This window comes from Medicago sativa, chromosome 8 (genome assembly GCF_051527215.1).
Source record: "Medicago sativa cultivar Bolivia chromosome 8, Bolivia_mono, whole genome shotgun sequence".
NCBI lineage: Eukaryota > Viridiplantae > Streptophyta > Magnoliopsida > Fabales > Fabaceae > Medicago > Medicago sativa.
The window spans coordinates 58,232,155-58,376,333 of NC_140756.1; the positions used below are offsets into that span (position 1 = coordinate 58,232,155).

Here is a 144,179-nt window from a genome sequence, read left to right on the forward strand (position 1 = left end):
AATTAATGACAAGGCTTCTCATATGTGAAGGTACTCGATCAAGTTATGAGTATCATACCAATTGTAAATCACCAAGAAAAATTTTAAAAACACAAGTTATATAGTAACAAGAAACAACAAACTTACCAACAATAGTTTAGCTAGGTTGATTCAAGACATGTGAGCCATAAACCAAAGAAATTATAAAATCTATAACTTCAGCAATATTATCACTAATTAAAGCGATAACCACATACCTTTCTTATTTTTCTGAGACATGTACTAAAAGTCTACCTTTCTTTTACTTTTTTTTCCTGCACCATGTAGCATGTACCTCAACTCGTTGCTGATTACATGTCTACGAAAACATTTTACTTAAAATCTTCGTGTCTACAAAACCAAAATAATAGATCTCATCTGTTATGGGGGAAATAATCTTGGTTAAGGTATAATCAATAAAATGATAAATCCTTAAGATTGTTGTAAAATATTGACATAACATTATTTCAAGATAATAATAAAATTATAATTGTAGGCATCAATCGAATGTTAATGATAATGAAAAAGCGAGAGATCAAATAAACTTATATTTGCTTAATGTTGTAGTATGACTTGCCCACTGACACAGCTCTATCACAACAACCTCCTTCAACAATTCATATGCAACCTAGACACTAGTAAACCGATATATATATATAACCTGAGGCGTGACGAAGTCACATTCCTTAAGGATTTATTTGCCTCATAAGCGCAAATCCTCCGTATTCAATAGGCTCTTCTTGATCTAAAAACCAATGATACAGAACTGACAGGAGAAAATTATTCAGGAAGATGAAACCCGAAGTTGTATATTAGACAAAAAAAACTGTTAACGTATATCTTAAGGCATAAGAGTAGGAGTCCTTTTTTTCCACTCTCACATACGTGTGTGAAAAATCTTCCTTTTTATAGACAAAATAAAACATGTTGCTTGTTAAACTAATTCAACAAAAATAATGGAAAGCAACTTTGTATGTAACCCGTGAAAAGCATAATAATAGGGCAAACTTATTCCACTAAAAATGAACATTGCTGATATAAAGTGATAGATGGTCGGATTAGGCAAGTGTACCAAATCATTTACCAAGTAATAAAGTGTAAGTAGAGTATCTTATCCACATGGATTGGTGTTTTGTCCAAACAATTCGCGTAACTTATTTGGTTTATCAAAATATAGATAAAGGAGTTGAGGGATAAAGAGATTGCAATTTTTATCTATTTGCAATAGAGCAAGTTACTTGTTTTGGTTGCAGAAAAGTAAGCAGCGGTTAGGATTCTTCGAATCTCTCTATTTATTTGATGGAATTAAGTAACATGAATGTCACATTTATTTATCTTAAGTTGACTATCTAAGTGATAAGGCCGTTGGGATGTTCTAAACTAATCAGTTTGTCAAGTTGCACTAGCTGATCACACGGTGATCTTTACGTGTGGGGACTTACTCTCTCAGTTGATTTAGGTTTATCCTTCCAGTGTTGAGTTGCACCTACTGGTCACACGGCGATCCTTACGTGTGGGGTGGTCTTACTCCCTCAAAGGTAATTGAAACATAGACTTAACTTGGCATTCCTAAATTTCCAAAGGCAATGAAGGACAGTGTTCCTAAAGGGTTTTCTCATCTATGAATCTTAGGGATCTCATAGCACACTCTCCCTCTCGGTAGTTCTACAAATGGGTAGCCCTAACAGCGTCTACCTTACCCAAGATCGAGGAGAATGGTTATGCTAGGTTCAGTTTAAATCATGCAGTACTTGTTTCCTTAATTAAAAATTAACTAGTTACATCATAGGTTCATTAGATTTTACTCAATATTAGTAATGTCACATCGTAAGTACTTACTACTAGGGTCTACTCACTTTCTATATATTTCATCTAGTTTCTTAACTAATTAAGATATAAGCATCAATATTAGGTCATGTCACAACCTAAGTGCCTAAACTAAGGTTGTACTACAATAGAAATAAACCTAACATAATAAAACTTAATAGTGATCAGAAAATAAATAAATAAATAAATAAATAAATAAATAAACGACATTAAATTAAATAATTATCCAACAAAATAAATATAGGTTCATCATACAACCATTGAAGGTGAGAAAAACACAAGGGGGGAGGGGGGGGGGGGGGTGTGGAATTGTGTTAGCTTTTTCTTGTTTTTAACTAAGTTCAAAGTTCAGCTTCTGATAGAATTCAGAACCTGGAGCAATGTTTAGAGTTAAGTGGAGCGAATATATAAGATATATATATATATATATATATATATAGAGAGAGAGAGAGAGAGAGAGAGAGAGAGAGAGAGAGAAGAGAAAGATACAAAGAATATTATTCTGGTTCCTTCCACAAACCTGAAGTAGTCCAATCCCCTTGCCACTCAAAAGATATTCTTCACTACAATCACACAAGATTACAATTGCTCAAGCACACAAGCAAGACTTCTAACAAACAAAGATTATAAAGAAAATTGTTTGATTGAACACTTAATATACAATAAGAGGTGTTCACAAAATACAACACAATTCAGACTTAAGAATTTCTAAGATAAGAAAGTTGATAAGAAATTCTAAGTGTTTGATGCGTAATGATTTTGACAGAGTAATGACACTTGTAAAATGAGAGTCTTGTAGTTTCTTCAAGTCTTTAATCATTTATATAGAGGTTGAAAAGAGACGTTGAAGAGTGTCAGTGCATCAATAGAGTCATGTGAGAAGCTTGATCAAGCATCATTGATTTATTGAATCTATTCATTGATAAGGAATTAACCGTTCTTTTCCAAAGGAGACACATTTGTAGCTTCATACAATGCACATGGGAATGTTGGAGGTAGTGCAGGTAGTGGTCGTACACTTTGTCCTTCATTGAAAGTGACATCCATTGACCTTCTGACACTCTAGAACCATTATACTTGATCTTCAGAACTATCAAAGCTTGACATCCAATACTTCTGCTCCTTTGTTCTTCAGCTATCCAAAATCTGACTTCCAGAGTCTGAGGTCCAGCTTCTAGTTGATCTTCAGAGTCTGACTGCACCAGCTTCTGGGTAGTCATTAGAGTCCGACTTCTTCAAATTCTGACTTGCAACTTGGCTTCTCTTGGAAATTATTTGCTCTTCATTTGTTCTTTAAGAACCAATATTTTTTTATTAAGACATAATAAATTTTAGTCCATGGTCCTGCACACTTGAACAAATATTAGCATATCCAATTGATCTTTTAATACCTTGTTATCATCTAAACTTAAGAGACATTGTTTAAACTTATTTTGTTCCAACAATCTCCCCCTTTTTGACGTTGACAAACACAAGTATTAATAGACAATTGTTGTTAATCTATATATCAAGTTGACATTAAGGTCTGAGGTTTGTAAGCTCTCCCTAAGTCTTATAGTCCTGAAGGTGAGTTTTGTAAGCTCCCCCTAAGTTTTATACAGGTTAATTAAATATATTTTAAGCACAATAATATGTAATAGCGCATCACTCAGAAGCACATCACATTAAATCCAGAGGCTAGGGTATGAGAAGAAGGTTCCTAAGTCAATTTTTTAATTAACCTAGTTGGTGACAGGTCATATGACATTATTCTTAGCATGTTTTTTTCAGTCAGTTTCATTAGGTTTTAGCAGCAAAAAGGAGGAGTATTAGAACGATTGTCTATGATTTCGGTACTTCTGTAATGTTTTCTATATTTGAGTTGGTAATTCTAGTTTTCCCGAAACATAACAATTTTAAGGGGTTTTTGAAGTAATTCACGAAGAAATCATGCAAATTGGCAAATCAAGAACATCTGAAGATTTGTGAAGACTTTGGGAAAAACAAGAATGAAGACTCAAGAGGCCTCAGGAGACTTTACAGTGGGAGCAATTCTGATCCCAAATTATGAGGCAAGTTATTTGAAGACAAACACCTAAAACAACTGAAAATCGGAGAAACTGGGCCCAAGAAGTTGTGCCATGCGCCTAATGCACATGCCATGCGCTTAGAGCATGGCAAAAACAAGCCATGCGCCTTAAGCATGTACATGCACCTAGAGCATGGCTTTTGCCACACACCCATGCGCCCCAAGCATCCAAAATTCGCAGGGCGCAAGCGTCTTTTCCTGCTTTTTTGTGGGTAAAGCCCACATTTTTAGCCCAAACTCAGTTAGAAACTCTCACTATAAATACAAGCCGTCCTCATTCAGAACTGTGGTAGTTCAAGATCAGGAAGACAATTATAGAGCTTCAGAGGAGTTTCTATCTTCTCCTTGATTTCTAGGGTATGTTTTCATCTTTAGTATTTTGTTTTTAGTCACCATGTGTAACTAATTCTTTTTAGGTTAGAGTTCTAAGATGAACCTATATTTATTTAATTTAATGTCGTTTATATTTTATTTATTTTTTCTTCGCTATTAAGTTTTAGGCTTATTCCATCCCCCGGTCCCTTAACTTAATTGATTGTCTTAAAATGGTCCCATAACAATAAAATGTCTCAATTTGGTCCCTTGTGCATTCTGCCATCAATCATTTTGGTCCACGCAGTTAGTTTTTTAATGTTGAATATTCATGATATGATTTCAGCCATTTGATTGTAGGTTCATCGTATGTAACAGTAAACCACCGGCACTAATTTTTTTTTTCTTCATCCTCTTCCTTCATATTATTCTTCATCTTCATATCATTTTTCATCATCTTCATCAAAAAATTAAAAATCCAAAAAATCCAAAATTAAAAACTCAATATTCATATCTTCTTCTCTCAAAGACCCAAAAAAATCATCAAAATTGGCCCATCAACTATAACTTTTCCAGATCTGAGTTTGCATCACTTTCTCTCCATTAATATCAATTTTAATCCAGAAACTTGCAACTAACAAATCAAACACATAAGTTATACATTCTGCAAAGTCAAACCAAGAAAACCTTTCCCTTAATACTACCTAAACCCAGTAACCTTTTTTTTCTTTGGAAAAAAAATTGATTTAACTCATCTTAGTTCACAAGAGAAAATAATCACTCCCTCCGCCATTAAAGCTTCTCTGAACATTCATATACATCCTCATCGAACCTGAAGAGGATTTGTAGCCGAGGATTGAAGATGTTGAAGTCCGGCGGATTGAAGCCAATGGTTACCGGTGGTGCCGCCGTCAAGAAAATTCTCGGATTATTGCCGTTGGTGATGAACACCTGTAGCACCACCGCCATATCTAAGTTACTGCCTTCCTCCACCATTCATCTTTTACTTTGTTTTATCTTGGTTTTCGGGTGTCAAACATTGATTACGTTTGAACCTTCTTAACCGGTGATATCTCATTTTTTCTTGGGAAGGGGAAAAATAAGCAAAACCCTTGAGAATCGAGGTCCGGGAGTTGTTTTCGCTACGGGAAGGTGTTAGGCACCCATAACGACTATAATATCCTATAGGAACCGTCTTTACTTTCTACGCGCGCGCTTTATTTTTAAATGCTATTTTGAAAAGTGATATTAAGCCTAAGAGTTTTCTAAGTGAAGAATTGGAGGGAGAAGAAAGTGTTTGAATTTTTATTTTATTTGAATTGAAGGAATTTTGATTCCTTGCCTACGTACCCGGTTAAGGGATCAAATCCACCGTAGTTCTCTTCCAAAAAATGTTTTTGTTTTTGTTGGTTGATTTTAAGTTTGAAAATGGGATTTTGAAGAATAAGAGAGAGAGGCCTCAAGGGCATAAGATTGTGAAATTGTGAGGTTGAATTAGTTATTTTGCAAAAGAAAGTCAAAGTATGATTAAAATTCATTAAGATTTTATTTAAGAAAAGAAAGGGAAAATCAATGGGAATTTGGATCCCAAAGTTTATTAGGAAATTATTTGAGTGATGTTGTTCATGTTTTTTGAAAAAAGGATTTTTCATCTAAGTTTTAAAGTTCCTAATCATACATCTAAACATACATTCCCTAAACATACATCTAAGGCATGCATACCCTAAACATACATCTAAAGTATCTATGTGATGTGTGTGCATGTGTCGGTGCTTGTGTCGGTGTACATCATTAGAGTCCATTGTCCTTTACATCATTGGCCTAGATACATGCTATGGTCTTGTAAGAATTTAAAAGCATAAGAAAAATATTACAAAATCCCTAAGTTTTTACATAATAAATCTTGGCATGAGGATTTAAATGGCAAGGAGTAAAATGGGGATGAGACGCTTATGAGACGTATGAAACATGAAACAAAAGAGGTTAGTAGCATATGATAATATCAAGAAAAATAAAGCAAGTAAGATATCATAACAAAAGCATAGAAATTAATCACAAAACAAAGCCAAAGTGATGCAAAACATAACTAAAATTCAACCACAAAAATGCAAGAATCATATGGCTTATAATCCTCACAATTCAACACATTTTTCAAAGGCATAAACTCAGATTTTAGAATGAGAATAAAGACAACATGATGAACTTGACATTTTTAGAGTGATTTTAGACATATTTGCATTATTTATTTACAAACATAACTTGCAAACCAAGCAATTAAGCAAAATTCACACACATGCAGCAAAAGCTCATACAAACAGTAGTCAAAGCTTCACAAAATCCTATGATATAGATCACAAACATTTATCAAGGAATTGGAACTAGAATCAAGCAATTTTCACAAGTTTTTAATACAAAACATCACAAAATAGCAAGAAAATCATCACATTATTTTTTATCAATTTTTAATATGCAAAATCATCACAAAAATACCACAAAATTAACAAGAAATATACATGAAAATTTTTAGAATTTTTTAAAGGATTTTTAGACTCAAGAACATGCAAAACTTCACAAATTTTAACAAAAATAGTAAAGAATTAGCAAGAAACACCACACATACTTTCCCTCAGGTTTTTACACATAACAACATCACAAAAATGTTAAGAAAATGGTTGAGAACATATAGAAATTTTTTAGGAATTTTTAGGCGTGAAAACAACGTACAGAGGGGGTGTAAACAGTCAAGAAATAGTTAAACAGCACAAAAAGGGGGGGTGCGAGTAGTAACAAAACGCAGCAACAGGGAAAAAGCAGTTATGGGCCTGCAGATTTCGTATGGGCTTTAGAGCTTAAATAAAAATGATTTTTCTGCTGTTAAAACCTCATTTGCACTTGTGTTTCTCTCACTAAAACCAATCACAACAAATGCTCTCTTCTCTCTCTTAAATGTTCATCTTCAACCTCATGAATGTCACCGGAAAGTTCAACAAACTCGCCGGAATCTTCAAAGGTTCGCCGGAAAATTCATAACTCCGGCGACACTTCCGGATTCCGGCGAGCTCCGATTCGAATTTTTTTCACACTTTTAAAACCGGATCGTTATCCTCTTTTCGAATATGAACCTGGAAACATCCAAAACACAATCAATCCACCTACATCTAATAGCTACAGCCGCGCAAATGGAGGAAAAAAGAATGGAATAAAAAAGCTTGGATCAAGAACAATATCGTGATGCTTGACGAAGCTTTGAATGGCTCCGGATTCTTCCTATGTATTCGGATTAGGTGCTGTTTTTCTTCTCCCTTTGCTTCGATTGTATTCCTTTCCTTCGTCCGATTCCGGTTCGTCGTTGTTGAATTCGGTCACAATGGAATTAATTGAAGATTGTTGTTCATGGATGTGATTTTTGTGGAATTGAAGGTTTGTATTGATGAATATTTTGGATGAATCCTTGAATTTGGTAATGGATTTGTGGAGGTTTGAGGTTAATTGTGGTGGTTGTAGTTTGTTAGAGATGAAGGTTGTGGTGGTTATGGAGGTTTTGTGGTGAATTTTAATGGTGGATGAAGAAGATTGTGGTGGTTGGAGGGAGGTTAGAGATGAAGATTGTGGTGGAAGAAGTTAGTTAGAGATGAAGATTGTAGTGGAAAGAGTTTGTTATGGTGGTTTGGGGTGGTGGAAAAAGTTTGTTATGGTGGTTTGTTAGAGGTTGAAGATGAAGTTGGTTAGAGGAGAGAGAAAGTGGGAGTGAAAAAAAAGAAAAATTGATTTTGTGATTTTTGTGGATTTTTTTTGTGAAATGATTTGTTGAATGAGACTTTGACCTTGACTTGGACTTTTATAAGTGATGTGGTAAGCCTTGGACCAATGAGACAATGCCACATGGCACTTGGACTTGTAACAAACTCTTGTGGACTAATAGCATTTGGACACGTGGCACTTGGACAAAATATTTGCAAGGTGAACAAACAAGGACCAAAATGAAAATTAAAACTAAAATTGAGTTGAAAAAGTAAATTGAAAATAAACGTAAAGCGAGACGATTAAAAACAACAAAGCAGATAAGAGATTCTATGTGAAATGACCAAAATGCCCCTGGGGGCTAAAACGACTAAAAATGACTCAGATGCAATTTTAAAATGGATTTTTAACAGGGAATTAAAGCAAGAGCTTATACAAGCAAGTTAAAAGACTCAGAGACAATTTTTAGAATTTAAACAGGGCTTTAACACATGAAAAGACTAAAATGCCCCTAGGGGCTAAACTGACTCAAAATGACTTCAAATGCAATTTTTAAAATGGATTTTGACATAGAATTGAAATAAAGACTTATTCTAACCCATTGAAAAGACTCAAACAAATTTTTAAAAGACTGAAAGAAATTTTAACATAGGAAATGACTAAAATACCCTTTTGCATGAATTTTGCAAGTAATATTGAAATAAAATGCAGAGAAAAATGCAATTGATTAGAGACAGATCCAATGACTTGAAATGCAAGATTAGAAGAATTGAGTTAGTATTTTTAGGTCCAAAATTAGGGTATAACAGCTGCCCCTATTTAAGTTTCTTTGTCCGGAGAGTCAAGAGACGAGGTCTTTGACTTGACGGGACGAAGATACTTAAATATTAACATTTGCACTGTTTTTGGACATAAAAATACGCTTTTAGATTTTCAAAACATGAATGCCATGCAACATTTTGATTATGAATGCAAGACAAGCAACTGGAGTTTAACAGAGCATGTCATATCACTGGGGATTTAGGTAGACATTGACAGGGCAGACAAACCAGGGGACAAAAGAGAGGTACAAGCTGTTCTTTGGATCGAACCTGCCACTTGACCGAGAGATACAAACAAGAGATGGGTACAAGCTGTTCTTTGGATCGAACCTGCCACTTGACCGAGAGATACAAACAAGAGATGGGTACAAGCTGTTCTTTGGATCGAACCTGCCACTTGACCAAGAAAATACAAACAAGAGATGGATACAAGCTGTTCTTTGGATCGAACCTGCCACTTGATCGGAGATACAGACAAAGGGTAGATACAAGCTGTTCTTTGGATCGAACCTGCCGCTTGATCAATACCACAACACGTAAGTAGGTGCAAACTGTTCTTTGGATCGAACTTGCCGTTTGACCGATAACAAAACATAAGCAAAGGGTACAAACTGTTCTTTGGATCAAACTTGCCGTTTGACAGGAAACATAGACATATAAGCAGGTACAAGCTGTTCTTTGGATCGAACTTGCACTTGACCGATAACAAGATATAAATTGGAAGTTGGATTTAGAAAGATTCAAATTGAGAGTAAGTTGACATTGATTGGAATTGAATTGAAAGTTGACATTGAAAGGGGAATTGAAAATTGAGATTGCGCAGAGACATAGAAATTGAGAGTTGAAATTGAATTGAATTGGAAATTGAAATTGAATTGAAATTGAGATTGGATTGAAATTGGAAATTTCATTTGAAATTGAAATTGAGATTGAGTTGAAACTGAAATTGAGATTGGATTGGATTGAAATTGAAGTTTGAGAGTTGAGATTGCATCGAATTTGAGATTTGAAATTGAATTGAATTGAAATTAGAGATTGAAATTGAGTTTGACAGTTGAAGTTTGGATTGAATTGAAATTGAGATTGAATTGAAATTGGAATTTGAGTTGAATTTGACAGTGAAGATTGGAAATGCAACATGTATGTATGGTATTACAAGATTATTGAATGTATGGGCACGTAGAATACATGATTATGCATGTATGAATGCTTGAAATGCATGATTGGTTTGCAGTTTGATAGAGAAGTTTCACAGAGATAGACAAAATATTGGAAGATTGGGCACGTAGTGGCTCGTGCTGCAACATATTCACATAGAAATCCTCTTTGGAGAGACCGTCGTTGAGAGACGTATCAAAACCATGGCTGAGGGCAATAAAACTTGTAAAGGAGGGACCCTTAGAAAATTCTTGGATACAGGTCGCCGTTGCTAGGCGTGTCAGTGCTGGGTAAACATTGGATGTTTGCATCTGTGGTCAATGCTTTTCAATATTTCATTCTTTCATTCTTTCATCTTTCAATCCCATTTTTTCCTGAACCGCCCTTTTGGGTTTTCGATTCACCGGGGAATACAGTTCTTTTCATTGCCCCATTTTTGCCTGAATTGCCTTCATAGGTTGTCAATCAGCGGGGTGATTATTTTTGCCTAAGCCGCCCTTTCGGGTTTTCAACTTAGCGAGCTCTTCATTTGTATTTTTCAATTTTTTCATTTTCATTCTGTTTTTTCATTCTTGCCATTGACCACAGATCATCCCGGGGAGTAACCTGCTTGTAACATGTATTGAAATAGACATTGACGTTCATTTATTCATGCATGTTTCATTGAAATGTACCCTATTGCTCAGGTTTGCTTTCAAAATAGACAGAAAAAGATTTTTCAATTTTCAAAAATGTTTGTTTCAGATATTGACATTATCAAAATGGAAAGAAAATATTTTGTATATAATATTGAAGGTAGAAAGAAAAATAGAGTTTCAAACAAATAGCACAGGTTCAAATTGATGTAGAAGAGTGAAATTTAGCCAAAGGCATAACTCCACGGATTTACAAAGCTTGGAAAATGGTAATTTTATTGATTGGTGATACATTGAACACGATGACCGCTACATTTCATAGAAATTTTGAATTCACAAGTACAGAAGCCTCTGATGAAGACGATCGTTGACAGTTGCAGATGCCCCAAGGGGTGATGGTGATTTGCCAGATATAGTTACTTGTCTTTTATTGTCAACCTCAATTTTGCATGAACCGCCCTTTCGGGTTTTCGGCTCATCGAGGCGCTCATTCTTGCCTGAGTTGCGTACAATCTCAGCGAGCTTTTTCATATTCATTTTTTTGTCCCTAACTTTTGCCTGGATCGCCCTTTTGGGTTTTCGATCCACCGGGAAGCGCATTTTTGCCTAGGCCGCCCTTTCGGGTTTTCGACCTACCACGCTGTTCTTTTCTTTTTAGACAAAGTATTTCTTGACTATATCAGCATTAACAGGATTTGGAAGCTCAACACCATCCATGTGTGTAAGAATCAAGGCACCACCAGAGAAAGCCTTCTTGACAACATAAGGACCCTCATAGTTAGGTGTCCACTTGCCCCTTGGGTCGGGTTGCTGACTTATTCTTCTTTTCAATACAAGTTCGCCTTCCTTGAATTCTCGAGGTCGGACTTTCTTGTCAAAAGCATTCTTCATTCGCACTTGATACAACTGTCCATGAGCCATAGCATCCATACGTTTCTCTTCAATCAAATTCAATTGGTCATACCGACTTTGACACCATTCAGCCTCAGTTAATTTTGTTTCCATGATCACTCGAAGAGATGGAATCTCCACTTCCAGAGGGAGAACTGCTTCCATACCATATACAAGAGAGAAAGGAGTTGCCCCGGTTGAACTGCGCACTGTAGTACGGTAACCATGCAAGGCGAAAGGTAGCATTTCATGCCAGTCTTTGTAAGTAGTGACCATCTTCTGAACAATCTTCTTGATGTTCTTGTTAGCGGCCTCAACTGCACCATTCATCTGAGGTCTATAAGGAGAAGAGTTGTGATGTTCAATCTTGAATTCTTCGCATAAAGCTCGCATCATGCTATTGTTCAGATTGGAACCATTGTCAGTGATGATCTTATTGGGAACACCATATCGACAGATGATGTTATTCTTGATAAACTTGACAACCACTTGCTTGGTCACATTTGCATAGGAAGCAGCCTCGACCCACTTGGTGAAGTAGTCAATCGCCACTAGAATGAAACGATGTCCGTTGGAAGCTTTTGGTTCAATTCTTCCGATCATGTCAATGCCCCACATAGAGAAAGGCCATGGGGAAGATATAACATTGAGGACGTGCGGAGGCACATGAATCTTGTCAGCATAAATTTGACACTTGTGGCATCTCTTAGCATGTTTGTGGCAATCACGCTCCATAGTTATCCAGTAATAGCCGGCTCTTAACAGTTTCCTTGACATAGTATGACCCGAAGCATGGGTCCCAAAAGTACCGTCATGTACATCATGCATCAATTTCTCAGCTTCTTGCTTGTCAACACATCTCAATAGGACCATGTCATAATTCCTCTTGTATAGGATTTCTCTGTCCAGAAGGAATTTGCTAGCCCATCTTCTCAAAGTCTTTTTATCCCTGTTGGAGGCACCGGGTGGATATTCACGATTCTGCAAGAATTGTTTGATGTTGTGATACCAAGGTTTTCCATTATTCACGTCTTTATCAGCTGGATCTGGCATATTTTCAATAGTGAACACATGAGCGGGTCTATCAAGACGCTGTACTTTGATCACAGGCACATCATTCCAGTGATTGACACGAAACATGGAAGACAAAGTAGCAAGAGCATCAGCCATCTGGTTTTCATCCCGAGGGATGTGGTGCAGCTCAACCTTGGTAAAGTATGTCAACAGACGTCTTGCATAGTCGCGGTACGGGATCAGCTTCTCATGATGAGTCTCCCATTCACCCTTTATCTAATTAATAACAAGTGCAGAATCTCCATAGATATCAAGGTGTTTAATTCTCAGATCAAGGGCTTCTTCAATGCCCAAGATACATGCTTCATATTCAGCTATATTGTTTGTGCATTCAAAAGTTATTCGAGCGGTGAAAGGAATGTGGTGCCCCTGCGGAGTTACAATGATGGCTCCAATTCCTTTACCGTAAGCATTAACAGCACCATCAAACACCAATCCCCACCTGATATTGGGATCCAGCCCTTCATTGATCAGTGGTTCTTCACAGTCCTTCGCTTTCAAATACATAATCTCTTCATCAGGGAAATCAAACTTAATTGGCTGGTAATCATCAAGAGGTTGACAAGCAAGATGCTCAGCAAGGACGCTTCCTTTGATTGCTTTCTGAGCTTTGTACACAATATCATATTTAGACAACAACATTTGCCAACGTGCAATCTTTCCAGTAACAGCAGGCTTCTCAAAGATGTACTTGATTGGATCCATTCGGGATATCAACCAAGTTGTATGATTCACCATATAATGACGCATGCGTTTGGCAGCCCAAGCTAAAGCACAACAAGTCTTTTCAAGCATTGTATATCGAGTCTCACAGTCGGTGAACTTCTTGCTCAGATAGTAGATAGCATGCTCTTTCTTACCAGTCTCATCTTGTTGACCGAGAACACAACCTACTGAATCATCTAACACTGACAGATACATAATCAAAGGTCTTCCTTCCACTGGCGGGACAAGGATAGGTGGTTCCAACAGGTATTCTTTAATGCTATCAAAAGCTTCCTGGCATTCATCATTCCATACAACAGGCTGATTCTTTCTGAGCAATTTGAAAATTGGACCACAGGTGGTAGTCATGTGAGATATAAATCTTGAAATATAATTCAGACGTCCGAGGAAACCTCTAACTTGCTTCTCAGTTTGAGGGGCTGGCATCTCTCTGATGGCTCGGACTTTGTCAGGGTCAACTTCAATGCCTCTTTGACTGACAATGAAGCCTAGCAACTTTCCAGATCGTACACCAAACGTGCACTTGTTAGGATTCAACCGCAGCTTGTACTTTCTCAATCTTTCAAACATCTTTTTCAAATACACAACATGCTGCTCTTCATCACTTGATTTCACAATCATGTCATCAACATATACCTCAATCTCTTTGTGAATCATATCATGAAACAGAGTGGTCATACCCCTTTGATAGGTAGCACCAGCATTTATCAAGCCAAATGGCATCACTTTATAACAAAACGTTCCCCATGGAGTAATGAAGGACGTCTTTTCTCTATCTTCAGGTGACATTCGTATCTGGTTATAGCCAGAGAAACCATCCATAAAGGAGAACACCTTGGATTGAGCAGTACTGTCAACAAGCACATCAATATGAGGCAATGGGAAGTTATCTTTTGGACTGGCTTTATTCAGGTCTCTGTAATCAACACACATTCGAACTTTCCCATCTTTCTTTGGCACTGGTACAATGTTGGCAATCCACTCAGGATATTCAGCTGTCATGAGGAAACCCGCATCAATTTGCTTTTGCACCTCAGCCTTGATCTTAAGAGCCATGTCTGGACGAGACCTTCTCAATTTCTGTTTGACAGGAGGACATTCAGGTCTTGTCAGTATCCGATGTTCCACAATCTTGGGATCTAGACCCGGCATATCTTCATAGGACCATGCAAAGACATCTGGATAATCATGGAGAAGCTGAGTGATTTTCTTTTTCACTTCTGGCTCGAGTGCAGCACCAATCTTGATCTCTCGCTTGTTCTCTTCAGTACCCAGGTTGATAAGCTCAATCTCTTCCTGGTGAGGCTGAATGGCTCTTCTTTCTTGTTCAAGCAGTCGAGTGATCTCGTACGGTATCTCTTCATCATCCTCCTCATCTTCAGCTTCATATACAGCGAATTCAAAATTTGGAGGAACCATAGGGTCACTGTGTTTAACGGGTTTATTATGGTTTAATCTGCATAATATGATTGGGATGATTTTTAGAAAAAGTTTTTTTTTTCATGCAGATTTTTGAAATTAAATAAGAAAATACAGATGTTTTGGTTTTTTCTGGCATTACCATTATTTCCAAGGAAAAGGAACTAAAAAGTAAAAAACAAAGAGTCGTGAGAAAGGCGACAACTTTTATTGATAACGGCAATGCCGAAACAAACACGCCCTTACAATGATATCACTTTCGCCTTGGGCAGAGCGAAAGGATTATTATTTTGAAAACAAAGAAAACATGAGCAACAAGACACATTACATGGAAGCATGCATGACTAAAGGAACATCCATGGCCTCCCAATTTCTCACAGTGCCTCCTGGTACAACAAATGTAGGCACGTAACTACTCTCAGCAGCATCTTCAGCAATAGCATTGATAAACCCAGCACTGTAGAAAGTTCCTGTTGAAACACCAGAGGTCGGGGAGAAGCCAAGGCTCTCTTTACGCTTGTTTTCCAAAATTTGAATTACTCTGCCCCAGCCGGCAGCCCGCCCTTCTTGAACAGCCTTCTGGGCGTCTTTCAGTGAAGCCATAGCAGTACCAGCTCTTCGAGACTCCGCACCTTCAACAGTCAAGCCTTGAAATGACGTCCCTTCAGCGGACCCTGCTTCAACACAAGAGAAAGATGATACTTGGCTAACCAGATATGCTTCCTCACCATGCACAGTGACAATCTTACCGTTCCTCATGAACTTGAGCTTTTGATGCAAAGTAGAAGTTACTGCTCCTGCATCGTGAATCCACGGTCTTCCGAGGAGGCAACTATAAGAAGCATTGATGTCCATGACTTGGAAAGTAATCTGAAATGTCTCAGGACCAATGGTAATTGGCAAGTCTACCTCTCCAAGAACATCTTTGCGAGATCCGTCAAAAGCCTTAACCAAATAGCTGCTTCCCCTCAGAGAAATTCCATGATGGCTCAATTGTCTCAGTGTAGACTCAGGCATTACATTCAAGGATGATCCAGTGTCCACCAGCACATTGGATATCATGTCAGACTTGCAGTGTACTGAGATATGCAGGGCCAAGTTGTGGCGTTTCCCTGCTTCGGGGAGTTCATCGTCACCAAACCCCAAGTTATTGCAAGCAGTGATGTTACCCACTATTCCATCAAACTGATCCACAGAGACTTCATGATCAACATAGGCCTGTTCCAGTACACTCAACAACACTTTCCTGTGAGCTTCTGAGCTCATGAGCAGAGACAAGATGGATATCTTTGACGGAGTTTGCAGCAGCTGGTCAACTATCTTATAGTCACTCTTTTTAATAAGCCTCAGAATTTCGTCTAGATTAGACTCTTCGATAGATTGGCCTGATGGGCCGGGGTTCTTGTCAACAGGAGGAGCAACTGGTGGAGTTATGGTAGCCACAGGTGTAGCCATCTTCTTCTGAAACAAGGGTGGACAGACTTTTCCGCTTCTCAGAGCTGTAATTTCTCCTGCAACATTATCAACAGTTGCTGGGGATACCAGAGGCACTTCCACTCCGTTCTCAATCATGGTTGCATTGTACTTGTAAGGTATTGCTTTGGTAGAGGCATAAGATACTGGACCAGGTAACCTGATCACCAAAGGTTCAACATTCCTTGTCTTAGATACACTTTCAGCGGGAGAATCATGAAACACTGGCACAATCACACATACATCACTGGCAATCAAGTGCTTGTCATCCATCACGCTTTGTATATCATCTTGCACCACACAACAGCCCATAGGATTTTGAAGACATTCTGAACAAGAAGCATGATCGTGATTGAACAAAGAAGCCTGACAAAGTTTTACATGTAGCGGCACCAAGGGAGTAGCAACATTGTGGACATCCAACATGGGATCCTTTCTAGGAATAGGAACCCTTTCAAAAGCTTCAATCATGTTAACAGCAGCATGGTTTGGAAGTGGATTGTCGAGAACATGAGGGACACTATTCTCAAAGGTCAGCCTTCCTCTGTCTATCAGATCCTTCACAACATATTTCAAAGCATAACAACCTTCAACATCATGGCCTTGAGCACCCTAATGGAATTCACATGTAAGATCCTGTCGGAACCTAGGAGGCAAAGGATTAGGCGGAGGTCTGCCTGGTCTGGTGGCACAATGTCCCTTAGCAAGTAGAGTTGGGAGCAGATCAGCATACCGCATTGGTATTGGTGGAAAATAAGTCCTGGGCCGAGGACCCTGTTGTTGCTGCTGCTGTTGAGCAGGAGGCTGTTGTTGTACTTGTTGAGCAACGACATTAACGGGTGTTGGTGGTTGACCCGGTGGCAGAGGATATTGCTGGTAGAATGGTGCGAAGAAGGGGTGTTGAGAGTACTGCATGTATTGATAGGGTAAAGGTAACTGAGCAGCATTAATAGGAGCGATAGTAGCTGAAGATTGGTTACCGGACACCATCCCTACTTCGGATTCTTTCTTCTTATGGTGGCCATTACCATACTTCTTAGGTGCGCTAGTTGAGGATTCACCCTTCTCAAGAACAATAATACCCTCTCTGACAGCCTCCTCTAGACGAGTTCCCATAGTAACCATATCGGAGAAATTATTAGGAGCAGAGACTATCATTCTTTCAACATATTCCTTTTTCAAAGTCTTCAGGAACGTCTGTGTTAATTCTTCCTCATCAAGCCGAGGAGAAACACGGGCAGCTGCCCCTCTCCACCTCTGAGCGTATTCACGGAAAGTTTCATCTGATTTCTGAGACAAAGACTTAAGAGAGTCCCTATTTGGCTTCAAGCGGGTATTGAACTCATAATGGCTTTCAAAAGCAGCAGCAAGTTCCTCAAAAGTATGGATATTGTCTTTGCTCAAACCAGTGTACCAATCTGCCGCATCTTCTGCTAGGCTGCCTTGAAAGCAATGTATCATTAGTGCATCATTATCTGCATAATTGGCCATCTTCCGGACGTACCGAATGATATGGCTATGTGGACAGGAAGATCCATTGTATTTGTCAAAGTCTGGCACCTTAAACTTCTTAGGAATCTCAAATCGGGATACCAAGCATAGATCATGAGCTTTAGTAGAGACATTGTTTCCACGGCTAGCCTTGACCTCACGGAGTTCTCCAGCCAATTCTTTTAACTGTCGTTTCATAGCTTCCATTACAGGGTCTGGTCCACGCGGAGTATCGACATCAATCACCTGTTGCACAGTGTGGACAATAGGATCGGTAACAACGGTAGTCACTTGAGGCATAGCAGTAGATACGGGAATCTGTCCTTGACCAGCAAAACCAGAGACACCAGCAGCAGTATTAGGAGAATAGTAAGCTGAGAGCCCATAAGGACGTCCATTGGGCATAACAAACCGAGCATCAGACATCACAGTAGACAGTGGGATAGATGGAATTACTTCCGTGGAAGCTGGGACAGATGTGGCTGGTTGTTCTTGTGCAGCCATCATAGTGGACATTACGTCATGAGCCTTAGCCAAGTCTTCTTTCATAGCAGCTAATTCGGCACGGAGCTGAGCATTTTCCTCTTCAAAGTTAGCCATAATTCTTCTCTTGTAAAATCTTGTTTGATGAATTCTATCTGGTTGGTAAACCTTGCGAGCACGAGCCACTTTTCAGACTGCGGCGAAAAAAACCAGGAGGCAATGAGCACGAGAGAAGTTTTTTGTGACCAATGAATGCATATGATGCATGAAATGTGTAAATGCATATGCAAAAAGATTCTTTCTATGTGTTATCGAAGGGTTTTAGACAAACTAGAAACTTGTAAACATTACTAAACAACAATTAACATAAACGGGAAACAAACAACCAACATATAGTTTTACAAGACGGTTCCCTTTGAAATGCTAAGCCAAGGGATAGACTTTGAAATGTAAAACAACATAAACAACTGGAAATAACAACAGGAAAAAGAAATCCTCAAGCATAGGAAGTGGAAGCATCATCCTCAGACTCAGACTCATAGCTGCAGTATCGTGCATAGAAGTCACGGGCACCCCTAGCCCTCTTAGAGTCTCTCATAAGCAACCTATCTTTCTCTTCAATCTCTCTCCTAGCCTTAGCTAGCTCTTTCTTCAATGTCACCACCTCATGAGTCTTCTGCTCATCCTTTCCATCCAAAGTCATAATCAAGTTCTCAGCCTCATAGTATCTAGTCCTCCACTGATGCTTCTCCCAACTCTCCATAGCTAGATGCTCCTGATACATCTCCTAAGTAGTTGGGAGTAGAGGCAAAGGCATGGTAGGAATAGACGCAGACACATATCTCATAGAGGGGTAAGGCATACCAATCTCCACAGCTTGGTTTATCACCCACTGTGTATAAGCCTCATGAGCAACACCGGACCTTACACCCATATGCTTCACCTCTTTCTTCCGAAGCTTGGACCAAGCTTCCATGAAATCTTCTCTTATTCCTGTGGGAGCATTGGAATAGTGGAAGAAGTAGGGAGATGTAGCAAGATTGATGGGTTTTTCTTTCATCGGGAAACCAAATTGTCGCAAGGCGAGCTCCGGGTTGTAGTTGATTCCACCCCAGGTACCAAGAAGAGGTACATTAAGAAACGTCCCATCACCAAAGATAATTTCCTTAACTCTAGAAGCTGGAGTGAGCCAAACCACTTCATTAGGAGTGAGAGCCATAATCCTCTGTGAAATAGACCAATTCTCCGGATTGTCGTGGAAAGATTTTGGAAGGTGTGAAATAAACCACCTATAGAGGAGAGGCACACAACAAAGAATGTATCCACGACCCTTGCCGGATCGATCGTGAATAGCATGATATGTGTCAGCTAGCAAAGTAGGAACCGGATTCTTGGAGTGGAAGATCATAATAGCATTCATGTCCACGAAGTCATCAAGATTTGGAAAGAGAATAAGCCCATAGATGAGGAGTGCAAGAATAGCTTCAAGAGTGTCTTGACAAGTGGTCTTGAGGTTGGCTTTCTCAAGTAGATACTTCGAAGTGAACCCTCGGATACGAGCCTTAGTGACAAGATTCTTGGAGACATCGGTGGTCTTGAGATATTAGCAATAACCAATGGGGTAGGAGGATTCTCAAGTCCCGCGAAGGGTACCCCCTTAGCAATAGGTAAACCCGTCAAGGAAGAATAAGCCTCTAGATTAGGCACCAACTGAAAGTCGGGAAAAGTAAAGCACCGATACTCCCGATCATAGAATTGCATTAGAGTGTGCACAAGCTTCTCATCCACATTAGTCTGGAGAATAGTAAGTAAAGCCCCGTAACGATGTCGGAAACCAGTCGAATCCTCGACCTTGAGTGCCAAATCTCTCAAACTAGCCAAATCCACTTCCTTGAACTTGTAGAACTTAGTCTTCCCCATTCCTACAATGTTTACAAATTCAATTTGTCTAAGCCTTTCGATAACAATGCATGGTAAAAAGTTTATGCATGTATGCATGTATGCATGTGTGCAAGATTATGTTCAAGTACGGAGGAAACATGGTGGGTTGAAATTCAAAGTCAAGGAGTCATGGGTGGACACGGTGTCCGGTGAATCTAGGGATTTGGATAATAGTAACCGGGTTCTAAAAAGGTTCCCAAGTTGCAACCTCTCCGACGTATATCATGGTGCCACAAGACCAACACTCGCTCCATGATTATCCGTAAGAAGGTCTAACTTGAGTGTAGTATCGCGTGACGACTAAAACCCGAGACAACACTCGGTTTAGCCTCCGCACTACATCCTAGAAAATGGCCATGGATGGGTTTGGTTATCTACGGTTCATAGCGTCATAGAACAATTAGAAGTAAAGTGCCTAAACGCGACAACACGCGCCGACAACATCACCCCCAAAATGCCTCAGCTATGTGGGATTGATCGCATAATCCAAAACACGAGGCAACCCCCGGAATGAATTGTCGATTATATCCCTCCTAAATCCTAAGTTCACTCAGCCCGGGTGTAGGACTTTTGATATTCTCACCCCACACGTTTGCAAGAAATTAAACATTTATTCACATAGGAGAACAAGTAAAAAGAAACAAGTAAAAGCAAAGCGCAAGCGTGGAAATAAAGACTAGGCGTAACTCTCGAATCTCCCCAGTGAAGTCGCCAGCTGTTTTATCTTGGTTTTCGGGTGTCAAACATTGATTACGTTTGAACCTTCTTAACCGGTGATATCTCATTTTTTTTTGGGAAGGGGAAAAATAAGAAAAACCCTTGAGAATCGAGGTCCGGGAGTTGTTTTCGCTACGGGAAGGTGTTAGGCACCCATAACGACTATAATATCCTATAGGAACCGTCTTTACTTTCTACGCGCGCGCTTTATTTTTAAATGCTATTTTGAAAAGTGATATTAAGCCTAAGAGTTTTCTAAGTGAAGAATTGGAGGGAGAAGAAAGTGTTTGAATTTTTATTTTATTTGAATTGAAGGAATTTTGATTCCTTGCCTACGTACCCGGTTAAGGGATCAAATCCACCGTAGTTCTCTTCCAAAAAATGTTTTTGTTTTTGTTGGTTGATTTTAAGTTTGAAAATGGGATTTTGAAGAATAAGAGAGAGAGGCCTCAAGGGCATAAGATTGTGAAATTGTGAGGTTGAATTAGTTATTTTGCAAAAGAAAGTCAAAGTATGATTAAAATTCATTAAGATTTTATTTAAGAAAAGAAAGGGAAAATCAATGGGAATTTGGATCCCAAAGTTTATTAGGAAATTATTTGAGTGATGTTGTTCATGTTTTTTGAAAAAAGGATTTTTCATCTAAGTTTTAAAGTTCCTAATCATACATCTAAACATACATTCCCTAAACATACATCTAAGGCATGCATACCCTAAACATACATCTAAAGTATCTATGTGATGTGTGTGCATGTGTCGGTGCTTGTGTCGGTGTACATCATTAGAGTCCATTGTCCTTTACATCATTGGCCTAGATACATGCTATGGTCTTGTAAGAATTTAAAAGCATAAGAAAAATATTACAAAATCCCTAAGTTTTTACATACTAAATCTTGGCATGAGGATTTAAATGGCAAGGAGTAAAATGGAGATGAGACGCTTATGAGACGTATGAAACATGAAACAAAAGAGGTTAGTAGCATATGATAATATCAAGAAAAATAAAGCAAGTAAGATATCATAACAAAAGCATAGAAATTAATCACAAAACAAAGCCAAAGTGATGCAAAACATAACTAAAATTCAACCACAAAAATGCAAGAATCATATGGCTTATAATCCTCACAATTCAACACATTTTTCAAAGGCATAAACTCAGATTTTAGAATGAGAATAAAGACAACATGATGAACTTGACATTTTTAGAGTGATTTTAGACATATTTGCATTATTTATTTACAAACATAACTTGCAAACCAAGCAATTAAGCAAAATTCACACACATGCAGCAAAAGCTCATACAAACAGTAGTCAAAGCTTCACAAAATCCTATGATATAGATCACAAACATTTATCAAGGAATTGGAACTAGAATCAAGCAATTTTCACAAGTTTTTAATACAAAACATCACAAAATAGCAAGAAAATCATCACATTATTTTTTATCAATTTTTAATATGCAAAATCATCACAAAAATACCACAAAATTAACAAGAAATATACATGAAAATTTTTAGAATTTTTTAAAGGATTTTTAGACTCAAGAACATGCAAAACTTCACAAATTTTAACAAAAATAGTAAAGAATTAGCAAGAAACACCACACATACTTTCCCTCAGGTTTTTACACATAACAACATCACAAAAATGTTAAGAAAATGGTTGAGAACATATAGAAATTTTTTAGGAATTTTTAGGCGTGAAAACAACGTACAGAGGGGGTGTAAACAGTCAAGAAATAGTTAAACAGCACAAAAAGGAGGGGTGCGAGTAGTAACAAAACGCAGCAACAGGGAAAAAGCAGTTATGGGCCTGCAGATTTCGTATGGGCTTTAGAGCTTAAATAAAAATGATTTTTCTGCTGTTAAAACCTCATTTGCACTTGTGTTTCTCTCACTAAAACCAATCACAACAAATGCTCTCTTCTCTCTCTTAAATGTTCATCTTCAACCTCATGAATGTCACCGGAAAGTTCAACAAACTCGCCGGAATCTTCAAAGGTTCGCCGGAAAATTCATAACTCCGGCGACACTTCCGGATTCCGGCGAGCTCCGATTCGAATTTTTTCACACTTTTAAAACCGGATCGTTATCCTCTTTTCGAATATGAACCTGGAAACATCCAAAACACAATCAATCCACCTACATCTAATAGCTACAGCCGCGCAAATGGAGGAAAAAAGAATGGAATAAAAAAGCTTGGATCAAGAACAATACCGTGATGCTTGACGAAGCTTTGAATGGCTCCGGATTCTTCCTATGTATTCGGATTAGGTGCTGTTTTTCTTCTCCCTTTGCTTCGATTGTATTCCTTTCCTTCGTCCGATTCCGGTTCGTCGTTGTTGAATTCGGTCACAATGGAATTAATTGAAGATTGTTGTTCATGGATGTGATTTTTGTGGAATTGAAGGTTTGTATTGATGAATATTTTGGATGAATCCTTGAATTTGGTAATGGATTTGTGGAGGTTTGAGGTTAATTGTGGTGGTTGTAGTTTGTTAGAGATGAAGGTTGTGGTGGTTATGGAGGTTTTGTGGTGAATTTTAATGGTGGATGAAGAAGATTGTGGTGGTTGGAGGGAGGTTAGAGATGAAGATTGTGGTGGAAGAAGTTAGTTAGAGATGAAGATTGTAGTGGAAAGAGTTTGTTATGGTGGTTTGGGGTGGTGGAAAAAGTTTGTTATGGTGGTTTGTTAGAGGTTGAAGATGAAGTTGGTTAGAGGAGAGAGAAAGTGGGAGTGAAAAAAAAGAAAAATTGATTTTGTGATTTTTGTGGATTTTTTTTGTGAAATGATTTGTTGAATGAGACTTTGACCTTGACTTGGACTTTTATAAGTGATGTGGTAAGCCTTGGACCAATGAGACAATGCCACATGGCACTTGGACTTGTAACAAACTCTTGTGGACTAATAGCATTTGGACACGTGGCACTTGGACAAAATATTTGCAAGGTGAACAAACAAGGACCAAAATGAAAATTAAAACTAAAATTGAGTTGAAAAAGTAAATTGAAAATAAACGTAAAGCGAGACGATTAAAAACAACAAAGCAGATAAGAGATTCTATGTGAAATGACCAAAATGCCCCTGGGGGCTAAAACGACTAAAAATGACTCAGATGCAATTTTAAAATGGATTTTTAACAGGGAATTAAAGCAAGAGCTTATACAAGCAAGTTAAAAGACTCAGAGACAATTTTTAGAATTTAAACAGGGCTTTAACACATGAAAAGACTAAAATGCCCCTAGGGGCTAAACTGACTCAAAATGACTTCAAATGCAATTTTTAAAATGGATTTTGACATAGAATTGAAATAAAGACTTATTCTAACCCATTGAAAAGACTCAAACAAATTTTTAAAAGACTGAAAGAAATTTTAACATAGGAAATGACTAAAATACCCTTTTGCATGAATTTTGCAAGTAATATTGAAATAAAATGCAGAGAAAAATGCAATTGATTAGAGACAGATCCAATGACTTGAAATGCAAGATAAGAAGAATTGAGTTAGTATTTTTAGGTCCAAAATTAGGGTATAACATACTTCAACTTCAATCAGATTGGAAGTTTATAGAAATTGAAGAAGTTAAAAAAATGTGAAAATAAAAATATAGGAATAATAGTGAAGTTTTATGCTTTGAGTTTGTTGAAACTGAAGGAAGTTTTATGCTTGAAACTGAAGGAACCCGTTGTCAATTAAGCCATAAAAATTAAGTTTTATGCTTTCTAGATAATTTTATGTGAGGCAAAATGAATTTTTAATGGTTTGTTGTGTTTTTGAAGGAAATGATTTTGAGGAGATTTATGAGTGATTTGGAAATTAAATGTGTTGTTGTTATTTGAAGATTTATGAGTATGATGATATTAGGTGGTGTTGTAAGTGGTAGTGGTTTAGTGATGAGAAGATGATGATAATGGGGATGATGAGAAGTTGTGATGTTGAATTTTTTTGTTGTTGGGATTTCTGGATTTATTTGATGAAGGTTTGAAGATGATAAAGAAATGGGAGGAAGAAGATGAAGAAAGAGGGCAAAAATTAGATGTAGGTGGTTCATGGTATGATGCAATAGACACACACAATCCAATTGTCCTCTTTTTAAATAAACTATTAAGAGGTTTAAATTAAAAAATTTAATAAGGTCTACGATGGACTACCTACAATGTTGGTCCACGTTAGACATTTAGAGTTAAAAACTGACGGAATGATCCAAATCCTATAACGGAAGAAATTTTAAGGGACCACTTTGAGACATTTTTTAATTAGGGGACGACTTTGCAACAATCAATTAAGTTAAGGGACCGTTGGATGGAATAAGCCTAAGTTTTATTAGTAATTTAGTTTACTATCCTGATGCTTATATCTTGATATTTTCTATCTTGATACTAATATCTATATGTTTAGGAAGTAATTAGTTATAACTAGCAAAGATACCGAAAGTGCGTTGACCATAGTAGTAAGTACTTAGGAGGTGACATTACTAATATTGAGTAAAATCTACTGAACCTAGAAGGTAACTAGTTAATAATTAAGGAAACAAGTGTCTTTTTGAAGGAAATAAGCCGCAACCTAGTAGAACCATTCTCTTAAACCCTTGGTAAGGTAGACACTGATAGGGCTGCCCATTTGAAGAATTACTAAGTGCGAGAGAGAGAGAGAGAGAGAGAGAGAGAGAGAGTGCGCTATGAGTGTCCTAAGATTCATAGATGGGTAGACCTACAAGAAACTTAACCTTCATTGCCTTGGGAAATCTTGGAAAGACAATATAAAGTTTATGCTTTCAATTACCTTTGAGGTGGTAAGACCCACACGTAAGGATCACCGTTTGACCAGTAGATGTAACCAAGCATTTGGAGGGATAGACCTAGTCAACTGAGAAGTATAGACCCCACACGTAAGGATCACCGTGTGAGCAGTAGGTGCATCTTGACGACCGATTAGGTTAGTAACGTCCCAACGGCCTCATCACTTGTATAGTCTACCTAAGATAATTAAATGTGACATTACTGTTATTTAATATCCAACAATATAAATAGGGGGCATTCGAAGAATCCTAACCGCTGCTTACTTTTCTGCAACCAAAAATAGATAAACTTGCTCTGTTTCAAACAGATAAAAATTGAAAACTTCTAACCCTTTACTCTTTTATTATATTGTCAAACTAAAACTAAGTAACGTGAATTGTTTGGACAAAATGACAATCCCTGTGGATATGATACTCTACTTATCACTTTATTACTTGGTAACGATTTGGTACACTTGCCTAATTCGCACATCACTATCGGACTCAGAGCCTAAATACTATTATATATCTTACTTAAGTGAATTTTTTAATTATCCTAGTGGACTCAGAGCCTAAATACTATTATATGTCTTACACCCCCTTTTGTCATCAACAAAAAAAATTATAAAAAGAGTAAGAAAATATTGGATAAAAGATGAATGCAATAATATTAGAAGCACATAAAGTATATCAAAAGCAAGTAATATCAGAAGTAATAAACTTAAGGAAAAGTATCAGAAACATATAGAAACATCAGAAGCATATAGAAACAAAAGGTGTGCAACTAAGAAATCTAAGGTTTCTGCTGCTTCTGCATCATCTCCAACAAAGCATTAATGCCAACATTTGTCTGATCTTGCTTCCTTGCCATTTCAGCTCGTTCTTTTGCCATATCAGCTTTCTCTTTGGCCATCTCAGCTTGCTTCAACATAGATTCAGTCTGATGCTTCAACATTTCTTTCTGTTTCTTAGCTATCTCTTCTTGCTTTCTGAACAGTTCAACTTGATTATCACTCAGACATTTATGTTCTTGCATAACTTCCACTAGTTGTACTTTCAAAGCTTACGTAGTCATCTTCTGTTCCATCATATCAACTTCTATCTTGTCAATGGATTGAATCTGCTCTGGTTCTTCAAGGTCCGACCTTTTGACCACAATTTTGTCAGGCTTAACTAAGAATTTTGAAATCAAGGAAGCTTGAAGTCCAATCTTCATAATTTCAGGCACTTCTTTAGGGATCTCCTCAAAGAATGTTGAGTCTGATATCTGTCTAGAGATATCCTTCTTCAGCTCAACATCTTCCATGCTTCTGACAACATCTTAAAACCAGTTTTTGAGAGCTTCCCGCTGAGTAGCTATAGAAATGGTTTGAAGGTCATCCAGAGTTCTATTCACTAATTTTCTCAGTTCTTCCACATGTCTTCATAGTTGACCAGCTGAATAACCTGATGTCTTGCATCCAAGAGTTCTTGTAGACATTAAAAGATAACCTTGCACACCTCTTGTAGAACTAGGTTAGAGGTTAAGGTTGGAGGTGGGTTAATGGTTGAGATTGGTTGAATGGAAGATGAGGTGATTTATGTGATAACTGGTTCTGGAACATCATAACAAGATTATGATATTTCCATAGTCATTGTGTTATCATCAGAGGTTAAGGAATTATGAGTAAGTTGGTCAGTTTAGGTTTCACTTTCTGATGTTTCAAGCATGAGAACATCAGAGGCTACTGGGTTTGGTTTTGGCTTGGCAAAATGGAGTGGCATGGCTAAAATAGGTTTGTCTTCTGATACAGATGATGTATCAGAGACTGTTTTGGTTGATGTGTTGGATGGTGGTTCAATGTTTGTAGTGGTTGTTGTTGATGTTTGGGTGTTTGAGACAACTGCTTCTGTTGTTGTCTCAGAGGCTATTTGTGAGGTTTGTTAGGGGATTTCTGAAACAATTTATTCAGTCATTATATTGGAGGTTGTTTCAATAGTTTGGATTGATATTTGTTTTGGTAGGCAGCTATTTTGTCTTCTTCCGTCTACATGTACAATCAGACAAATAACATCAGGAATGAGGAAAGCAACAAATAATTCCCCTTTCATCAATGGAAATTCAAATTACTTTTCAATGGCATTATCCATATCAGACGAAGGGCTAATGGTCGTGATCAAATCTTCTCAACGACTCTATTTGCGCTGACACTCTTCTCCAACGTCTCTCAAATCTCTTGGTGAAACCTTGAGCACAGAGTCCTAGAGCAGAATTCTTTAGGTAGACAGTCCTAGAGCACATAAGTCTCTTGTTGTTGTGCTTGAGCATAGAGAAATCTCTTGGAAGTGTCCTCAAGCATTTTGTAATATGTTGTGATTATAGTGAAATCCATTGGAAGTGCAAGGGGACTGGACTACTCCTGGATTGTAGGAGAAAGCAGTATAAAATTGTTGTGTGTCTCTTATCCGCTGAACTCAAACTCTGAATCAGAATTAGTGTATCTCAGATTCTGATCAGGCTGTTTCTAACCAAAATTCAACCCCCCTGTGTATTTTTATCTTTATTAAAGTGAAATGGTCAATTTAATAAATGGCTTCTTGTAGCTTCTAAGTGGTAAAAGCTATTTAATTGAAATTAACAAACCATGAAAATTTTACTTATAAGTGTCAAAAAATAATAATTTTATTACACGAAAAGATATGAATTCATTTCACATGTTTGTTTATGCTTTCATCATCTTTCTTTCTATGTCTCGTCCTCCTGCTAGAAGTATGTTATTTTCCACACAATTTTCAACTGTTTTAGTTTTTCTTACACAATATTATATCATGTTTTTGTAACATTTTTTTTTTTTTGACAATGTAGACACCATTCCATGCACTACTAAATACAATTGTCCGGTTAATGTATATTACATGGTTGAATGCCTTGGTGGTTTTTGTGACTATTGGAGAGACAAAAATTCAGATTAGAAATAATTATGTTACCTCGCATGATTTCATTTGTTGGAGAGACAAAAATTCAGATTAAAAATAATTATGTTACCTCGTATAAATTCAATTGTATGTAATAATGAAATGTGTATTATTTTATTATTATTTTTATTATTATTGTTGTTGTTGTTGTTGTTGTTGTTGTTGTTGTTGTTGTTGTTATTATTATTATTATTATAATAATATTATGTAAATCTTTTTACCTTTGTTTTCTCATAAAAGATATTGCAATTTAATAGCATACGAGGTATAGATAAGTATCTATCCATTCTTCATCTATTTAAAACTAGTGAATTCTTCCAAAAGATAAAATAATATAGCATATGAAGTTTGGATAAAATAACATATATGTTCTTCGTCTGACAAGTATCTGTCAATTTTTTTTTCGCATTACCAAAATATCATTAAAAAAGAAAGATACACAAAATGAAAAGGGAAATTAGGTCTACACCTTTTCAGAAATACATAAACCTATAGTTAGATAAATCTAATTGATTCTTTATATACTCAGGCTTAAGATTGTCAGGGAGAGATGGGAATCAAACATATGAAGACAGTGCTAAACTAAAGTTAGCCAACGCGTCAGCATAAGTGTTCCCCTCTCTCTATATATGTGAGAAACCAAAAATTGCAATCTCAATACCTGTCAAAATTTCATCCAGATAACAAAGCAATTAATCTTTAACTTAATCTTAAAAAATTCCATCATGTTATAGCTATTAGATAATAAAATATTAGGCTTAAGCTATCGGGCCTTTATATTAGTAAATTAGAGTTCATTACGTTTTATTATATATTTTCTTATAACCTTTTGTCGTGTTAAGCTATTGATATTCTATAAAACCCTAACCATCTTTGTTTTTCCTATTCTCTCTTTCTCTATTTTGTATTAATATTGTTAACACTAGCAACTTATAATAACAAATATGCATCATCTAAATTGGCCTAGACATCAAATTCATGAAGATTAACCTCCTAAACAATTTCCTAAACCTTGCATGTTTGGAGAGTTAACTAACACATTTTTAATTATTTTTTTTGCTGACAAAATACCTTTATAATTGTTAATGTCATTTCAATAATCAATATATATATATATATATATATATATATATATATATATATATATTAGAGGCATACAACTACACTAGATAAATGCATTACATCAGTCGTTGAAGGAACAATAAGACCATGCAAGCTCATTATCCAACCTACATACCTACCTACATTTACCAAACTAATTCAGTAATTAGTTGTATCAATTAACTTATTTGTACGTCACCTCTTGTAGTGAATTCCTCTTGATTGACACCCAATCTCCAAAACCTTCTAAGTTGGTTCCAAGCTGCTAGCATTTCTTCATTTTTTCAACCTCAGCCCCTACAATTTCTCAATACCGTTTTCAATCCATTTGATCATTAATTTTCAGTACCAATTCTTTATAATTAAAACTTATTAGTAGTAACTCTCCTCTATGAGTAATCTTCCTCTTGGTCTAAAATGACTCAATCTATCCCTTGTCGATTATTCTACTTCAGCTCCTATCAATCTACAACAACACTACAGGATACTCAAGGTCCACATGCAAATTCTCAATTCAACCAAATTGAGAAAATGGAATTTGAGGAAAAAATTAGGGTTTAGGTTTGGTCATTCCAAAAAGGAAGAGGGAAGGAGTATTTGATTTACCTTTGTTTACTTTTTACTTTAACGAAAGATTTGAGAGGATGATTAAGCATGCAAGCTTGACAATGGAAAGGAGGGAAGAAAAATCAGATTTTTTTTATTTCCCTCCTTGTCCTTTTCTCCTTCCTTCTTCACTCATTTACAAGTTTTCCTTTCATCTTAAAAATACCAAAAAGTCCCTTTCTTTTGATATATACCTAAGATATAATTAGTTAATATTTTCTCTTTGCTAAAATAACATACTATAATTAATTTCACTTTGATCAATAATAAATTTTCCGGGTTGTAACGGTTTTTCACCTTGGTGAAAACATGATCACAATAGTTTCATATCCTTGCGCTAACATGATCACAATCGTTTCATTTCCTGCCCAACTAATACTTTGGTTCTTTAGGTGGTGTTATTCCCAATTGATTTTCTTTTATCTCTAATTGTGTTAATTTGTGTCATTCTCAGTGATTCAAACACAAATCCATGGTGTTGTGTTTCTATTTTCGGTGTAATTTTATTAATTGGGTGGAATTTGATTCCGTCAACTTTCCATGCGCATCAAAAATTATGTTCTGGTGCTACTCATGTTTCATCATGGTTAATGATGTCATCTTCATGTGGCCATGTCATGCCTCGCCTCTCCGGTTTCGATCATCCCTAATCCAGTTTTAGTTGCAAGAAATAAGCACAATCAAGATCGTTCCTTTGCAGGCGTTGTAAACAATTTTTGTGATATTTCTATAAATCAGCTTCCTCAACCTTGCATCAAAGGGGATGGTATCGCCATCAGTATTCTTGAAGATGATTATCTTGCAGGTCTTGAAAAATGTGAACATAATCTTCATGGTCGAATTATTTGGCCAAAGGATGACCCGTCGCTAAAAATAGAAGTGTTGCGTGCAAAACACCTTGTATTTTGGAAGTCTTTGGGCAGATGGGGCGTAATATCCTTAGGACGAGGCTTTCACGAGTTCACCTTTTCTTCCCTCGATGATGTTCAAAGGGTCTGATCTGTCAACTCTTGAACTTAAGCCCAGGTACATGAAACTCTAGTCTTGGAGTACAAAATTGTTCCCCCTGGTCTACAACAATAAACTACATCTCAGATTTTGGTCAGAATTTATGATTTAGCTCAAAAATATTGCCCGACATCATATTTGCATTCGCAAGTAGAATTGGTACTCCTATTTATTTAGTTGTAACAACTAATAAATCTATGTTTGAGCAGTCATTTGGTCACTACTCTTGTATTTTAGTTAATGTGAATTTAACTTATGATCTAAGAAATTGTGTTCTGGTGGAGAGAATGATTTTGCTTTTTTCGCTGGGATAGATTGTGAGAATCTTCTAGAATTCTGTAATCACTGTAAAAATGGTGGCCTCGACATTGCTAATTTCAAAATAATTTAATTTGCCAAGAAAAGTGTAGACGATATTCATCACAGTGGGTAGGAAACCTTGAAAAAAGAGCAACCTAATCGAGGTTTTTTCCTGTTGTTAATATAGAAAGGGAATTCCCAACTCCGATGGAAAATTATAATGATGATATTTTACATACGCATGTTGCTCATCATTAGGAAGATAATTCCTCCTCTAAAGGATCTGAATTATTTGATGCTACGGATGAGGAAGTAGAAGATAGAATTGATGAACAAGAAACTGAAATTATAGAAAATGTGGTCCAGGTTCATGGTGGCAACAATCGGATTCCCTAAGTGGTGCATTCAGATGTCCAAATATTGAAAGAAACTTCGGCCTGTTTGGAAGAAAATGATGCAATTACTAATGATCCTTGGGTGCAACATAACCACAAGTGTGACAAGTCTAATGTTCTTGATCATGAGAAAAAATTTGGTGTAGAAAATGTGCAAAATTACGATGCAACGAATAGCTCACATTATGTGGAAAATACAAAAGATGGTAACAACAAAAAGGGAGAAAATAACCATGAATTCTTCCAATCTCATGCTATAAATAGAGACCATTGAACACTATTTTATTCATTATGGAACATTTGATGGTGAAGGCAAGGTTCAAGCATCAGAGTTCCAAGGCAGAATTTCTTCTTCTTTTGTTCTCTCTAGGGTATGTTTTTCTATCGTTTTCTTATGATGACTATTGCCATTAGAAACTAAACCTCTTGATTAAAGTTCCACGATGAACCCCTTCATATTTGTTGGAATTTAATAATAAAGTTTTCATTCAGTTTATGCTTTTATTTAACTACGAGTGTAACCTTGAGGATTGATCTGTAGGATTAAAGTAGGAACTGACAACCCGAAGTTTTATCAGTTCATTGAAATTTCTAATTACTACTTAATATATAGGTTAGGAAGTTAAGGTGTGATCTCTTTCCGTCATTACTCTTTTCTTTAGCTAAACGTAGTACACAACCCCGCCTGGTCCTACACAAGTTATTTAAAGAAACTAGTGCGGGTTTTACCGTTAGGATTCATTAAATTAATGATGCATCGCATAAGTTGTTTGTTTTCTTAAAAGATAATTCCAATAAAGACGATGGGGGGATTCAAGGAAATCCTAATCGTCGTTAATCATCTGAATCGCAAAAACCTAATATTACGTTGGGCAGGGCAATTCAACCCTGCAATTCTATCCCTGTGGAGAACAATACATTTTATTAATTACTATAGTTGAACGACTATCCCAGTGTAGAACGATGAACGTATTACTTTATTACTTGTTACGATTTGGTGCATCTGCCAATTTCATCCATCAGCTGTAGCGAGAAAAAACAACTTTTTGTTGTTTCTGGTAGGGGAAAAGCTTAATAACCCAAGGCAATTAAAGTGTGAAAATGCCTATTTAAGAGCCTCCTTTTACCAAAAATAATTCATTTAGAATCTTGGTAGTTTAAAGGCAAAGGCGGGTGAAAGGAACTTCACAGACGAGTGTTTTTCAATTTCCTTTCGATTGTTCTTGAGTATGTTTTAGTTTTCTTTGATTGCTTATTCAGTTACCATGAGTAGTTAAATAGCTAAAAATTAGGGTTCTAAGATAAATCATTATTACTTGTTAGAATTTTATAATGCATGATCTCTTTTATTCAGTATGATCTGAGTTATATTTAATTTACATATTTATTACTTGCAAGTTAAATCGATCTTAGTTTAGCGTTTATAGGTTGGCATTTTACTTTAAATAGAATTAATATTTATGTATTTTTCTCAAGATTAGTTAATAAATTAGGGATTCTTAGTATGATGGTTACAATCTAAGACTTATGTGCGAGTGTAAGTCCCGACCATAAGAAAAAGATCACATTCTGACGTCTTTTACATATGTACACGTATAAGTCTCTTAAATAGTTGTGGAACAACATGAAATTCTGAAGTCAATTACATCTAAGGGTAAAAGTCTATGGTATATAAGTAAGGAGAATGCAACATCTGGAGGGGCTAGATTCTTAGGTCCAACGAGGTTAACCATCATTTATATAAACCTTAGGTCATATTTGGTATAGAACATGCATTAATTGAATAAAGAGATAGAGGGGATTCAAAGAATCCTAAACAACGTTCAACATATGAATCAAAAATCCATTTACTTTGCATTGCAACCAAACAATCTTTCAAATTCCCTTAATTTATAGTTTTTAAGTATAAGTTTTGTAAATTTCCCATTTGGAAATGAAAATCTATGTGGAGACGGTAACTAAATATTGTATCATTTGAAATGCTTTGTTGCACTTTCTGAATTTGTCATCATGTTTGACGATGTTGCCAAAGATTGTTCATCATTTAAACAATGCAATTCAATTTATTTATTTTATTTGTAAACTTGTATATTCAAAAATAATAAAAATGATTTCATTTTAAATTTAGTTTATATTAAATCATACTCTTATTTTGTTGTGTAGTACTATCGGGTATTTGGCTTCTACTATTGCAGGAAAGCAAACAATGAATACTAATAAAGATCCACCCAATCCATATTTTGAGTTGTATTACCCATATTGGATGGGGAGAACCCGATTATTAACAAAAGGGGGAACTTTTCAACCCTACAAAAAGAAAGGTTGTAGATGAGACGTTTCTCATGCTTGTGAAGGCATCCTAGCAAAACATTGAATCTCTTGCAAGAAAAAAAAATAAGGAACTTTGAAGATTATCTAGAATTTTATGTGAGATCTTTACTAAGGTTAAATAGTCAATTGAGTGAGTTACTAGAGATAAACATGACATATTAATTAGAGACATTTTATATTAATTTTCAATTTACAAATGGCTTTTTGCAACTACAAAGTGTTAAACTCTATTTAATTGACGCTAACAAAGCACAACAGTTTTGCTTATAAGCCATAAAAAATAATAATTTTTATTACATGCAAACGAGGAAAAATATGGATTCATTTCACAAGTTTGTTTATGTTTTCATCATCTTTCTTGCTATACGTCTTCCTCCTGCTAAAAGTATGTTATTTTCCACACCATTTTCTATAATTCTAGTTTTTCTTTACACAATATTATATCACCTTTTAATAACATTCTCTTTTTCTTATTTGACAACGTAGAAACCATTCCATGCAAAAATAAAGCTGATTGTCCACAACATATATATTACATCATTGAGTGCCTTGATGGTTTTTGTGACTATTGGAGAGACTAAAAAAACCAAAATAAAATAATTATGTTATCACTAAGCGTATAGTTTTATTTGTATGTAATAATGTTTATAATAATGTTTGTAATTTTATAATTTACTTCAAATGTGTATTATTATTATTGTTGTTGTTGTTGTTGTTGTTGTTGTTGTTGTTGTTGTTGTTATTATATGTAAATAGTTTTACTTTGCTTGTAAAAGATATCACAAGAAATAATTCATTGAGAAATAATAATAATCTAATTTAATATATAAATGAAATATACAATTATGTAGATCGATTGTTTATTCTGATTCTAGAATAAGTATGGTTCTTGAAAAATATTGGAAAGGTTTGCAAGGACTAACTCAACTGAAAATGTCGAGTTTTTAGGATGAATATTTTTCTTGGTTATTTAGGTTTGAACTCATATATGACATTTGTGCTTGTGAGTTTTCAAATTATGTTTGGTATTTCATCTGCAAACCAAATAAAATCATTGAAAGAGTTAAACCTAAGTTTTTATGTCATAAGTTCATACAAATAATTTATTATACACATTAAAAACCGTAACAATACACATAAGATGATGCATGTAATTTATATCTTTAATAGATTTTTAATACATAAAATTTGTGTCACAAGTGTTTCTTTTGCCCCCATTTGGACCATAATAGATAATATTTTTTAAGAATTATTATATTGATGGTTCTAAAAGATATAAATGTATAAATTTTCAAAATGGAGTCAACTAATTGGAAATTTATAAATGTAGTTTTTTATGAATGAAGATGATCTAGGATTACGACCAATGATTCTTATAATTTTACTGAGCAGGAAAGAATTCATCTGAGGTTGCATTTAAGACATTACATGTTTGATATACATTAGTCTTTCCAAAATATAACAACACTCTAAGTTGTGCAAAAGATTAGTAGAACCGGGAAAGTCAAAACGTTGTCATTTAATTGATGGATTGATTCGTCTTAGTTTGACACTTCGAGTCTCCACAACAAAAACATAGAGAGCTTTCTCAGCAATGAAAAATCTCAAGACAAAACAAAGAAACAAAACGAGTGACGATTTTCATGAAAATAGCCTGGTTATTGACATTGAAAAGGTCATTGCAAGTCGGTTTAGCTCAGAGGAAAATATGGATGAATTTGAGTCGTTGAAAGGTCGCCGAGATCAATTTTCATAAATAGCTAATATTAGTTTTTATTTCCTTTGTTGTAGCTTTTTTGGCACAATCCGCTGTTCAAATGTGGCTTTTTTGATGCGATATGTTGTTGCCGTATTTTTGTTATAATTTGTTATTGATGAATCAGGTGTATTTAATGAAAACCATTTTATATAATTAATTGTTATGGTGAGTTTTTTTGCCCGCCTGGTAATATTTAATATTAGTTTTAAAAAATATTTTTCTTTATATTTGGCCACCTTATGAAAATATTTCTCTTTAAAAAAACAAAAATATTTCTAGTTTCGCTGCTGGTGATGAAGTTTCTTATGATATTCTAACCATTTCTACAAAGGTTTTTAATTATTTTTAATTAATTTATTTATGTTTAATAAGTAACACCCCGATTTTCAATTTTTTTTTTAAATTCTAACCATTTTCTTTATGTCATTTATGTAACACCCCAATTTTCAATTTTTTTTAATTAATTTAATGATGTTTAATAAGTGAAATTTTTATTAATATTTTTATTGAATGAGAAGTAGTATGAGAATTTAAATAAAATGAAGGGAGCAGTGAAACAAGATAATTTAGGATTGGAGCTATAGAATATAAGTTTTAAATAAGTGGGGGATGGGACACTACAAGAATTCCTCAATATACTAGCCAATTCAAAATTGCATTACTGGAGGATTCAGACCCTCAGTAATTACTGGCGGAATAAACCTCCAATAACATCAAAAAAACCCTCAGTAAAGTTACCGACGGAAAAAACCCTCAATAATTCCATGACTTACATTACTGACGGATAAATCCGTCAATAAAGAACCATCGAATTATTACTGGCGGAAATGTTCCGCCAATAATGTAAACAACATGACTTTGTTTTACTGAGGGATATATATCCGTCAGTAATTTTATAACGGATTAAATAGTCCGCCAGTAATGCAAAGTATCCGCCAGTAATACTGTCATTTAATATTCCGTCAGTAACGAATAAAATCCGCCAGTAATTAAATCATACAATCCGTCAGTAGTCCCTCTTATCCGCCAGTAATCCTCTGATTAAAAATCCGCCAGTATTGTAACCAAATCCGCCAGTATTGACATAACATTTATTAAAAAATACCAAATCGCTCCGTTCTCTCCCCTCTCACAAACAAATCGTGTTTCTCTGTTCTCTCCCCTCTCACAAACAAATCGCTCAGTTCGCCGCCGCTGAAGCTTCTCCTCAGTTCGCCGCCGCTGAAGCTTCTCCTCAGTTCGCCGCCTCTGATTCTTTCTCTCAGTTCTCAATCTCCTTAAGCCATGGTAAGCCAACCGATTCTCTAATTTCTCATTCATTCTCCAATTTCTTATTTTAGGGTTTTGAATTGGGATTTTTTTTAGGGTTTTAGAAGTAAGATCGTGGGTTGAAGAATGATGTTGTTCCTCTTGGCTTTTGAAATATGTTCAGAATCTTAATTTCGTTTTGATTTTCCTTTTTTTTTTTTGTGGGATGTAGTGTTTTGACTATGAATTGTGAAACCTTTTTTTGTGCTAGTTAAATATCAAACTTCAAAATATATTTATTTTGCATACAGTTCTTGCTTGTCTTAATTTTTAATTTTAACTGGCTTTAAGAACTTAGGCTTTAGTTATTTTTGTGTCTGCTTGTTATATCAGCTGAATGATTACGGTGCAAATAAATTTATGTTTGTTTGCATGGTTGAAGTGGTTGCAGACGTATGTCTATTAGAGGCTGAGATTTTTAGCTTCAGGAAACCACAGAAAACTGGCAGGGTACCATCAAAGCAAAAGCTAATCCAAACACATGTAGTTAGTGAAATTCGTAGTTTGTAAATCGGCTAAATTTTGTAGGTGTGTTTGCTTAGTATTAAAATTAGGCCCTCATATGAACATATATGATAGGAAGTTCTACCTTGTGTTGACCTGACTGGACATGTGAAATGAGTTTTTGGCAAATAGGAATGTACCTGTGTCTATGGGAAAATGTGACAATTATCTAGCTTAAGATATTGCTAAGGCTTTGTTGAGTTCTGTTTTGTTTCCTGTAGGCTCACTGACTGCAAATGTATGTTTTCCACTACATCTTAGTCTAGACTTTAACCTTATATTTTTCTATGTAGCCAAAGCCATGGGTCATGTTAGGTGATCCTGCTTAAGGTTTAAAGTTAAAATTTTTCTACCATCATCATTATCCATCCTGCTTTATTATGTGATTGAATTCAAATCCTTAAGTTATATTATATTGGGATTTAGTTGGTTTGTTAATATTTTGATGTGCCAAGTTATGTCATGAAACTCCCAATTTGATTTCTATGAGTTAAAAAACTTTATGAATTTGAGCGTATCTATGAATCATTGTATTACCCTTGGCTTTTTAAACATTACTGTTGGATTTAGCTTGTATATAGATGTATATAGATTTAACTGTGTATTAGTTCTTTGCAATTGTGCATGTGCATGTGGACAAACCATAGTGATGCGTTCTTCCATAGAGTTTGTAGTTCGGCACGATGTCAAGACCATTTAGCTTTTCATTTTATTATTTTAATTTGTTCGTCATTTTTCTCATATTTTTTGGATGTATCAATTATGATTGTTGCTGCAGCATTTATAACAGAATATCCTAAATTTGTCATTGATTTATCAGTTTCAATACATATTTCATATGATTATGATGAAGGGGAGGAAAAAAGGATATCTGGATGTTTTGGGAGAATTTCATCTAATAGATTAGCTTACTTGGATCTTTTTTTTACTTCCTGTAGAACTCTCTTCTGATGGTGGCACTCAAGGTTCAATACGACTACGTGATGTTGATGCTGAATTGCGTAAAATAAGGTTGAGTCTATTGATGGAGATAGAGAAGCGAAAGCAAATTGAAGAATCAATTAAAAGCATGCAAAGCCAGTGGGAGAGAATCAGAGAAGGGTTATCTTCTGTTGGAATTGTTTTACCTGCATATCTTAGTGCTATTGCAGAAGGTGGGCAGCTGGATTCAGATCCTGTAGATGATCTATGTCAGCAGGTTTACATTGCTAGGTTCATATCAAACGCCATTGGAAGAGGAACTGCTAGAGCTGAGGCGGAGACAGAGATGAAAACCCAATTAGACTCAAAGAACTATGAGATTTCTCGACTGTTGGAACGCCTTCATTACTATGAGACCATGAATAGAGAGATGTCTCAGAGGAACCAGGAGGCAGTAGGTGAGATTTATATGGATTATGATTCGCAAGAAAATCATATAATGAATGAATTTTTCGTTATTTTATTTTTCTACTCGTTAAATTTATCTTTTAATGTAGTCTTTATTCTTATGAGATTATCATATCATGTTATATGCATTTGTTGAAGCTTTTCAAAGGTAGCAGGATAATTATATGGATACTTTAATAATTATATGGATGAGGCTTCGCAAGAAAATCCCCAAAACACGGGAAGAGGAGGAAATAGGAGCGAAGATCACCGAGAGGGAGATCAAGATCAAATTTGTCCGAATATTATGATAATTAGTTTTTTTTTCTTAGTTTTCTAGATTGTAGGAATATTATTAAAATATTTATGATTTTGTATGAAAATTATTTATGTATTGTACAAATATTATAATGATATGTGGTTTAATTAATTTGTCGTATAAATAAAAAAATTATTTCTTTAATTTATTTGTGTTTATTTAATTTTATTTCTCTAATTAAAATCAAAAAGTGGGGGAAGGGATCAAAAAAAAAAAAAGGTGAAGTACATTACTGGCCGACATTTTCCTCAGTAATGCAAATTCGATTAACATTACTGGGGGGATAAATCCGCCAGTAATATTATGACAAATCTGAATCTACATTACTGAGGGATTATTCCGTCAGTAATGACTGGCGGAATAATCCGCCAGTAATTACTGACGGAATAATCCCTCAGTAATGCTTTGTCAGGACTACATCCTCATTACTGAGGGAAAAATCCGCCAGTAACATTTCTGACGCCAGTATTTCTGAGGGACACCAATCCGCCAGTAAAGTGCATTACTGAGGGAATTTTTGCATTAGTGAGGGTTTAATTCCGCCAGTAAAAGGCAAAATTCTTGTAGTGGGAGGAGTAAAAGAATAGTGAGTAGAGGAGAAGAGAATCTTAACTAGTGACCGGCCTAAATATAAATAGAAAGGTTAGGAGTTAGAAGAGTCGGTATTGCTGAACATGGAAAAGATGGAAAAGAGGAGCATATGACGAGAAACCCTAGCGACAGCGAAGTCGACAGCGAAGTCAAGCCACAAACCAAAATTTTTGAATAATTCGAGGTAAGAGGGAGAATCTCTTCATCTCTAGGGTTTATTATTTTATTTTGGGGTTGTAAAGGTGTCGGAGTATGAGTGTTGTTGTGACGGCGATGAGATTGTTGATGAGGCTATTGTGTTTGGGATTAGAATTGTTGTTGAGAGATTAAAATTTGAGAGAAATAACACAGGGTAAAGTGAACCATAGAATTTAACTGTGAAAAGAGTGGATAATCGGGTAGGTTAATGAAGAATTGGTGTTCTAATGATAGGGAAATCATATGGTGATGATTAGGGACGATTTTGGTGAGTTTAGGGTCAAGAAACGGAGCCGGGAGGCTCCAATGGTGGAAAATTGCAGAAAATCTGAATTTCAGGAATGGATGAATTCCAATGATCATTTGTATCTTTCCACTAGAGGCGCTTCTTTTACTTGGTCTAATGGGAGAAGAGGTTCTTGTCACACTAAGAAGCATCTTGATAAAGTTGTTTATAATACATATGGCTCGATAGTTGGATGTCTTCTGATTGTTGTACTCTCATTAAATCTAATTTTGATCATTATCCTTTATTACTTGATTTCCAACACAATGAAATCGGATATGTTTCCTCTTTCTGTTACTTAAATATGTGGGCGTCTCACAATGATTGTATTAATGTTGTGAAAGATTCTTAGAACACTAATATCATATGGGTGTATATCAAAGAGCCTATCATGATGTAGTTTCAAACAAGGGAGCACCAAAATATTTTTCATTTCCTCCCCATGCATATTTGAATAAGGTTATGGTTCTCTTTACGTGCTTTTATTAAACCTTTTCACAAGTTTTGGGCGTAATGTGATTTATCCTTCTATGTGAGGTACTATATTGACTAATTTCATACATTGTTTTTTTTTTTAAAAAGTAAAATAAAAAAGGGAGTGTCTTCCTTTCAATTATCGGTGAACCTTTTTGTAAGTTTCGAGAGTATGATATTGCAAAACTTTGAGTTGCCTTTTGTAGAAGCATGGTTTGAAAATGAATTTTATACCCTTCCTTCTTCTATAAGTTCCATCATATTTTAGTAAGTGATGTTGATTTGATCATATTGAATTTAGTATGAAATTTTCAATGCTTTACCTTATTGTAGTATGTGTGATATATTATATTGTTTCTATTAATAGTTAGGTATTTCATTTATACTAGCTAATATATAACTGAGTGTGAGTGTGTTATTGTTCTCGTATTATATGTGTTAGTGCTAAGAGAATTAAGGGGTTGCATCAGGTATTGGATTACTCTTATCTAGATGAACTCAGAGCTTAAATTTTATTTTTACGAGAATATTCATAGTTTTAATCATGCTTCTGAACTACCATCAGATCCTATTTGGTTAGGAAGAATGCACAAATTTTGAGGGAAAAATTTTTAAAAGGTGGGGAGAATGTAACATCCCCAATATTCTGACCAAATAATTGTGTTATTATTATTACTTATTATCTTAAATGTATGAATATTCACACTATTTATAAAATCTTATATGTTCTTCATTTTGGGTTAGTGTTGGAGACTTAGACCAAGTATAAGGTTAGAGTGACCCAAACCCATTTGGTAAGAAACCCAAGACTAAGATTAAGAATTATGTGGAATTACTACTTTTAACGAAGGTCTTTTTAGTAGAAGACCCACCATCCATTTACCTCATATAAATAGTCATAATACACTAAAGCCTCATTTTAATAAGAAAAGAAAAGAAAAATAATCAGAGAGGGAGGAAAGCAGCAGAACGTGAAAAGAAGAAAGAAGGAGAGAAGCAAAACATAGAGAGGGAAAGGAGGATGACGAGTAGAAAGAAGTGGGAGGCCGAGAGAGAGAGAGAGAGAGAGAGAGAGTGAGAGAGAGAGAGAGAGAGGGAGAGAGAATAGGCTGAACAGAGGGGAAGGAAGAGGCATGGAGCTGCAACCTCACCTTCAATGAAGAAAAAGGGAAAATCACCATTGTTGAGATTAGAGCTACCATGGATGTTGCAAGGTCAGGTCAAATTAGAGATTCAACCATCCCTTTTGTGCAAAATCTAAGGTAACATAGTCTTATCCCAAACTCAAAACCTCTCTAGGGAGTACTTAGGATTCATTACTAATTAATGATTGCATGAGCTTGATTTAAGATTAATGAAAGAAAAAAAAAAGAGGAATTAGGGATTCTAGAATTTAAATTAGGAATTTTGAGGGAGATAGCCTTTGCATGTCAAAGCATTGCTTATTCATGCTGATTTTACAATGTTATTATGCGCACATATTAAAGTGGGTTCGATTATTAGTTTTGGGTACCATATTTTCTGAGATTTTTGTCCATTGACATGTAGTCCTGTTATGCCCGATGGTAATTTTCTTCATTATAATTAGAGATATCATTAACTTGTGATGTCATGAAGTACTCACAGGACTTGGTGATTTATATAATATTGTTTTAAGGATGTAAATCCTTATGCGCCCATTGCATTTTCTTACTGTCTTGTGGTGTGAATATGCTGGTACTACTACTAATCATAATGTTATTATTGAATATGAACATGTGTTGATAAGAAAACTTTCATATACATTTAATTGATGACTAAAGAATATCCTTACACATGACATGATATATCTCTTTGTACCAGATCAGTTGTCAAAAATGTTATAAATTATATAGGATATTTGATATATGTTTGAAGTTTAATATTGGGATTCTCTGAAATTTATGTAAGACTTGAGACTTATCTGTCTACATTTCAAATATTGAAACACTTAATTACTTTTAAGAACATCTTGTATGATGTTGTTTGATGTTAATAAGAAAGTAAGCCAGTGATTGTTAAGTTAAAATTATAACTGCATGGCAAACTTGGGTAACAATGGATCCCGAGTAGAAAGGCAAATCATGAGTGTTAGTTAAGTTAAAATTATAACATTGCAGGGCAAACCTGGGTAACAATGGATCCCAAGTAGAAAGGCAAATCCTGAATGTTCAGTTAGATATAATACTGTCGGGCAAACCTAGGAAACGATGAAAATCCAGTGTAAAGGCAAATCCTGAGTATTCAGTTAATATGAATGACATTGCAGGGCAAACCTAGAAAACAATGGAAATCCAGTAGAAAGGCAAATCCTGAGTGTCCAGCTAAAGTGATTAACTACATTTAATTTAAGAATAAAGACACATATGTATGGAACCATCGTTTATTTATTTTTATATGTTTAGTAGGCATAAGAGATTTATTAATATTGATGAGAGGATTTTCTCCGTGTCTTGTGCATCAGGCATGGCTGAGAACATCACAATGCATTTTATATTCTATGTTATTGAGTCTTTGTGCTCACTATGTTTGGGGTGATGTTTTTAGGTTTAGCTTGACATTGGAAAGTTGAGAAGTATGTCCGGACTACTCGTCAACAATTCAATGTAGAGCTTATTTGTTACCGGATCACATTTAGTGTCGTAGAAGTTGTTTTATGTTATATGATTTGATTATACTTGATGTAATTGATGTATTTAAGGTTTGTAAAGTATTCAAGTTTTACTGAAATTTATGTTGGTCTCTAGTACTAGACATTTTCTTCCTAGATGTTACATTCTTAATCATTCTTTGTCATTTGAGATCTTTTAAGTATTTTACTACTTTTTCAACTTTTATTGTCTTCAACTTTATTTTAAGTGTTGTTTCTTTTCATGATCTATATCCTTATTTATTAATTTTGTTAAGTCTGCAGCAACTTAACTTAATTTTTTCCCTCCACTAATCCCTTATTAGGTTTGCAACAACTCAATCCTAAAATTTTGCCTCTAAATTTGCATCATTAAATGCTAATCCTCAACCCTAAAATTTTGACTCTAAATTTGTATCATTAGTTTGTGATTATCCATGCTACCTCAACAAAAACCCTAATATTTTCCTCTTTTTTTTTCTTTACCTATCCATGATTTTTCTCGAGGTTCGTTCCCATTAAACCTTTCTATCTTCCTTCTTTGTTTTTTCTTCACTGATTTCCATTTAAATTCACAACCACTCCTTTTTCTTTTAATTTCAGTTACTCCTTTTTCTCTGGTAATACATTTTTTATATATGCATTTCTCAGTTTTTTATTTTTTCTTCTTAATCCCTAATTTCAATTCAATTTCGCACGCACTTTTCTAAATTCTATTCGATTTTATAGAACACGAATCGTTCATCAGACTCAAAGAATCAATGACGAACTCAATATGCGGAGGCGCTGAGTCAGACCTATGCCGAGACGAGTCCGCCGTGTTCGTTCTCAAATTCATTGCTATGGCGTTGATTCTCTTAGCCGGAATGGCAGGAATCGCAATCCCTCTCATCGGAAAACATCGCCGATACCTTCGCACCGACCGATACCTCTTTGTAGCTGCAAAAGCCTTCGCTGCCGGTATAAATAGCATTTCTCATTAGATTGAGAAATTGTTTGGGGTTTTCTTTGTAAAAACAGGTTTGTTTCTTTTTGTTTTCAGAATATTCTACATTAGATCTTTAGGTATTTAGATTATTATTGATTTTATTTGTTTTCAAAACAATAGTGTTTATTACATTTGTTATTTTTGCTGTTCTTTTTAGTCCTCACATGCATAAAGATAGGCTATGATAAAGAAAGATTATTTTGATTGGAACAAATTTAAAGAAACAAAAGTAATATTTATACCATGAGATACCAATTATTTCATCTCTTATACTTTACTTTTATATATTACAGTCTATTCGACCCGTGCGGCGCACAGGTCAACAATCTAGTTTATTTTATTTTTATGCAAACAGAATTTTGTTCTTGTTATACTATCACTTGAGATAATAATGTATTCTTGCACTAGTTAGACTCTTGAAATAAATTAAACTCTTGAAATAAAGTAGTCTTTTCAGTATTGCCACTCAACTCATACAATTTCTACATTTGATATCTATTAACTTTTATATAAAATGTTGGAAAAATGATCTTATGGTACTTTTAATTTATAAATAAATGTGTTGTCACCTCTTCTAGGGTTATTGATATAACTAATTTATTTTTTTAATTCATCACTAATATTTCTCTTTTGAATTTTGTCCCCTATCTATTACGAAAGGCTAAAATGTAATATATTAGAAACATTTTATATTAAATTTCAATTTAATAAATGGCTTCTAGCAACTACGAAGTGCTAAAAACTATTTAATTGGCGCTAACAAAGCACAACAATTTTACTTATAAGTGATCAAAAAGAATAATTTTTATTACATGCAAATGAAGAAAAATATGGATTTGGTTCACATGTTTGTTTATGCTTTCATCATCTTTCTTTCAATACATCTTCCTCCTGCTAGAAGTATGTTATTTTCCACACCATTTTTTATTTTTCTAGTTTTTCTTTACACAGTATTTTATCACCTTTTAGTAATATTCTTTTTTTCTTATTTGACTACTTAGGTGACTTTCCATGCAAAACTAAAGATGATTGTGCACAGCAGATAGATTACATCGCTGAATGCATTATTGGTTTTTGTCGCTATTTTAGACCCTTAGAACATCCATTTTAAAAATAATTATGTTACCTCTAAGCATATAGTTTTATTTGTATGTAATAATGTTCATAATAATGTTTCTCCTTTTATAATTTACTTTAAAATTTATTCTATGGATGAAATATGTATTAATATTATTATTATTATTATTATTATTATTATTATCATTATTATCATTATTATTATTATTATTATTATTATTATTATTATTATTATTATTATTATTATTATTATTATTATTATTATTATTATTATTATTATTATTATTACCACTACTACTACTACTACTACTACTACTACCGCTACCACCACTACTACTATATGCAATTTATGATAAAAATAAGCTACTTTAACACATAAATGCAATATATGATTATCTAGATTAATTGTTTTTCTAATTCTACATTTAGTATGGTTCTAGAAAAACATTGAAAAGGTTTGTAAGGCCGGCCTAAGTCAACTGAAAATGCCGAGATTATTAGGATTAATATTTTTATTGATTATTCATATTTGAACTCGTAATATCCCCTTTGTTCTTGTGAAATTACAAATTATGTTTGTCATTTCTTCTATACACCAAATAAAATCATTGAAAATGTTAAACTTAAGTTTTCATGTCGTAAATTCATACAAATGATTTATTATAGACCTTAAAAAGCGTAACAATACATATATGATGTATGTAATGTATATCTTTAATTGATTTATAATACATAAAATCTATGGCACTTGTTTCTTTTGCCACCATTTGGACCATAGTAGGTAATGTTTTTCAAGAATTATTATATTGATGGTTTAATAGTCTCTACATTTATTAAATGAAATAGAGAGACTCATTACTATATTTTAGAGTGTATAAAGGATATGTAATGTATAAATTTTCAAAATGGAGGCAATTATTTGGAAAATTTCACACACTCACACACACACACACACACACAGTAATAGAGATATCCATGTAATTTTTTTTTACAGATGAAGATGATCTCTACTCCGCAACAACCAAGATCTTCAAACGACAAAACACCAACCGACTTTAAAGTTTGACTAATTCATTTTGAGTTGATAGAAGAGCGATTCTCGAATTTATTAATTGACAGTTATATTTATGAAACTGCAACACATCAGTCAAAATAAATCATGTTTTAATTTTTATGTGATGTCCACATGAATTACATATATCAACACCATATCACCATAAAAGTAAGTGGCATTTTAATTTATATATCTCACGTCAAAGGAGACAAGAAAGAAAGGAGAAAACAAGCATAAAATAATTGAACTAATCCATACAACTACATCACATTCCTTTCAATAAAGTGTCTTTCTTTGTCGCAAATAATATTTTATCTTTTCTTCATCTATAAGTTTTTTCTTAGTTATACTATTTTCCCATAGCTTTTTAGTTCTACACTTTAGGTTTAAATACACATTTATAAATATTCATAACGACATTATTATTATATAAATTGGTCATATTAAGTGAGAGGGGTTGTTAATTGAGATAAAAATTGGCCAAAAAGAAAATGTGGAGGAGAGCGGACACATCTTAGTTGATGCGAGAACAAACACATCTTAGTTGGGAAAATACTTCCATGACATAGCTTGTGTGCCATTGGTGTCATTGGGGAAATCCTGGTCATTGATGTGTGTGGATGTGTGTGGGGATCTGTGTGTGATGTGTGTGTGTGGTGGAGATGCAAACTATGGCACCAATGACACACAAGCTATGGCACCAAAGTGGAGTCCAGTTGGTTGACGTGCTAACACCATACAATTACTCCATGTATTCTGCATCTGTCAGGCAACAGGGGCGGAACTAGGTATGTGAAAAACTAGGCAGCCGCCACCCCCAACATGTATAATCCTATATTATTCGCGACCCCCACCGTCCAATGCATCATGACATTTTTTTTATAATATAATACTAGTAAATTTAATTCTTTCAATTTTAAAATGAGAGGAATAACTAACCACTTACGAACACTTTACACTCTTTTTTTTTCACAAGCACTTGTTTTTTAATTGGCAGAAGCTTAGTTTTCTTCTAAAAAAAGGTAAATTAAATTAAACTTTGGACCCCTTAACTTAATTTCAAATAATGATTTAGTCATTTATTTGTTTTATTGTATTTTTTCCTTTTTGGTTCATTTCCATATTAATTTTTAAACTTCAAATTCATGATTTTATTCTCTTATGGTCTCTAAATTTTCAAATCTATAGTTTTTCATATATGTTTGCATATGAATCTTAAATTTCAAGCTTGAAAATTCATATGCATATGGACTCAGAGGACAAAATTGCAAAGAAAAAAGATAAATGATTGTTACCTGAAATTAAAATTAAAAGACTACAAGCGTAATTTTGCAAAAAAATATAAAAAAATGTTCTTGAATCGTGTTTTAATCTTGCTATGTCTAGAATCGTATTTGTTGGGTATTTGTATTGGTTGCATTGTTGCTAAAACAAATATCCATGTATGTGTTGTTGGAACCAATGTTCCAACATGTTTCAGGCATCCTTGTACAATGTTGGATACGATGTTCCAACATCTTGACACGGTTCAATGTGCCTGGTTGTATGCCTATTTGTACGCGCACTTTATATTATTTAAGGAAACCATATTTCCTTATCTTATTGACCAAGCAACACACATATCTATACATAATCAATTGTACTTTTATTCCCAAAGGAGCAATTATATTTTAGGGAATATTTGGATGTGATTGGAAGTTCCGAAAGATGTTCCTACATTTTAGGACTTTCCTTATTTGCTACTAATTCATGTTTTGCAGATCAGCTGGACGATCTGCTTTGTTCTGAAGCCCAAACCGGTTATTTGACCCTTATTGCTTCAATATATATTGAAGACATCAAGACCTAATTGATCATTCAAGTCGTCATTCTAAAGAATCTAGCTTTAGGGTTTTGAGTCATTTGTGTGTTCTACTCTTGTATCACCTCGATGCAAGTTTAGTCCTGTTTTATTGTGAGCCTTTCTTGTATCAGTTTGATACATGTTAAGGACTATGTGTTGAGTTGTAAACTCTTGTGTGCTACGCCAAAGCTTTTAAGCAAGGTTGTAGTTGGTTGTTTGAAGGTAACTTCACCGCTTGTTTGTTGTTTAAGTTTGATAATCACAGGGGTTGTGGTTGACTGTGGGATAGTGAGATGGGATCTCCGATCTAGGAGTTCCTAGGTTGAAATCTAGATGGGTAGGTCCTAGGTGTTTAGTGTAAACGAGGAGTTTGATGAGAGCTATAGAATGAGGACTACACTAGTGGATTTCCTTCCTGATTTGGTATCCCTTAGAGTAGGTGTGTTTCTCACCGAAGTGGGTTAACAAACTCATTGTGCCATTTACTTTCTTGTCATTTATTTTTCTTGTTTATTTATTCTGTTTATTGCATGATGTTGGAACACTAAATGGAACATCATCTGTTTGTGCACATAACGTTGAAACATTGCATAGAACATCTTAAAACAAGCACGCTAGAATTTCAGTATTTTTAGTCCCTCAATTTAACAACTTTTAAGTATTTTCTAATTCACTCAACTTTGGAGCCTTTTTTTTTTTGTTGATATTGTTATGTATTTTTTTTAAGAAGTCAAACTAGTCTATCAAAATTTTGTATTAGCGAGAATTAAACTTGAGATCTTGAGAAGAGCACACTCCAAGACTTCAAAGCAAAATGTTAGGCTACGTTTTGTTATAGAGTGTCGTCTAACCCTATATGATGATGCCAGGTCACAGTGAAAACTCCAAAATTAAGTATGGTGAAAATTCTTGTAAGTTGTACAACAAAGGACAAAAAGTCCGATTTTGACGCGTCATTATTTTTGCCCGCCACCCTTAAGAAATTTTTCTAGTTCCGTCCCTGTTAGGGAATATGAGTGCTAGAACTAAAAGCCTTTACAACCATTGGAGAGTCAATATCTATACAAATATCAATACAATTCATCTCAACAACTTTTTTCTATAGCATACATCGTTGCATAAAGCTTTGCCTCAAAAGATGTTGCATAACCAATATTATGAGCAAATATCTCTATGAAATGAGACTGACCGTTTTTAAAAACTCCACCAATAGCCCAAAAGATGGTGAACCATAAGATGATCCATCAATGTTTGCTTTGATGCACCCTGTCTGAGGAAGAATCTAGTACACTTTAGTTAATCTGGCATCTTCAATCTTGCTAAACCTTAAAGGGATCCAAACAATTGAGTCACCCGAAAATCGGTCATAGAGAGGAGCAACCAGTATGCGAGATCAGAACAAAACTCGCTTTAACTTATGAAATTATATTGTGATTCAAGCCAGCAATTGTTGTATATTTATCCTGGAAATTCGATTATTTATCTTTATTTCTCTCAATCCAAATTGTCCTGAAAATGTGAAGGATTGCAGATAACATAATATACACAAAGTCTGAAAAATAATTCTATAAAATAAAAACACAGATTCTAGCTCCGTAATTTGAGGTTCCTCCTATTTTTTACCTTCTAATTTTCCATGTACACATAAAGTCCGAAAAATTGATCTAGAAGTGGGATTTATTCAACATTTTTTTCAAACATGTTTAGAACAGTAAAATAAGAATTCTACAAAAAATTAGAATTTTTTGCCAAAGGACGGAATTAATTTTGAATTTATAAAAGCAATAAAAACCCAAAAAAAAAACAAAACAATGGAGATATCAGCCTAGAAGTCGAATTTTCAGTTTTTTTTAGTAAAAATTTCTATAAAAATGCATAGTGAGGATCTGAAAAATTACGTAGCTTTCCGACTATACCTCAATTTATTTCGATTTTTCAACCAAAACGTGCAAAATTACAAACTTTTTTTCAAGTATAAATTCATGGACCAAATTTTGTTCCATAATTTTTCTAGCATATTTATAACATCATAAGAATCTCCACCACTAAATTTTGGAATTTTTAAACGAGGGGTGAATCAATTAATAATTTTCGTTCCCTATAGTTATGAATTTTTTAAACAATTCACAATTAATTCATCTCTCATTTAATAACTTCAAAATTTCATGATGAAAGTTTTTATGATGTTCTAACCATTCCTACAAAGATTTTTAAATGTGAACTGTGTTATTTAACCCTCAACTACTTAAATTCTTGGTTCAAATAATGAACCTAATTTGTTTAACACATTGTTTTTTTATGCGTAAGTCAGACTTCATTTTAATATATACCTACATAAATAGTCAGTTAACAAACAATGAAATATACAATATTCAGACAATATTTTATCCATTGTTCGTCTGATAAGTAAGTGTCAAAATTCCATCCAGATAACAGAGTAATTAATCTTTAACTTAATCAATTACTACTTTTTATAATTCTATCTAAAAGTAAATATCTAGACTTATTCTATTGTAAGCTACCATTAGTTATGATTCTAACCTCAATTAAACCATTTTCCGAGACTTTTTTTTTTTTTTTGCTAAGCCAGGAGATTGGACAGGCATCAAGGGGAAGCAACGACATCCCAACTAGGCTGGCACCCCGCAGAACCCCTATCCTATGCCGCCAATCTCAAAGAAAAATTTTATTAAAAAAAGGGAAAAATATTACAAGAGGGGGGACTAGGCCAAAACCCTCAAAAGATAAACAAGAAACAAAAAAGAAACAAAAACAGAAGAAAAAAAAAAACAGAAGACAATAAAAGGAAACATCTGTCTACGGGAACCTAGAGCGAGGGAACCACTCCGGTCCAAGAAGAAATCAGTCTGAAGAGTCTGAGGCAACACCGAGAACCAAACCTCGCCTTGTGTCCAGTGACCCAAATTAGCCAGCAAATCCGCACAACAATTCCCTTCCCTAAAGATGTGAAAGGTAATAACTTGTTTTCCTTGGTTGCAAGCGTTATGCCAACGATTACGAAGTAAAACCGGTATCAGCGATCAGTTTTTAAAGACCAACAGAGCGCTCGTTGAGTCACTCTCTAACCAAACATTTCTCCAACCTTTCTGAGTTGTATACTCCAAAGCAAGAAGAAAAGCATATACCTCAGCATAAAAAATTGTAGACAAACCGATATTACAAGCAAAGGCGCCTAAAAGGGAACCACGGTGATGACGGAACAGACCTCTACACGCTACAAGAGAACCAATAAGAGAGCCATTTGTGTTCACTTTTATCTAAGGGGCCGATGGGGCCTTCTAATACACCATCAACAGATCACTAACACGGAGGTTGTGAGGAGAGACCGAGAAAGCATCCAGAATATATTCATCAGAAGCAACACATTTACCAGCAGAAATATTGCCACTAAAACTAATGGCAGCCTGAATATGAACCTTTGCAAATGCAAAAAGTCGTTTGGTTAGTGAACCGTAAAGAATTACGAGCCAGCCAAATACCATGAAGAGTGTGCACCACCGCAACCAAATAAATATCACGAACCTGTGAGGAACAATTTTTCGGAAAGGAGATGAGCAGGGACGCAAAAGAGGCCAAATTAAAACTGATATGAAGAATGCCACCCCGCCAAAGCCAAATATTCATTGCAAAAGGACATTGAAGAAATAAATGGTCGGAGGAGTCATCCGTGCACATGCAAAAACTGCAGATATAAACAATGATACAGCCTCGACGACGAAGGTTTTCGTCAGTGGGAATTTTCCCATGCGTAATGCGCCAAAGAATAAAGGAATGTCAAGGAGGAATGCAAGATTTCCATATCGAAGCAGCCATGGAACCAAACGGCAGCCGACATAAGAAAATTGAAAGCAAGTTTCAAAGTTAACTTACCATCGGATGAATGAAGCCAAACAAGAGAGTCAAGTAAAGGAGCGGTTGGCAAAACAATGGCAGCAACACGGTTTGCCACCTCAGGAGCAGCCAGCACTGCCGCAGCTAATTGCAAAGCCCCATCAACAATAACATCAGCCACCGAAGCTCGTAACTGTTTAAGAAGTGATGGTTGTGTAACAAATCAACCAAAGAATTACCGAGCCAGTTATCAGTCCATAAATTAATATTTGTACCTGTACCAACAATCCAAATGGAATTAGAAGTAATTGTACCCATCTGCTCTTTAATACCACCCCACACCGAAGACTAAAAATAGTGCTGAAGCGGTGTGCCATTTTTTAGAAAACGCTTACGTAACAGCCCTGCCGATTGAGAATCCCCCGATGAAAAATGCCAAGCAAGATGAAGAATCAAGGACTCATTAATGGGACGAGTTGGCTTAATATCAAGACTACCCGCTGCCCAAGATCTACACATAATCTTCCAAGAAACCATGCACACCTTTCGAGTGCTAATGTCACTACTCTAGATGAAATTTCTAATCCAAGAGTCTAACTAATGAAGAAGACGTTTTGGCCACATATAGATTAGAAAAGAATACACAAGCATACCATGAATAATGGATTTAACGAGATGCACACGTCCCATAATTGTGAGCAAAGTACCCTTCCAAATTGCAAACTTTACCTTGATTCTGTCAACAATGGATTGAAAATAGATCCCTTTCGGCTTGCCTTTGAAAATGGGGCAGCCAAGATATGTAAAAGGAATGGTGCCAGCACTAAACCCAAGCATTCCCGCAATCATCTGAGATCGAGAGGTCGTCATAGCCCTCGAATAAAACCGGCATTTGCTATTATTAATAGTATGCCTAGACAACTCAGAATATTCATTAAAAAATTTCAGTAAGCATCTAATATTTTGTTTTGTACCTGCACAAAATATTAGAACATCATCCGCATACAAATTGTGTGTAGAAATAGAAGTCCCACGACAATAAAACATAGGCACAATCTTGCCTGCATAACACGCCATCGAGATCGCACTGCTTAGAACCTCTTTCGCAATACAAAATAGAAGCGGAAATAGAGGATCCCCCTGTCGGACTCCATGAGAACAAGAGGAAAAACCCCTCTGCCTTACCATTCACCAAAATAGAAAGCCTAGCTGAGTGCAAAATAGCAAGGATCCAGTCAGTAAACAAAGAAGAAAAACCAAATTTTTTGAGCACCGCAACCAAAAAGTTCCAATCCAACGTGTCAAAGGCCTTTTTAAAATCAACTTTCAAAGACACATTTCCACCAAACAGCCTTTTATCAATCATATTAACGGCCTTTGATGCAAGAATAATACATTCTAAAATATTCCTATCATGAATAAAACCCCGCTGCTCCAGAGAAATAATGCGCATAGTAATAATAGAAAGTCTGTCAGCTAATATCTTAGTAACAATTTTAAATTGAAAATTTGCAAGAGCTATAGGATGGAAATCCCCCATGGCCAGCGCCCCTGTGACCTTTGGAATAAGAACAAACATATTGGAATTTATATTAGGTGGGAGAGTACCAGTAATAAAAAATTCTTGAACCGAATGAATGACATCCATTTCGATAATATCCCAAAAAGTATGATAAAAGTGACCACCGAAACCATCCGGGCCGGGAGGACCATCCCCATTCAGATCAAAAATGGCATTTTTAATCTCTTCACGCAAAGGGAGCCTAAGAAGACTATGATTATCGAAAATGGATGTAAAATAGTTGAGCACATGTACCTCAATATCTGCAGTGTAACACCCCGTTCTCCCAACAGTCGTAATATTAATTATAATAATCAGAGTAAATCATACAACGGAGTGTCACACTGCTTTTCAAAATTTCATAAATAGAAACTAACTATTTATTTAAACCAACATTTAAAATGTCTTAAAAACTGCAGCGGAATAATTCTTTTAGAAAATATAATTCAACATCAATGTAATTCTTGGCACAAAGGCCTCAAGATAATAAACATTATTATCAACAATGATAAACCCAACAACAAGATCTTTTCAAGACATGATACCTAAAAGAAATGAAGAAAACATTCGTGACGATCCCCATCCTAATATGTATCAGAGCCCTAGACACTTGAGCCAACCAACCTACAAACCATCATTACCTGCAAGTTACCCATACGAAGGGCAACATTTTCAAGCAGAAGGGGTGAGAAACTCATTCAATAATAATAATATATAATCCATCAAATTAATGAAACAACAACATATTACAGCAGGCATCATTAAAAATGTATATAAACGTATACATATAGCAACAACATAATCATCTTCAACAACACTGAACAACAACAACAACAACAACAATTTCGTTATCATTAACGACACTGACAACTCGACAATGCGACAATGACAACAACTCGACAATGTAACAACGACAACAACTAATGCATCATGCATGTGGTACCAATCTACGCGTGTTGAATGCTAAGCATTTCAGGGCATAAGCCCCCAACAATTTGGATAGTTAAAGCATCCCAGGGCATAAGCCCCCAACAGGTGAATGATAAACACTCCAGGGCATAAGCCCCCAACAGGTGAATGATAAACATTCCAGGGCATAAGCACCCAACAATTTATGAGCATGCAAATGGACTTAACTTGTGTATATCAACATACAACCCAACAACAGCTACGACAACAACATCAACGTACTTAATTAATTATGACATACTCCCCAACTTAGTCAAAATCTAACACAACAACTCTTACGACAGAATTCATCAACGTAGCACATATACATTAATCAATTACATTCATATCAAACAGAACATTCTTCAAGGCAAGTCAAGTTTGACCGATATAACATAAGCCAACTACTCATAAAACACTTCAACTAAATCCCTAATACTTAAGTTTGAAGTTGGGAAACCAACCGTAAGTTTTTGGACTAACTAGAGATTAGTTATGCTAAGTTTTCTTAAAATCTTCCGAAGACCCACTTGGACTATTTTTATCATAACTCAAAATCTAGAAACTATTTTCAAGTCAAACCAAGACCATTAGAAAGCTAACCCAATTATCTACAACTTTCATGTTTACGTCAAAAGCCAATTCAAAGCAGAAATGGGTGAAAAAGCACGAAAAATGAGAAAAACCGAAGTCCTGCAAGCACGCGAAAACAGTAGGTTGGCACGGCCCGTGCCAAATCACGCACGGCCGTGCTTGACTGACAGCACATGTTTCCGTTTTCTCGTTTCCGGTTTCACCATTTCGCGTGTAAAAATCAAACCGTTAAGCGGATTTCAGTGTCGTTTTCACCTATACGCTCCTAACATTTCCCTCTATCATAATCTACAGAAAAATTCATGTTTCCACCTCTAAAAAAAAATCGATTTCCCAAGCCTCACATAATCACTTGTCTGTAGAACATTCAGACACCGACGTTTCAATCGAAAATCCCAATTTTCAATCCCTGATTACCCAAAATGCGTTTCAACAGAAGTTTTCAGGTTCAATCGGGCAATATAGCAATCAAAAAAACGTAGAAACATGCATCAACAACACAATTCATCATATTATAGCCATTAACCTAAAACTTTCTAACCCTAATACCAAAACACCACAATCATCAAAAATCAGAATTATACATATTATTAGTGAAAGGAATCCCACCCTTACCTTAATTCAGCAAAACGAAACGAAAAGCTACAACAATTGATTCCTTCCTAGCTCTCTTGGTTCTTCTCCTCTTTCTCTCAAAACTCACCTTTTTCTCAATTGTACGTGAAAACAGTTTTTGTCTGACGTTCTTTCTTTTACTCCCAAAAACATAACTCCCTTCTTTTCTCACTTAATTACTACTTAATTCCCATTAACTAAAATAAATAATAATTATACCTATTTTTATTTCTCCTATTATTTCCACAAATAATAAAACAACATTCATTTAAATAATACACAACTCCATAAATCATATAATAAAATAGCATCACACCATATATCACATAAAAATCATATAAAATATTCAAACATTGTCTAAAAATACTTAAATAAAAATGAGGCATTACAACTCTCCCCAACTTAAAGAATTTCGTCCTCGAAATATTACCTCAAGCAAACAACTCAGAATATGACTCCTGCATCTTACTCTCCAACTCCCAAGTAAGACTTTCACCAGTTGCTCCTCCCCAAACAACCCTCACTAGAGGTATCTCTTTGACTGTCAACGTCTTCACCTTGCGATCATCAATCCTCAAAGGCAAAGTCTCCACTGTAAGGTTGTCTCTAACTTGCATATCATCTCTAGGAATAACATGTGAAGGATCCGCTACATACTTCCAAAGTTGCGACACATGAAACACATCATGCAAGTTCGAAAGATGTGGTGGCAAACCAACTTTATAAGCCACCGTGCCAATCGTCTCAGATATCTGATAAGGACCAATAAACTTTGGAGTCAACTTCTTAGACTTCAATGCACGACCCACACCGGTCATAGGAGTGACTCTCAAGAACACATGGTCACCCTCTTGAAACTCAAGGTCTTTTCTACGCTTGTCATGATAACTCTTCTGTCGACTCTGAGATGCTTTCATATGCTCTCTTATCATCTTGACCTTCTCCGTAGTCTGCTGAACTATTTCAGGTCCCAACACAACACTTTCACCCGACTCAAACCAACATAAAGGAGTTCTACACCTCCGACTATATAAAGCTTCGAAAGGTGCCATACCAATACTCGAATGGTAACTATTGTTGTACGTGAACTCTATCAACGGTAGATTACTATCCCAAGCTCCACCTTGCTCAAGTACACACACCCTCAACAAATCTTCTAATGATTGAATCGTTCTTTCCGACTGACCATCTGTTTGCGGATGATAAGCCGAACTCAACTTCAACTGAGAGCCCAAAGCTTCTTGCAGGCTCTTCCAAAATCTCGAAGTGAACCTCGGATCTCTATCCGACACAATACTCGACGGGACACCATGCAACTTCACAATATTATGAATATAAATCTCTGCCAACTGAGCTACTGAATAAGTGATATTAATCGGAATAAAATGTGCCGACTTCGTCAATCTATCGACAACAACCCAAATGGCATCATGCCCTCTTTGAGTGTTTGGTAAACTAGTCACAAAGTCCATGGAGATGTTATCCCATTTCCATTCAGGCACATCTAAAGGTGTCAACAAACCAGCAGTCTTCTGATGTTCAACTTTCGATTACTGACAAGTCAAACACGCATATACAAACCGCGCGACATCTCGCTTTAACCCGGACCACAAAAACAACTTCTTCAAGTCATGATACATCTTTGTAGCTCCCGGATGGATACTCAAGCTACTTCTGTGACTTTCTTCTAAAATTAACTTTTTCAATTCATCATTATCAGGGATACAAATCCTACCTCGGAATCTCAACACTCCTTGATCATCAACCTAAAAATCACCATCTGTAGCCTGATTACTAGCAACCTTCAAGTCTACAATTTTCACATCAACTTCATGTGCTTCTTTGATACTCTTCAAGAAATCATTATTAATCTTCAACATACCCAACTACACACTCTGAGGTGCCAATTCACAAACAAGACTCAAGTCTCTAAACTGTTCCAGCAATTCAAATTCTTTTACCATCATAGCAGACATATGCAACATCTTCCTGCTCAAGGCATCTGCAACCACATTGGCCTTACCCAGATGATAATTCAAACTGAAATCATAATCCTTAAGCAACTCTAGCCACCTTCTCTGCCTCATATTCAACTCCTTTTGATCAAATAAATATTTCAGACTTTTATGATCACTAAACACTTCAAATCTGGAACCGTACAAATAATGTCTCCAAATTTTCAACACAAAAACCATAGCAGCCAACTCTAAATCATGTGTAGGATAGTTCTTCTCATGTATTCTCAACTGTCTCGAAGCATAAGCCACTACCTTGCCATCTTGCATAAGCACACCACCTAAGCCAAACTTGGACGCGTCACAATATACAACAAAAGGTTCAACTGGCTTTGGTAAAATCAAAATTGCAGCCGTCGTCAATCTTCGCTTCAACTCATTGAAATTAATCTCACACTGAGCATCCCACACAAACGCTTTACCTTTACAGGTCAATTGAGTCAATGGAAGTGCCAACTTCGAAAATCCTTCGATAAATCTTCTGTAATAACCAGTCAAACCAAGAAAACTTCTTATCTTTGTAACTGACTTAGGAGTCTCCCATTGTGATATCGCTTCAACCTTCGACGGGTCAACTGCAATACCACTACCAGAAATAATATGGACAAGGAAACTTACTTCACTTAACCAGAACTCGCACTTTGACAACTTTGCGTACAATTTCTTTTCTTTCAGCACCTGCAAAACAATCTTCAAATGCTCTGCATGCTACTCTTCAGTCTAAGAATAAATCAAGATATAATCGATAAACACAACAACAAATTTATCCAAGAAAGCATGAAAAATCCTGTTCATATATTCCATAAACACCCAGGTGCATTAGTAACACCGAAAGGCATCACTTTATACTCATAGTGTCCATACCGTGTCCTAAAGGCCGTCTTCTGCATATCTTCATCCTTTACCAACAATACCGGCGCTCCCCAAGGTGAGACACTCGGTCTTATAAACTTCTTATCAAGCAAGTCTTCTAACTGCTTCTTCAACTCTGCCAACTCTGAAGCTGACATACGGTAAGGAGCCATCGACACAGGCTTCGTACCCGACACTCGATCAATTGAAATTTCAACCTCCCTCTCTGGTGGCACATCTGGAATCTCATCAGGAAAAACTTCAGGAAATTCATTCACAACGGGCAATCTATCAATTACCGACTGATTCTCTACAGAAAAATACGCCATTAAAGAAAACATCAAGTTTCCATCATTCTCTAACTGCTTCAGCTGCTTGGTAGATAAAAATTTTGATCCACTATCTTCTTCAGCAGAAGAAAAGTACACCGTCTTACTAAAACAATTAATAAGCACATGGTTGTATTCCAACCAGTTCATCCATACCTGTCAATGGCAAACATACAAGATCAACTTCAAAATCCCTACCATACATGGATATAGGACAACTCCGACAAACAAGAGAAGTGGTTACTGAACCCTTAGCTGGAGTTTCAACAACCATTTCCCCAGGCATACTTGACATAACTAAACCCAACTTATTTGCACAATCAACAACAATGAAACAATGTGTAGCACCAGTATCAATAATAGCAATTAAAGGAGTACCATTAAAGAAACAAGTACCTCTGATAAGTCTGTCTTCATTATCCGTTTGTGTATCGGTCAATGCAAACACCTTTCCACTAGTCTGAGCCTTCTTAGGCTTCTTGCACTAATAACTAAGATGACCCTCTTCATCACAATTGAAGCAAACGATGTCACCACGCTTGCACTCAGCTATTGTATGACCCTTCTTGCCACAACGGAAACACTTCTTCTCATCTCGTTGAGTACATGCATTACTCTTGTGGCCTTTCTCACCACACTTGTAGCAAACTATCTCAGCCTGAGCATCTCTTCCTTTGGGTCTTCTTTCCTCGTGCATTCTCCGTTTTCCCTTGTCAGTAGGGGCACTGTAAGGCTTCAGATGACTCTGTTGTCCCTTACCTCTACGGCCACTCATCACTTTATAATGAGCTTTCGTATCCTCCTCATAAATCCTACAGCTGCTCACCAATTCAGAAAAGTTTCTTATCTTCTGATAACCAATGGCCCGCTTGATATCAGCACGCAGACCATTCTCAAACTTAATGCATTTGGAAAACTCAGCATTATCAGCGGTGTAATGTGGATAGAACTTAGCAAGCTCCATAAATTTTGCAGCATATTCAGTCACCGACATATCTCCCTGCTTCAATTCAAGGAACTCAATCTCCTTCTTACCTCGGACATCCTCCGGAAAATACGTGCCCAGGAATTCTCTCCTGAACACAGCCCACGTTACCTCAGCACCATCTTGCTCTAGGATAGGAAGCTCACCTACCCACCAGTCATCTGCCTCCTCAGCCAACATATGGGTACCGAAACGTACCTTATGAGCCTCACTGCATTGCATAACTCGAAAAATTCTCTCAATCTCCTTGAGCCATTGCTGAGCTCCATCGGGGTCATACCTTCCTTTAAAGGTTGGCGGATGATTCCTCAAAAAGGTCTCTAGCAATCTTACACCATCATTAACACCAGCCCCAACATTGTCCTGATGTTGCCCCACCACTTGGGCCATAGCTTGCAAAGCGGCAGCAAGGGCAGCATCGTTTCTTCCAGCCATTCTAAAATTCTACACAACAAAGCAAATCAGAACAACAAGGAAAATACAAAATTGTCACACAACACTACTAGGCTCGACACGACTCTACTAATTGGCCGGACGGACCGACCTGCTCTGATACCAATTGTAACACCCCGTTATCCCAACAGTCATAATATTAATTATAATAATCAGAGTAAATCATACAACGGAGGGTCACACTGCTTTTCAAAATTTCATAAATAGAAACTAACTATTTATTTAAACCAACATTTAAAATGTCTTAAAAACTGCAGCGGAATAATTCTTTTAGAAAATATAATTCAACATCAATGTAATTCTTGGCATAAAGGCCTCAAGATAATAAACATTATTATCAACAATGATAAACCCAACAACAAGATCTTTTCAAAACATGATACATAAAAGAAATGAAGAAAACATTCGCGACGATCCCCATCCTAATATGTATCAGAGCCCTAGACACTTGAGCCAACCAACCTACAAGCCATCATTACCTGCAAGTTACCCATACGAAGGGCAACATTTTCAAGCAGAAGGGGTGAGAAACTCATTCAATAATAATAATATAATCCATCAAATTAATGAAACAACAACATATTACAGCTGGCATCATTAAAAATGTATATAAACGTATACATATAGCAACAACATAATCATCTTCAACAACACTGAACAACAACAACAACAATTTCGTTATCATTAACGACACCGACAACTCGACAATGTGACACCGACAACAACAACTCGACAATGCAACAACGACAACAACTAATGCATCATGCATGTTGTCATACCCCAATTTTTGACCTAAGGATCCTACATTCATACACTGACACGTGCCCTTCGTTCCTGATCGGTCCCTGACTTTTCAGTTAAAAATTCGGCAGTGAGGTATTTTAATATACCTCATGTTTGGTTCCGAGTTGGGCCCTCTTCTTTTTTTAGTCGTTATTTCCATCTGTTATTTTGTTCAATTAATTTTGATTTTATTATATATTTTTTTAATTAGCCATTTTTTTATTTCTTTTATTTTTTTATTTTATTTTAATTAGTCATTCTTTTAATTAGTAATTTCTTTTTTTTCCTTTTTAAGATAAGTCCCAAAAATCAATACCGTGTAGTTATCCTCTTCTATTTTCATTCCTTTGTTATTTGTGTTATTATTATTTTTTTTTTAGTTGATAACAATCAAAAAGAGTCCCAATCCAAAACAGCCTGTCACATAACACTCAATCTGTAGAGTTTATTCCTCCCCAAGCCAAGGCAATTTTGTTGCTTCTCTTGAACAAACCCTAATGCTATAAACACAGTTTCACAGGACCGGGAGAGGGGGGAGCAGCTTTTCTTTGGCACATTCATTTTCGTTTTTTCCTTCAAACAACAGGTTGAAACCAACACATCACAAACATATTTCACTCATCCATATTCCATATACATGCTTTTTTATTACTTCCTATCATTATTATTCTCGCTATGAATTTCAACATGCACATATTCCACTCTCTTTTTTCTTTTCTTACATTCATACTTCATATACATGATTTTTTTTATTACTTCCTTATGATCCATTCCTTTTTTTAATTTGTTTGCTTTTCCTATTTTTTTTTCAATTCAAAATCCAATCGGTCCTTACCCTTTTGTTTACCTTGTTTTTCTTTTCTTTTCCTTTTCCTTTTTATTTGTTGTCTAGTTCATGTTGCTGCCTTAATCATGAATCAAATTCATGTCATCTTTGATTTTTATCAATGATGCAGTAACCTCATCTTTACAACAAGAATTTAATTTTGTCATTACTTTATAAGATTATTGGTGAAAACTAAAGACCAGCCTTTAGCTTTGTGTTGGTATTTTAGATTAGGCACTAAACTGGAAAAAGGCTCTATAATAGATTAGTGTTATCAATGGCCTTATTATATGTGCATAAAATGAATTTTTTTGGGTACCACTTTGCAGATCTAACTTATCATGTTTGAGCTGCCAGCAACCCATATATTGACTATAGAGTTTACTTGCTTTGATTCTCAGCTGTAGTTATTCTCCATCGCTACATATATAATTGGGTTCCCATCGTATTGCTACGTCTATGACATATATATTTTGATTCCAGTACATTACTTGTTGCTGAGTCACTCTGTTTCAATTCCAATTCCAATTACCAATTGCCTGCTGCCCCTTTCGTTCTTATTAACTTTCCCCGTTGTGGTGCTTCGATGTGCTTCTGTTGTGTTTGTCGTGGCTGCTCTCTTGCATATTTATCATTCATTGATCTGTCCATATTTATTTCATGTCATTTATATTTTATCGCATGGATTTAGCATGTACATTAGGTCGATGTAAAACATTTGTATTTCCTTTGCATCTTTATTATCTTATGTTTTTTTAGATTAGGCTGCATATTCATCATTCATTTAGTTGTCCATATTTATTGACATCGCATGAGATTTAGAATGTATATTTAGGCTTAATGTAAATTAACCATGCATATTTATTTTTCCGCAGCCTTTAGAATGTAAATATAGGTTTAATGTAATTTATTTATTTTATTGCAGACCTTAGAATGTAAATAGGCTTAATGTAATAGCTTTAGGTGCATGTGTGCGTGTGTGGGTGTATATTTTATTTTCATGCTCTCTAGTTTAGGTTAATGGTCTTTGTGATGATCCAACGTCACCACGAAGTCCCTACGCTTTTATTTTTTTTATGCTCCGCTAGTTTATCATTCAAAAACAACAAAAACAAAACACAAAAATATTTTTTTAAATAAACCTTGATCTTAAATCAAGTGACGTCTTTTTTTATTTTCTTTCCTTAATCAAACTTCAATCAATTTAATCATATTTCAAGTCATTTTTCTTTAATATAAAAAATACAAACAAATTCATTTTGCCATTTGGCTTTTCCATTTTAAAACCTTTTTCAAAACATTAAAAAACACTCCACCAATCAAACGTCAATTTTTACCACGAACTACGTGATTTTGATCCCTCACGGGTACGTAGGCAGAGGACTTTGTTCTTCCAAATCAATAAAATGTAGATAAACTAGGTCTCCTTTCTTTTATCATTTCAAAAATCCTTTTTCAAAAACAAGCAAGTTTATAGCACATTATTTAGATAAAACCAAGAGGTTCCCGTAGAGTACTACGGACATAAAGGGTGCTAACACCTTCCCTTTATGTAACTAACCCCCGAACCCTAAATCAAATAGCATTTTTTCCCCTTTTTCTTAAAAATTAAATGTTCGGTCGTGAATAAAATAGTGAGTCAAAAGCTAATCAAATAGCATTGATCTCCGAAAAATGACGCGACACATGTGGTACCAACAATTTGGATGCTAAGCATTCCAGGGCATAAGCCCCTAACAATTTCGATGGTTAAAGCATCCCAGGGCATAAGCCCCCAACAGGTGAATGATAAACACTCCAGGGCATAAGCCCCCAACAATTTATGAGCATGCAAATGGACTTAACTTGTGTATATCAACATACAACCCAACAACAGCTACGACAACAACATCAACGTACTTAATTAATTATGACATACTCCCCAACTTAGTCAGAATCTAACACAACAACTCTTACGACAGAATTCATCAACATAGCACATATACATTAATCAATTACATTCATATCAAACAGAACATTCTTCAAGGCAAGTCAAGTTTGACCGATATAACATAAGCCAACTACTCATAAAACACTTCAACTAAATCCCTAATATTTAAGTTTGAAGTTGGGAAACCAACCATAAGTTTTTGGACTAACTAGAGATTAGTTATGCTAAGTTTTCTTAAAATCTTCCGAAGACCCACTTGGACTATTTTTATCATAACTCAAAATCTAGAAATTATTTTCAAGTCAAACCAAGACCATTAGAAAGCTAACCCAATTATCTACAACTTTCATGTTTACGTCAAAAGCCAATTCAAAGCAGAAATGGGTGAAAAAGCATGAAAAATGAGAAAAACCGAAGTCCTGCCAGTACGCGAAAACAGTAGGTTGGCACGGCCCGTGCCAAATCACGCACGGCCGTGCTCGATTGACAGCACAGGTTTCCGTTTTCTCATTTCCGATTTCACCATTTCCGTTAAGCGGATTTCAGTGCCGTTTTCACCTATACGCTCCTGACATTTCCCTTTATCATAATCTACAGAAAAATTCAAGTTTCCACCACTCAAAAAAAATCGATTTCCCAAGCCTCACATAATCACTTGTCTGTAGAACATTCAGACACCGACGTTTCAATCGAAAATCCCAATTTTCAATCCCTGATTACCCAAAATGCGTTTCAACAGAAGTTTTCAGGTTCAATCGGGCAATATAGCAATCAAAAAAACATAGAAACATGCATAAACAACACAATTCATCATATTATAGCCATTAACCTAAAACTTTCTAACCCTAATACCAAAACACCACAATCATCAAAAATCAGAATTATACATATTATTAGTGAAGGGAATCCCACCCTTACCTTAATTCCGCAAAACAAAACGAAAAGCTACAACAATTGATTCCTTCCTAGCTCTCTCGGTTCTTCTCCTCTTCCTCTCAAAACTCACCTTTTTCTCAAATGTACGTGAAAACAGTTTTTGTCTGACGTTCTTTCTTTTACTCCCAAAATCATAACTCTCTTCTTTCTCACTTAATTACTACTTAATTCCCATTAACTAAAATAAATAATAATTCTACCTATTTTTATTTCTCCTATTATTTCCACAAACAATAAAACAACATTCATTTAAATAATACACAACTCCATAAATCATATAATAAAATAGCATCACACCATATATCACATAAAAATCATATAAAATATTCGAATATCGTCTAAAAATACTTAAATAATAATGAGGCGTTACATGCAGGCTCAGTAATAACTGTATCCCCATCATAGAGAAGAGTGATAGGCTTGGCGGCTGACATGAACTTAGCAACCCTGTGAAAATAGTAAGTGTTACGATCACCAATGAAATTTTGATCCCTTGCTTTCTCCTTCCATAAAATATTCTGATAGTTCAAAGCCTTAATGAGAATTAATTGTGCCTCTAGATCTTGAACATAAACAGCATCCGAAAACCCTTCAGAATCAATCAAAAGTTGGATATGATTGACCTCCTCTAAAGCCATTTGAACCTATCTATCAATATCATCGAAAACTGTGCGGTTCAAAGTCTTGAAAGTGAGCTTCAAATTTTTCAACTTCAACTATAAATGAGCCATACCACTACCTCTAACATTCCTCGACCAGTTATGAATAACTAGACTACGAAAATCCTCATGTTCCGACCAAGCTTTAAAAAAATTTAAAAGGCACCACGTGCTTAAGCACATTGACATCAAGAGACAACAAGAGCGGGTGGTGGTCTGACTGATGGCGGACCAAAGCACTACAACTACTCAACCACCAAAAAGAGATCCAATCTTCATTGAAAATAGACCTATCCAATCGAAGGGCAACATTTCCCAAACCAAATCTACCGTTATGCCATGTATAAAGATAACCTGAAGTGGGAAGGTGAGTCAATAAATTAGCATTAGTCCAATGTGCAAAATCCAAACAAGACGCACACAAAGGTGGGTTACGGCCCTTTTTTTCATAAGCACCAACCACCGCGTTAAAATCCCCAACAAACAACCAAGGCCCATGAAAACAACCATGCAGATTAGTGAGATCCGCCCATAACTGACGGCGCGTAAGATAAGACTTGCTTGCATAAATCGCCGCGATATAAATAGAAGACTGCTGCCAAGTAAGTTCTAAAGCAATACACTGAGACGACACAAAAATAACATAAGTAGTGATCTCCGCGCCCCAAAGTGTAACACCCTATTTCTATTAAGTAGTAAAACGCGCGAATATACGAACATATTATAGAAATAGATGCTACCTCTTCGAATTCAAACATACATGCATAAAGATCATGTTACATAACATAGCAGCGGAACATACATATAATTCTTAAACATCTTCAAATCTCAACATAATACAAATGTATTTTCCAAATCTCAATTAATAAGTACCATCTCAACTCCAAAACACATAGTCGAATAAAACAGCATGCAAGAACTACCCTAGATCAGAGCCCTACTCTAGACACTTGCATAAAAAGAGGAACTCCACTCCTCAGCATCATCAAGCAAACAAACTAAGCATCCTGTACTCCATCTACCCGTCCATGCAGAAAGGTAGGTGGTAAACCACTGAGGGTTAGCATTACATCATCATAATCCATATAAGACTTAATCAAGAACATTGGAAATGAAAGATACATTCAAGCATGATGATTAATAAATATACACATACTCACAAGTATCCACAACATTCATATCATTCATTACCATCATTCCAAGTTCATATCAACAAGTGTATCATACACATATTACAAATTCACCTTGACAATTAACAATTAACAATTAACAATTCAATTCACCATTACAATTAGCAATGCAACCATCAAGCACATCTCAATACAATTCAATTCACCAACAATTTATGCAATGGCTCTAGACTCATCTAGATGCATGTAGTACCAAAACACCTCCAGGTCGTCACCTTCGATGCAACAAAAACATCGTAATCACCTCAATTGGATATAAAATCCACCACCATCAGTCATGTATGCATGAACATATGACTCAACTACAATGCATATGTTCACACAACCAATTCACCTCAACATCAACAATACTTGTATATATGCAATCAACAACAATCCACCACATAACATATATACAATCACCAACACATTCACAACACAAGCAACATGTAGTTGTCACATAAATACACCAACAATCATCTTCACATAAATCAACATATAGTTGCCACATTTCCACATAATTCCTTACAATCCAAATAAAGGAACAAATACAACATATGATCACAAACATCATATTCCTCACTCAACAACCATTCATACATCATCTCATAATCATATTAATCCATTCATAAAAGGTTGATAAGCAATAGGCTCTCAAAATTTTATTTTTTTTTATCAAATTCGTCTCTCAAAGTCAAAATATTTCAAGTAATTGAGCATTTAAGTCAAAACCAAGTAAACAAGCTCAATTGCCTATGCCATGTGTTCTCACAAGTCACATATATGTGTAGTAGAGGTTACTTAAGCATTTCATCGGTCAAATACGATGAATTCATGAAAAACTCAAATTTCGTCTCACTTTATCACTTTTCACAAAAATTCTTATTTTCAAAGCAAAACAAGTTACTACTTGATGAAACCAATCACAACCAATTTTGGAAATCATATGAACAATATACAACTTTAATCCCGCCTCAAACTCCAGAGAAAAACGAGTTTTCAAAAAAATCGACGTTTGGACCGTTTTTATAAAAGTTAGACAATTTTCACAAATTCAAGTCCAAACTAATTCAAATCATGTTCCAGTAGGATTAAAGGTATAAACAGATGTTAATTAAGTCCAAAGAAACATTTTAGAAGTATTGGATTGGTCCCCAAAAGCTCAAAACAAAAAAAACAGAAAAACTGTTTCTGGGCAATTTCGCTATTAGCTCAATTTTCGCTATTAGCGAAAAAACTCCAGACAGTTTCGCTATTAGCGAAATTCTGGCGAATTTCTTCAGCAGTTACGGGTTTTCACTCCATTTTCACCCAAAATCCCATTTTTCAAACCCCCCAACTCCAAAAACAAGTTCCAGAAAGTGTTTATGGGTCAAAAGAGGTTCAATACACTTAAACAAACATGATTCAAGCATTAGGAACAACAACATAGCTCATTTCATAAAAATCACAAAATTTTCTCAAAATACCAACATAACCACAAATCTCCTCATGATTCCATAAACAACGATTCCAGTTACACCAATTCGATTCTAACAGTTCAACAATCATCAACAACAACTAATGAACACGAAATCAAGCACAATTAAACATCACAACCTCATTTCTCATCAAATTTGCTCAAGAACACAATATACCCATATTTATTCATTTCATCATGTTAATTCACATACTCACATACAAATATCATGTAGATCATGTTCTCAAACATAACAACAACAATCATGCACGAATTCACAACATTTAGGTTCCATTCATCAATTTCACAAAATGGGTAAAAAGAAAAGGTTATGAAATTATGAGTGAAGCCTAACCCTCTTACCTCTAACACCAAGATTCTCTAACCCATGCTTCAATTTAGCTCCTAGATGATGAATCCCCTCTTTTAGCTCTAGCCCTCGTTCTTGTTCTCCTCTCTAGCCTCTAACTCTTCTCTTCTCAATTGGAAAATGTGGTAAAACCCTATCTCTCCACTAACATTAGTTTATATAGGCTCCCTTAATTGGGCTTAACTCACCACACCTTAATGAGCCTAACCCATTTCTATTCTAACACCCAAAAATGGTTTAACTCACTTAATGGTAAAACATTACTGTTTTATCTTGGTTTTTCGGGTGTCAAACATTGATTAAGTTTGAACCTTTTTAACCGTTGATATCTCATTTTTTCTTGGGAAGGGAAAAATAAGCAAAACCCTTGAGAATCGAGGTCCGGGAGTTGTTTTCGCTACGGGAAGGTGTTAGGCACCCATAACGACTATAGTATCCTATAGGAACCGTCTTTACTTTCTACGCGCGCGCTTTATTTTTAAATGCTATTTGGAAAATGATATTTATACCTAAGAGTTTACTAAGTCAAGAATTGGAGGGAGAAGAAAGTGTTTGAATTTTTATTTTATTTGAATTGAAGGAATATTGTTTCCTTGCCTACGTACCCTTTTAAGGGATCAAGTCCACCGTAGTTCTCTTCCACAAAAATGTTTTTGTTTTTGTTGGTTGATTTTAATTTTAAAAATGGGATTTTGAAGAATGAGAGAAAGAAGCCTCAAGGGCATGAGATTGTAAAAAAAGTGAGGTGGAATTAGTTATTTTGCAAAAAGGTCTAAGTATGTTTAAAATTCATTGAGGTTTTATTTATGAAAAGAAAAAGGAAAATCAATGGGAATTTGGATCCCAAGGTTTATTTAGAAAATCATTTGAGTGATGTTGTTTATATTTTTTTGAAAAAGAGAATTTTTCTAAGTATCACGATTCCTAAGCATACATCTAAACATACATCCCCTAAACATTCATCTAAAATATCCATGTGATGTGTGTGCATGTGTCGGTGCTTGTGTCGGTGTACATCATTAGAGTCCATTGTCCTTTACATCATGCCCTAGATACACACTACTTCCTTGTGGGAACTTAATCCCACATAAATGAAATTTAAAGCAACATAAAAGTGTAAAGGGAAAGAAATGAAGAATTGAGATGAAGATGAAAGTGATGGAAGATGCTTATGAAACAATGAACAAATGGTTAGTAATAATAGGCATAGGATAGTTGAAAAATTGGCAAGGAAATAAAGCATAAAACATGGTAAAAATGCAAGAAAAAGTAGCAAAAATGCACTTAATAAAACACCAAAATTCCAAGGCAAATGCAAGAGACTCATAACTCTCCATTTTGGCATTTTTCAAAGGGTTTAGGTTCAGCCCCAATGTGAGAGTTATGAGAAAATTACAAGTCAAGAAACTATGGTATGATATTAAGCCTATTTTTGCATTAATTCACACATTTAAACATCAAATAACTTGCTATATAAGTAACCAATTATCACATATTCAAAACGGCCCCAAACACTACTTATCAAGCATCAAACAACACTCCAAAATCATTCAACAAAACACAATCATTATGAGCCAAAAGATTGGAATTAGAAAGTGCAAAAAACTTCATAAAATTTGGACAAAACAACACAAAATCACAACAAATCCTACAAGTATATTTTCCTAACAAATTTCAACATACAAAAATTCACATGCAACAATCCTAAATCAATTAACACAAATGCAAAAAGAACTCACCAAATTTTACAAGCTTTTCATCAAGATTTTTCAACAAAAAGTAAAAGAAAAAACATTAAACCAAGGCAAAATAATTTTCTAGTATTTCTTGATCAATCTTGACATGCAATATATCAAAATTGATCAAAATATACTAGAAAAATTGTAGGAATTTTCTTAGAATTTTTCAAAGAGATTTTAGGCATGTAAAGGTGTATTCAGCAAGAAATAGTGTAGTAAACAGCAAGAAAATAAGGAGAAAGTAGTAACAAAAGTCTAGACCCAAACACACAAGATCCACATCCAAACAGAAAGCATCAGGGACCGTAGGATTGATCCAATTGGATCAACCCTTGATCCAACGATCAAGAAGGCAAAGGAACATGGAATGAATGTGGTCATGCGCGCATAGGATAAAACAACACAACAAGTAGTAACAAAGAGAGGCTTTTCACGTGAAACAACAACACCAAAATTTTCTCTCTCTAAAGCCAAAGCCTACATAAACTCTCTCTTCTCTCTCTTAAATGTTCATCTTCAACCTCATGAATGTCACCGGAAAATTCAACAAACTCGCCGGAATCTTCAAAGGTTCGCCGGAATCTTCAAAGGTTCGCCGGAAAATTCATAACTCCGGCGACACTTCCGGATTCTGGCGAGCTCCGATTCGAATTTTTTTACACTTTTAAAACCGGATCGTTATCCTCTTTTCGAATATGAACTCGGAAACATTCAAAACACAATCAATCCACCTAAATCTAACACATACAGCCGCGCCAATTTGAGAAAAAAAGTGGAATAAAAAGCTTGGATCAAGAACAATACCGTGATGCTTGACGAAGCTTTGAATGGCTCCGGATTCTTCTTATGTATTCAAATTTGGTGATGTTTCTCTTCTCCCTTTGCTTCGATTGGATTCTTTTCCTCCGTCCGATTCCGGTTCGTCGTTAATGGAATTGGTTGAAGGTTGTTGTTTATGGATGTGATTTTTTGTGGAGTTGAAGGTTTGTGTTGATGAGTGTTTTTGATGAATCCTTGAATTTGGTAATGAATTTGTGGAGGTTTGGGGTTAATTGTGGTGGTTGAAGTTTGTTAGAGATGAAGATTGTGGTGGTTATGGAGGTTTTGTGGTGAGTTTTAATGGTGGATGTTGTTGATGATGATGGTGGAGGAAGAAGATTGTGGTGGTTAGAGAGAGGTTGAAGATGAAGTTGTGGTGGTAGAAGTTAGTTAGGGTGGTTAGAGGTGGTGGAAAGAGTTTGTTATGGAGGTTAGAGGTGGTGGAAAAAGTTGGTTATGGTGGTGATGAAGGTGGTTGCGGTTTTGGAGAAGAAAGAGGGAAAGAAAAATTGATTTTTGTGATTTTTGTGTATTTGTGAAAAATGATTAGTGTGTTGACTCTTTGACCATGGGACCCATTATATAGGTGATGTGTGAATTTTTGGACCAATAGGAGTAGGACATGTGGCGTAACTAACTTCTTGGACAAAAAATGAACTAAAATGCAATTTTAACAACTTGAGGACTAAAATGCAAAATTAACTAAAGTTGCATAAAAAAGTAATTTGAAAATTAACGTAAAGTGAAACGATTAAAAATAACAAAACGGACTAAAATGAACCAATTACTGAAATGAGGTACTTCAAAGTAACCTCTCTCGGTCAAAATTTCGTGTGAAATGACCAAAATGCCCCTAGGGACTAAAATGACTCAAAATGACTCAAATGCAATTTTTAAAACGGTTTTTTAACAGGGAAATAAAGCAAGAGTTTATGCAAGCAAATTAAAAGACTCAGAGACAATTTTTTTTAGGGATTAAAAGGAATTTTAACACAGGAAATGACTAAAATGCCCCTAGGGGCTAAACTGACTTAAAATGACATTAAACGTAATTTTTGAAATGGATTTTGACATGAGATTGAAACAAGGACTTATTCAAACCATTTGAAAAGACTCAAACAATTTTCAAGTACTGGAATGAGTTTGAATGCAGGAAATGACTAAAATACCCTTTTTCATGAATTTTGCAAGTAACATTGAAATAACATGCAGAGAAATGTGCAATTGATTAAAGACAAATTCAAATGACTTGGAATGCAAGAAAGATATTTTTAGATGACTTGAAATGCAAGAAAAATATTTTTAGAAGACTTGAAATGCAAGAAAACATAGACAAAGTCACAATTGAAAATATTTTCAAACATAGACAGTAGAAATATGCAAATACAGCAGACTAAAATATCAGAGTAAGCAGTAACAAATAGGCAATCTTTCAAAGGTCCAAAGACACATATCAGAGATAGGAAACATCTTGAGAAAATATTTTTAGGTCCAAAATTAGGGTATAACAATTACACTAACGGTCACTTACCGGTAAATAAAACAATTACTGCACCCTCTCTAGTAACTTGGTGAAATAATAACACTCACTAAGCACCAAACTAATCCTCAACCAAATTACAAAATTACCCCTACTCTCAAAATGACCAAAATACCACTAAGTCCAAAATGACTAAAATACCCTTCTAACACCAAATCCTACAATTCCCAACCAAAAATACTCATAGAGGCAAATAATCATATAAGAGCACATAAAACACACATAAATAAATAATAAAATAAAACTAGCGAAATTGGGCTGTTACAACTCTCCCCCACTAAAAAGAATTTTCGCCCTCAAAAATTACCTGAAGGAAACAACTCTGGGTACGCAACCCTCATCATACTCTCCGATTCCCAGGTGGCACTCTCACCAGTCGGTCCAACCCAAATCACTTTAACCAAAACGATCTCCTTACCACGCAACTGCTTCATCTCCCGATCTTCAATCCTCACTGGCCAAGTCTCAATAGTCAAATTATCTCTTACTTCCAAATCATTCACTTGAGTCACATGAGACACATCATACACATACTTTCGCAACTGAGACACATGAAACACATCATGAAGATTCGACAAAGATGGTGGTAACGCAATCTGATAGGCTACAACCCCAACCTTCTCAACAATCTCAAAAGGTCCAACAAAACGAGGAGTCAACTTCCGACACTTTAAAGCACGACCAACACCGGTTACATGATTCACTCTCAAAAACACATGATCACCAACCTGAAACTCAAGGTCTTTTCTCCTCTTATCATGATAACTCTTCTGCCTACTCTGAGTCGCTCTCATCTTCTCTTGAATCATCTTAACCTTCTCGGTCGTCTCTTGCACAACTTTCGGTCCTAACAAAGCACTTTCACCGGACTCATACCAACACAAAGGAGTCCTACACCTCCGACCATACAAAGCCTCAAATGGTGCCATTCCGATACTAGAATGAAAACTGTTGTTGTAAGTAAACTCAATCAACGGTAAACATTCGACCCAACTGACACCTTGCTCCAAGACATAAGCTCTCAACAAATCTTCCAAACTCTGAATAGTCTTCTCCGTCTAACCATCAGTCTGGGGATGATAAGCAGAACTCAACCTCAACTTAGTTCCCAAAGCAACTTGCAAACTCTCCCAAAACTTAGAGGTAAATCTTGGATCTCAATCCGACACAATACTAGAAGGAATACCATGTAATCTAACAATCTGCTCAATTTAGATCTCAGCCAACTTCGCCACAGACATACCGGTCTTAATAGGAACAAAATGTGCCGACTTCGTCAACCGATCAACAATTACCCAAATCGAATCAAAACCCTTCACAGTCTTCGGCAACGCTACGACAAAATCCATAGAGATACTATCCCACTTCCACTCGGGCACGAACAACGGTTGCATCAAACCTGACGGTCTCTGATGTTCAATCTTAGACTTCTGACAAACCAAACAAGCATACACAAACTCTGCGATCTCTTTCTTCATTCCAGTCCACCAAAACAACCTCTTCAAATCTTGATACATCTTAGTCGCTCCTGGATGAATACTCAAACCACTTCTGTGACCTTCATCCAAAATCCTTCTCTTAAGCTCAAGAACATCTAGTACACAAATACGATCACGAAACATCAAAACACCGTTCTCACCCAACCTGAAGTCTCCACCCTTAGCTTGGTTAACCAACACCACACGATCTACAAGTTCCAAATCTTCCTTCTGACCATTCTTAATCTCTTCCAAAATATTACTCGTCAACTTCAACATTCCCAGTCTCACACCATCCGGCGTCAACTCACTAACCAAACTCAAATCTCGAAACTGTTCAATCAATTCCAACTCCTTCACCATCAAAGCAGACATATGCAACGACTTCCTACTCAAAGAATAAGCAACAACATTCGCCTTCCCAGGGTGATAGCTCAACTGAATGTCAAAATCCTTAAGATATTCCAACCATCTCCTCTGTCTCATATTCAACTCCTTCTGGTCAAACAAATACGTCAAACTCTTGTGATCACCGAACACTTCAAACTTAGAACCATACAGATAATGCCTCCAAATCTTCAACACATACACTACGGCTGCCAATTCCAAATCATGAGCCGGATAATTCTTCTTATGCACTTTCAATTGTCTCGAAGCATAAGCCACAACCTGACGATTCTGCATAAGCACACCACCAAGACCCATCTTAGTAGCATCACAATACATAACAAACGATTCCTTCGGATTCAGCAAAATCAACACTGGAGCCGAAGTCAACCTCTTCTTCAACTCTTGCAAACTCTTCTCACACTTAGCATCCCAAACATAAGCTTGTCCTTTCCGAGTCAACTGCGTCAATGGCAACGCCAACTTAGAGAATCCCTCAATGAACCTCCGATAATAACCTGCCAATCCAAGAAAGCTTCTCACTTCGAAAATAGACTTAGGTGATTCCCACTGCAACACTGCATCAACCTTCGACGGATCCACGACAATACCACCTTTAGAAATCACATGACCAAGGAAACTCACTTCCCGCAACCAGAACTCACACTTCGACAACTTATCAAACAACTTCTTCTCCTTCAAGACACCCAACACAATCCTCAAATGCTCGGCATGCTCTTCTTCTGACTTCGAATACACCAAAATATCATCGATAAACACCACCACAAAACGGTCCAGAAAAGGATGAAATATTCTATTCATATATTCCATGAAAACACCTGGCGCATTAGATATTCCAAATGGCATCACAGAATACTCATAGTTTCTATACCTCATTCTGAACGCAGTTTTGGATATATCTTCCGCCTTTACTCTAATCTGATGATATCCTGATCTCAAATCAATCTTGCTGAACACTTCTGCACCAACCGACTGATCCATCAAATCATCAATCCTCGGAAGCGGATACCGATTCTTGATTGTCACCTTGTTCAACTGCCGATAATCCACACACAACCTCATGCTTCCATCCTTCTTCTTAACCAACAACACAGGAGCACCCCACAGAGAAACACTCGGTCTGATAAACTGCTTCTCGAGCAACTCTTCCAACTGCTTCTTCAACTCACCAAACTCTAATGCAGACATCCAATAAGGCGCAATCAAAATAGGACTCGTTCCAGGTACCAAATCAATTGCAAACTCAACTTCCCTCTCCGGTGGTAACTCGGTAACGTCGTTCGAAAAAACTTCTGGAAACTCTTGCACTACCGGCAAATCACCAACTCCTTTCTCACTACTTTCCTTCAAGGAAGCAAACATCATGAACACACGAGCTTCACCATCCAAAGACTTCTTCACTTGCTCCGCGGTCAAGAACTTCCCACCTTCCTCAGCTACTGGCTTAGAAAACGTTATACTCTTGGTCAAACAATTAATGTTAACACCAAAAGTCAACATCCAATCCATACCGAAAATCACGTCCATACTTTGGTGCATAAGTGCATAAGTGCGGAATAAGTGTCATATGGACACTTATGCACCAAAGTATCAAAGTCTCGGATCTCCTGAATACACATATACTGATAGATGTCGGGCCTCAAACCGCTTTCAAACTTCACACACTTGGAAACCATAGCATCCTCCGCATTGATGTACGGACAAAACCTCAAAAGCTCCTCAAACTTTGCAGCATACTCAGCCACTGAACGGTTCTCTTGCTTCAAGTTCAAGAATTCCACTTCCTTCTTAGTCCTCAAATCCTTAGGAAAGTACTTCCTCAAAAACTCAGTCTTGAACCTAGCCCAAGTCACAGCTCCTCCACCAGACTCAAGCCTTCCCTTATCATTGGTCCACCAATACTCAGCCTCCTCAAAAAGCTTGTGAGTAGCCAATCTGACCTTCTGATCCTCACTAGTCACCATAGCACGAAAGATCCTCTCCATGGCTTGCACCAACGTCTGAGCTCCATCCGGATCGTACTTACCCTTTGAACGTCGGCGGACTTTTTCTCAAGAAACGATCAAGCCTCCGCTCTTCAGCCTTACCAGGATCACGATGACCAACTGCCGCCTGCTCATTAGCCTGAGCCAACACTTGTGCCATTGCAGTCAAAGCCTCTACAATTGCTTCATCATCTCTACCACCAACCATCTCACTTCTACACAAAACCAACCAACAGATAAGAACAACAGCACAACTAACAAGTATCGAAGGTAGCTCATTACCATTCGCATACTAACAGGGTAAATCAACAAACACTAGTCTACTAATCTATTAGTCTATTAGTCCGGACAAAGCTTACCATGGCTCTGATACCAACTTGTAACACCCTATTTCTATTAAGCGGTAAAACGCGTGAATATACAAACATATTCTAGAAATAGATGCTACGTCTTCGAATTCAAACATACATGCATAAAGATCATGTTACATAACATAGCAGCGGAACAGACATATAATTCTTAAACAACTTCAAATCTCAACATAATACAAATGTATTCTCCAAATCTCAATTAACAAGTACCATCTCAACTCCAAAATACATAGTCAAATAAAACAACATGCAAGAATTACCCTAGATCAAAGCCTTAATCTAGACACTTGCATATAAAGAGGAACTCCACTCCTCAGCATCATCAAGCAAACAAACTAAGCATCCTGCACTCCATTTACCCGTCCATACAGAAAGGTAGGTGGTAAACCACTGAGGGTTAGCATTACATCATCATAATCCATATAAGACTTAATCAAGAACATTGGAAATGAAAGATACATTCAAGCATGATGATTAATAAATATACACATACTCATAAGTATCCACAACATTCATATCATTCATTACCATCATTCCAAGTTCATATCAACAAGTGTATCATACACATATTACAAATTCACCTTGACAATTAACAATTAACAATTCAATTCACCATTACAATTCGCAATGCAACCATCAACCACATTTCAATACAATTCAATTCACCAACAATTTATGCAATGGCTCTAGACTCATCTAGATGCATATGGTACCAAAACACCTCCAGGTCGTCACCTTCGATGCAACAAAAACATCGTAATCACCTCAATTGGATATAAAATCCACCACAATCAGTCATGTATGCATGAACATATGACTCAACTACAATGCATATGTTCACACAACCAATTCACCTCAACATCAACAATACTTGTATATATGCAATCAACAACAATCCACCACATAACATATATACAATCACCAACACATTCACAACACAAGCAACATGTAGTTGTCACATAAATACACCAACAATCATCTTCACATAAATCAACATATAGTTGCCACTTTTCCACATAATTCCTTACAATCCAAATAAAGGAACAAATACAATATATGATCACAAACATCATATTACTCACTCAACAACCATTCATACATCATCTCATAATCATATTAATCCATTCATAGAAGGTTGATAAGCAATAGGCTCTCAAAAATCATTTTTTTAATCAAATTCGTCTCTCAAAGTCAAAATATTTCAAGTAATTGAACATTTAAATCAAAACCAAGTAAACAAGCTCAATTGCCTATGACATGTGTTCTCACAAGTCACATATATGTGCAGTAGAGGTTACATAAGCATTTCATCGGCCAAATACAATGAATTCATGAAAAACTCAAATTTCGTCTCACTTTATCACTTTTCACAAAAATTCTTATTTTCAAAGCAAAACAAGTTACTACTTGATGAAACCAATCACAACCAATTTTGGAAATCATATGAACAATATACAACTTTAATCCCGCCTCAAACTCCGGAGAAAAACGAGTTTTCGGAAAAATTGACATTTGGACCGTTTTTATAAAAGTTATACGATTTTCACAAATTCAAGTCCAAACTAATTCAAATCATGTTCCAGTAGGATTAAAGGTATAAACAGTAATTAAGTCCAAAGAAACATTTTCGAAGTATTGGATTGGTCCCTGTCGCGTCATTTTTTGGAGATCAAGGCTATTTGATTAGCTTTTGACTCACTTTTTATTTCACGACTTTGAAAAAATTTATTTAAATTGGGGGGTCCGGGGGTTGGTTATATTTAGGGAAGGTATTAGCACCCTAAATATCCGTAGTACTCTACGGGAACCTCTTGGTTTTATTTAAATGATGTGCTATAAACTTGCTTATTTTGAAAATGAATTTTGAAATGATAAAAGAAAGGAGACCTAGTTTATCTACATTTTATTTATTTGGAAGGACGAGTGTCCTCTGCCTACGTACCCGGGAGGGATCAAAACCTCGTAGCTCGGGGTTAAGAAAATGACATTTGATTTGTTTTGGTGTTTTTTATTAATTTTGAAAAAAGGTTTTAAAATAAAAGCCAAGTGGCAAATGAGTATTTGTTTGTACTTTTTATATTGAAAGAAAGATGACTCAAAGTATGATTAAAATTGATTTGATATTTGATTAAGAAAGAAAGTAAAAAGAACGATCACTTGATTGAAAATCAAGGTTTATTAAGAAAATATTTTTGTGAGTTTTGTTATTTGAATGTTTTTGTTGTTTTGGAATAATAAATGAAAATTAAACTAACGGAGCAATAAAAATAAAAGCGCGTGGATTTTTGTAGTGACGTTGGGTCACCACAAAATCCCTAATCTATTTTTTTTTTATTTTTTGATATATGAAATAAAAGACACACACACACACACACACACACACACTTACTTTTCTCATTTATATTTACATTGGACCTAAATACATTCTAATTGCTGGAAAATAAATGACAATAATTAAAATGCTAAATAGAAATAAAATAAAATGCTAAAAAGAAATAAAATGCAAGAAAATAAAAGAAAGGGAAATTGTGAAGGATGAGAGCTCTATTCATAGGTTCTAAGATTGATGAAAAATGGAAAATTGGTTTAATGAACTTTGATGGGGATTTGAATGAGATTGATGATTTGGAATATGATTTGAATGAATTTTCGAATGGGAGAGTTGACATGTAAAAATGGCATGATTGGTGGCACACTTAAGAAAGGAAGGAAAAAAAAATTGGACCTTGACACTATATTTTTTGACAATTTTTGGACTCATTAAAAAAGTTAATAAAAACCTAAAGAAGTAATTAAACGAAAAAATAAAAATAAAATGGTAAAATGGAAAATAAAAAAGATATAAAAATCAAGACTGAATAAAAATGAAAGATAAAAATAAAAACTAAAAGTTTAAAAAAATAAGAATAATAAATAAAAAAAAAGTGAGAAGAGGTATTGATGATGAAACGCGTTCCTGATGAAAAATGGGAAGAAAGTTTTGACTCTGCACTGATTATGGCATGACTTGGAGGAAAAAATATTTTGGACCCCTGGACACTTAATTTTGGACTCATTGACGCTTTGGTTTTTTTTTTTTTTTTACTTGGACAATAAAATATGAAAAATGACTAATTAAAAGATAAATAAAAATTGAAAATAAAAATAAAAATTATAAAATTAAATAAAAGATGGAAATAATAAAAAACTAATAATAAAAATAAAGTGAGAAAAGGGCCCGAATCGGAACAAAAATGAGGTATTTTAAAATACCTTTCTGCCAAAATTTTCACTGAAAAGACAGAGAATATTCCGGGTCAGAGGACATGTGTCAGTGGGACCTTAGGTCAAAAATTGGGGTATGATAGATGCCCCTATTTAAGTTTCTTCGTCCGGAGATTTAAAGATGACATCTTTGATTTGACAGGACGAAGAGACTTAAATACAGAAGTACACCAATTTTGGACCTAAGATGCTGTGAAATGCTCATGATGCAAGTATGAATGCAGGATGACAAAGACGACTTGACTGAGGGGTAGAAACAACAACGGGATACCCAAATTTGTTAAAGAAAAGGGATCCGACACCGTTGGGGAATTGCTGTTTCACTGGGGAAGAGATTGTTTACTACCGTATCGGTTTGGAACGATAGCTTAGTGAAGACAAAACTCTTTTTTAGCGACAACTCTTGACAAGACGCACTGGGGATGACACCGGAGGATATAAAATGTGATTTCAAATTGTTCATTGGTCGGGACTAACCGTTTGAAACATGACAAAATGTAAACTCAAGCGGTCCGTTGTTTAGGACTGACAACTTGAAACAAAATAGAAAGTAGACTTAAGCGGTCCGTTGTTTATGACTGGCATCTTGGAACAAGATAAAAAGTAGACTTAAGCAGTCCGTTGTTTAGGACTGGCAGCTTGAAACAAGATAAAAAGTAGACTCAAGCGGTCTGTTGTTTAGGACTGACAGCTCGAAATAAGATAAAAGATAAAGTCAAGCGGTCCGTTGTTTGGGACTGGCAGCTTGAAACAAGATAAAAGGTAAAGTCAAGCGGTCGGTTGTTTGGGACTGGCAGCTTGGAACAAGACAAAAAGGAAACTCAAACGGTCCGTTGTTTGAGACTAGCAGCTTGAAACATGATAAAAGGTAAAGTCAAGCGGTCCGTTGTTTGTGACTGGCAGCTTGAAACGATTGAGGTAAACTCAAGCGGTCCGTTGTTTAGGACTAGTAGCTTGAAACATGATAAAAGGTAAAGTCAAGCGGTCCGTTGTTTGGGACTGGCAGCTTGAAACAAGATAAAAATGTAAACTCAAGCGGTCCGTTGTTTAGGACTGGCAGCTTGGACAAAAAGGAAACTCAAGCGGTCCGTTGTTTGGGACTAGCAGCTTGAAACATGATAAAAGGTAAAGTCAAGCGGTCCGTTGTTTGGGACTGGCAGCTTGAAACAAGATAAAAATGTAAACTCAAGCGGTCCGTTGTTTAGGACTGGCAGCTCGAAATAAGATAAAAGGTAGAGTCAAGCGGTCCGTTGTTTGGGACTGGCAGCTTGGAACAAGGTAAAAAGTAGACTCAAGCGGTCCGTTGTTTAGGACTAGCAGCTTGGAACAAAATGAAAAGGTAAAATCATGCGGTCCGTTGTTTAGGACTAGCAGCTTGGAACAAAATGAAAAGTAAAATCAAGTGGTCCGTTGTTTAGGACTGGTAGCCTGAACAAGATGAAAAAGTAAACTCAAGCGGTCCGTTGTTTAGGACTGGCAGCTTGAAACAAGACAAAAAGGTAAACTCAAGCGGTCCGTTGTTTTGGACTGGTGGCTTGAAACAAGATTAAAAGGTAAACTCAAGCGGTCCGTTGTTTAGGACTAACAGCTTGAAACAAGGTAAACGTTTGCGAGAATCCACCCGGCTTTTGATAAACATTTGCGAGAATCCACTAGGATTTTGATAAACATTTGCGAGAATCCACTCGGCTTTTGATAAGGTTTGCGAGAATCCACTCGGCTTTTGCGAGAATCCACTCGGCTTGGTAAACATATGCGAGAATCCACTCGGCTTTTGTGAGAATCCACTCGGCTTGGTAAACATATGCGAGAATCCACTCGGCTTTTGCGAGAATCCACTCGGCTTTGTAAAAGATTTCCGGAATCCACCGGGCTTTGTAAGAGTTGGCCAGAAACCACCGGGCTTATAAAAGATTGCCGAAATCCACCGGGCATTGTAAGAGTTCGCCGAAATCCACCGGGCTTATAATGAGTGACATCTCTAGACCAGACACACTGGGGATGACACTTTTGATGATAAGAAGGTAAATGCCAGACGTTCATGTGTAGAAACTTGCGGCTTGACACAATGAGAGGTAAAGACCGAACCGAAGAGACACGACCGAAACAAGATTTTGGTGACTAATGCAATCATATGTGAATGATGTTGTGTATATGTTGTGTATGCATGAGTGTATGAATGTGTGAAAGTATTAATGTATGAATGTATGATTGTATGAATGCATGAATGTATGGATGTAGCTTGTACGACTGTATAAACTGTATATGACAGGTGACTTGATGAAACGAGACAAGATAGGTAAGATGGGAGGCGGACTGACATCGCAGTACAAATACTCGGCAAACTTCCTTGGGGATGAAATTATTGTGAACAAATTGAGCCATTGATGGGGTGAAGCCTGGCACAAGGTGGCAACTGATACTTCCTGGGGATATAGCCCACTGTTGACCAAAAATCTGGAAGGAGCCGCCATTTGTAAGACGGCGCAGAGTGTCCTTCTATTGGTATACCTCAGCAGTCAATATTTTTTTATTTTTTTATTTTTATTTTTTTGAAAAATCCCTAATTTTTGCCTGGACCGCCCTTTCGGGTTTTCAGTCCACCAGGAATATATTCCTTTTTTATGCCCCTAATTTTTGCCTGGACTGCCCTTTCGGGTTTTCAGTCCACTGGGACGCTCTCTATTACCTAAGCCGCCTTTTCAGGTTTTCAACTTAGCGAGCTTTGATTTTTTTTTTTGTATATTTTTTGTATTCTTGGACTGTGACAGCATCTTGCTCAAGGCAGAAGTCCTCTCCATAGTGCTTAGCCATGTTTCTCTTCCGGAATGTAACTGTTATCGAAGCAGATGCTGATGTACGCTTCACCTACTCATAAGTTCAAACATGGTGTGTCTGTTGTTCACACTTTTCAAAAGATGTAAAAAAAAGGTTTTGTATTTTGAAATTTTTTGCTTCAAGTATTGCCATCAAAAATAGAAGAAATTTTGCAAATAGAATAAATGAGAGTTCCAAATAAATGGGCACAGGCTCAAATTTGATGAATTGAGTGGTGGCCTGCCAATGGCGTGGCCCCACGGATCTTTGAAAAATTTGGAAAATGGTAAATATATGGGAAGGTACATTGAACACAATAACCGTTATTCTCCCTAACAACTTAGAATGCCCATGTTCCAAGTCTTTGATCTGCAGATGCTTCGAACCGGAGGTCTTTTGATAGCAGGTATGCCCCAAGTGGATTGTGCCTGACCGAATGCAGTTACTTTGTCATGATCCTTAACTTTTGCATAGATCGCCCTTTTCGGGTTTCAACCTATCAGGATAATCATTTTTGTTCATGTCTCTAATTTTTGCCTGGACCGCCCTTACAGGTTTTCAGTCCACCGAGATGCTCATTTTTGCTTAAGCCGCTTTTTAAGATTTGCGACTTATCGAGTTGTTATTTTTGACAGAGTATTTCTTGACTGCACCGACATTCTTAGGACGTGTGAGTTTATCATCATCCATAATTGTAAGAGTCATTGCACACGAGTCTTCATAATTAGGCGTCCACTTGCCCCTGGAGTCTGGTTGGAAAGTAGTACAAAGTTCCCTTCTTGAAATTCATTGGGACGAACCTTTTTGTTAGAAGCTTGTTTCAAACCTCTTTTGATATATTTGTACAATGTCGTCATGTATTTGAAGTTCAATCAAGCTTGGACTTTAGCAGAACTCCTGTTGACGGGGACTTCGGAACCTCCATGGGAAGCGCGACCTCCATGTTGTATACTGAAGGAAGGAGGGGGATTGCCCCTGTTGAAATGCGTACTGAAGTACGATACCCATGTAAGGCAATGGTAACATCTAATGTCAATCTTTGTAAGTGACTGTCATATTTTGGACAATCTTCTTGATTTTATTTGTAGCTTTGACGGCTAAAATGCCCCAGTATGCAACAGATCTTGTCAGGAATCTCTTCATCTTCCTCTTCTTTAGCTTCAGACACAGGGAAATCAAAGTCGAGAGAGAGTATATGGCCATTGTGTTCAACGGGTTTATTAATGCATGATTTGATTATTGATTTTGACAAGTGAGTATAAGTTATGATTATGTAGATATTTGAGAATGAAATTTATTTTTTGGTTTTTTTGTATTACCATTTTTCCAGAAAAAGCACAAAATAAAAACAAAGTCGGGATAGAAACGACTTTTTATTAATGATGGAAAATACATGAAGCAAAAAGCCCTGCACAAATTCACTTTTGTCCCGGGCGGGACGAAAGGATTTTTGAAAAGCAGCAAACAACCAACAAACACATTATTTGAACAGATAAGTAGTAGAAAGAACATCAAAAGCGACCCAATTGCGGCTATCCACTCCATGTGTCACAATATAGTCCGGTAGTGGGTTAACTTGGACATCCGAATTCAACCTTCGAAAAGCAAGATATTGGCTTCAATCAGCTTCTGGACTTCAATCTACAAAGAGAAACAGTGCTCGATGTCATGGCCGGGTGCTCCTTGATTGAAGGCACAGAAGAGATACCAAACCGGCAACTCGTTAGACACTCGAGGAGGCGCTCTAGTTTGGACAAGGTTCTTCATGAGCAAGATGGGAAGCAGCTCCGCATATGTCATTGGGATTGGATCAAACTGCATCCTTGGAGCCTGTTGTCGAGGCTGTTGTTGATGTTGGCGTTCAGACCCTTGCTGGAACTGCGACTGATTCTGCGAAGCTACAAGTGAAACCAACAAGGTACTCAGTCTCTCTGAATCGGCCTGGAGTGTTGTGATCTCTTGTTCAAAACAGAAATTGAGAAGGTCTCGTCCAGCTGAAGTACATGACACTTGGCTAACCAGATATGCTTCTTCACCATGCACAGTGACAATCTTACCGTTCTTCACAAACTTGAGCTTTTGATGTAAAGTAGAAGTTACTGCCCCAGCGTCGTGAATCCACGGTCTTCTGAGGAGACAACTGTAAGAAGCATTGATATCCATTACCTGGAAAGTGATCTGGAATGTCTCAGGACCAATGGTGATTGGCAAGTGTACTTCTCCAAGAACATCTTTGCGAGATCCGTCAAAAGCCTTAACCAAATAGCTGCTTCCCCTCAGAGAGATTCCATGATGACTCAACTGTCTTAGTGTAGATTCAGGCATTACATTCAAGGATGATCCAGTGTCCACCAGCACATTGGATATCAGGTCAGACTTGCAGTGTACCGAGATATGCAGAGCCAAGTTGTGGTGTTTCCCTGCTTCGGGGAGTTCATCGTCACCAAACCCCAAGTTATTGCAAGCAGTGATGTTACCCACTATTCCATCAAACTGATCCACAGAGACTTCATGATCAACATAGGCCTGTTCCAGTACTTTCATCAACACTTTCCTGTGAGCCTCTGAGCTCAAGAGCAGCGACAAGATGGATATCTTTGACGGAGTTTGCAGCAGCTGGTCAACAATTTTATAATCGCTCTTTTTAATAAGCCTCAGAATTCCGTCCAGATTAGACTCTTCAATGGGCTGGCCTGAGGGGCTGGCATTCTCTTCCTCAAGGCTAGCCATGTTTCTTCTCTTGTACAATCTTGTCTGATAAACTCTATCTGGTTGGTGAATCTTGTGAGCACGAGCCACTTTTCAGACTGCGGCAGAAGAACCAGGAGACAATGAGCACGGGAAGCCATTTGTGACCGATGAATGATGCATATGATGCATGATATGCAAATGCGAAAAGACTCTTTTTTGTCAGAGGACTTTGTCAAAGTGGTTGTGAACATCACGGAGAAACACGGTTTTATTTGAAAATCTTGAGCAAAACTAAAAGTTTCGATGAGATGGTATCACTTGGTGTTCACATCCGTGATGTTCAAAAAATGACTTGTCTAAGTCCTCCGATAAATGCATGGGAAAAAGTTTATGCATGTATGCATGAATGCATGATTATGTTCAAGTTCGGAGAAAACATGGTGGGTTAAAGTTCAAAGTCGAGAAGTCATGGGTGGACACGGTGTCCGGTGAAACTAAGGCTTTAGGATAATAATAACCGGGTTCTAAAAGGTTACCAAGTTGCAACCTCTCCGACATATATCATGGTGCCACGAGACAACACTCGCTCCATGATTATCCGTGGAAGGTCTAACTTGAGTGTAGTATCGTGTGACGACTAAAACTCGAGACAACACTCGGTTTAGCCTCCGAACTACGTCCTAGAAAATGGCCATGGATGGCTTTGGTTATCTACGGTTCATAGCGTCATAGAACAATTAGAAGTAAAGTGCCTAAACGCGACAACACGCGCCGACAACATTACCCCTAAAATGCCTTAGCTATATGGGATTGATCGCATAATCCAAAACACGAGGCAACCCCCGGAATGAATTGTCGATTATATCCCCCCTAAATCCTAAGTTCACTCAGCCCGGGTGCAGGACTTTTGATATTCTCACCCCACATGTTTTCAAGAATTTAAACATTTATTCACATAAGAAAGCAAGTAAAAGAAACAAGTAAAGAGAAGCGCAAGCGTGGAAATAAAGACTAGGCCTAACTCTCGAATCTCCCTAGTGAAGTCGCCAGCTGTTTTATCTTGGTTTTCGGGTGTCAAACATTGATTACGTTTGAACCTTTTTAACCGGTGATATCTCATTTTTTCTTGGGAAGGGAAAAATAAGCAAAACCCTTGAGAATCGAGGTCCGGGAGTTGTTTTCGCTACGGGAAGGTGTTAGGCACCCATAACGACTATAGTATCCTATAGGAACCGTCTTTATTTTCTACGCGCGCGCTTTATTTTTAAATGCTATTTGAAAGTATTTATTTAAACCTAAGAGTTTCTAAGTGAAGAATTGGAGGGAGAAGGAAGTGTTTGAATTTTTATTTTATTTGAATTGAAGGAATTTTGATTCCTTGCCTACGTACCCGTTTAAGGGATCAAATCCACCGTAGTTCTCTTCCAAAAATATATTTTGTTTTTGTTGGTTGATTTTAAGTTTGAAAATGGGGTTTTGAAGAATGGAGATTGAGAGGCCTCAAAGGCATGAGATTGTGAAAATGTGAGGTGGAATTAGTTATTTGCAAAAAAGGTCAAGTATGATTAGAATTCATTAAGGTTTGATTAAGAAAATAAAAGGAAAATTCAATGGGATTTTGATCCCAAGGTTTATTAAAAAAAATATTTTGAGTGATGTTGTTTATATTTTTTTGGAAAATGATTTTTCTAAATGTAAATCCTAAGCATTCATCTAAACATACAATCCTAAACATACATCTAAACATGCATATTCTAGCCATATACCTAAAGTGATGTGTGTGCATGTGTCGGTGCTTGTGTCGGTGTACATCATTAGAGTCCATTGTCCTTATTACATCCTTCACCTACATACACACTACTTCCTTGTGAGAACTTAATCCCACACAAATGAATTAAAAGCAAAAGGAATATAAAGATATAGGATGAGAAAGTGGGATAGAGAGTATGCTCATGATGTATGAAACATGAAACACAAGAAAATGGTTAGTAGCATATGATAATATGAAGAAAAAAATAAGGCAAGGAAAAATACTATAATAGAAGCATGGAATCTAACACAAAATAGACCAAGATAAGTGCAAAATATGACTAAAAATTCACCCATAGGATACAAGCATCACATAGCTCATAACTCTCATAGTCTTATATATTTTTAAAGGTATATGTTCTATTCTAACAAATGAGAATTAAAGCCACATGATGAACCCTACATTCTCAAGTGAATTTAGACATATTTACACTATTTATTCACAAATGTGACTTGTAAACCAAGCAACTAACCAAAATCCACACACAAGTATCAAAATCATGTACAAACAGTGGCTAAAGATTCATAGAAACACATATCATGTATACCAAATAGTCATCAAGAACATGGCATAGAATTGAACCAATTTTTAGAGATTTTTCCACATAAAAAACAAGAAACAATGCAAGAAAATGGGTTAACACCTCTTGGCAAAATTTACAGTGAACTAAATGCATAGATGTATCACAAAATTAACAAGAAACATACAAAAAAATTTTTATGGAATTTTTAAAGGATTTTTAAAAGCTCAAGAGTATAAAATTCCACAAATTTCAATTAAAATAGTAACAATTTGCAAGGAAATACCACACACCAGATTTAACACACAACACATCACAAAAAATATCAAGAAAAAGACCAAGAAAACATAGGAAATTTTTAGGATTTTTTAAAGGATTTTTTAATGTGACAGGGGTGTGAAAAGCATCAAGCAGTGTGGAAAATAGCAAGAAATTCAAAACAAAACGCAATAAAAAGGCCCAACCCAAACCAGGATCCCAAACCCTAGATCAGACGGCCTAGACACATGGTTCAGGGACGAACCAGACTGGTTCAATTGAACCGGTCTGGTTCACTTCCCTTTATAAACAAGCAGAGGCCGGTTCAGCTCATTTTCAACCATAGCTTCTCTCTCTTCATTCGTTCTTCTCTCATCTTCTCTCTAAAACTCAGTCTTGCCGTAAACTGGGGAGGACGGCGGAGGACGGCGGAGAGGGATGAAGATTCATCGGAATCTTCATCTTCTCCGACGACCTAACGCTATTTCTTGAAACTAAAACCCAGAACTCTTCGTGAGACTGCTTTCATGAAATAGGGCTTAATTTCGAACAGATCTACGTCTGAACCTTACGTTCTAGGGTTTCAAATTTTTTGGCTAATCTTCTTGAAACTCAACCCTAACTTGACCTATTTTCTATACTGATGACGAATTTGAACTCTGATTCGAAAAATAAACGGTGAACCTTCGTGATTTTACATTTTAGGGTTTCGTTTCAAACTTTTCGAATCTTTTCGAAGTTTTCACTTCGATTCACCGTTTATTTTCTCTTTTAAGCCTTCGATGATGATTTGAAGCAAAAAACGAGAAGGTTTTGTATGTTTACCTGATTTTGTTTGAAGATTCGAACGATTAGATCCTGCGAAGCTTCTGGTAAGTCTTGAACTGAAAATAAATCAGTTATTCTCTTCTCTTTCTGCTTCACTGGTTCAGAACTTGCTTCGATCTTCTCTTCTTCTCACTCTTGATGCTTCGCTTCTGTGATCGTTCAGGTTTGTCACTTAGGTGATGAACTTGAGCTTCGAATTGCAGAAGCAAGAGTTCGATGATGAAGATTCTTCAATGAATCTCTGAGAACTGCTTCGAATTCATTGCAATTGATAGAAATTTTGTTACTGGAAAAAGTTAGGGTTTGTGTGTTCTTCTGTGTTCTTGAGTTTTTTTGAGATTTTGATCGTAACAGAATAGAGAGAGAAAATGATGATCTGTTTTTGTGATTTTTGATGAGTTGGCGTTGAATGATTGATTCTGGGCCTGCATTGATGAATTGGCTCCTTTTATAGGCTGCCATGTGGCCTTGGTGGCCAATGGCTTGTTGACATGTGTCTGGACTTGTAACTAATTCGACCCTTGCTGAATTTAGGACTTGAAGGCCTTTCTGCAATTGTTGAAAATTCATGGACTATTCTGTAATTTGAGAAAAGGACTGGACTGCAAATAATTAAAAAAGGACCAATAAACTGGACAAAAAAGGACTTAGTTGTAATTGACCAAAAATAAAAGTTTGACCTAAAATTAAAAAAAAAAAAGAAAAGTGACTAAAGTGCAATTTTAAAAGTTTAAAGGACTGAAATGCAATTTTTGGGAACTTTTGGGACTAAAATGAAAAAATTAATAAAACTGAATTAAAAAACGTAATTTGGAAATAAACGTAAAGTGAAACTAATAAAAAAACACAAAATGGACTAAAATGAACCAATTACTTAAATGAGGTACTTCAAAGTAACCTCTCTCTGCCAAAATTTCGTGTGAAATGACCAAAATGCCTCTAGGGACTAAACTGACTTAAAACGACTCAGATGCAATTTTAAAATGGATTTTTAACAGGGAATTGAAGCAAGAGCCTATACAGGCAAAATTAAAAGACTCAGAGACAATTTTAAGAGGTTAGACAAAGCTTTAATACTTGAAAAGACTAAAATGCCCCTAGGGGCTAAACTGACTCAAAATGACTTCAAATGCAATTTTTGAAATGGATTTTGACATAGAATGGAAACAAAGACTTACTCAAACTATTTGAAAGGACTCAAACCATTTTTCAAAGACTGAAAGAAATTTTAACATAGGAAATGACTAAAATACCCTTTTATGTGAATTTTGCAAGTAATATTGAACTAAAATGCAGAGAAAGATGTTGATCAGAGACAAATCAAATGACTTACAATTCAAGATAGGAAGAATTGAGTTAGTATTTTTAGGTCCAAAATTAGGGTATAACAATGATGAAACGCGTTCCTGATGAAAAATGGGAAGAAAGTTTTGACTCTGCACTGATTATGGCATGACTTTGAGGAAAAAATATTTTGGACCCCTGGACACTTAATTTTGGACTCATTGACACTTTGGTTTTTTTTATTTGGACAATAAAATATGAAAAATGACTAATTAAAAGATAAATAAAAATTATAAAATTAAATAAAAGATGGAAATAATAAAAAACTAATAATAAAAATAAAGTGAGAAAAGGGCCCGAATCGGAACAAAAATGAGGTATTTTAAAATACCTTTCTGCCAAAATTTTCACTGAAAAGACAGAGAATATTCCGGGTCAGAGGACATGTGTCAGTGGGACCTTAGGTCAAAAATTAGGGTATGACAGTCCCCAAAAGCTCAAAACAAACAAAACAGAAAAATTGTTTCTGGCCAATTTCGCTATAAGCTCAATTTTCGCTATTAGCTCAATTTTCGCTATTAGCGAAAAAACTCTAGACAGTTTCGCTATTAGCCAAATTCTGGCGAATTTCTTCAGCAGTTACGGGTTTTCACACCATTTTCATCCAAAATCCCATTTTTCAAATCCCCCAACTCCCAAACCAAGTTCCAGAAAGTGTTTATGGGTCAAAAGAGGTTCAATACACTTAAACAAACATGATTCAAGCATTAGGAACAACAACATAGCTCATTTCATCAAAATCACAAAATTTTCTCAAAATACCAACATAACCACAAATCTCCTCATGAATCCATAAACAACGATTCCAGTTACACCAATTCGATTCTAACAGTTCAACAATCATCAACAACAACTAATGAACACGAATTCATGCACAATTAAACATCACAACCTCATTTCTCATCAAATTTGCTCAAGAACACAATATACCCATATTTATTCATTTCATCATGTTAATTCACATACTCACATACAAATATCATGCAAATCATGTTCTCAAACATAACAACAATCATGCACGAATTCACAACATTTAGGTTCCATTCATCAATTTCACAAAATGGGTAAAAAAAAAAGGTTATGAAATTATGAGTGAAGCCTAACCCTCTTACCTCTAGCACCAAGATTCTCTAACCCAAGCTTCAATTTAGCTCCTAGATGATGAATCCCCTCTTTTAGCTCTAGCCCTCGTTATTGTTCTCCTGTCTAGCCTCTAACCCGTCTCTTCTCAATTGAAAAATGTGGTAAAACCATATCAATCCACTAACATTAGTTTATATAGGCTCCCTTAATTGGGCTTAACTCACCACACCTTAATGGGACTAACCCATTTCTATTCTAACACCCAAAAATGGTTTAACTCACTTAACGGTAAAACATCACACTAACGGTCACTTACCGGTGAATAAAATAATTACTACACCCTCTCTAGTAACTTGGTGAAATAATAACTCTCACTAAGCACCAAAATAATCCTCAACCAAATTACAAAATTACCCCTACTCTCAAAATGACCAAAATACCCCTAAGTCCAAAATGACTAAAATACCCTTCCAACACCAAATCCTACAATTCCCTACCAAAAATACTCACAGAGGCAAATAATCATATAAGAGCACATCAAACACATATAAATAAATAATAACATAAAACTAGCGAAATCGGGCTGTTACACAAAGAGCCCAAAGATTCGGCATTAAACCATCTCTAACATTTATACAAAATTTAGTAACACCAATGCTACGCCAATACCAAGGTGGAACTTGTTCAAACGTTATCATTGGATCCGCCAGAAAAATAATGAATGTCTTATTTGACAGATAAAAAATTTTAAGAGCGATTTTAGTGTCTGAATTACTAAAACCGCGTACATTCCAAGAAAGAATATTCATTGATCACCTGAATTGGATCCTCCCTAAGAGCGGGTTTTATAAGGCAGTGGTTTACCTATCTGAAGATTTTTCTTAACCTCAGGGCCGTCCCTAAGAATTCGGAGGCTCGGCTCTGGGAATGAAAAGAGACTCGTGATAAAATCAAAACGTATTTTTTTTAAAAGAGCAATGTTCTATTTATATTTTTTAAAAGATAAATATAAGGTTTTGTATATATGCGGTACACCCAAAGGTGAAAATGACTACCGTATACATGAGGAACCCCCACCTAACACCAAAAGCAAGAGGACCTAATTCTAATAGGCTTAAAAGGCTAAAACAAGGGGACAGAAAATGGCTGGGGGTATTAAAAAAATTGGAGGGCAGTAGTACTAGTGGGTATTAATGTTTTTTTAGGCCCATGGCTGAGGGAGGCCTAGCTCTGTTGAGCTGTTTGCACCCCCTCAGGGTCGGGACTGCTTAACCTACTGCTTTTGTTTTCGAGATAAAACTGGAGTGAACGGTATCTCAGCATTAGCTTTATCATAATCACGAACACGCATGCAAAGGTCCAGGTCATGTTGCACATTCGGATTACTATAAGGTTCATAAATCGTCTAAATTATGTCACCATTCTCATCAGTCCCCGTATTTTCAACTGTGCAATTGGTGTTCTGAGCAAGACGTTCCATTTCCAAAAAAGTGGCAGTGTCGTCTGGAATGGATCTAACAACAAGGGGGTCCTCTTAGGGACTGGTTTGCACGTCTTCGTGTGCTACATAATGTTGAGCCAGTGACATCTCCGTAGAAGAACCGGAGGCCTCCAAATCAACAGTCAATGAATGTTCATCATTATGAACAGCTGAGGATGGATGTGTCACAGGTTCATTATGAATCCGGGGAACCACCAACTCCTCCCGTGATTCTGAATTTACATGGTCCACATCATCCGAAAACACGTCACCGTGCATATCAACAAGTGATACTAACTCCAACACTGGGTGCGAAGGCAGTCACCCTTAGGGGATCTCCTAGGACACGCAGGGTAGTTTCTAAGCTGGTGTTGAAGCCGCAGATGTAGAGACATTAGCAGCAGGCATATTTTTTTGTGGCTCGGTAGGCGTGGGTGTTGCAAATCCCATAGATGAACATATACTAGAGGCAGCTAACTCTTCATAGGTTAGTTCTTCATAAAAAGATTTCATATCATACATAACTCTACTAGTCAAAGCAGTGTCATGCTTAGCAGATTTACTGATCTCCACTTCTCCTTCTGAGTCATCTTCATTAGACCAAGAGACAGCCAAGATTTTCTTTTGTCGCTTGAGAAATGTGGCACATTCTGATCTAATGTGCCATATCCTTCACATTCATGGCGCTGAACCCTTGGATTGATTGTTTTTATCATTAGTTTTTGTTTTCTTCAAATTATTTTGTTGCTCATTGATGTTGAATCAAATGTTCTGACCATTTGACCTTCTGTCAACTTGTTTCATAATTTTCTTAAACTGTCTTCCAAGAAGCACAATAGCCTCTGACAAGCTTTCATCATCCTCGTGGTTTCCTTGTATCTCTTCACTATCAACAGTTGAAACAAATGCAATGCCTTTGCCTTTCTTATCAGTTTTGTTATTAAGAGTTATTTCAAAGTACTGAAGTGACCCTATCAACTCATAAACCTTCATACTAGAGATGACCTGGGCTTCTTCAATAGTAGTCACCTTCATATCAAATCTCTTGGGTAGAGAGCTAAGAATTTTCTAACAAACTTTTCATCAGATATTTTCTCTCCAAGAGAGTCAAAAGAGTTAGCAATATCAAGAATGTTCAAGTAATAATCATGTATGTTCTCATCCTCCATCATCTTTAGATTTTCAAATTTTGTAGTAAGAAGTTGAAGTCTTGAACTTTTCACTTTCGATTTTTCTTCATGAGCAGTTTTGAGAATTTTGCAAGCATTATTAGCCACAGTGCATTGCTTGATTAGTCTGAACATATTCCTGTCTACCCCATTGAACAATACATTCAATTCCTTGGAGTTTCCAAGAGTTAATTCATCTTCAGTCATTGACCACTCTTCTTCTGGTTTCAGAATAGCTGTCTTGTTCCCATCTTTGTCAAGAGGCACAGGATGTTCCCAACCCTTCAGAACTGCTTTCCACGTCTTGCTATATATGGATTTGAGGAATGGCACTCGTGCGATATTTCCAGTATTCATAGTTGGAACCATCCAACAGAGGTGGTCTGTTCACAAATCCTCCTTCCTTGTCCATTATGCCAGAAAGTATCTTCCTTGGAGCTCACCCTAAAATAGGCAGGATGCCTGCTCTGATGCCAATTGAAATTCTGGCGCGTTAGCTTTTAGATGTTCTATACGATGTTCCATCACCAGGCACAAAAGCGAATGTTGAGTTTAATGTTTAACCATTGTGCTAACAATAATAAATAGAATTAAGAAAAAGTAAAAGACAAGAAAGTAAATGGCACAAGAGAACTGTTAACCAAGTTCGGTGACAAACACACCTACTCTGGGGGTTACCAAGGCAGGAAGGAAATCCACTAGTGTAGTCCTTGTTCTAAGTTCTCAGCAAACTCCAAGTTCACAACTTATAACCTAAGACCTACACGTACTGACTTCAACCTAGGAACTCCTATATCTGAGATCCCATCTCACTTCCACTCAATCACACACCCTTGTGATTTCACGATTACAAAACAAAGATGAAGTTACCTTCAAACACAAACTACCTCCGTGCTTCAAAGCTTAGGAGTAGTGTACACAATTACAACTCAATAAACACAGTCTTTATCATGTATCAAGATGACACAAGAAAAGGCTCACAATGAACAATCAACTCAAAACCCTAAAAGCTCTAATCTGTAAATGACGGCTTCAATCAATAAATTAGGTTTTGCGTCCTTGTATAAATACACTAAAGCAGTACGGGTTGAATATATTTGTTGGGCTTCAGATACACTGCAGATCCAATACCGGACCCGCTTCCCAATAATCCGGAACAAACATGTTGTCTCCTAAAATGTCAGAACATCTTTAGGAACAATCCAAACACATCCAAAGTTTCCTAAAATATTTTCACTACTTTAGGAAATAATAACAAAACTGATTCTGGACAAAAAGCACGCGTCTTGGCCCAACAAGTAGAAAGGTGTGGATTCCTTAAATGGATAAAGCGCGCGTAAATAATGGCACATAAACAGGGCATACTGAACCGTGCCAATTTGTTTTAGCAAAAGTGAGCCCAATATACAAATATCCAACAAAATCAAATAGGGTTCATGTAAGTGCAGGACTGTGACATGATTTGTCACTAATAAAGAAAAAAAAATTTGTTTGGAGGCTCAAAATGGTTTCACAAAGGATAATGAGAATATAACAGGGTGGCTTGAAAGGCTCTAGGTACCAAAAAAAAATTGCCTCGTGTGTAATATAACCTAACCGATCGTCCATAAAGAACTACCGCAAATTCAAGAAAAAATACCATTCATATGGAACACTCATGATATGTATTTGAAATATTTAAGTATCTAACAACCTAGAATGGATATGGAAATATTTGGCTCTGAATCTCACCGGTTATTCTATTCGGAAAAGAGTAGGTGATTCTATAAGTACCTTCACTAGCAAGCCCTAGAAATTTACCTTCCGTGGCATACGAAGGAAATTATGCTCTTTGAATGTATGGATTATCTAGCCTCTACGAAGGAAATTATGCTCTTTGAATGAATACCTAAGACTAAAAAAATTTAAGCATAAAAGGAAAGGTTGTATATGTAAATTCAAAAGAAATAAATTTTTATTAGATAATACTTTAAAGTAAAGCAACAGAAAAAGAAAAGAAATTAATTAGTCAGATCATCTCAGCTTAGCAAAAATAAAATGCAGAAAATAAAAATAATGGGTTGCCTCCCATTCAGCGCTTGTTTATTGTCTGAGTCCCGACGGTCGATAGCCTCCTATTCAGCGCTTCTTTTGAGTCATTAGCTTGACATTCTTGAATCATTCATACCTCGTCAGTTGATAATTCCTGAAAAATGTCAGATTCAAAGGTATCTTGGCTAAGCAAATCCAGAAGTGTATTGTGCTCATTTGCCTCTTTTGCACTAATGTCAAATTACATTATTTCTCTTTCATGCATATCTTCTAGTTCACACTTCTCTAGGTGGTAATGACGCTCCATCAACCTTCTCTCTATATAGTACTTCTCATAAGAAGATGATGTCGAAGGTCCTTCTCTTGCTTTCTTCATAGCATTTTCCAATTCTTCATCACCTTCAAATTGACTTGTTGGATAATTAATGGCTTTGCTAATATCCATTAGTGCATTTGCCATCCTAAAAGTCAAGTTGTTATATTTAGCTTGCGTTCATTCTTCTTGTTCACTGTCCACCTTATTAGATGTTTCTAACACCACTCTCTCCTCTCTTGTTCTCTTTGCTAGTTCCTTTTTTATTCTATCCATACATCTCTCATTCATGTTTGAACCTTACTTTAAGACCATATCATTTTTCATCACATCGACCCCCGTGTCCTTGCATAAGGATCGAATAATGCTACACTTCCCAAGTGTGAAAGTATCTTTAGTGTCATTAGCAATCCTCCATAAATCATTAGCAATGAGTCTTCCCAAATTAATTTCTTCTCCCTTCAATATACCTTGAACTCCCACAGCTTTTACTCGCCGAAACTCGGATGAATTCCCACAACTTTCGAGTGTATGAACAAAGAAAGTTGCCCATGCTCTAGTTAAAGGCTTTATGTAGTTTGAGCCAAATTTTGTAGGTAGGAAGCCTTTGGTTTTCTTTAACCATGGTGTATTCTCAACATAAAGTTCCTCCTTAATCTTTTCTAATTCTCCAATTTGTTCCATAGTTATGATTGCTTCTAGTTCATTCCTTCTTTTCTCCATACCATAAACTAAAGGAGCCTTTGTGCCAAGCAAGTTGTTAACAGTATCTTCATCAAACTTAACTTTGACTCCTCTCACCATTGTTTCAAACATTGGGTAGTGATGAGTCTATATTTAGTCTATTTTTATGCATTATTTAGTTTAGTTTTATTTAGATTTGAATTTATTTTATTGCAATAATATTTCCTTTTTGAATCTTTTTACTACAATTGCATATTTTATATTTCAGGAACGAATATATGATGGAAGGTGTCTTGGAGCAAAAGAAAGGAGTCTGGAGCTGATTTGGAGCAAAAATACGAAAGATTCGGAACAAAAATATAGAGCCCCCAAGTCAGAAGCTTGGCACGGCCCGTGCTAAGGTTGGCACGGCCGTGCCACCTCTCTGGATAACTTTTGCTGCTTTTGCTTTAGGCCCAAGTTACCCTGTTGTAGTTTTACCGAATAGCCCTTATAGTTGCTTAGATTTTAAGTCAATTGTAAAGCTATAAATAGAGTAGCTCTCCATCATAAACATTCATCTTTTGTTCTTGGAATAAAAGTTCACTTTTATATTATTGTTCTTTTACTTTATTGTTTTCTCTCTTCTTCCCCCATGTCTACAATGAACGTTAGTGAGTAGACTCTTCTTTGTCTTGGGATTGTTGGATAAGTCTAATGACGTAATCCGGATCAAGCCAAGCCTTAAACCCTAATTATATGTTACCTTAATTCCTAATCTAAATTCACTGTTTTAACATGAATTAATTATTATCAAACTGTGGAAGCGAACGCGGAGGGTTTGATAATGGTTAATTCATCATCACAGATATCAATTCATAAAGCGAACGCGGAGCTTTGATATCCGAACAAGTGAATTTAGACAAGGTTTGCAAAACATGAGAATAGTCTAGCAAAACCTTGGGACACATAAAGTTTCGATCTTCAAGGGTCCCAAAGGCAATCACCCATGAGAATAGGTGTGGTTGTTGGAGGGATACACTCACTGACTTCGAGAGAAGCTGTGATATGCTAAAGAGAAACTTGTCCATAGAAATTAGGATTAACGCATAATTATAAGTTTAAGGCTTGCTTGTGAAAAGATTCGTTGTTATGATGAACCAATAATCCCAAGGCTCTTTTATTATTATTATTATTGTTATTTACCTTCAGCAACTAAACCTCCCTTTTTATAATCTTTCTTCTTTTCTAATCATTCTCTAAAAAGTTAATCGAATTCATAACTCCCTAGCGGAACGATACTCTTTTACTACTATTACTTCGATAGACCGTGCACTTGCGGTTTGGCTCTATCAAGTTTTTGGCGCCGTTGCCGGGGAGTTATTGCAATTTGGTTAACTTTTTTTTAACGATTAGACCAAAAAAAAAAAAAATCTTTTTCGTTATTTTATCCTATTTTATTTTGCTTTTTATATTTCTTTCTAAAAAAAAAAAACATATATATATATAATATATTATTTCCTCTTTTATTATTATTTTACTTTAGAAAAAAAAAATCTCTCTCTCCATAAAAAAAAGAAAAAAAATCTTTTGCTTTATTTTATTCTATTTTATTTTATATTTTTTTTCTTTCTATAGTTCTATCCAAAAAATATATATATATATATATATATATATATATATATATATATATATATTTTTCTATTTCTTCTTTTTCATTTAACTTCTTGGGAAGATAATAACAATATGACTAAGGAACGCTCTCTCATAGAGTATGCAATCCCATCTTCAAATGAGTCATATGATGCTATTGTGTACCCAACGGTTAAGGATAATTTTGAAATAGAACCTGCACTTGTTCACCTAGTGCAGCAAAATCAATTTTTCGGATCACCCACTGAGGATCCGAATTTTCATATTTCAACCTTTTTAAGACTCAGTGAAACCTTGAATGCAAACCAAGAGGCCGTAAGGCTGCACCTCTTTCCTTTCTCCTTAGGGGGTAAAGCTAGTGCTTGGTTTCATTCATTGGAAATTGGTTCTATCTTTTCATGGCAACAAATGAAGCAAGTTTTTCTTGCCCGATTCTTTCCCTATTCTAAAAGCATCCAATTAAGGATTCAAATCACACAATTCACTCAAAAAGATGGAGAATCTCTTTACGATGCATGGGAGCGTTTCAAAGAAATGCTTAGACTTTGTCCCCATCATGGTTTAAAGAATTGGCTTATTATTCACATTTTTTATAATGGTCTTTTGTATACCACAAAAATTTATGTTGATGCAGCTGCAGGTGGAGCTTTAATGAACAAGAATTACACAGAAGCATACGCCTTGATTGAAGACATGGCTCAAAATCATTACAAGTGGACCGACGAGAGAGCCATCACTAATTCTTCACCCTCCAAAAAGGAGGCAGGTATGTATGAAATCTCTAACTATGATCACCTTGCCGTTAAGATTGATGCATTAACCCAAAAATTTAAAAAAATAAATGTTAGTGTCATCTCTTCTTGTTCTGCATCTCCTTCTTGTGAAATTTGTGGTGTATTTGGCCATTTTGGCATTGATTGCGAACTAGGTAGTGTTGTTAGAAGTCCTGAGCAAGTAAACCATGCTCAATATAATCAAGGGTTTAGAAACAACCAAATTTTTTTTCAAACCCCTCAAAATCTTTTTGGACAACAAACAACACCACCCAGTTATGCAAACAACCAAAGAGTCCCTCAAAAATCCAGCTTGGAACTTTTTTTAGAAAATTTTTGTATAAATCAATCCGAGCAGCTCCAAGAGCTTGAAAATCAAACTGAATTTTTGAAGGACTCTATTGCCAAACTTACATCAAAAGAAGACTCCATAGTTACTCACAGTAAGATGCATGAGACTCAGACTTCTCAAGTACCCCAACAGGTGGCTACTTCCTCACAATCCTCCGAAGTCCTCCTAGACCAAACCGAAACCAACCCCAAAAACCATATAAGTGCTATTACTCTTAGGGATGGTAAACAATTAGAGGACCCCGTTGTGAAAATTAAGAACAATGAAGGAGAGATAGGGAGTGATGAGCCTCAAAGTGAGAAAGCCATAGGAGAGAATGAAAAGCCATTCGTTTCACCATCTCATGAGCATGAAATTCCATTAACACAAGGGTTTGATGAGTCCAAGTTAGATGAGCAGTTTATGAATATTATTGAAATACTTCCAAACAAATTGCCACCTAAACTTAAGAATCTAGGAAGCTTTTCCCTACCTTGTGTCATAGGATCTGAAACTATAGACAAAGCCATGTGTGATTTGGGAGAGAATGTTAGTTTGAAGCCATTGTCCCTTTCTGAAAGATTGGGTATAGGATAGATAAACCACTTTCTAACCGTCAAGCTAATGACTCTAAACGAGCGCTTCGTGGGAGGCAACCCATGAATTTTATTGCTTTTATTTTTGTTTTGTGTTATTTTAATTTGTTTTGTAGGTATTTGTCCAAATATGATGCAAAAAGGGGAAAGAAAGTTGAAGCCATTGACCAGAAACAAAACCAAAAAAAAAAAAAAAATCCAAAAAAAAATCCAAAAAAAAAAATCTCAAAATAAAAAAAAAAAAATTCTTCCCTCTTTTTACAGAAGCTTGGCACGGCCCGTGCTAATGTTGGCACGGCCGTGCCAACCTTTCACCCAAAAAAAAAAAAAAAAATTTTGAAAAAAAAATAAAAAAATTATTTTTTTTTATTTATTTTTTTATGTTATTCAAAACAACCTCTTTCATTCTTCCTCCATAACTCTCTTCAAACTTCACCAAACCATAATCTCTCCACCAATCTTCATCAATAAACTCAAAAACCTTATTTAAACCCCAACCCCATCACTAAACCAACCTTTCGCACACAAAACCCTAACCTTCACCCAAAATCCACACCAAATCAACTAAGGTCAATTGGAATCAAAGAAGAAAGGAAAGTAGACTGAAGACTTCAGAAGTGGTGCAACCAAGAAGCAATCAACAACTCATAATCATGGGATCCAAATCAAGGATTCCAAGCAAAGAAATAGCGGAGACAGGTGCAAACCTGCACCATGAACAAGAAGCCGGTGGAAGCTATAATGATGAACGGCGGGCATGGATGCAAACCAAAGTTCAAAGAATAAAGCACCGAGCAACAAGACAAGGTGTTGAAAGAACCAATGTCCAAAGGAGCAATCGAATAAATGAAGAAAACAATCAAATGCTCCGAAACATGATGCAACACCTTCACCTCCAAAGTCCACTATGGACCTAAATAAAATTGTGAGCTTTCCTCTTCCTCTACTCTTCTCTATTCTAATTCTTCTTCTTCTTCTTCTTCTTCTTCTTCTTCTTCTTATTCTTCTTCTTCTTCTTCTTCTTCATTATCATCTTCTTCTTCTTCTTCTCTTTTCTTTTCTTTTGAATCATTGAGGACAATGCTTCTCCTAAGTGTGGGGGGGCCTAATAAAGTGTCTAGAGTCGTAGTGTTCCCAAACTCCCTTGAACTTTATTCTTTTTGTTTTGTTTTTATAGCAAGAGGCATGACTAGTAGCTTGTTTTTAATGTAAAATATGACATAAAATTTTTTGTTTTGTCTCTTCTTTAAAGGTTGTTTCTTGTACATGAAAGTAGTTTCTTGTGTTTCTTGTGTTCTTGCTATACCCATATCTTGTTTTAATGTGAAAATTCTCCAATGAGAAAAGCACCCGGTTGCAATCCTTGAGCAAATGTATGAATAGGTATTTTAAGGAGCACATTCTAGCTTTAGTGTTAACTTAGACCCTTTAAAGTCTTAAGAGTAAAAGTAGTATAAGTTTGTGTGGGAAAATTAATCAAATTGTTCTTAATTGTTATATTCTTCTTAATTTGTTAATGTTAAATGGGGCGGGAGAATGGCACCAACATGTGGGGGAAAGGATAATCCCTAACTTCCTAATTGTGGTGGTGACTCCCTGATTTGAACTTAAAGTGAAACAAATTCATCAATGCTAGGGGGAAAGGACAATTACATCCAAAAAGACTTCCTACGCGGAGATGAAACAAATAATAATTTTGCAGCACTGCTTAGGGTGATTTTGAATCTAGGGGGAAAGGACAATTACATCCGAGAAGACTTCCTATGAGGATAGATAGCCCCTAAGCATCAGCAGCCCCTTTGTGCTTAATTGTTAATTTAATTTAATTTTAACTTAAATTCCCATCACTCTTATATGAAATGAAGAAAGGACTTTTCTCGGTTACTTTAGCATTAAGGATAGAACCTGTTCCTCATAATATCTGTCTTATACAGGAGCAAGAAAAGGGTTGGACTGCACACACACACTCACTTGAGACTTGATGTTGGGTTGAATAGGTTCACGAGGAATGTTTGAAATTGTGATTAGTGTACTTGAAACAAAACCTTCAAAGAGACTTGTGTTTTCAATTGCATTGCCATAATTAATCCTTTTAGTTGCTTCTATGTCCATTGCCTTTTGCTTGAGGACAAGCAAAGATTCAAGTGTGGGGGAGTTTGATGAGTCTATATTTAGTCTATTTTTATGCATTATTTAGTTTAGTTTTATTTAGATTTGAATTTATTTTATTGCAATAATATTTCCTTTTTGAATCTTTTTACTACAATTGCATATTTTATATTTCAGGAACGAATATATGATGGAAGGTGTCTTGGAGCAAAAGAAAGGAGTCTGGAGCTGATTTGGAGCAAAAATATGAAAGATTCGGAACAAAAATATAGAGCCCCCAAGTCAGAAGCTTGGCACGGCCCGTGCTAAGGTTGGCACGGCCGTGCCACCTCTCTGGATAACTTTTGCTGCTTTTGCTTTAGGCCCAAGTTACCCTGTTGTAGTTTTACCGAATAGCCCTTATAGTTGCTTAGATTTTAAGTCAATTGTAAAGCTATAAATAGAGTAGCTCTCCATCATAAACATTCATCTTTTGTTCTTGGAATAAAAGTTCACTTCTATATTATTGTTCTTTTACTTTATTGTTTTCTCTCTTCTTCCCCCATGTCTACAATGAACGTTAGTGAGTAGACTCTTCTTTGTCTTGGGATTGTTGGATAAGTCTAATGACGTAATCCGGATCAAGCCAAGCCTTAAACCCTAATTATATGTTACCTTAATTCCTAATCTAAATTCACTGTTTTAACATGAATTAATTATTATCCAACTGTGGAAGCGAACGCGGAGGGTTTGATAATGGTTAATTCATCATCACAGATATCAATTCATAAAGCGAACGCGGAGCTTTGATATCCGAACAAGTGAATTTAGACAAGGTTTGCAAAACATGAGAATAGTCTAGCAAACCTTGGGACACATAAAGTTTCGATCTTCAAGGGTCCCAAAGGCAATCACCCATGAGAATAGGTGTGGTTGTTGGAGGGATACACTCACTGACTTCGAGAGAAGCTGTGATATGCTAAAGAGAAACTTGTCCTTAGAAATTAGGATTAACGCATAATTATAATTTTAAGGCTTGCTTGTGAAAAGATTCGTTGTTATGATGAACCAATAATCCCAAGGCTCTTTTATTATTATTATTATTGTTATTTACCTTCAGCAACTAAACCTCCCTTTTTATAATCTTTCTTCTTTTCTAATCATTCTCTAAAAAGTTAATCGAATTCATAACTCCCTAGCGGAATGATACTCTTTTACTACTATTACTTCGATAGACCGTGCACTTGCGGTTTGGCTCTATCAGGTAGCTATCATCCTCTTGATAAGCATTTGCAAAGAATTCAACCGCCATAGAGCAATTAGCATCCCGTACCAAACCATTCAATTTAATCCATCCTCTTCTCTCTAATTCTTCTTGAACTCCACGTATAGTGTCTTCATAGAGAGTGAATGTTTTCTCACTTACAAAGTTATTTTGTTTCAATTTGCTAAACCTAACTCTTTGAATAGGACTCTTAAAGAGTTCAGGACCAACTCGTCATTAGCGAGCTTGGGGACGAGTTGTAAACCTTTTTCAAAATTTAGTGACTCGTCCTGTGGTTCTGCAGTGCTGTTATGGGCTTGGTTTCGCAATGTTCTTTTAAAAAGTCATGCATCTATTCGTTCCAAGGACCCGTATACCAATGTTTATTAAAGTCAATATATTTTATATTCGTTTGTACGAACGCTCATTGTTGTATATCCAGTATCAAGTTAATGCACATGCTAAACTTCCCAGGTACATTTAGTATGGGTGTTACATTTGGTATCAGAGCAGGTCGATTCAGATCGTGCCACGGGTCATTAAGTTACAACTAAGGTAGTGAGACCATTGGGTTTCGGGTAAATGTTCTAATTGTTGTTGTTAGTTGAGCTTGATCAACTCAATTTAACACTCGACAGTTAGGACGGATGCCTGAGAGCTGAATAGGACCCAGGAGGAATGAAGTATGTGATGAAGATGAACTGGGAAGTGAGAACTTGGAGCGAGTTATAGTAAGAGTTTGATCGTGCCAGAAGGTGGCGGTGAACTAAGCAATAGAAGTTTGAGTGCTCCGGGAATGCAAAGCAATGTTAAGGTGGAATGTTCCGACAACGTTGGGTGAGATGTTAATGATACTTTGTATACCCGAAAGAGAAGAATTTGGAAATATCTAAGTTTGACCGGGGGTTTCGGTAAGAGTTGTTGTTGGAACGGGATTGTGATATAGAAAGGAACTGTGTTACAGAATGTAAGTGCAAGGTTACAAGATAAGGAGAAGTCGACATATGTTGACGGAATCAGTGAGCTTTCAAGGATAGTAGTATGAATAAGGTTCTAACATTGGATGTTGATTGAGTCGACAGAGAAATAATTCAAGCTATTCGTAGCGGAAAAAGTTAAGGATTTATGTTAAGATCTAGAACGACTAAGACATTAATTTCTGATGTGCTGAGAATTGTATCGATTGATGTTAATGTTGTCATGCAAGGTAAAGAACTGATTTTTATGATGTTAGGAATGAATAATGTACAATGGGTTACTTGAGAAATAAGATTTTCATGCAAAATATGTTTTCTGGAAGACCGAGCTGAAGAAACTCGCCAATAGGGAAAATTTATCTAATAGCAAAATTACTCCAGAGGATTTCGCTGATAGCGAACCTGAGGCAAAATTTTCAGTTTTTCCGAAAAATGTCAGTTCGTCCCTAGGGTCCGCAGTGGCTATTGGGGGGTTGTCTTCACAATCTTTTACACAATAAAAAAAAACCCTTTATAACTTCAAGTAACGAATTCACATTACATCCTAAGGTTTCCAAAGGAAAAGGCAAGGACAACCATTAACGGAATCGATTCGGTTTAAGGTGACTTTGGAAGTTAATGTGTCAAGAGTTATGAAGGAGCTTAAATCAAGAGTTTAGAGGTTCCGGTATATGGAATGGACGTTATGGAAGTGAAGACATGAAGTAAGAAGTTAAAGTGGTAAAGAGTTATATAAAATCACAAGATTCTCAAATTTTGTGGAGTTATGAGTATCCCTCGAATCTATGTTTTGCTTGATTGACTTGCTAAGGCTCGTCATGATGATGAATCAAAAAGTTTACATAGTTTTAGAAAGGTATACGCATATGGGTGATTGGATTTGATGATCTTGAAGTTTAAATGGAATTCTGCAGGTACCGATCGGTCATGACTCGCGCAGAGTAAGCTAAATTCACTTGGAGCAAGATTTGACGGCTCGATTGTCTTGTCAACTCGTTCTGTGAATTATACGGTAATGACTAGGACCCAGATTCACTATGTTTGTATATATATGATGAAGAATTATCAACGCCAATGACCCGTGCGCTAATTTATGAAGTTTTCTTTAAGAGAGAAATCAACAAGCGAGCATTGGTATTATTAATAAAAGCATAACATGCGAGAATACGAAGATGCAATGTTAGATGTTCAAGGAAGGCATGTACGAGCACATGAAGAGTCTACCATGAGAATTCTTAAGGATGATTCATGGAAATGGTAAATATGTAGTAACAAGGAAGTGCCCTATAAGTCAAGATTGCTCGGGAACATGTTTAAATATTGTATTGATATGTCAAGAGGTAAGCCCAACCAGTGAATATGTAAGGTATATCCATAAGGAAGGTAATATGATTCTATGATAAGCTTACCGTGAGATTCAATCCTACAAAGTAGTGAGAAGTGTAAGGTTGCAGCGTTGGTTGCAACATAGAAGGTATTGAGAAGAGTTCAAGAAGATAGTAATCATATGGTAAAAGGAGTGTGAAGTTTCACTCATCTCAACGGATTAGAGTATTGGTTAAAGCCAACAGGTGGGGAATCAGAGTGGTGCAACAGAAATTAATCGGTAAGGTTTTTGACGGTATCCGTGGAGCCTTGAGTTTGATGGTAAGAATCTTCATGAGGAATGTTTTGGTGTAGTAATACGGTATTAGTGAGAAGCATTATGTGACGAGCGAGGAGTTCTCGAAACGTTAAGTAAGTAATAAGATTTATATGGTCGGTGGTGGATATGGTAAAAGTATATTGGATGTGTCTTCACCTAAGTAAGATAGGAAAGACTAGAGTCACTACAAATGAAGTAATCGAGTCACCTAATTGGTGATGTCAAATACGTGCAAGAACTGTTAGCCGATTAGAAAGAGTATGTGCTATGATAAGAGAAATTCATGTAAGAGTCGAAAGGTTCTTTTTGTGACTCAAAGTAGTGATCGAATCATCAAGTGAGATAACCGGTATTTGAAGAAGAGGTACCATACGGGAGAAGGTAACAACATTTGAGCGTTACCCGAATATGATGTTCCAAAGATTTAAGTTCAGTGTTATTGGGACAAAGGAACGAGATATTTTCATGTGGGTCAAGGATCCTACATGATTTATGTTATGCAGTAATATGTGTCTCAGAGATATACATATAAGTTAAGAAGGAAAAGGAAAAAAAAATCCACTTTTAAAGTATAAGAATTTGATCACGAAAGGAGATAGGATTCTTGAGTTATGTACGATGAGATTCATACCCTCATGTGCCATACTTGTTAAGTGATAACGATACTTGCTAGAATAATGTCAAACCATGATTTTATAACTTTTAAAGTTAAGATGGGTAGTAAGGGACTTGGAAACAAAGTTATTTTTTAAAAAAAAAACATGGTATCTTTATATTTTGAAACCAATGACACACGTCATAAGCGAGTAGGCTCACTTAAGACGTGCGGGCTTCAGGACCAACTCGTCATTAGCGAGCTTGGGTACGAGATGTAAACCTTTTTCAAAATTTAGTGACTCGTCCTGTGGTTCTGCAGTGCCGTTATGGGTTTGGTTTCACAATGTTCTTTTAAAAAGTCATGCATCTATTCATTCCAAGGACCCGTATACCAATGTTTATTAAAGTCAATATATGTTAGAACAAGTATCATTATTATCTAACAGAAAGTGGCACTAGAAAGTATGTAAGACATTATGGAAATTAAGGTTTGACCAAGTGAACAATAATGTTCGTCGAAGGGTCTTATGAAACATACAAGTTTCTGTGGAAACTGTTTAAGTACAAACGGTCTAAGTCGGAAGAATCAATAGCAAGCAAACTAAGACTGGTTAATGAATGTCAAGTGTATCAGCATAATTGATTTTTGTTTCTCTATGTCAAGTTATAAGCGTTACCCATGAATTCGGGTGCGATGAGATTGTAATGAGATAGGAAGATTTCTTACGACTATAAAAATAGATAAGAGATTCATAGAATCGTCACAATAAGTAATGTAAGTAAGAGGCATGAGTCTCAAGATACAATAAGGAAGATTATGTATGAACTATGTATATGCATGATAAGATGTCTTAGATGTAATCGAGCACTGTAGGGCAAACCTGGAATCCGGTAGGATTCCAGTTAAAAGGCAAATCCTGAGTGCTCCAGTTAATGATAAGTTACTTATATGAATGGTTCACATTAAACGGATAAGATATGGATCTGAGATAACTAATTCAACATTCCGCAAGAATAAGATATGACCATGATGTTTTAAGTTAAGCCTAAACTATGAGAGAATCAATTCCGACAATACAAGGATTACTTCAAGATGCTATGCTTTGAACTCGGTAAATGTTAAGTGATCTCTAAATTTCGAGGATAAATTTTTTTAAGGGGGGTAGAGTGTAACATCCTGCTCTTCAGCAATAAGAATTTTACCCATCGGATGTATCAGAGGTTAAGTGATGAAGAATGTTAAGTACGACGGAAGATATTAATAAGTAATGTCAAACGAATACGGGTTGAGCCATCAGTGACGGAGAATGTTTATCAAACGATATTAGTTAAGCATGAGGTTATGTATCAGTGTCAAGCTAAACACGATTAAGACCAAGGGCATTTTGGGTATTCACACGCAAGGAGTATATAGGCATGTTTGGACCCAAAATATTCATTTTTCCTTGCTCTTTCTCTCTCTAGGTTTGAGAGAAAGAATTTCTCCCCTCCTTTCTCTCTAGAACTGCCCCCATCCTTCCCTCTCTAAGCCATCAAATCTTCCAAACCATCTCCTAATATGATCAAGCATGGATTATGGTGGCTTAGCAAGCAAGAACAAATGGAGGAAGGGATTAAAGCATGGATTGGTTGGAAAAGACAAGAATCATGGATGAAGCAAAAGCTAGGGTTTGAGCTTGAAACTTGAATGAATTGCAAGAAACTGGTTTAGGTGAGTTCTATAGTTAGTTACCCACCTTTGGGTTGTGTAATTTCTTGTGAGAATTCATGAAATTATGTTATAGGGGGTATTAGAACCCAAATGCCCCTTTGGCCAAATCTTGTTGTTAATATGTTAAATTGCCATGATATATGTTTTATGATGTTTATATAAGTTGCTGGATATGTATGATGCATTACAGGATCAGATTGGATGATGTTTGGGTCAAAAATACAAAATTTGCACTACAGACTCGAAGAAACTCGCCATAAGCCTAAAACTCGCTTATAGCGAGTTTCCCCATAACAGCAACATGCCATAAGCGATTTGGTTCTCGTCTCCCACTTTTTTATGGCTTGTTGGCCTGTTAAGGGGCCGTAGTGCATTTCGAAGCCTTTCTTTCAATGTTATACAACTATATAACCCCTAAACAACATCTAATCCATGTACATAACATCAAACGATTCTTTGAATGAAAATTATGGTAAAATTAACATATGCATCAAGAATGGCATAAGAGAGTTTAAGCCGATTTACTCGGGTAGAGCTGAATTAAGAAAGGGAATAAATGTAGAGCCTCGACATAGCTTATTGAGAACTAGAATGCGATGCACGTGTCCTATGTATGTTAAGACGTAGAGTGATTAGTGTATTATCTTCACACATGAATTAGAACGACCATGCACGCATGTTAAGCCGTGAATAGACAATTTAATCTCTTCATTAAGAATGATTACGACTGTGTAGATAGTTTACCGCCAAATGGGTAGTTCACGGACCTGTGGTAAATGAGTAAGTATGTAGTTGACCACTAGTTGGATCGATTAAGGATCCGAGGTAAATGAGAAAGCATGTATAGGTTAGAAACCTTTCATGAATGTTTAAGACCAAGACTTTAATGAATGACGTAGGTGTCGTGTCTCTTGTGATCCACACTAGGTTGGATCTCGAGGGGTTTCCGCTAGGTGAAACGGGATAAGCTCTGCAAGGGGGGCCTGCACGTCACTGAGGGAGTTCCGATGTACCTTAGATAGGTTTTCATCGATTAGATAGGGATTGTGCTCGGGTTTACTCCACCCCGGGGCTCTCCGTAAAATGAACTCAGATAATGTTGCTGTTCAACGCTAACCTCTAACTTAATGAATGAATACAATTATGATATGATGTTAGCCATGAACAAGTCGTGTAATAGAGCCTTGATGTAGATCATCGAGAACTAGTATGGTAGCATGAATCCCTAAGTATGTCAAGATATGATATGTTGTTAGACACATACGGTTTTATGCAAATAGAGCAAGCTGTGAATGTTATACCAATGACGATCCTAGGTTTCCCTAATCGTCCAATTTAGGAACGTGTCGTGAATATGTTATGTTTAGGCTTCGATGCGTTTAGCGTATCCTGGCATAGCGGTCTTAGGTTCCCCTTAACCGCCATGACACATATGATGTTAGTAAAGACCTATGACAAGTTAAGTTGAACCTACGACGGATCTAGTATGCACGACTGTCTAGGAGAGCATGACCACACACGCATAATCAACCGCCAGGTTGTATTGTAGACACTTGGTGACCGTAGGTTTCCCCCGAGGTTACCTATAGCCTAGGATTAGGTATAACTCACTGAGACATTATGTCTCATCCCAATCCTTATTTGTTTCAGATAAGCAGGATGGTTTTGATAGCTCGTAGCCGGATGGATAATTCAGCAAGCGATCGTTCGTACCCGCTGCAGGATGTCAGGGATTTCAAGGATGTAATTTCTACATTTTGGACTAGTAGTAGAGTATATTCGTTTGTACGAACGCTCATTGTTGTATATATTATTCATTCAATGTATTATTGTTGTAAATTTTTATGTATCCAGTATCAAGTTAATGCACATGCTAAACTTCCTAGGTACGTTTAGTATGGGTGTTATAGTTAATGAAAAAGATGAGAAAAGATGGTGGTGTGGCGAAGGAGAAAAAGATTATGGTGGTGTTTCAATGGAGGTTTAAGAAAAAGGGTTAAGAGAAATAGGGTTTATGAGTTGTGTGAAAAGAAGGAGAAAAATAGATGAAAATGGGTACTTTGAATCACAAACTTTAAGCCAAAGGTTGTTTTCCAAAGAATGAGGGTTTGGGGTAAGTTGGATAAGAGGTTTAGAGGCATAAATGTGCAGAAAAATAAGAAAATTGGGCATTTATAGAGTTGTGGCCGAAGCCACACTCTTCCGCCAGCCCACACGCTCTTTCACGCACTAGTTATGGGCCTGGCGTGTGGTTTCACGCGCGTGGGTTTTTGCTCACGTGCCATTATATTATTTTTTTCGAAAAAAATCAACTTTTTTTTTTATAAATAGAAATATTAAGAAAGATTTATAGTAAAAAAAATATATAAAAGATTTTATATTAAAGTTCCTTTAAGATCACTAGCTTGGCCAAAGTTTAGCAAACTAGTTTTTTTTACTTCTTTTTTTTTTTCTATGGTTTCCCATAATTAATTTCCCTAATTTATTTTTCTTAAGAAGATTAGGGTTACTAATATTATGATGCTCTTTCATAGTGGGATACCCATTATTAGGAACATATTTCCGGTTCTTATTAGGATTACTCTTCTGCGTATTGGTGTTAGTATCAGAGAAATCAGAAACGGGGTTAATGTTAATAGTCATAACTGAGAATGGCCTTACAGAGGTGTAAGGCTTATCATCCATAGAATGAAAGGTATCATTCTCAGTCATCTGTATGCCATTATAAATATGATGAATATACTAAAGAGGAACGGATTGTTCAGTTTGAGAGATTGTTGGTTTGCTTTAATTTAATCTTTTTGACTTGACACTTAGTTAACTGTTGTTCTGTTCGAAAGATTCCACAATGCTGATGCGAAATTCACAAATCTCTTTATTCAAACATTCCATATCCTCAAAGTCCTAATTGCTTCTTCTCTTAATAGCATCTCTTAAATCCTCGATACTTTTATTAACTATAGTAAATACCATAGACACTGGTGTAGTCATTAATTCGTATCGGGCTTGTTCGTATTCAAATAAGGGATAGTTTTCATCCCTCATGGTGTTATGTATATAGCAGCTCATAAATATATAACAAAAAGAGTAAATAAGTAATTTAAATTGCTCAGTTGAAAATATCAACAATCTTAGGCAACGGCGCCAAAAACTTGATGAGAACTATTTCTCGTAGTTAATTATGGTTATGGCAAGTGAACCAGTCATTTTCATCAAGTAATAAAGTGATAGGTAGAGTATCAAATCCACAAGGATTGTTCTTTCGTCCAAAAAATTCTCGTTGCTTATTTTTCTAAGGTTAACCTTATTGGGGAGTTAGCCAAACCCCTTAGGTTCCAAAAAAGGCCCTTCATCTGAAGGGTTTTTGGTTTCCAATCCTTGATCTTATCGGATAGTTTCTTTTGTTTCCAGGTGATTGCTTCTTCTTCTTTATTATGTGTGTTACCAATTCAAAACATGATTCATGTATGTTTTACTAGTCTTCAAGTTGGAGAGTTTCGTCAATAATTCTTTTTGCTTCTTGTCTTCTGTCTGTCTCATCTTGTTCTTGTTCTTGCTCAACTAAGTTCACCTAAGAGTGGTGAAGAAACTCCATATCTTGCTGGATTCTAACTAGAGTGTCTGGAGTTTCCTCATGATCAGTGGAATTGGTCTCTTCATCAATTCTTTGTGTTGCATCAATAAACTCAGTGTCCTATGAACTATCATCAACATTACTGATGAAATTTTCTGGACCATGTTCATTTACCTTATCACTTTCCACAAAACTTCTATGCATCATCCCTTTGGGCTGGGACAACCTCAAGAGTGTCCTGTCTTGTTGATGTGCTTTGTTGGTTTCTTTTTGTGCTATGTCCCGCAACTTGAGTATTGTTCCGCAAGTTTCCATTTTCACCTTCTAAATTCACCACTTCAATCTCTTTTTCTTTACCTTTATCATCTTTTTCCTTAGGGTCAATCTCCTTAACAGGTTTGTTGCCCTCCTTTTTATTTTATTTTATTTTCTTGTTTTTTTTTTTTTTTTTTTCCTCTTCATCATTTTTCACTCTTCTACATTTGCTAACATGATGCCCATCCATATTACAATATGAACAAAACTCAGGGAGATTTTCATATTCAAAGTCTACAAAAAAAGCATATCTTTTTCTTTCAACTAAGACTCTGTATGTTAATTCTTCAGCTAGGTCAATATCAACTAATGTTTTTACTTTTATAATTTACTTCAAAGTTTGTTTATATTTTATGGATGAAACGTGTATTATTATTATTATTATTATTATTATTATTATTATTATTATTATTATTATTATTATTATTATTATTATTATTATTATTATTATTACTACTATTATTACCACTACTATTATTATATGCAAATAGTTAACTTTGCATATAAAAGATATCACAAGAAATAATGTCACTGAAAAATAATAATAATAAGCTACTTTAATACATAAATGCAATATATGATCATCTTCTGATTCTACATTTAGTATGGTTCAAGAAAGATATTGGAAAGGTTTGTAAGGCCTAACTCAACTAAAAATGCTGACATTATTAGGATGAATATTTTTCTTGGTTATTCATATTCGAACTCGTAATAGTGTTGTCACTCAACTCATGCAATTTCCACATTTGATATGTATTAACTTTTATATAAAATGTGGGAATAAAAATGATCTTATGGCGCTTTTAATTTATAAATAATGTGTTGTCACCTCTTCTAGGGTTAATGATTTAACTAATTTATTTTTTTAATTCATCACCATTAGTTCTCTTTTGAATTGTGTCCCCTATCTATTATGAAAAGCTAAAATGTAATATATATATATATATATATATATATATATATATAAGGTTTAATTAAAAAATAATTATGTGACGTATTGACATATATAATTTAATTTTTTAATTCATCACCATTAGTTCTCTTTTGAATTGTGTCCCCTATCTATTATGAAAAGCTAAAATGTAATATATATATATATATATATTGATGATCGTCTAGAATATTAAGTGAGATCTTTACTAAGGTTAAATGGTCAATTGAGTGAGTTGTTGCAGATAAACATGAAATTTTAATTATAAGACATTTCATATTAAATTTAAATTTAATAAATGGCTTCTAGCAATTACGATGTGATAAACATTATTTAATTGACGCTAACAAAGCACGAAAATTTTACTTATAAGTGATCAAAAAGAATAGTTTTTATTACATGCATACGAGGAAAAATATGGATTTGGTTCACATGTTTTTTTAAGCTTTCATCGTCTTTCTTTCTATACCTCTTCCTCCGGTTAGAAGTATGTTATTTTCCACACCATTTTTTATTTTTCTAGATTTTCTTTACACAATATTATGTCACCTTTTAGTAACATTCTTTTTTTCTTATTTGACAACTTAGGTGACTTTCCATGCAAAACTAAAGTTGATTGTCCACAACATAAAAAATACATTGCTGAATGGATTTTTGGTTTTTCTTGCCGTTTTAAACCCTTAGAACATCCATTTTAAAAATAATTATGTTACCTCTAAGCATGTAGTTTTATTTGTATGTAATAATGTTCGTAATAATGTTTTTACTTTTATAATTTACTTTAATGTTTGTTTATATTCTATGGATGAAACGTGTATTATTTATTATTATTATTATTATTATTATTATTATTATTATTATTATTATTATTATTATTATTATTATTATTATTATTATTATTATTATTATTATATGCAAATAGTTAACTTTGCTTATAAAAGATACCACAAGAAATAATGTCACTGAAAAATAATAATAATAATAATAATAAACTACTTTAATACATAAATGCAATATATCATTGTCTTCTGATTCTACATTTAGTATGGTTCTAGAAAAATATTGGAAAGGTTTGTAAGGCCTAACTCAACTGAAAATGCTAAGATTATTAGGATGAATATATTTTTTTTTTATATTCATATTCGAACTCGTAATAGAGCTATCACTCAACTTATACAATTTCCACATTTGATTTATTTAACTTTTATATAAAATGTAGGAAAAAAAAGATCTTACGGTGCTTTTAATTTATAAATAATGTGTTGTCACCTCTTCTAGGGCTATTGATTTAACTAATTAATTTTTTTAATTCATCACCATTAGTTCTCTTTTGAATTGTGTCTCCTATCTATTATGAAAAGCTAAAATGTAATATATATATATATATATATATATATATATATATATATATATATATATATATATATATATATATATATATATTGATGATCCTCTAGAATTTTAAGTGAGATGTTTACTAAGATTAAATGGCCAATTGAGTGAGTTATTGAGGATAAACATTACATTTTAATTAGAGACATTTAGTATTAAATTAAAAATTTAATAAACTGCTTCTAGCAATTATAAAGTGATAAACACTATTTAATTGGCGTTAACAAAGCACGGTAATTTTACTTATAAATGATCAAAAAGAACAGTTTTTATAACATGCAAACGAGGAAAAATATGGATTTGGTTCACTTGTTTGTTTATGCTTTCATCATCTTTCTTTCTATACATCTTCCTAACGTTAGAAGTAAGTTATTTTCCACACCATTTTTTATTTTTCTAGTTTTTCTTTACACAATATTATGTCACCTTTTAGTAATATTCTTTTTTTTTTATTTGACAACTTAGGTGACAGTCCATGCAAAACTAAAGCAGATTGTCCACAACATAGAAAATACTTCGCGGAATGCATTTTTGGTGTTTGTCGCCATTTTAAACACATAGAACATCCATTTTAAAAATAATTATGTTCTCGCTAAGCATATAATTTTATTTGTATGTAATAATGTTTTTACTTTTATAATTTACTTTAAAGTTTGTTTATATTCTATGGATGAAACGTATATTATTATTATTATTATTATTATTATTTCAAATACTATTATTATATGCAAATAGTTTAGTTTGTATATAAAAGATATCAAAAGAAAGAATGTCATTGAAAATAAAATAACAATAAGGTACTTTAATACATAAATGCAATATATGATTATCAAAATTAATTGTTTATTCTGATTCTACATTTAATATGGTTATAGAAAAATATTGGAAAGGTTTGTAAGGCCTAACTCAACTGAAAATGCTGAGATTATTAAGATGAATAATTTTCTTGGTTATTCATATTCAAACTCGTAATAGTGCTGTCACTCAACTCATACAATTTCCACATTTGATATGTATTAACTTTTATATAAAATGTTGGAAAAATTGATCTTATGGTACTTTTAATTTATAAATAATGTGTTGTCACCTCCTCTAGGGTTATTGATATAACTAATTTATTTTTTTAATTCATCACTATTATTTCTAGTATGAATTGTGTTCCCTATCTATTATGAAATGGTAAAATGTATTATATATATATATATATATATATATATATATATATATTTTGATGATCATCTAGAATCTTAATTGAGATCTTTACTCAGGTTAAAAGGTCAATTGATTGAGTTATTGAGGATAAACATGACATTTTAATTAGAGACATTTTATATTAAATTTCAATTTAATAAATGGCTTCTAGCAATTAGGAAGTGATAAACACTATTTAATTGACACTAACAAGGCACGAAAATTACACTTATGAGTGATAAAAAAGAATAATTTTTATTACATGCATATGAGAAAAATATGGATTTGGTTAACATGTTTGTTTATGCTGTCATCATCTTTCTTTTTATACCTCTTCCTTCTGTTATAAGTATGTTATTTTCCACACCATTTTTTATATTTTTCTAGTTTTTCTTTACGCAATATTATGTCACCTTTTAGTAACATTCCTTTTAGTAACACCTTTTAGTAACAACTTTGGTGACTTTCCATGCAAAACTAAAGCTCATTGTCCACAACATAAAAAATACATCGTAGAATGCATTTTTGGTTTTTGTCGCCATTTTAAACACTTAGAACATCCATTTTAAAAATAATTATGTTACCTCTAAGCATATAATTATTTGTATGTTTTAATGTTCATAATAATGTTTCTACTTTTATAATTTACTTTGATGTTTGTTTATATTCTATGGATGAAACATGTATTATTATTATTATTATTACTACTATTATTATTAATATTACTATTATTATTATTAATACTATTATTACTACTATTATTATATGAAAATAGTTTAGTTTGCATACAAAAGATATCACAAGAAAGAATGTCATTGAAAAATAATAATAAGCTACTTTAATACATAAATGCAATATATGATTATCTAGATTAATTGTTAATTCTGATTCTACATTTAGTATGGTTCTAGAAAAAACATTGGAATTAAAGGTTTGTCAGGCCTAACTCAAGTCATGACTAAAATTAATCTTTAAAATTGTTTACAACCACTCTTTGCTTTTTCATAAATCAAAGTTGAATAAAAATGTCAAGGGTGAGGCATATTAAAGATTTGATTCTTCTAATAATAAACTATAATGAGAACGAATGGTAAGAGAGAAAATGTTCTTAGGTAGTCCTTGTGGATGGTCGTTTGCGCCCCCCCCCCCCCCCCCCCCCCCCCCCCTCTCTCTCATATTGAACATAAAACTATGAAAAAAAGTTACAATTTAAATTTCAAAATCTATTATTTATTATTTTATTTTAAGCAAAATATTGCTAAGGATGGTTGGCATATCAACCATACGTGTGGTGCAATTTCTTCTCTTCTCTTTTTTTTTAAAAAAAATTTATTTAATTCTATAAAATAAAAACACATATTCTAGCTCTGTAATTTGAGGTTCCTCCTATTTTTTACCTTATAATTTTCCATGTAGACATAAAGTCCAGAAAAGTGACCTAGAAGTGGAATTTATTCATCACTTTTTTAAACATGCTTAGCACGTTAAAATAAGAATTTCACCCAAAAAATAGAATTTTTCGTCAAAGGTCGGATTAATTATGAATTTTCAAAAGCAATAAAAAAAAACAACGGAAATCTCAACTTTTTTTTTTTGATCAAGCAGAGAAAATTAATAGAACACAGGAAAGGCCTGAACCATAAGTACAAGAGATTACAGACACTGTAACACCCCGATTTTTAATATTAGTTTATTATTATTATTAGATTATATTAATATTGATATTATTAATAGTATTGATTTGTTTGATATTATTAATTTAATTGTTCGTATTTATTGAGAGAATGTAATGGGAAATTAGATGAATTGGTTAGTTGTTTAAAGAATGAGAGAAAATAATATCTAGGATGGAAATAGAGTTTTTTTTTAGAGAGAATAAGAAAGTGGAGTGTGATCGGAGGTGGATTAGTAAAATTGGGTAGAAAAGAACATGCATTCGTACAATAGCATGCATTCGTACAATAATAATACAACTCATCCTTTCTAAAGTATAACTAATACATCCTTGAAAAATCCATGATATCTTGCTGCGGGTACGAACGATCACTTGTTGAAACATCCATTCGGCTACTAGCTTGCCATCCAACCTGTTTATCTGAAACAAATAAGGCTATAGGTAACCTCAGGGGAAACCTATGGTCACCACGTGTCTACAATACAACCTGACGGTTGATTATACGTGTGTGGTCATGTATTCCTAGACGGTTGTGCATGCTAACCCGTCATAGGTTCATCTTACTTGTTATAGGCTTCACTTCCTATACGTGTCATGGCGGTCATGGGGAAATCTAAAACCGCATTGCCAAGAATACGCTCTACGCATCGAGGCCTAAACATAACATAATCATGGCACGATTCTAAACCGGTCGATTAGGGGAAACCTAAGATCATCATCGGTATTACATTCTTTACTTGTTCTATGCATATCTTGTACTTGTCTAATAGCTTCTCGTGCTCTTGTTCTTAACATAATCGTACATGGATTCATTCATGATCATAATCATAGTCGTGCATGAAATCATAATCATAACATACATGGTCGTACATAAGTTCATTCATTATGTTAGCGTTGAACAACCAGTTATTATCTTGATTCATTTTACGGAGAGCCTTGGGTGGAGTAACCCCGAGAACAATCACATACATGACCGATGAAACCTAGCAAAAGTACATCGGACTCCTTCGGTGTCGTGCGGGTCCCTTACGGCTTGAATCATTCCCCTTGGATCGAGAACCTCTCGTATCCCCCTGACGTGGATAACAAGAGACACGAACACCTACATCTTGATTACTCAGTGACATGTGGGTCCCTTGCGGCTTGAACCATTCCCATCATGAGAACCCCTTGTATCCCCCTGGCGTGGATATCAAGAGACATGCCACCTACTTTACATTTGTCATGGTCTTGTCGTTCGTGAAAGTTAAACTTAATCATGCTGCTTGTTTACCTCGGAACCTTGATCGATCCGGTTAGCGGTAAACTCGTACTTGTTCATGCTTGTACATACATAATCATGGTGGAGAGAAATAACTTATCAATCCACGGTTTACATACTTGCTAAGTCATTCTAGCTCATGTGCGAAGAGATTGCACTTCGGGTCTTATCATTCTAGGTATTCTTGTTTAACATGCTAGTTCTCGACAACTATGTCGAGGCTCTAGTTTTTCCCTTGCTTAAGGAATAACTTGCTACCTCAATTTGTATCGTATCATGTCATTCTCTCGTGTACCAAGCATTACTAAACATATCAAATACTTGCTTCATTCTTGAGAAAACTCTTTTAAAAGATCATCATTTAGGACCTTGGTTTGAGGGGTTTACTTTTATAAAATACTGCACAAGAAAATCCGGAACGAAAAACACCGAATCTGCCAAAACGAGCAAGCAGTACCAGAATGCACCACTTGCTCGCCATGGCGAGTAAAATCATGTGGGAGGCGAGTAGTTGCTCGCCATGGCGAGTTGGAGGCGAGCAGAACCTTGGTTCTGCTTCATTCTGCTCGCTGTGGCGAGTAATAGCTCGCTATGGCGAGTAATAGCTCGTTGTGGCGAGTGGTGACAGTCCAGAACTTGTAAAAATGGTATTTTTGACCCAAAAACCTCAAACCAATTGTCTCTAAGCATATTTGAACATATTGGATCATAGAATACTTGTAAAACACTCATATGGCAAGTTTTTAACATGTTTAGTATGCACGGCAAGAAAAGGGCAACTAATCACATAACTAAACCCTAGAATTTTCATAGTTTTCATATTATTCTTACAAGACATAATCATGATCCCAAAGGGAGGGAGAACTATCTATGGAACTCACCTAACAAGTTTCTTGTGATAGATCCATGTCTCAAGCTCAAGCAAACCATAACCCTAGCTTTCTTGACTTAAACCAGTCTATCTTGTTGCTCTTTCTTGCAATCTAAGCACCATGATTCTTGACCATGAAGAAAACCTAACTTGAATCATCTTCCATCTTACCATGAACCAAACCCTAACTCTTGACTTCAAGATGAACTCAACTTCAAGGTTGTTTCTTGCTTAACTCTCCAATTCCATGAAATATGATCAACATAAGCTCTAAATCAACAAACATAAATCCTAGCTTCTTGTTCAAACCCAAACCCTAAATTTGAATCTTTTCTTGAGAGGAGAAAAGAGAAATCAAACCAAATACAAACTTCCACATGCTTTAAAGATCAAGAGGAAACATAATCTCAAGGCTTGCCATGGAAGAAAGAAGTTTTGGAAAGGTTTGGTGGAGAGAAGAGAGGGACAGGGCGTGGAGAAGAAGAGAGAAGGAAGAGAAAATTGCTTTCCCAACTTAAGGAGAGAAAAGGATAGGAATAATGAAAATATCTTGACCAAAAACATATTAATATCCTTTTTTTCGTGAGATTACCATTATGCCCTCGCCTTAAACGTGTTAAATACGACACTGATACTTAATCCGTATTAAGCTGATATCTCATGATAATTACTTCCACCAAATTTTCTTTCCATAACATAATCCTCTGACACGATCGACTGGTAATATTCTGATACTGTCAGGCGGGATATTACAGTGATACTTGAAAAAGAACCTCAATTATGTCTCTGCCAAGCGGATCATATCCTAGGGCTGTTTAAAATAAATACTAAATTAGGATATTATAAAATGAAGTCACGAGACATATCATGGTCGTTACTAGTAATGCCTCGAAGTGTTTTTCTTTTCTCTTATCCATAACTTGAATCACTCGCAGAAGCTTGTTTAATCCCGTTTGTGCGTTTTCAAAGCCTTCATCAATTTTTCTCATTGTTCTCCTCTCTCGCGACTAGCAGATTTGTTTCATCCCTCTTGATCATCATTTATGTCCTTTATTTGATAAAATTATAAGACCAAATAGGCACCTCTGTACAACAAATTTAGTTCCTTTTAATTTGTTGAACCACAATAGCCATGTAAACTTAGTGATAGAATGGCCATTGACTAGATGACAACATGCTCTAAGAAATTGTAACACCCATACTAGACGTATCTAGAAAGTCTAGCACGTGCGTTGAATTTAGTACTGGATACATTAAAATATACAACTTAAAAACTTCGAATGAATTTATATACAACAAATCACGCTCGTACAATATCAATACATCATATCTTGTCTAATTTAAAATAATTACATCCTTAAGTTCCACATTCTTCATGCTTCGGGTACGAATGAGCTCTTGCTGAAAAATCCATTCGGCTACTACCTTGATGTCCAACCTGTTATCTGAAACAAATAAGGATTGGGATGAGACATAATGTCTCAGTGAGTTCCCCTAAATCCTAGGCTATAGGCAACCTCTAGGGGAAACCTACAGTCACCATGTGTCTACATTACAACCTGACGGTTGATTATACGTGTGTGGGGACTTGCTTACCAGACGGTAGTGAACACTAGAGCCGTCATAGTCTTATCTCACTTGTTATAGGCTTCACTTCCTATACGTGTCATGGCGGTCGAGGGGAACCTAGGACCGCATTGCCAAGAATACGTTCTACGTATCAAGCCCTAAACATAACATACTCATGGCACGATTCTAATCCGGACGATTAGAGGAAACCTAAAATCGTCATCGGTATCATATGCATTACTTGTTCTATACATGACTTGCATTTATCTTATAGCATCTAATGCTCTTGTTCATAACTTAGACATACTTGAAGTCATTCTTGCATAAACATAAACATAATCATAACATGCATGGTCATACGTAAGTTCATTCATTATTATGTTAGCGTTGAACAAACAATCATTATCTTGGTTCATTTTACGGAGAGCCCCGGGTGGAGTAACCCCGAGAACAATCCCATCATGACCGATGTACGTACATCTTACTCCCTCGGTGTCGTGTGGGTGCCTTACGGCTTGAATCGTTCCCCTTGAGTCGAGAACCTCTTGTATCCATACCTTCATGGATAACAAGAGACACGAACACCGACATGTGGTTATAATCTTAGTCTTGCGTTTTCAGTGACATGCGGGTCCCTTACGGCTTGAATCGTTCTCATAATGAGAACCCCTTGAATCCATACCTTCATGGATTGCAAGAGACATGCCACCTACTTATACTTGTCATGGTCTTGTCATTCATGTACTTAACATATCATACTTGCTCGCCTATTACCTCGGACCCTTGAGTCGATCCGATTAGCGGTAAACTTATACTTATTCATGTTGTTATACCCTAATTTTGGACCTAAAAATACTTGTTCAATTCTTCTTTTCTTGCATTATAAGTCATTTGATATGTCTCTGATCAATTGCATCTTTCTCTGCATTTTATTTCAATGTTATTTGCAAAATTCATGAAAAAGGGCATTTTAGTCATTTCCTATGTCAAAAGTTCTTTCAGTCTTTTAAAATTTTGTTTGAGTCTTTTCAAGTAGTTTGAATAAGTCTTTGTTTCATTCTATGTCAAAACCCTTTCCAAAAATTGCATTTGAAGTCATTTTGAGTCAGTTTTGCCCCTAGGGGCATTTTAGTCTTTTCATGCGTTAAAACCCTGTTTAAATTCTAAAATTTGTCTCTGAGTCTTTTAATTTGTTTGAATAAGCTCTTGTTTTAATCCCTTGTTAAAAAATCATTTTAAAATTGCATTTGAGTCGTTTTTAGTCGTTTTAGTCCCTAGGGGCGTTTTGGTCATTTCACATAAAAACTCTTGTCTGTTTCGTTGTTTTTAATCGTCTCGCTTTACGTTAATTTTCAATTTACTTTTTTCAATTCAATTTTAGTTTTAATTTTCATTTTAGTCCTCGCACTTTTGTTATTTGCATTTTAATCCTTTTTTTAGTTTGTTAGAGTCCAAGTGCCACGTGTCCAAATGCTATTGGTCCATAAGAGTTTGTTACAAGTCCAAGTACACATGGCATTGTCTCATTGGTCCAAGCATTCCCACATCACCTATAAATAGGTCAAAGTTGGTCAAGGTTCATTCAACTAATCATTTTTTACACCAATTTTATTTTTTTTCAATCACTTTTTTTACACAAAATTCATAATTATTTTTTCCCACCATCTCTCTCCTCTAACTAACTTCTCCTCCTCTTCCACCACCCTAACCAACCTAAACCACCACTCTAACCACCCTAACAACCTCCAATCTTCATCCCTAACCTCCATAACCACCATAAACCTCCCAATTTTTTCATTCTTTCCACAAATTAACAACAATCATCACCATTCATCTCAAATTCGAATCATTGTTCATCATAAACCACACATCCGAATCCAACACAAATCATCATCGTCCTTACAACAACACCTCATCTCTCCGATATCCTTCAAGCTCACCGATACGCACAAATCCGAATCCAGCTCACACCATAACTGAATCGGACCTCAAGAAGGCAGCGGCACCGGAGCAGTCGAGTTCGCCGGAGAGGAAGGTTTCGCGGCATTGCTGTTTGTTCCACGAGTAGAGAAGAGAGAACAGGCCAATCCAACACGTTTTGATACGGAGGAACGGAAGCAGTGACGAGTTTCAGCAAGGTTCGAATCTGTTCATGTTGTGTCGAATCAAAGAAGAGAAGAATTGAAGTTTTCCATTGCACTCATTTGTTCTCCGATTTGAATAGAGGTAACCGCTTTTCTTTCGTTGTTGTTCGTTTTTTTCTTCTTGAAATGTTTGAATCTTCAAAGTTAGATTTAGAATGAACCAAGGTTGTTCTCGAAAATCTGAGCTTGTATTTGAATCAAGGATGAAAAAGGATGTGTGAATATGTAATTTGTTTTGAATTTGGAGTGTTTTGAAACTCCGGCACGGTGGTGCCACCACCGGCCACCGTGCCGGAATGAGCAAACTGAACGAAGAAGAAGGAGTAATGGTGTTGTTCTTGTTTCATTTGGAAAGAGAAGTGAGAAATTTTTTTTAAAGAAGAAGGACGTGAATGTGTGGATATGTTTCAAGTCCATCAGCCAAAACCTTTTCTATACTATCCAAATCATAACCCATGGATCCTGGACTGACCCATAACCCTACCCATTTCTGCATTATGGATTGGGCTTGGGCCTGTTTGGCTTTGTTTCTCAATTTCCAGTTTATTTTTGTGCTATTCTTACACTGCTTTATGCTAATTACACCGCTGGCATGTCCTCTTTTATGTAAAAAATTCCACAATTTTTCTTGTAACTTTCTTGACAATTTTGTGAGGATTTTCGATGTATCTTGTATGATTTTGATCCGAAATAGGTGAAGAAAATTTTGATTGTGTCGATTTCGTTTTCTTTTAATTCGTGATGTCAAATTGTGTTAAAAATTTCTAAGACTTGCGTGATTCTTTTTGGCTCATAATTGTTGGTACTCGATGTTTGCTTGTGAAATGTAAATTCATGCTGAAATTCGCTTCAAAATTATGTGCAACCTTCTTGTGCTTTTGGTTCACCTTCTCTTGTAAAATTTTGTGCAAATTTTGAAGTGATTTTGGCTCTTGAAGTTGACTCATAATAGTGACTTTGGTTATGCATTTTTTTGAGTGAGTTGGCTTCTTGATTTAGTATATACTTGCTGCTTGATTCGTTTTCTTGTTGTGGATTTTTGTGCCTTGTGAATAATGTGTGTTTCTTGTGCTAAACCAAGTGCAAATAGGCTTGAAAACACTATGATTATATTGCATGCTAATTTCCCTTAATTTCTCACATCATGATGGATTTAAAACTCTTGGAATATTACCATTGATGTGAGGATTATAGGCCTTAGTTTTGCCTTAGAATTTTAGTAATCTTTCAAGTACTATTTCATCATGTTTTTTGATTAAGTTCTTGGTCATCTCTTTGTTAATTTCTAGTTACTTTAATTTTCTTTACTTGTTTCTATTTCTTTTCTATATTTTTGTGCTGCTAACCTCTTTCCTTTCATGTTTCATGAGCATATTTCATTCTTCAATTTTAGTTTCATTTCTTGCACTTTAATTCATGCAAAGATTAGAATGTAATAATTAGGACTTTTTTTGTACTTTACTTTCATGCAATTTTAAATTTCTTGCAAGACCATAGAATGTATCTAGGCCAATGATGTAATAAGGACAATGGACTCTAATAATGTACACCGACACAAGCACCGACACATGCACACACACCACTTTAGGTATATAGCTAGAATATGCATGTTTAGGATTGTATGTTTAGATGAATGTTTAGGCTCCCTACTTAGAAAAATCAAATTTCTCAAAAAAATATGAACAAATATCACTCAAATGTTTTTCTAATAAACCTTGGGATCAAAATCCCATTGTAATTTTCCCTTTTTTTCTTAATCAAACTTCAATGGAAAATAATCACACTTTGACCACATTTTGCAAATGACTAATTCAACCTCACAATTTCACAATCTCATGCCCTTGAGGCCTCTCCTTCTCATTCTTCAAATTCCCATTTTCAAACTTAAAATCAACCAACAAAAACAAAAAACATTTTTGGAAGAGAACTACGGTGGATTTGATCCCTTAAACGGGTACGTAGGCAAGGAACAAAATTCCTTCAATTCAACTAAAATAAAAATCCAAACACATTCTTCTCCCTCCAATTCTTCACTTAGGAAATTCTTAGGTTTAATATCATCTTTCAAAATAGCACTTAAAAATAAAGCGCGCGCGTAGAAATTAAAGACGGTTCCTATAGGTTACTATAGTCGTTATGGGTGCCTAACACCTTCCCGTAGCGAAAACAACTCCCGGACCTCGATTCTCAAGGGTTTTGCTTACTTTTTCCCTTCCCAAGAAAAAATAAGATATCACCGGTTAAAAGGTTCAAACGTAATCAATGTTTGACACCCGAAAACCAAGATAAAACAGCTGGCGACTTCACTGGGGAGATTCGAGAGTTACGCCTAGTCTTTATTTCCACGCTTGCGCTCTTTTTACTTGTTTTTGCTTTCCTATGTGAATAAATGTTTAATTTCTTGCAAACGTGTGGGGTGAGAATATCAAAAGTCCTGCACCCGGGCTGAGTGAACTTAGGATTTAGGAGGGATATAGTCGACAATTCATTCCGGGGGTTGCCTCGTGTTTTGGATTATGCGATCAATCCCACATAGCTGAGGCATTTTAGGGGTGATGTTGTCGGCGCGTGTTGTCGCATTTAGGCACTTTACTTCTAATTGTTCTATGACGCTATGAACTGTAGATAACCGAACCCATCCATGGCCATTTTCTAGGACGTAATGCGGAGGCTAAACCGAGTGTTGTCTCGAGTTTTAGTCGTCACGCGATACTACACTCAAGTTAGACCTTCCACGGATAATCATGGAGCGAGTGTTTGTCTCGTGACACCGTGATATACGTCGGAGAGGTTGCAACTTGGGAACCTTTTTAGAACCCGGTTACTATTATCCTAAAGCCCTAGATTCACCGGACGCCATGTCCACCCATGACTCCTCGACTTTGAACTTCAAACCCACCATGTTTTCTCCGAACTTGAACATAATCATGCATTCATGCATACATGCATACATGCATAAACTTCTTTCCATGCATTTATCGGAGGACTTAGACAAGTCATCTTTGAACATCACGGATGTGAACGCCAAGTGATACCATCTCAACTAAACTTTTAGTTTTGCTCAAGATTTTCAAATAAAACCGTGTTTCTCCGTGATGTTCACAACCACTTTGACAAGTCCTCTGACAAAAAAAGAGTCTTTTCGCATTTGCATATCATGCATCATATGCATCATTCATCGGTCACAAATGGCTTCCCGTGCTCATTGTCTCCTGGTTCTTCTGCCGCAGTCTGAAAAGTGGCTCGTGCTCGCAAGATTTACCAACCAGATAGAGTTCATCAGACAAGATTGTACAAGAGAAGAAACATGGCTAACCTTGAGGAAGAGAATGCCAGCCCCTCGGGCCTGCCCATTAAAGAGTCTAATTTGGACGAGATTTTGAGGCTCATCAGGAAGAGCGACTATAAAATTGTTGACCAGCTGCTGCAAACTCCATCAAAAATATCCATCTTGTCTCTGCTCTTGAGCTCAGAAGCTCATAGGAAAGTGTTGATGAAGGTACTGGAACAGGCCTATGTTGATCATGAAATCTCTGTGGATCAGTTCGATGGAATAGTAGGTAACATTACCGCTTGCAACAACTTGGGGTTTGGTGATGATGAGCTCCCCGAAACAGGGAAACATCATAACTTGGCTCTGCATAGCTCAGTACACTGCAAGTCTGACATGATATCCAATGTGCTGGTGGACACTGTATCATCTTTAAATGTAATGCCCGAGTCTACACTAAGACAATTGAGCCATCATGGAATCTCTCTGAGGGGAAGCAGCTACTTGGTTAAAGCTTGTGACGGATCTCGCAAAGATGTTCTTGGGGAAGTAGACTTGCCAATTACCATTGGTCCCGAGACATTTCAGATTACTTTCCAGGTCATGGACATCAATGCTTCTTACAGTTGTCTCCTCGGAAGACCGTGGATTCATAACGCTGGGGCAGTCACTTCTACTTTGCATCAAAAGCTCAAGTTCATGAGGAACGGTAAGATCGTCACTGTACATGGTGAAGAAGCATTTCTGGTTAGCCAAGTATCATCTTTCTCTTGTGTTGAAGCAGGGTCCGCTGACGGGACATCGTTTCAAGGCTTGACCGTTGAGGGTGCAGAACCCCGGAGGGCTGGTACTAGTATGGCTTCACTAAAGGACGCCCAGAAGGCTGTTCAAGCAGGGCAAGCTGCTGGCTGGGGCAAAGTGATTCAGATCTTGGAAAACAAGCGTAAAGAGGGCCTTGGATTCTCCCCAACCTCTGGTGTTTCAACTGGAACTTTCTACAGTGCTGGGTTTATCAATGCTATTGCTGAAGATGCTGCTGAAAGCAGTTATGTGCCTACATTTGTTGTACCAGGAGGCACTGTGAGAAATTGGGAGGTCATTGATGTTCCTTTAGTCATGCATGCTTCCATGTAATGTGTCTTGTTGCTCATGTTTTTCTTTGTTTTCAAAATATCAATCCTTTCGCTCTGCCGAAGGCGAAAGTGATATCATTGTAAGGGCATGTTTGTTTCGGCATTGCCGTTATCAATAAAAGTTGTCGTCTTTTCCGCGACTCTTTTTTTTTTTTTTTTTACTTTTTAGTGCCTTTTTCTTGGAAATAATGGTAATGCCAGAAAAAACCAAAACATCTGTATTTTTTCTTATTAATTTCAAAAATCTGCATGAAAAACATTTTTCTAAAATCATCCCAATCATATTATGCAGATTGAACCACAATAAACCCGTTGAACACAGTGACCCTATGGTTCCTCCAAATTTTGGATTCCCTGTATATGAAGCTGAAGATGAGGATGATGATGAAGAGGTACCGTATGAGATCACTCGACTGCTTGAGCAAGAAAGAAGAGCCATTCAGCCTCACCAGGAAGAGATTGAGCTCATCAACCTGGGTACTGAGGAAAACAAGCGAGAGATCAAGATCGGTGCTGCACTTGAGCCAGAAGTGAAAAAGAAGATCACTCAGCTTCTCCATGATTATCCAGATGTCTTTGCATGGTCCTATGAAGATATGCCGGGTCTAGATCCCAAGATTGTGGAACACCGGATTCCGACAAGGCCTGAATGTCCTCCTGTCAAGCAGAAATTGAGAAGGTCTCGTCCAGACATGGCTCTTAAGATCAAGGCTGAGGTGCAAAAACAAATTGATGCAGGTTTCCTCATGACAGCTGAATATCCTGAGTGGATCGCCAACATCGTACCAGTACCGAAGAAAGATGGGAAAGTTCAAATGTGTGTTGATTACAGAGATCTGAATAAAGCCAGTCCAAAAGATAACTTCCCATTGCCTCATATTGATGTGCTTGTTGACAGTACTGCTCAATCCAAGGTGTTCTCTTTCATGGATGGTTTCTCCGGCTATAACCAAATACGAATGTCACCTGAGGATAGAGAAAAGACGTCCTTCATCACTCCATGGGGAACGTTCTGTTATAAAGTGATGCCGTTCGGCTTGATAAATGCTGGTGCTACCTATCAAAGGGGTATGACAACTCTGTTTCATGATATGATTCACAAAGAGATTGAAGTATATGTTGATGATATGATTGTGAAGTCAAGTGATGAGGAGCAGCATGTGGTGTATTTGAAAAAGATGTTTGAAAGACTGAGAAAGTACAAGCTGCGGTTGAATCCTAACAAGTGCACATTCGGTGTACGATCTGGAAAGTTGCTAGGCTTCATTGTCAGTCAAAGAGGCATTGAAGTTGATCCTGACAAAGTCCGAGCCATCAGAGAGATGCCGGCCCCTCAAACTGAGAAGCAAGTCAGAGGTTTCCTCGGACGCCTGAATTACATTTCAAGATTCATATCTCATATGACTACTACCTGTGGACCAATTTTCAAATTGCTCAGAAAGAATCAGCCTGTTGTATGGAATGATGAATGTCAGGAAGCTTTTGATAGCATTAAAGAATACCTTTTGAAACCACCTATCCTTGTCCCGCCTGTGGAAGGAAGGCCTTTGATTATGTATCTGTCAGTGTTAGATGATTCAGTGGGCTGTGTTCTCGGTCAACAAGACGAGACTGGTAAGAAAGAGCATGCTATTTACTACCTGAGCAAGAAGTTCACCGACTGTGAGACTCGGTATACAATGCTTGAAAAGACATGTTGTGCTTTAGCTTGGGCTGCCAAACGCCTGCGTCATTATATGGTGAATCATACAACTTGGTTGATATCCCGAATGGATCCAATCAAGTACATCTTTGAGAAACCTGCTATCACTGGAAAGATTGCACGTTGGCAAATGTTATTGTCTGAATATGATATTGTGTACAAAGCTCAGAAAGCAATCAAAGGAAGTGTCCTTGCTGAGCATCTTGCTTGTCAACCTCTTGATGATTACCAGCCAATTAAGTTTGATTTCCCTGATGAAGAGATTATGTATTTGAAAGCAAAAGACTGTGAAGAACCGCTGATCAATGAAGGGCCGGATCCCAATAGCAAGTGGGGATTGGTGTTTGATGGTGCTGTTAATGCTTATGGTAAAGGAATTGGAGCCATCATTGTAACTCCTCAGAGGCACCACATTCCCTTCACCGCTCGAATAACTTTTGAATGCACAAACAACATAGCTGAGTATGAAGCATGCATCTTGGGCATTGAAGAAGCCCTTGATCTGAGAATTAAGCACCTTGACATCTATGGAGATTCTGCACTTGTTATTAATCAGATAAAGGGTGAATGGGAGACTCATCACGAGAAGTTGATCCCATACCGTGACTATGCAAGACGTCTATTGACATATTTTACCAAGGTTGAGCTGCACCATATCCCTCGGGATGAAAACCAGATGGCTGATGCTCTTGCTACCTTGTCTTCCATGTTTCGTGTCAATCACTGGAATGATGCGCCTGTAATCAAAGTGCAACGTCTTGATAGACCAGCTCATGTGTTTACTATTGAAAATATGCCAGATCAAGCTGATAAAGATGTGAATGATAAAAAGTCTTGGTATCACAACATCAAACAATTCTTGCAGAATCGTGAATATCCACCTGGTGCTTCCAACAGGGATAAAAAGACCTTGAGACGATGGGCTAGCAAGTTCCTTCTGGACGGAGAAATCCTATACAAGAGGAACTATGACATGGTCTTGTTGAGATGTGTTGATAAACAAGAAGCTGAGAAATTGATGCATTATGTACATGACGGTACTTTTGGGACCCATGCTTCGGGTCATACCATGTCAAGGAAACTGTTAAGAGTCGGCTATTACTGGATAACCATGGAGCGTGACTGCCATAAACATGCTAAAAGATGCCACAAGTGCCAAATCTATGCTGACAAGATTCATGTGCCTCCACATGCTCTCAATGTTATATCTTCCCCATGGCCTTTCTCTATGTGGGGCATTGATATGATCGGAAGAATTGAACCAAAGGCATCCAATGGACATCGTTTCATTCTAGTGGCAATTGACTATTTCACCAAGTGGGTTGAAGCTGCTTCTTATGCCAATGTGACCAAGCAAGTGGTAGTGAAGTTTATCAAGAATAACATCATCTGTCGATATGGTGTTCCCAACAAGATCATCACTGACAATGGTTCCAATCTGAACAATAGTATGATGCAAGCTTTATGTGAAGAATTCAAAATTGAACATCACAACTCTTCTCCTTATAGACCTCAGATGAATGGTGCAGTTGAGGCCGCTAACAAGAACATCAAGAAGATTGTTCAGAAGATGGTCACTACTTATAAAGACTGGCATGAAATGCTACCATTTGCCTTGCATGGTTACCGTACTACGGTGCGCAGTTCAACCGGGGCAACTCCTTTCTCTCTTGTGTATGGTATGGAAGCAGTTCTCCCTCTGGAAGTGGAGATTCCATCTCTTCGAGTGATCATGGAAGCAAAGTTAACTGAGGCTGAATGTTGTCAAAGTCGGTATGATCAATTGAATCTAATTGAAGAGAAACGTATGAATGCCATGACTCAGGGACAGTTGTATCAAGTGCGGATGAAGAATGCTTTTGACAAGAAAGTCCGACCTCGAGAATTCAAGGAAGGCGAACTTGTATTGAAAAGGAGGATAAGTCAACAACCCGACCCAAGGGGCAAGTGGACACCTAACTATGAAGGTCCTTATGTTGTCAAGAAGGCCTTCTCTGGTGGTGCTTTGATTCTTACACACATGGATGGTGTTGAACTCCCAAATCCTGTTAATGCCGATATAGTCAAGAAATACTTTGTCTAAAAAGAAAAGAACAGCGTGGTAGGTCGAAAACCTGAAAGGGCGGCCTAGGCAAAAATGCGCTTCCCGGTGGATCGAAAACCCGAAAGGGCGATCCAGGCAAAAGTTAGGGACAAAAAAATGAAAATGAAAAAGCTCGCTGAGATTGTACGCAACTCAGGCAAGAATGAGCGCCTCGATGAGCCGAAAACCCGAAAGGGCGGTTCATGCAAAAATGAGGTTGACAATAAAAGACAAGTAACTATATCTGGCAAATCACCATCACCCCTTGGGGCATCTGCAACTGTCAATGATTTTCTTCATCAGAGGCTTCTGTACTTGTGAATTCAAAATTTCTATGAAATATAGCGGTCATCGTGTTCAATGTATCACCAACCAATAAAATTACCATTTTCCAAGCTTTGTAAATCCGTGAAGTCATACCTTTGGCTGACTCTCACTCTTCTACATCAATTTGAGCCTGTGCTTTTGTTTGAAACTCTGTTTTTCTTTCTACTTTCAATGCTTTATACAAAATATTTCCCTTCTATTTGATAATGTCAATATCTGAAACAAACATTTTTGAAAAATTGAAAAATCTTTTTCCGTCTATTTTGAAAACAAACCTGAGCAACAGGGTACATTTCAATGAAACATGCATGAATAAATGAATGTCAATGTCTATTTCAATACATGTTACAAGCAGGTTACTCCCCAGGATGATCTGTGGTCGATGGCAAGAATGAAAAAACAGAATGAAAATGAAAAACAAAAAAATGCAAATAAAGAGCTCGCTAAGCTGAAAACCCGAAAGGGCGGCTTAGGCAAAAATGAGCACCCCGCTGATTGACAACCTATGAAGGCAATTCAGGCAAAAATGGGGCAATGAAAAGAACTTTACTCCCCGGTGAATCGAAAACCCGAAAGGGCGGTTCAGGCAAAAATGGGATTGAAAAATGAAAAATGAAAATGATATAAAAGCATTGACCACAGATGCGAACATCCAATGTTTACCCAGCACTGACACGCCTAGCAACGGCGACCTATATCCAGAAATTTTCCAAGGGTCCCTCCCTTTACAAGTTTATATTGCCCTCAGCCATGGTTTCGATACGTCTCTCAACGACGGTCTCTCCAAAGAGGTTTTCCCCTGTGAATATGTTGCAGCACGAGCCACTACGTGCCCAATCTTCCAATGTTTTGTCTGCCTTTGTGAAACTTCTCTGTCAAACTACCAATCAATCATGCATTTCAAGCATTCATACATGCATAATCATGCATCTTATGTGCTCATACATCCAATAATCTTGCTATACCATACATACATGTTGCATATCCAACTCTCAACTGTCAAATTCAATTCCAACTGTCAAATTCAATTTCAATTTCAATTCCAATCCCAATGTCAAGTTCAATTCAATTTCAACTGTCAAATTCGATGCAATCTCAATTTTCCAATCTCAATTCCAAATCATATCAACTGTCAAATTCGAAGCAATCTCAATTCCAATTTCAATGTCAATCTCCAATTTCAATTCCAATTTCAATGACAATCTCCAATGTCAATATCCAATGTCAATGTCAATGTCAATGTCAATATCCAATGTCAATGTCAATGTCAATATCCAATGTCAATGTCAATGTCAATGTCAATGTTAATATCCAATGTCAATGCCAATGTCAATGTCAATGTCAATGTCAATTTCAATGTCAATGTCAATGTCAATTTCAATGTCAATGTCAATGTCAATGTCAATGTCAATGTCAATGTCAATTTCAATGTCAATGTCAATGTCAATTTCAATGTCAATGTCAATGTCAATGTCAATGTCAATGTCAAATGTCAATGTCAATGTCAATGTCAATTTCAATGTCAATGTCAATATCTAATGTCAATGTCAATGTCGATGTCAATTTTCAATTCAAATCAATGTCAATTTACTCTCAATTTACTCTTGGGCCAACAAAAATGGTCATGTCTACTTTCAAATCAAGTCAATGAATTTACCCTCAATTGGTATCTTGTTAAACCAGACTTTCAATTTGTATCTTGATTACTGGTCAAGTGCAAGGTTCAATCCAAAAAGAACCACTTGTACCTGCTTATATGTCTATGTTTTCGGTCAAACGGCAAGTTCGATCCAAAGAACAGTTTGTACCCTTTGCTTATGTTTTGTTATCGGTCAAACGGCAAGTTCGATCCAAAGAACAGTTTGCACCTACTTACATGTTGTGGTATTGATCAAGCGGCAAGTTCGATCCAAAGAACAATTTGTATCTACCCTTTTGTCTATATCTCCAACCAAATGGCCAGTTCGATCCAAAGAACAGTTTGTGTCTGCCTATTTGTTTGTATTTTCAATCAAGTGGCAAGTTCGATCCAAAGAACAGCTTGTATTCATTTCTTGTTTGTATTTCCTTGGTCAAGTGGCAGGTTCGATCCAAAGAACAGCTTGTACCCGTCTCTTGCTTGTATCTCTCGGTCAAGTGGCAGGTTCGATCCAAAGAACAGCTTGTACCTGTCTATTTGTTGCCCGTTCTTTCTACCTTGATGTCTATAAATCCCTTGGTGGTGTGACACAGCCCGTAGATTCCGGTTCGATTGTCTTGCATTCATAAATGAAATGTTGCATGGCATTCATGTTTTTTGAAAATCTGAAAACGTATTTTTATGTCCAAAAGCAGTGCAAATGTTAATATTTAAGTATCTTCGTCCCGTCAACTCTAAGACTTCGTCTCTTGACTCCCCGGACAAAGAAACTTAAATAGGGGCAGCTGTTATACCCTAATTTTGGACCTAAAAATACTTGTTCAATTCTTCTTTTCTTGCATTATAAGTCATTTGATATGTCTCTGATCAATTGCATCTTTCTCTGCATTTTATTTCAATGTTATTTGCAAAATTCATGAAAAAGGGCATTTTAGTCATTTCCTATGTCAAAAGTTCTTTCAGTCTTTTAAAATTTTGTTTGAGTCTTTTCAAGTAGTTTGAATAAGTCTTTGTTTCATTCTATGTCAAAACCCTTTCCAAAAATTGCATTTGAAGTCATTTTGAGTCAGTTTTGCCCCTAGGGGCATTTTAGTCTTTTCATGCGTTAAAACCCTGTTTAAATTCTAAAATTTGTCTCTGAGTCTTTTAATTTGTTTGAATAAGCTCTTGCTTTAATCCCTTGTTAAAAAATCATTTTAAAATTGCATTTGAGTCGTTTTTAGTCGTTTTAGTCCCTAGGGGCGTTTTGGTCATTTCACATAAAAACTCTTGTCTGTTTCGTTGTTTTTAATCGTCTCGCTTTACGTTAATTTTCAATTTACTTTTTTCAATTCAATTTTAGTTTTAATTTTCATTTTAGTCCTCGCACTTTTGTTATTTGCATTTTAATCCTTTTTTTAGTTTGTTAGAGTCCAAGTGCCACGTGTCCAAATGCTATTGGTCCATAAGAGTTTGTTACAAGTCCAAGTACACATGGCATTGTCTCATTGGTCCAAGCATTCCCACATCACCTATAAATAGGTCAAAGTTGGTCAAGGTTCATTCAACTAATCATTTTTTACACCAATTTTATTTTTTTCAATCACTTTTTTTACACAAAATTCATAATTATTTTTTCCCACCTTCTCTCTCCTCTAACTAACTTCTCCTCCTCTTCCACCACCCTAACCAACCTAAACCACCACTCTAACCACCCTAACAACCTCCAATCTTCATCCCTAACCTCCATAACCACCATAAACCTCCCAATTTTTTCATTCTTTCCCCAAATTAACAACAATCATCACCATTCATCTCAAATTCGAATCATTGTTCATCATAAACCACACATCCGAATCCAACACAAATCATCATCGTCCTTACAACAACACCTCATCTCTCCGATATCCTTCAAGCTCACCGATACGCACAAATCCGAATCCAGCTCACACCATAACTGAATCGGACCTCAAGAAGGCAGCGGCACCGGAGCAGTCGAGTTCGCCGGAGAGGAAGGTTTCGCGGCATTGCTGTTTGTTCCACGAGTAGAGAAGAGAGAACAGGCCAATCCAACACGTTTTGATATGGAGGAACGGAAGCAGTGACGAGTTTCAGCAAGGTTCGAATCTGTTCATGTTGTGTCGAATCAAAGAAGAGAAGAATTGAAGTTTTCCATTGCACTCATTTGTTCTCCGATTTGAATAGAGGTAACCGCTTTTCTTTCGTTGTTGTTCGTTTTTTTCTTCTTGAAATGTTTGAATCTTCAAAGTTAGATTTAGAATGAACCAAGGTTGTTCTCGAAAATCTGAGCTTGTATTTGAATCAAGGATGAAAAAGGATGTGTGAATATGTAATTTGTTTTGAATTTGGAGTGTTTTGAAACTCCGGCACGGTGGTGCCACCACCGGCCACCGTGCCGGAATGAGCAAACTGAACGAAGAAGAAGGAGTAATGGTGTTGTTCTTGTTTCATTTGGAAAGAGAAGTGAGAAATTTTTTTTAAAGAAGAAGGACGTGAATGTGTGGATATGTTTCAAGTCCATCAGCCAAAACCTTTTCTATACTATCCAAATCATAACCCATGGATCCTGGACTGACCCATAACCCTACCCATTTCTACATTATGGATTGGGCTTGGGCCTGTTTGGCTTTGTTTCTCAATTTCCAGTTTATTTTTGTGCTATTCTTACACTGCTTTATGCTAATTACACCGCTGGCATGTCCTCTTTTATGTAAAAAATTCCACAATTTTTCTTGTAACTTTCTTGACAATTTTGTGAGGATTTTCGATGTATCTTGTATGATTTTGATCCGAAATAGGTGAAGAAAATTTTGATTGTGTCGATTTCGTTTTCTTTTAATTCGTGATGTCAAATTGTGTTAAAAATTTCTAAGACTTGCGTGATTCTTTTTGGCTCATAATTGTTGGTACTCGATGTTTGCTTGTGAAATGTAAATTCATGCTGAAATTCGCTTCAAAATTATGTGCAACCTTCTTGTGCTTTTGGTTCACCTTCTCTTGTAAAATTTTGTGCAAATTTTGAAGTGATTTTGGCTCTTGAAGTTGACTCATAATAGTGACTTTGGTTATGCATTTTTTTGAGTGAGTTGGCTTCTTGATTTAGTATATACTTGCTGCTTGATTCGTTTTCTTGTTGTGGATTTTTGTGCCTTGTGAATAATGTGTGTTTCTTGTGCTAAACCAAGTGCAAATAGGCTTGAAAACACTATGATTATATTGCATGCTAATTTCCCTTAATTTCTCACATCATGATGGATTTAAAACTCTTGGAATATTACCATTGATGTGAGGATTATAGGCCTTAGTTTTGCCTTAGAATTTTAGTAATCTTTCAAGTACTATTTCATCATGTTTTTTGATTAAGTTCTTGGTCATCTCTTTGTTAATTTCTAGTTACTTTAATTTTCTTTACTTGTTTCTATTTCTTTTCTATATTTTTGTGCTGCTAACCTCTTTCCTTTCATGTTTCATGAGCATATTTCATTCTTCAATTTTAGTTTCATTTCTTGCACTTTAATTCATGCAAAGATTAGAATGTAATAATTAGGACTTTTTTTGTACTTTACTTTCATGCAATTTTAAATTTCTTGCAAGACCATAGAATGTATCTAGGCCAATGATGTAATAAGGACAATGGACTCTAATAATGTACACCGACACAAGCACCGACACATGCACACACACCACTTTAGGTATATAGCTAGAATATGCATGTTTAGAATTGTATGTTTAGATGAATGTTTAGGCTCCCTACTTAGAAAAATCAAATTTCTCAAAAAAATATGAACAAATATCACTCAAATGTTTTTCTAATAAACCTTGGGATCAAAATCCCATTGTAATTTTCCCTTTTTTTCTTAATCAAACTTCAATGGAAAATAATCACACTTTGACCACATTTTGCAAATGACTAATTCAACCTCACAATTTCACAATCTCATGCCCTTGAGGCCTCTCCTTCTCATTCTTCAAATTCCCATTTTCAAACTTAAAATCAACCAACAAAAACAAAAAACATTTTTGGAAGAGAACTACGGTGGATTTGATCCCTTAAACGGGTACGTAGGCAAGGAACAAAATTCCTTCAATTCAACTAAAATAAAAATCCAAACACATTCTTCTCCCTCCAATTCTTCACTTAGGAAATTCTTAGGTTTAATATCATCTTTCAAAATAGCACTTAAAAATAAAGCGCGCGCGTAGAAATTAAAGACGGTTCCTATAGGTTACTATAGTCGTTATGGGTGCCTAACACCTTCCCGTAGCGAAAACAACTCCCGGACCTCGATTCTCAAGGGTTTTGCTTACTTTTTCCCTTCCCAAGAAAAAATAAGATATCACCGGTTAAAAGGTTCAAACGTAATCAATGTTTGACACCCGAAAACCAAGATAAAACACATGTACATACTTAATCGTGGTGGAGTGATTAACTAATCAAACCACATCATAACATGCTTGCTATCTTATTCTTAATCATGTGCGAAGATAACATGCTTCGCGTCTTAGCATTCTAGTAATTCTTGCTAACTAGCTAGTTCTCGATGACTATGCCGAGGCTCTAGTTTTCCCTTGCTTATTGTATATCTTGCTACCCGATTCTCATCATATTCCTGTCGTGTACCATGCTTACTAACATGCATAATACTTGCCTCTTTAACATAAGAATCTTGCTTTCCTTGATCATCAATTGGGACCTTGGTTTGAGGGGTTTAATTTATAAAAAGACTGCTTGAAGAAAACTTGATTTGGACATGCCAACAACATGCGAAACGAACAAACAAGGCACTGTGCCCTGTTCACTCGCCACGCGAGTAAGCCTGCTCGCCGTGGCGAGTAGCTGCTCGCAGTTGCGAGTTGGGGGCGAGTAGTACCCCCTGTTCGGCCTTCCAGCTCGCCATGGCGAGTAATGACAGTCCAGAACATGTAAAAATGGTATTTTAAGCCCAAAAACCTCAAACCAAGTGTCTCTACGTGTTTTGGAACATATTTGATCATTGGAAACTTATAAAACATTCATATGGCAAGTATTAACATGTATAGCATGCATGGCATAAAAAGGGGCAACTAGACTAATACTTGAACCCTAGAATTTCATATTATTCATAATATACATACATGGCATAATCATAATCCCAAAGGGTGGGAAGTCTATCTATGGAACTCACCTAATCACAATATTGAAGCAACTCCAAGCTCCAAGCTCAAACATGCCCAAAACCTTAGTTTCGCTCCCTATGCTTCCTTGCTCATACCATTCAAACTTGTCATCCTTTTCTTGCAAACCAAGACACCATTTCAAGCTCAAAACGATACTCCAACATTACCCTCAAAACACATATTCAAAACTTGAAATCAAAAGGAATTCTTGGTGAGGAAGGATAAAGATATTAATCCATTCAAACTTAATATTATTACCTTGATCATGTGGAGACTATACCTTGTACCAATTTAGAATCCATCTTCACCATATACCAAACCCTAGTTCTCCAATCACTTCTTCAAGAAGAGGGATAGAAAATATCAAACATAATCCATACTTCCTTAAGCTTAAATGATCATAAAGGAACAAGTTTGGAAGCTTACCATGAGAGAATGAAGTTCCATGAAAGATTTGTGAAGAGGAAAAGAGAGAGAGGGTGGCGTGAAGATGAGAGGGAAAGAGACTCATCAAAACTCAACTTGCATCCTTCTCCATGATCTTGAAGAAACATAAGTTAAAGCCTTGCCTTGAGGAAAGAAGACTTGCAAAGGATTAATGGAGGAAAAGAGAGGAAGAGGGCGATGGGTTAGAGAGAAGGGGGAGCAAAACTTTCTCTCAACCCTAGAGAGAGAAACACAAGGGAGAAATGAGATATTTTGTGCCCAACACAAATAAATATCCTTTAAACGTGCAATTACCATTTTGCCCTTGCCATAAACGTGTTTTAAACGACGCTGATACTTAATCCGCATGGTGCTGACATGTCATAAATATTTCCAATAACTTACTTTCCATGAATTAAATTCATCGGACACGGTCAACGGTTAATATACTGATACTGTCAGGTGGGATATTACATTCTACCCCCCTTAAAAAAAATTCCGTCCTCGAAATTTAGAGATCGACCACTAAACATCATGACAAAAACTTACCATCCGTGGTCAGAGCCATATATTTTCTATTCATACATATCCAAGAAGTTCATCATTGCTTGTGTTTCGTTTTGTTTCTTGATTCACATACATAAGCATATAGCTTTCTTAATCTCAATATCCCTCAGAAATTAGAGTTAACTTGTTACATCATGATTTAGAACATTCCATGGTACACATAGACATATTGTCTCGGACTCGTATCTTACCCGCTTAACATGAACTATTCACAAAGGTATCTCATCATAAACATGAACACTCAGGATTTGCCTTTTAACTGGAATTCTATCGGGAACCAGGTTTGCCCTGCAGTGCTTACTTGCAACATTAAACATCTTTTCATGCATACATAATCTTATCGGTTAAGCATATACTTCATTGTCAATCTAATAACCAACATCGTGGTTCACATGTTCTTGAAACTTTCTAGCAAATTTACTTGCACATACATCATACAATCTTAACATATTTCTATGTATCCCGTAGGATATTGGCTTCATACTAACATTGTCATTTCCATAAAATGCGCATACTTTCAAGTATCGCCTCTTGTTAAATGCTAACGATACTTGTTCTAGAATCTTTCTTGTAAAATTTTTTCTTAAGCTTTGGTATTCGGGTTCTTGGAACGAATAGATACATGACTAAAAATATTTTATCATTTTCAAAACTGAATTAGTAATAGTACCACAGAACCACCGGACGAGTTTCTATATTTTGAAAAAGATTTTACAACTCGCCCCAAACTTGTCCACGGCAAGTTGGTCCTGAAGTTTGTACGTCTTAAGTGAGTTTGCTTTAAACGTATCTTATCAGTTTCGAACATGTAAAATTCCATGAGTTTGAAAATAAGCATCATTCCCAAGTTCCATAATACCAATCTTAACTTTTTAAAAGTTTTAAAATCATGACTTAACACATTTTAACAAGCATCGTTTTCACTCAACAAGTATTGTATACGAAAGTATGATTCTCAATGCACAACTCGAGAGTCACATCTCCATTCATAATAACATACTTAACTTCGAAGATAAATTCTTCTCTTATTCAACCGTTATACATACTTGTCATACCGCTTACATAACCATAGGAAATCCTTGGATCTCTTAACATAAACTTATTCCTCTTCTTGGGAACACTAAACTTGATTCTCCACATTATCTCATTCGGTTATCGCTTGAGCGTTAATACCTTTTCCGGAAATCGGTCGTCATTCTTGATGCTTTGATTCTTTTCTTAAGTCACAAAATGTAACCTTCTGAACTTTACATAATTCCCATTATCATCTTTCGTGCATCCTGACCAAACCATATAAGGCAATTCTTGTCATTTTCATCTTACTTAGGGATGGCACATACTTAAAACTTTTACCTTAGCTAATGCTACTTATATACAACATCCATACTTACTTATCACATCAAGAACTCCTCACTTGTCTTATGATGCCTCTGCTAAACTTGCCTTACCAACCGAACATTCTTCATGAAGCTTCATACATGCTAAAACTTCCATATTTCGTGTTTAACGATTAACTTCCATGGCGTTACTCTGATTCCCACCGGTTGGCTTAAACTATTACTCTTACCCGTTAGAGCAATTGAGACTTCAATTCATGCTTACCACTTGAATACTTACTTCTTGAACTATTTTCAAAACCTTTCATATGACAACCATTGCCATAAACATGCACCTCATGACATACACTTATCATACATAAACCTGTTTCTGAGAAATCTCGAATCCTCATAGTAGAATCATCATAAATTCATACATACTTTTCTTGATCATACTTCATTGCATCCTGGTATACTCGCATACTATGTTTTGCGTAATCAACTATTGCTTGCTCGTTAATTTATTTCTTTAAGAAAACATCATAATTTGACACACGGGTCATTGGCATTGATGATTTCTCTTTATATAAAAACGTAATAAGTTTGGCCCCAATCGTTACTCTGAAATCACGGAATAAGTTGACAACACAACTGTGTCATCCAACCTTAGTTCCGGTGAGTTTAGCCCACTCTACGTGAGTCGTAACAACCGGTACCTAAAAAAATTTCTTTTAAATCCAAGAACGCCATCTCCAATCACCCATATGCATGTATTCATTTTCAAAATTCTGACAACTTTAGAATTCATCATCATAACGAGCCTTAACAAGTTAATCAAGCAAAACATAGATCCGGGGGAAAATACTCATAACTTCATTGAATCTGAAAATCTTGTGACTTCGCATAATTCTCTACCACTTCACTTTCCATCTCATGTCTTTGCATCCACTTAATATATTCCATAAGCGAAAACCTTAAAACTCTTGACCCATGCTCTTCGTCAGCTCTTGCTACGTTAACTTCTAATGTTACCTTGAACCGGATTGATTCCGTTAATAGTTGTCCATTCATTTTCTTCCTCAGAATTCATAGGGTGTAATATGCATTTGATACTTGATGTTATAGAGAGTTTTTGTTGCATAGAATATTGTGAAAACATCCTCCAATAGCTACTACTAACCCGAGAGACGAAATGACAGTTTCCGGGAAAACCAAAATTTTGCTCCAGGTACGCTATTAGCGAAATCCTCTGGAGTAATTTCGCTATTAGCAAAATTTTCGCTATTGGCGTGCTTTCTTTAACACAGTTTTCCAAAAATCATATTTTTCACAAAATCCTATTTCCTCAAGTATCCCAATGCATATCATTCCTTCCGGTCATCATAAAAAAAATAATTGCATAACTGTTGCATGGCAAGCATTAACACCAATCAATTCAATTCACGGCACATTAGAAACTAATGTCTTGTTCATCCTAACACATAACAGAAAACTTCCACATAAAACCTCAACTTCGTCCGCTAAGAACGGCTTAACTTATTTCTCTGCTAATTCATTCACTGTTAGAACCATATTCTTACTGAACATATAAATCTTTATCTTCCGTTCTCGTATCTCAATCCCTGAGAGCTTACTAATTCCATCAACACATATTGACTTATCCTTAACTTGTAATCTTGTACTTACGTTCCAGAATATATTCCATTCTAGCAACGACTCTTACTGAAACTTCATATCATACTTAGATATTTCCAAATTCTTCACTTACGGGTATTCGAAATATCATTAACATCATACTCGAAATTGTCGGAACGTTCCTTCTTAGCATGCCTTACATTCCCGGAGGATTCACACTTCTACTTGATTAGTTCACCGGACACCTTTTGGCACGATCAAACTCCTTCATCACATACTTCATTCCTCCTGGGTCCTTTTCGGCTCTCAGGCATCTATTCTAATCGTTGAATGCTAAATTGAGTTGATCAGGCTCAACTAACAACAACAACTAGAACATTTACCTGGAACCCAATGGTCCCACTTCCTTTGTTGTAATTTAATGACTCAAGGCACGGTCTGAATCGACCTGCTCTGATACCAAATGTAACACCCATACTAGACGTATCTAGAAAGTCTAGCACGTGCGTTGAATTTAGTACTGGATACATTAAAATATACAACTTAAAAACTTTGAATGAATTTATATACAATAAATCACGCTCGTACAATATCAATACATCATATCTTGTCAAATTTAAAATAATTACATCCTTAAGTTCCACATTCTTCATGCTTCGGGTACGAACGAGCTCTTGCTGAAAAATCCATTCGGCTACTACCTTGATGTCCAACCTGATATCTGAAACAAATA

General features: G+C 36.0%; 3 protein-coding genes, 6 long non-coding RNA genes and 1 other non-coding gene across 13 annotated transcripts; 6 read left to right on the plus strand and 4 right to left on the minus strand.

The window, feature by feature from the left end:
- Nucleotides 1-21,179: 21,179 nt before the first annotated feature.
- On the minus strand, nucleotides 21,180-23,569 carry LOC146899938 (uncharacterized). Its single transcript, XR_015023531.1, has 2 exons — nucleotides 23,012-23,569; nucleotides 21,180-22,906 (listed from the first exon to the last, which is right to left on the minus strand). It is a non-coding gene; the product is annotated as an uncharacterized LOC146899938 (long non-coding RNA).
- A 4,620-nt stretch (nucleotides 23,570-28,189) lies between these two features.
- On the plus strand, nucleotides 28,190-28,685 carry LOC146899939 (uncharacterized). Its single transcript, XR_015023534.1, has 2 exons — nucleotides 28,190-28,322; nucleotides 28,419-28,685. It is a non-coding gene; the product is annotated as an uncharacterized LOC146899939 (long non-coding RNA).
- A 5,830-nt stretch (nucleotides 28,686-34,515) lies between these two features.
- Nucleotides 34,516-34,982, plus strand: LOC146899940 (uncharacterized). Its single transcript, XR_015023034.1, has 2 exons — nucleotides 34,516-34,654; nucleotides 34,756-34,982. It is a non-coding gene; the product is annotated as an uncharacterized LOC146899940 (long non-coding RNA).
- A 2,151-nt stretch (nucleotides 34,983-37,133) lies between these two features.
- On the plus strand, nucleotides 37,134-39,638 carry LOC146899941 (uncharacterized). Its single transcript, XM_085735446.1, has 3 exons — nucleotides 37,134-37,315; nucleotides 38,779-39,219; nucleotides 39,368-39,638. Exons 2-3 carry the CDS (start codon nucleotides 38,865-38,867, stop codon nucleotides 39,379-39,381), a joined length of 369 nt encoding a protein of 122 aa, XP_085591572.1. The 5' UTR covers nucleotides 37,134-37,315; nucleotides 38,779-38,864; the 3' UTR covers nucleotides 39,382-39,638.
- Nucleotides 39,639-42,142: 2,504 nt separating this feature from the next.
- On the plus strand, nucleotides 42,143-45,977 carry LOC146899942 (uncharacterized). 3 transcript variants are annotated; one of them, XR_015022669.1, is made up of 5 exons: nucleotides 42,143-42,338; nucleotides 43,642-44,230; nucleotides 44,327-44,343; nucleotides 44,453-45,611; nucleotides 45,713-45,977. It is a non-coding gene; the product is annotated as an uncharacterized LOC146899942 (long non-coding RNA). The 3 variants fall into 3 exon arrangements; XR_015022667.1 differs by lacking the exon at nucleotides 44,327-44,343 and having other exon boundaries at nucleotides 42,145-42,338; XR_015022670.1 differs by lacking the exons at nucleotides 43,642-44,230; nucleotides 44,327-44,343 and having other exon boundaries at nucleotides 42,324-42,338.
- A 13,589-nt stretch (nucleotides 45,978-59,566) lies between these two features.
- On the minus strand, nucleotides 59,567-60,871 carry LOC146899943 (uncharacterized). The gene is made up of 2 exons (XM_085736884.1): nucleotides 59,978-60,871; nucleotides 59,567-59,935 (listed from the first exon to the last, which is right to left on the minus strand). The coding sequence occupies exons 1-2, from the start codon at nucleotides 60,869-60,871 to the stop codon at nucleotides 59,567-59,569; spliced, it is 1,263 nt and encodes a 420-aa protein (XP_085593010.1).
- A 1,231-nt stretch (nucleotides 60,872-62,102) lies between these two features.
- On the plus strand, nucleotides 62,103-63,915 carry LOC146899944 (uncharacterized). Of its 2 annotated transcripts, none has more exons than XR_015022442.1 (2): nucleotides 62,103-62,258; nucleotides 62,828-63,915. It is a non-coding gene; the product is annotated as an uncharacterized LOC146899944 (long non-coding RNA). The 2 variants fall into 2 exon arrangements; XR_015022443.1 differs by having other exon boundaries at nucleotides 62,982-63,915.
- A 30,572-nt stretch (nucleotides 63,916-94,487) lies between these two features.
- On the minus strand, nucleotides 94,488-94,982 carry LOC146899945 (uncharacterized). The gene has a single exon (XM_085736885.1). The coding sequence runs from the start codon at nucleotides 94,980-94,982 to the stop codon at nucleotides 94,488-94,490; it is 495 nt and encodes a 164-aa protein (XP_085593011.1).
- Nucleotides 94,983-99,741: 4,759 nt separating this feature from the next.
- Nucleotides 99,742-99,848, minus strand: LOC146899946 (small nucleolar RNA R71). The gene has a single exon (XR_015024347.1). It is a non-coding gene; the product is annotated as a small nucleolar RNA R71 (small nucleolar RNA).
- Nucleotides 99,849-114,271: 14,423 nt separating this feature from the next.
- Nucleotides 114,272-116,139, plus strand: LOC146899947 (uncharacterized). Its single transcript, XR_015022334.1, has 3 exons — nucleotides 114,272-114,574; nucleotides 114,676-115,843; nucleotides 115,945-116,139. It is a non-coding gene; the product is annotated as an uncharacterized LOC146899947 (long non-coding RNA).
- Nucleotides 116,140-144,179: the final 28,040 nt, after the last annotated feature.

Coding starts and splice junctions, on each gene's coding strand:
- LOC146899941 (XM_085735446.1), top strand. CDS start 38,865: ATGGAGATAGAGAAGCGAAAGCAAATTGAAGAATCAATTAAAAGCATG.
- LOC146899943 (XM_085736884.1), bottom strand. CDS start 60,871: ATGGCTGGAAGAAACGATGCTGCCCTTGCTGCCGCTTTGCAAGCTATG. Junction 59,936..59,977: donor AGTGCAAGCGTGGTGACATC/GTTTGCTTCAAT, acceptor CTTAGTTATTAG/TGCAAGAAGCCTAAGAAGGC.
- LOC146899945 (XM_085736885.1), bottom strand. CDS start 94,982: ATGAATACTGGAAATATCGCACGAGTGCCATTCCTCAAATCCATATAT.